We start from the raw sequence: 144,179 nt of genomic DNA, 5'->3' as shown, positions 1-144,179 counted from the left end.
TGTGGTAAAAGAGGATGATAGCAGTGATGATTGTGAGGCGCCAGAGTCACAAGACGGGGTCTTCAAAATGGGCCTGTGGCACGTCAGGGGAACTTAGCCTACTGTTCAGATGGGTTAAATGGAAAGTGAAATCTGGACACTGACTGTAGCCAAAGTTTGACTCGGGAACAAGAGATACGTGATTTATTTCGTTCAGCATCTTGAGAGAATGCAAATGTGCAGTTAGCACCTCTACAGGCGGTATATATATTTATTAGCATAACATAATAATTGTATTGCAACCACATAAAATATGCATCCAAGTCAAACTGAAATCTTATCAGAAACATGAAACATGATGTCATTTGGAAACCGGTTTTTATTTTTTTTTGCATTTTATCCCGGTCCCTAAACGTCTTTGCTCCACGAAAGAATCCGAAAAGACAGAGAAAATGTTACCGATGTCAACTAGATTGAAGCATTCATTCTATCGATCTATGACATTAGCAAGGGTAAATTTAGTCTTCTAGGGCAACGCATACTGAGAGAAGAGTCAACTAACAAATAACCTACCAAATTGTCAGAAATGATAAGCAGAAACATACACAATATTTACAAAACCACACCTGTTGCTGATAGGTGTATAAAATCGAGCACACAGCCATGCAATCTCCATAGACAAACATTGGCAGTAGAATGGCCTTCCTGAAAAGCTCACAGACTTTCAACGTGGCACCATCATAGGAGGCCAACTATCTAACAAGTCAGTCGTCAAATGTTGCCCTGCTAGAGCTGTCCCAGTCAACTGTAACTGCTGTTATTGTGAAGTGGAAATGTCCAGGAGCAACAACGGCTGAGCCGCAAATTGGTAGGCCACACAAGCTCACAGAACGGGACCGACAAGTGCTGAAGCGCGTAAAAATAGTCTGTCCTCGGTTGCAACACTCACTATCGAGTTCCAAACTGCCTCTGGAAGCAACATCAGCACAAGAACTGTTCGTCGGGAGGTTCATGAAATGGTTTCCATGGCCGCACACAAGCCTAAGATCACCATCCGCAATGCCAAGCGTCGGCTGGAGTGGTGTAAAGCTTGCCACCACTGGACTCTGGAGCAGTGGAAACATGATCTCTGGAGTGATGAATCACGCTTTACCATCTGGCAGTCTGACGGATGGATCTGGGTTTGTCAGATGGCAGGAGAACGCTACCTGCCCCAATGCATAGTGCCAACTGTAAAGTTTGGTGGAGGAGGAATAATGGTCTGGGGCTGTTTTTCATGGTTCGGGCTAGGCCCCTTAGTTCCAATGAAGGGAAATCTTAACGCTACAGCATACAATGACATTCTAGACGATTCTGTGCTTCCAACTTTGTGGCAACAGTTTGGGGAAGGCCCTTTCCTCAGCCCCCGTGCATGAAGCGAGGTCCATACAGAAATGGTTTGTCGGTGTGGAAGAACTTGACTGGCCTGCACACAACAACCAATGATAATTTGGAATGCCAACTGCGAGCCAGGCCTAATCGCCTAACATCAGTGCGAGTGGTCGAGTGGTCGCATCGGCGCATCGGCGCTTCGCTCCCGCAGGTAGTATAACTTTTTACATTTCATTATATTTCATTATAGCACAACGGTTTGATTTGTCTAATCTTAGCAATTTCTTCTCAGCTAGCTACATAGCCGTCTTTGTATCAAAGATAATTGCGTAATTATCGTATTTCGCCGTCCTAACGTACTCTTCACTAGCCAGCTAGCTAACGTCCACTGATTAGCTGCACTGGGAAAACTATTACACTCAACTGAACGACTTGATTAGTGTAGTGTTAGCTAGCTACATAGCTGTCTTTGCTGTCTTCGTATCTTCGTTCCAAGATAATTGTGTTGTTTAGGTTTAGAGTGTGTAGTCTTAGAGTGATTATCTTAATTTACCGAGGTTAGCTAGCCAGCTATTTGTCGTCCTTAACGTAGGAGACTCTGCTAGCTAGCCAACAGCTAGCCAACGCTAGCCAACGTCTTCTGAATAGAACTCAACAACCCGGTCGCATTCACAGGTAGTATCACATTTTCATTTCATTTCATTACAGTACAACGGTTTGATTTGTTTGATCGTAGCTAGCTACATAGCTAGCTACATAGCCGTCTTTGTATCAAAGATAATTGTGTAGTCTAGAGCGATTTTCTAGGTTAGCTAGCCAGCTATTGTCGTTCTTTTAACGCAACGTAACGTAAACAACACTACTAGCTAGCCAGCTAGCCCCCGAATAGCAGCACTGTAGAAACTATTACACTCAACGGAACGACTTGATTAGTGTAGTGTCAACAACGCACCCACTGCCAGCTAGCCTACTTCAGCAGTACTGTATCATTTTAAGCATTTTAGTCAATAAGATTCTTGCTACGTAGCTTAACTTTCTGAACATTCGAGACGTGTAGTCCACTTGTCATTCCAATCTCCTTTGCATTAGCGTAGCCTCTTCTATAGCCTGTCAACTATGTGTCTGTTTATCCCTGTTCTCTCCTCTCTGCACAGACCATACAAACGCTCCACACCGCGTGGCCGCGGCCACCTAATCTGGTGGTCCCAGCGCGCACGACCCACGTGGAGTTCCAGGTCTCCGGTAGCCTCTGGAACTGCCGATCTGCGGTCAACAAGGCAGAGTTCATCTCAGCCTATGCCTCCCTCCAGTCCCTCGACTTCTTGGCACTAACGGAAACATGGATCACCACAGACAACACTGCTACTCCTACTGCTCTCTCTTCGTCCGCCCACGTGTTCTCGCACACCCCGAGAGCTTCTGGTCAGCGGGGTGGTGGCACCGGGATTCTCATCTCTCCCAAGTGGTCATTCTCTCTTTCTCCCCTTACCCATCTGTCTATCGCCTCCTTTGAATTCCATGCTGTCACAGTTACCAGCCCTTTTAAGCTTAACATCCTTATCATTTATCGCCCTCCAGGTTCCCTCGGAGAGTTCATCAATGAGCTTGATGCCTTGATAAGCTCCTTTCCTGAGGACGGCTCACCTCTCACAGTTCTGGGCGAATTTAACCTCCCCACGTCTACCTTTGACTCATTCCTCTCTGCCTCCTTCTTTCCACTCCTCTCCTCTTTTGACCTCACCCTCTCACCTTCCCCCCCTACTCACAAGGCAGGCAATACGCTCAACCTCATCTTTACTAGATGCTGTTCTTCCACTAACCTCATTGCAACTCCCCTCCAAGTCTCCGACCACTACCTTGTATCCTTTTCCCTTTCGCTCTCATCCAACACCTCCCACACTGCCCCTACTCGGATGGTATCGCGCCGTCCCAACCTTCGCTCTCTCTCCCCCGCTACTCTCTCCTCTTCCATCCTATCATCTCTTCCCTCCGCTCAAACCTTCTCCAACCTATCTCCTGATTCTGCCTCCTCAACCCTCCTCTCCTCCCTCTCTGCATCCTTTGACTCTCTATGTCCCCTATCCTCCAGGCCGGCTCGGTCCTCCCCTCCCGCTCCGTGGCTCGATGACTCATTGCGAGCTCACAGAACAGGGCTCCGGGCAGCCGAGCGGAAATGGAGGAAAACTCGCCTCCCTGCGGACCTGGCATCCTTTCACTCCCTCCTCTCTACATTTTCCTCCTCTGTCTCTGCTGCTAAAGCCACTTTCTACCACGCTAAATTCCAAGCATCTGCCTCTAACCCTAGGAAGCTCTTTGCCACCTTCTCCTCCCTCCTGAATCCTCCCCCCCCTCCTCCCTCTCTGCAGACGACTTCGTCAACCATTTTGAATAGAAGGTCGACGACATCCGATCCTCGTTTGCTAAGTCAAACGACACCGCTGGTTCTGCTCACACTGCCCTACCCTGTGCTCTGACCTCTTTCTCCCCTCTCTCTCCAGATGAAATCTCGCGTCTTGTGACGGCCGGCCGCCCAACAACCTGCCCGCTTGACCCTATCCCCTCCTCTCTTCTCCAGACCATTTCCGGAGACCTTCTCCCTTACCTCACCTCGCTCATCAACTCATCCCTGACCGCTGGCTACGTCCCTTCCGTCTTCAAGAGAGCGAGAGTTGCACCCCTTCTGAAAAAACCTACACTCGATCCCTCCGATGTCAACAATTACAGACCAGTATCCCTTCTTTCTTTTCTCTCCAAAACTCTTGAACGTGCCGTCCTTGGCCAGCTCTCCCGCTATCTCTCTCTGAATGACCTTCTTGATCCAAATCAGTCAGGTTTCAAGACTAGTCATTCAACTGAGACTGCTCTCCTCTGTATCACGGAGGCGCTCCGCACTACTAAAGCTAACTCTCTCTCCTCTGCTCTCATCCTTCTAGATCTATCGGCTGCCTTCGATACTGTGAACCATCAGATCCTCCTCTCCACCCTCTCCGAGTTGGGCATCTCCGGCGCGGCCCACGCTTGGATTGCGTCCTACCTGACAGGTCGCTCCTACCAGGTGGCGTGGCGAGAATCTGTCTCCTCACCACGCGCTCTCACCACTGGTGTCCCCCAGGGCTCTGTTCTAGGCCCTCTCCTATTCTCGCTATACACCAAGTCACTTGGCTCTGTCATAACCTCACATGGTCTCTCCTATCATTGCTATGCAGACGACACACAACTAATCTTCTCCTTTCCCCCTTCTGATGACCAGGTGGCGAATCGCATCTCTGCATGTCTGGCAGACATATCAGTGTGGATGACGGATCACCACCTCAAGCTGAACCTCGGCAAGACGGAGCTGCTCTTCCTCCCGGGGAAGGACTGCCCGTTCCATGATCTCGCCATCACGGTTGACAACTCCATTGTGTCCTCCTCCCAGAGCGCTAAGAACCTTGGTGTGATCCTGGACAACACCCTGTCGTTCTCAACCAACATCAAGGCGGTGGCCCGTTCCTGTAGGTTCATGCTCTACAACATCCGCAGAGTACGACCCTGCCTCACACAGGAAGCGGCGCAGGTCCTAATCCAGGCACTTGTCATCTCCCGTCTGGATTACTGCAACTCGCTGTTGGCTGGGCTCCCTGCCTGTGCCATTAAACCCCTTCAACTCATCCAGAACGCCGCAGCCCGTCTGGTGTTCAACCTTCCCAAGTTCTCTCACGTCACCCCGCTCCTCCGTTCTCTCCACTGGCTTCCAGTTGAAGCTCGCATCCGCTACAAGACCATGGTGCTTGCCTACGGAGCTGTGAGGGGAACGGCACCTCAGTACCTCCAGGCTCTGATCAGGCCCTACACCCAAATAAGGGCACTGCGTTCATCCACCTCTGGCCTGCTCGCCTCCCTACCACTGAGGAAGTACAGCTCCCGCTCAGCCCAGTCAAAACTGTTCGCTGCTCTGGCCCCCCCAATGGTGGAACAAACTCCCTCACGACGCCAGGACAGCGGAGTCAATCACCACCTTCCGGAGACACCTGAAACCCCACCTCTTTAAGGAATACCTAGGATAGGATAAGTATTCCCTCTCCCCCCCCCCCTTTAAGATTTAGATGCACTATTGTAAAGTGACTGTTCCACTGGATGTCATAAGGTGAATGCACCAATTTGTAAGTCGCTCTGGATAAGAGCGTCTGCTAAATGACTTAAATGTAAATGTAAATGTAAATCAGTGCCCGAACTCAGTAATGCTCTTGTGGCTGAATGGAAGTAAGTTCCAGCAGCAATTTTCCAATATCGAGTGGAAAGCCTTCCAGAAGAGTGGAGGCTGTCATAGCAACAAAGGGGGTCCAACTCCATAAGAATGCCCATGATTCTGGAATGAGATGTTCGACAAGCAGATGTCCACATATTTTTGGTCATGTAGTGTACATACTTGCGAAGGTATTCACCCCCCTTGGCATTTTTCCTAATTTGATGTCTTACAACCTTGAATTAAAATTGATTTTGGGGGGGGGTTTGTATCATTTAATTTACACAACATGCATACTACTTTGAAGATGCAAAATATGTTTTATTGTGAAACAAACAATAACACAAAAAAAAACAGAAAACTTCATCATGCATAACTATTCACACCCCCCCCAAAGGCAATACTTTGTAGAGCCACCTTTTGCAGCAAATACTGCTGTAAGTCTCTTGGGGTATGTCTCTATAAGCTTGGCACATCTAGCTACTGGGATTTTTGCCCAGTCTTCAAGGCAAAACTGCTCCAGCTCCTTCAAGTTGGATGGGTTCCGCTTGTGTACAGCAATCTTTTAAGTCATACCACAGATTCTCAATTGGATTGAAGTCTGGGCTTTGACTAGGCCATTCCAAGACGTTTTAAATGTTTCCCCTTAAACTACTTGAGTGTTGCTTTAGCAGTATGCTTAGGGTCAATGTCCTGCTGGAAGGTGAACCTCTGTCCCAGTCTCACATCTCTGGAAGACTGAAACAGGTTTCCCCCTGGAATTTCCCTGTATTTAGCGCCATCCACCATTCCTTCAATTCTGACCAGTTTCCCAGTCCCTGCCGATGAAAAACATCCCCACAGCATGATGCTGCCACCACCATGCTTCACTGTGGGGATGATGTTCTCAGGTTGATGAGGGGTGTTGAGTTTGCGCTAGACATTGCGTTTTCCTTGATGGTCAAAAAGCTCAATTTTAGTCTCATCTGACCAGAGTACCTTCTTCCATCTTCCGGAAGTCTCCGTCATGCCTTTTGGCAAACACCAAACGTGTTTGCTTATTTTTCCATTTAAGCAATGGCTTTTTTCTGGCCATTGTTCCATAAAGCCCAGCTCTGTGGAGTGTACGGCTTAAAGTGGTCATATGAACAGATACTCCAATCTCCGCTGTGGAGTTTTGCTGCTCCTTCAGGGTTATCTTTTGTCTCTTTGTTGGCTCTCTGATTAATGCTTTCCTTGCCTGGTCCGTGAGTTTTGGTGGGCGGCCCTCTCTTGGTAGGTTTGTTGTGGTGCCATATTATTTCCATTTTTGAATAACGAATTTAATGGTGCTCCGTGGGATGTTCAAAGTTTCCGATTTTTTTTATAACCCAACCCTGATCTGTACTTCTCCACAACTTTGTCCCTGACCTATTTGGAGAGCTCCTTGGTCTTCATGGTGCCACTTGCTTGGTGGTGCCCCTTGCTTAGTGGTGTTGCAGACTCTGGGGCCTTTCAGAACAGGAGTATATATACTGAGATAATGTGACAGATCATATGACACTTAGATTGCACACAGGTGGACTTTATTTAACTAATTATGTGACTTTTGAAGGTAATTGGTTGCACCAGATCTTATTTAGGGGCTCCATAGCAAAGGGGGTGAATACATATGCACGCACCACTTTTCCGGGGGGTGTTTTGTATCATTTTTTCAACAAAATACAAAAAACGCCAAGGGGGATGAATACTTTTGCAAGACACTGTCAATCAGGCGAAAGAAAATCCTTCACCCCATGTCAAAAGATTGTTCCACTGTCTCTGCTGACTGTAGCCTACAGGCATTTTCTATATTAGCGGGTTAGGGTTGGGTGCAGGCATCAGATTTATACTTTATCACATATTCAGTAGTCGGGCGGTTGTGGGTGAGCAAACTGTGACCCTACCTGTGCCTTCTTCTCTCTCAGCTCCTGTTGTTGCAGCCTCCTTCTCTCTCGCTTCTCCTGCAGTTTCTCCACCTCCTTCACACAGTTGGATTTCCGCCGCGCTGAACCCGTACAGAGTAGGAAAACACAATTATCAAAAAAGAATCCAGCATAAATGTATAATAGTGGTCCATTTTCATTTCTACTGTCCCCATTTCAATATACTTCAAAGCTCTTCAGAGGCAAATACACAACAAAAAGATAAAACCATGAGCGCTAAGCTACACATTCAATAAGCTCATAATAAACCCGCCCCGGCCGGCCGGAATAGAGCGCAGCTCAGTGAAAGAGCTATTCTCCGGCTGCCTCTCTGTTCTCTCAGCAGTACAGCTGGGCTAATAGGCCTGTCTGTCTGCCTGGGCGCATTAGATCACTGGTCATGTGTCCCATCATCGTAACCCACCAGACTCAACATCACATCTCATCACGGCAGGAAGCTCCAATCGGAGATTTACAACAACAAACAAACAAAAACGACTAGTTGTTAACATGGCAAATGTATTTCACAATAACCAGGACTATTTTAGCGACACAAAGCTGCAGTGTGTCTGTGTGTATTACCGTTCTGCTGCTGTTGTAGTGTCATTTGCTGTGTCTGTAGGGCTGTGAGTGCTGCAGGTGGGGGTGGTTCTGGTTGGCTCTGCTGGTGCTGTATCTGACTGGGTCTGGCCCGCGTAGTCCCCACCGCTGCAGCTGGAAAGACACAACATACAGGACATTTTAGTCACGCATGTACATTTTGTTTAGTACATTTACATGTAGTACATGACATATTGTCTTTGGGCATCTCATCTTCTTATTGATGGCTTTTTAAATTCAGAACAGGAGTAATGACAGTCCCATATCGGTCGTCCTCAGGTGATTTGTCAGTAAATGATCTTGACATGAATATGCTATCTCTCCCCAGACCCTCTCTCTCTTTTCCACCTGTGTATTTATCTATTTTCGACTGTTGCTACAGATCTCTCTCTCTCTCTCTCTACAGATACCAAGGTCTCGCTCTTCCTCTCTCGTCTCTCTTTATCTCTCTACTGATCTCTCTGTCTCTCTCCCTCCAGATATCACAGTGTCCGAGGGGTATTTTCACCACGTATTCACAGATGGCACACCTGTTGCTTCTATTGAAACAGAAATAGAGATCTATTACTCTCGTGGTACAGTGGGTCAGTAGGATGTTATGTAGCAAGCCTGGTTAAACCAAGTGTCCACCCAACATGGCACCCTATTCCATGCATAGTGCACTGCAGTTGACCAGAGCCCTATGGGCCCTGTTGAAATGCAGTGCGCCATAAAGGGAATAGGGTGCCATTTGGGACACCGACGTAGTCTCGCGTTGACAGACTTCAAAAGTCTCGTCTTTGCTCAGGAACGTGAGGAGACTTGGAGATCAAAGTTCTGTTGAAGCTGCCTTGCCTCTGTTTTCTCTTGCTGGGGTTTCAGTCTTGGGGGGTGCTATTGTTCGTCGGTTCTACAAGAGACAAAAGAATACCATATGAACGTAAAGAAGCAAATGGGACACATGAAAATAGCCAACACTTTCCCATGATTAAAGTATACTGTACAGATGTATGACTTTTGGCCACAGCACAGTACACTATAAGAGAATGACCTTGGGTGGCTTGATTTGTTTGGCAGCAGAGGCGATAGAGGTGGCAGGAGGGGGGGTCTCAGGACTCTGTACTGCCTCCTCTTCAGGGGCCACATCTGGGTTCAGAGCAAATATGCTCTCCAGGTCAATCTGCATGGGAAGAGGGTGCAACATACATTCCAGCCTCTCCAACCTAATGTGTGTATGTATGGGGCGGTAGCGTAGCCTAGTGGTTAGAGCGTTGGACTAGTAACCGGAAGGTTGTGAGTTCAAACCCCTGAGCTGACAAGGTACAAATCTGTCGTTCTGCCCCTGAACAGGCAGTTAACCCACTGTTCCCAGGCCGTCAATGAAAATAAGAATATGTTCTTAACTGACTTGCCTGGTTAAATAAAGGTAAAATTAAAAATATATATATATACACTCAGTGTACAAAACATTAGGAACACCTTCCTAATGTTGAGTTTACATCCCCGTTTACATCCCCGTTTACCCTCAGAACAGACTCAATTCTTCGGGGCAAGGACTCTACAAGGTGTTGAAATTGTTCCACAGGGATGCTGGCCCATGTTGACTCCAATGCTTCCCACATTTGTGTCAAGTTGGCTGGATGTACTTTGAATGGTGGACCATTCTTATTACACACAGGAAACTGTTGAATGTGGAAAAACCCAGCAGCGTTGCAGTTCTTCCCACACTCAAAACAATGTGCCTGACACCTACTACCATAACATGTTCACCCTTTGAATGTACACAATCCATGTCTCAAGGCAAAAATAATACTTCTTTGACCGGTCTCCTCCCCTTCATCTACACCGATTGAAGTGGATTCAAGAAGTGACATCAATAAGGGATCATAGTGTTCTCCTGGATTCACCTGGTCAGTCTATGTCATGGAAAGTGCAGGTGTTCCTAATGTTTTGTCCGCTCAGTGTATATCGGAGGGGTTGGGTGAAGAAAAAAAACAGAAGACAAATGAACATCTCGTATGGAATAATAAAGTAATCTCTTGACTCAGGAAAAGACAAGAATGTCACACATGTGCAGTGAGATTGATTAACAATTTACCAGTGACATTTAAGAAGTGAAATAGGCTACCATGTTAAAACGTGTAATCCGAAAGGAGGGCACGCACGCACAAACAAACACATACACACACACACAAACTACTTAAAGGCATCCGTAGTCAAGCTGATTTGCTTTGTGTCCTAAAACTTTCAACGCTCCATCTGGTACAAGCTGATAGGGGGTCAGACATGACTGATTAACACACATAAATACACACACACACACACACACACAGTACCTCTTTCCCTTTCGTATCTCCATTCTCTATCCATTCCACCGTGACACTCTCGTTGTCTTCATTCAGTGATGTGACCATTGCCTGGTGGATTCGACCTGCAAGAAACATGTTATAAACATATACCAGTTTCAGTGTAGACTCCTGCAGGTTAGAGAACCATGACATGATGGATTTGTGACCACATGACATGATGGATTTGTCCTGGCTGCCATAGATGGGAGAAAACAGTTGTAGACTCATACGGTCATACACTCTGGCTATTGAAATTCAGCCAATGACCACGACACACTAGATCACACTGACCAAAGAGGATGGCGATGAGACCAGCCAAAATTGGCCAGTATGGGCAGAGGCCTCCAGTAGCAGATGTGTCAATAACCCTGGATCTGATTGGTTGACATTTAAAAAAGCTTCACATGCATGTCAACATTTGACTGCTTCAGGGCATTTTGTTATGTTACTGTACATGCAAAATGGTTTGTTTCCATAATGTTTCTAGTGTCATGTCTCATTCTAAATAGCTAAAGCTCTTCTCTTATGGATGAGCCCAAATTACTACAAACATTTAAAAAATACAGTCACACAGTTGGTTGAGCAGATAATTTAATTAAATCAAACAAAACAGGTTCATTGCTGCAGAATCACTAAGTGTGTCGTTTGCTAGTCCTTCCCTGGAGATAGAGCAGATGAGAATTAAATAAATAGCAACTGAACACTACTCACTTTAGACTAGCAAGGACTACTATGTAAAGAAGTAGCTAGTAGGCTATTGTTAGTCAGTGGCTAGCCGACTAAAACTCAACAATTTACGATGGGGTAAAGCGGTGACTAGTGTGGGAACACTGGACTTCCGATGTCACATAAAAATATGTTTCTTATCAAAAACTATGGATTTCAGCACCCAAAGAATAGCCCGCAATTACACATGACAGGAAATGGGGGAAACTGATAACGGATTAACAACATTGTAGTTACTCAACAATACTAACGTAATTGACAGAGTGAAAAGAAGGAACCCTGTACAGAATTAAAATATTCCAAAACATGCATCCTGTTCGCAACAAAACACCTAAGTAATACTGCAGGACATGTGGCAAAGCAATAAACTTTTTGTCCTGAAGACAGTGTTATATTTTGGGCAAATCCAATACAACACATTACTGAGTACCACTCTCCATATTTTCAAGCATAGTGGTGGCTGCATCATGTTATGGGGAACCTTTAAATTGTTAAGGACTGGGGAGTTTTTCAGGATAAAAAAAACAAACAGAATGGAGCTAAACACATGAAAAATTCTAGAGGAAACCCTGGTTCAGTCTGCTTTCCACCAGACACTGGGAGATCTTTCAACAGGACAATAAACTAAAAGTCAAGGCCAAATCTACACTGGAGTTGCTTACCATGAAGACAGTAAATGTTCCTGAGTGGCAGAATCAGCTTAAAAATCTATGGCCTGAAAGTCTAAGTACTGAAAATGGTTGTCTAGCAATGATCAACAACCAATTGTTTTCATATTTGTTCACAAATGTTAGCATTTTTATTCCACTTTGACATTACAGAGTATTCTTTGTAGATTTTTTACAAAAAATCTTAATTAAATCAATTTTAATCCCACTTTGTAATGCTTCAAAATGTGGAAAAATGAAGGAGTATGAATACTTTCAGAAGGCACTGTAGTACGTGTAACATAATGTAACTCAGAGCCATGATCAAGGACTAGGCTTAAAGGAGAATCGCCATATTCAACGTTTCCTGTAAACCCAGATTCTGGTTCAGAGCTGAACGGTCTTCTGTGACTATTCACATTAAGACAGTTCACTAAACGATATATACGGCTGAATCCAGTATCATTACCAGGCAACCAGCACGGCCTATAACCGCACAGGTGGATGCATCCCTGCCAATATAAATCATTAATCCCTGTTAGCCAGCCGGCTAGCTTCACCCAGTAATTGAGTAAAGGCTACAACTAGCTGGCTATAGCTACGCCATTCAAGGTAATAATAACCGATTTGATTGACTGCCGCTGTGTCAGACAGGGAGCATGACAGTAGGATGAGAATGGGTCTTGTACCGGGTACAGATCTCTATGCCATTGCTAGGCTAGGTATCCAACTCAGCACCCTGCCTGACTGGCTAGGCGCTGCCTTGAAGCAACAAAGATGATGTAGCTAACGCGACAGCGCCTCAATGAAAAATGCATCTTTATCTAGCTAGCTAGCGGACGAGCAGGAGAGAGAAATATCTCTCTGTCTTACCATCACTCCGTTTGATTTCCACGTAAATGCCGATGAGGATCTTTCCGAAGACAGCGACAGCCATCCCTCATGTGTGTAGTATGTGTGTGTATGGCTGTAGTATGGGGTGTGTATTTGTTTAATTGGTGGGGGACCAAGTCGCGCCGCAGAAAAGAGAAACCGGGAGGAGGTCAGGAGGATAGAAGGAAGCAGTGCGCATGCGCATTGACTACCTCGCTCCATCAGAGTGGAGACGCATCCAAGAAGCGAGTTGGATTTTATTTTTGCTTAGTCTTCCAGCTAGCTACACTTGCTATATTTATGCGATTTTCTGTTGATGTGCCATTGGGTGAAAAAAAGCACCACGCTTAAATGTGTTCATTGTAAAATAAGAGGCTTATCGGGACTAATTTTATAAATGCGTTTAATTCACGATGTGTAAACCAATGATTGAGTAATAGTCGATAATTATAACATGTTTTATTATAAATGTTTATAATTCGAATAATTATTATATGTATTCGAATTCATACATTTCAAAAAAAAAAATTAACACATGGTTGAATGCTCTGTTTTGATTTAAATGTTAAAGGCCCAATGCAGCCATTAAAAAAAAAATCTATATCAAATAATTTCTAGGTTTTAATTAAGTACCTTACTGTATGTAATAGATTTCCATTAAGCAAGAATTTTGCTAAGACTGTCTGGGAGTAGTCAGAGTTGGGAGGGGAAAACTGAAAACTAGCTGTTATTGGCAGAGAGGTTTAGAACTCTCTTTGTATTGGTCTATTAACCAATTCACCACCTGGTGATGTCACCATAGAAAGCCGAAACTCCCACCCATGCAAGCCTGCTGATTAGAAAATTGTATTTTTAACCATCAAGATTGTAGATTGTATTTTCAAGCAGCAACTATCAGGAAAGGCCATTGATAAACCATGTTCACACGTTTACAGTGTTCGTTTCATCAGCTGTTGTACAATATGATATAAAACACAGGAAACATAATGTTTACTGCACTGGGCCTTTTAATCTCCTCTTGTGTTCACCTGCACTTTATTGTTCTGAAAACCAAACCCAGAACACCTACTAAACACGGACCGACACAACGTCTTTTTTGGTGCAGTCCGGATCGTATAGTATATTCAGTAGAGTATAGTACAGCACAATGCAGTAGAGCACGGTAGAGAAAAGTAAAGTATAGTTCAGTACAGTATAACATACTCTACTGAACTAAACTGTACTGTACTCTACTGAATTAAACTATACTGTACTGTACTGAATTAAACTTTACTGTAATGTACACTACTGTACTCTACTCTAGTTAATAAAACTACTGACCTGTACCGTACTTTACTGTGCCGTACTGTACTGTGCTGCTCAAACTTGTGAAACATTTCTGTAACCGTCACTGAGAACATTATTGTAGTTGAAGTGGTCTGTTGCTTTATTCTGTCGGTTTGATTACTTTGGACATCATCGCTGCCAGTTTTGAAGCTTTTGAAAAAGCTAACATAAGTGTATGTGACAGATAACAGCAATAATACATATTATATTTTGCAATCTTTACTTGGCCCCTCTTTCCTATATTAAATTGATTTAAAAAAATATTAGTGTGACACAATGCTTACTTTACATTACATTACATTTAAGTCATTTAGCAGACGCTCTTATCCAGAGCGACTTACAAATTGGTGCATTCACCAACGTTTGTGCAGTTGAAATTTGGCCATAGAATCAATTACCAAAACAAGACGTATTTTCAACACCTGTAAATTATGTCTTTTCACCTTTCATTCAGAACCTACAATGAATCTAACGTCAATGTCAGGAAAATGTGTATTTTAGATCCATATTGTGTGCCTCGCAATAGCTGCATGGGAGGAACAATGTGTCTGCATCTCAATCAGTGATGCAGTCATCATTACACACATGGTCTCAGAATGCACCATTGTTTCTCCGTATGAGGGGCTACAAAGAATCACATTGTAGCGTAAGCAACACAAAACAATACCACAACTGTCATTATTAAGTAGCCTGGTCAGCCGCTATAGTGGGCGCAATGAATCTCCACTATCATCTGGGCATAATGTGACCAGCTGGTAATATAACTTTACATTCGAGCGGTCTGTACAAACACATCCTCAATTCAGGCTGCAAAGACATCGGTGTCCTCCATAACTAGCTTTAATGGCGTGCCGCCGAAAATAAAACAGGGGAAATATGCGTACTGTTCCGGATGTTGCACACCGCGTCCAGCCAATCAGGTTACAGCAGCCGGTTGTTTTACCCCTGGCTAAACATGGGGCGCAACATCGGGAAGTAGCATTAGGAAAAAGCATTAGCCACCATGCATTTGAAGCCTGAATGGAGGATGTTTTATAACAAACCGGTCATCGGGGGACATGAGTATGTTACCGGCAGGGTCATTTAAGCCCTGACGGTAGTGGAGATCCATAGCGGCCACTAGCGGCTGCGCAGGCTAGTCAACATTTTCGTAAAAACAGCTATTTTTTCTAGATCAAGTTGTTTTCCACAGACAGTTAAACTCTTTTCACATTGACTTTTGGAATTGATAATTACCTCTACTTATTTTCATCAAGTTAAGATCAACAAAAGAGAAAGTTAAATGGGGCTACTTTAAAGTATGTGCAGGGTTTTGTGAGCAGTGCAGTCAGATCATGTCATTCCCACGTTGGACCACACCACAGCAGCAGAGGGCCATCTAGGAACCATCTCTCTCCTGAGTCACGTTTAAATAGTTTACAAATGCATCCTATTCTCACATACACTGTATCTGATTGGGAGATTCCGCCCAGAAAGTGAGAACAGAGGGATGCATTTTTGAAAGTATATAAACAGGTCCATTACTTGTATTTCACATGTTGTATTTCACGTTTCACGTTTTGTTGCTGAAGAAAACTATAGTTTGGTGAGTTGCTGGATAGTTTTGAGCTGTTGTAAATCTAATACCACTCATTAATATAGGTCAAACAGTCACAACCGAACACACTGTTAGTCACTCTGTGGATGATGATGGTGCATTTACAGTGACTCCCAGCCTAGCGGTTAGAGTGTTGACAGTAACTGAATGGGTCTGGTTCAAATACCTGAGCCAACCAGATGAAACATCTGTCTACAGTATGTATGCTTGAGCAAGGCACTTAACCCTAATTTGCTCCTGACCCTGTAAAACAACACATTTATCTGGTGTATGTGACTTTATATATATAAATAAGACATCTGTTAGGGAAGCAAGCAGCAGTAACACAGTCCCTCTTATAACCAGCACTGAGCGGCAGCTGTCACTTCTACACGGACAGAACCACCATCCTTTCCAAAAGATGAATTAAGCTGCCTCCCTCACTCTCTGTCTCTCACTCTTCCTCTCTCTCTCTCTCTCGCTCTCTCTCTCTCTCTATTTCTCTCAAATACACACACACACCCTGCCTCTCTCTCTCCCTCTGCCCGTCAGTCCAGAGGGCACATCCATTCCCCAAGGTGTCGGCCAACGTGGTCTGGGCTATCTGTTTCCCCAGCAACCACGTCCCTTGCTGTCAGCAGTGAGGGACTAATTTCTGTCTGTTTGCTTTGGATCCCATATGACCAATGAGGACACAGTACAGCTTAATGGTGTTTGATGATTGTTCTTTGTGTGTTTATAGGAGGGGTGTGTGTGTGTGTGTGTGTGTGTGTGTGTGTGTGTGTGTGTGTGTGTGTGTGTGTGTGTGTGTGTGTGTGTGTGTGTGTGTGTGTGTGTGTGTGTGTGTGTGTGTGTGTGTGTGTGTGTGTGTGTGTGTACAATATCATAAATGGACATGAATTTCCTTATGATCAAAGGAAGTACTTAACAAATACACCATTGGTACCAAGTCATATTCATGACATTATCATCCCTGTTCCCCAAGCTGATTCGTCAGTCGGGCTGTAAACCCATCTGTAAGCTGTAAGCCCATCAGCTCACAGCATCCTGCCATGCATAGGTAATTTGGAGATCATTCACATTATTGTACATACCAATATTTCATGTACTGCAGGGAGGGATCGCTGGGAGTCTCTATTTTGCAGTCATGGATCATTTGTGATGCAAGCAGACTGTGCATATGGAGATCCCTTGAAGGGGGTCTGAGAAGGATTTGGGGATCGCTCAATTCCTCCTCAACCAGCCTCCTCTCTACTCAGCACAAGCCTCACTCTCAGGCTGTAATAGCCTCGCTCTTTATTTTTTATTTTTTTATTTGACCTTTATTTAACTAGGCAAGTCAGTTAAGAAATTCTTTTTTTTTTTCAATGACGGCCTAGGAACAGTGGGTTAACTGCCTTGCTCTCAGGCTCCATCCAGGGCTGCAGTCATGTCTTAGTCTAAGTCAGGTCCCAAGTGGCTGTGTTGGTAGAGCATGGTGCTTCTAACAGCAAGGTTGTGGGTTTGATTCCATATGCATTCACTACTGTAAATTGCTCTGAATAAGAGCATCTGCTAAATTATGTAAATGTATGGTCAGTAACTCTGGCATGTATATGAAATGTACACAAGTGACAATAGCCATTTCCACTGTGCAGCCAGGACTGAGTGTGTACTCTCTCACACAAGTGTCAGCAATGCTCTCCCAGAATGCCCATCTAAATTAAGGTATATCAGGCCTTTTTCTAGCTAGCTATTTGTGTAGGTAGCTATCAAGTAAACGCAATGAGCGCAATATCACGAAGGATACCTCATTGTTAGTTTCCTTAGAGCCTGCTTTTCAACCTGGTTGCTACTGTAGAGAGGCCTGCCATACGTACCATTCCACTGTCTGGACATGCAGTTAACTGGCACCAAGATGACCCGAGAATGGCTTCCTCAGTGTGTGTGTGCGTGCGTGCGTGTGTGTGTGTGTGTGTTTTTGTGTGTGCTGTGACATGGCAGACATCCCGTGCTAATTACTATTGTATTACTATTGTATTACTGTAGATCTGAGCTGGAAAGAATAGTCAGGAGGGAGGAGCATTCTGACCAGAGTTCCATTTTTTTCTTAGTGGACAGTGGGAGCCATAGAAATATAATAACTAGAATGCATGTACGTACACACCACAGAACCTTGAGTACAATGGGAATGTCCGTTCTGGTAATTGTAGTTCTATGTGGGGAGCAGAGGCAGGGGAACAGATTCGGTGTCTAATGGTTTCTGGCAGAGATGGGCCCTTAGTACTGTTCACTGGAGCTGCAACATCCCCCCTAGGGATACACTGGCTGTTAGTGCTATCTCTCCTCTATTTTATATCACTCTATCCCTCCTCTCCTCCCTTTGTTATACATGTCATTAAAGACATTTTTTTATGCATGTCGTTATCTCATGTACTCTTAAATCTAGGCTACATATCCTCTATATCCCCACATATCCTATAAGCATCCATCTTTTTAAAAGGAAATGTCTTTTCAACCAAACAATTTATACTGTGTAGAGTCAACTTTTCAGGATAGATGGTAGATAATGGTTAGTAATCTGAGGTTCTAAATTGGTATTTATACAGTACCAGTTAAAAGTTTGGACACATTTACTAATTTCAGGGTTTTTCTTTATTTTTACCCTTTTCTACATTTCATATTTGAGATTTGTCAAAGTAGTCACCCTTTGCTTTGATGACAACTTTGCACACTCTTGGCATTCTCTCAACAAGCTTCTTGAGGTAGTCACCTGGAATGCATTTCAATTAACAGGTGTGCCTTGTTAAAAGTTAATTTGCGGAATTTCTTTGCTTAATGGTGTTTGAGCCAATCACTTGTGTTGTGACAAGGTAGCCGTGGTATACAGAAGACAGCCCTATTTGATAAAAGACCAAGTCCATATTATGGCAAGAACAGCTCAAATAAGCAAAGAGAAACGACAGTCCATCATTACTTTAAGACATGTAGGTCAGTCAATCCGGAAAATGTCAACAACTTTGAAAGTTTCTTCAAGTGCAGTCGCAAAAAGCATCAAGCACTATGATGAAACTGACTCTCATGAGGACCGCCACAAGAAAGGAATACTCAGAGTTACCTCTGCTGCAGAGGATAAGTTCATTAGAGTTAACAACACCTCAGAAATTGCAGCCCAAATAAATGTTTCACAGAGTTCAACAGACACATCTCAACATCAACCATTCAGAGGAGACTGTGTGAATCAGGCCTACATGGTCAAATTGCTGCAAAGAAACCACTACTAAAGGATGCCAATAATAAGAAGACAGGTAGACATTAGACAGGTGGAAATCTGCCTTTTAACAGCTGTGTCTTTGTGAGACGCAGAGTAGATGAAAGGATGATCTTTCAACAGGACAATGACCCAAAAACACACCTTCAGGCTGTGTAAGGGATATTTGACGAAGGAGAGTGATTTTTTGTTTGTTTGTTTTTTTGTTTTTGACCTTTATTTAACCAGGCAAGTCAGTTAAGAACACATTCTTATTTTCAATGACAGCCTGGGAACAGTGGGTTAACTGCCTGTTCAGGGGCAGAACGACAGATTTGTACCTTGTCAGCTCGGGGTTTGAACTCGGAACCTTCCAGTTACTAGTCCAACGCTCTAACCATTAGGCTACCCTGCCTCTAAGGAGAGTGATGGAGTGCTGCATCAGATGATGCATCCAAAATCACCTGACCTCAACCCAATTAAAATGGTTTGAGATGAGTTGGACTGCAGAATGAAGGAAAAGCAGCCAACAAATGCTCAGCATATGTGGGAAAAATGTCGAGACTGTTGGTAAAGCATTCCTCATTATGCTGGATGAGCGAAATGCCAAGAGAGAATCTGAAACATAACATATATTTTGATTTATTTAACAATTATTTGGTTACTACATGATTCCATATCTGTTATTTCATAGTTTTGATGACTTCACTCACAAATAAAGACAAACCCTTGAATGAGTAGGTGTGTCTAAACTTTTGACTGGTACTGTATGTTTTCAGTATTCATGTCTTGCCTTGGGCAAAGTTTAGGGTAAGGGTTTTTGATATGAAGCTAAGTTTAGGGTTAGGAGTCTATTAGAACGCTCCCCGAGGCATAAAGAGGATGGGAAAAGGAGGAATAAGAGTGAAACGTGAGAGGGAGGAGGAGGGGAAGAGGAAAGGAGAGACGGGTGAGGAGACCTCTCGGGACAGGGTGCATGACTTTGAAGTGTATTCTAGGAGAGCTTCTCCCACCACTATGATGTTTTCTCATTATGTTTTCATAGGCTGTCCTTCCTGAGGCCTGTGTGAAATCTAAAGGTCCAGGAGAATCCAATCTAAAGGGGAAATTATAGGAGAGTGGCAGAAATAGACTTTTCTTGTCTACAGTTTTTTTTCAGATTGGAGCTACCATTATCAAATCCACTCTTTAATATGGTTTGATATTGTCGTTATACTGATACTCTTGACTAAGTTTATTAGTCATTAAGGACAATAACATATTGCCTATTCAATCCATGAATGACCTTATAGCCTGAGATGTATGCATGCTTCTTCTCCCTGTCCATCCAAACATATGTCTATGAATTGGGTTTGACAGACGACACTTCCCTATTTCTTGAATTATTTTCACGCTCGTCATGATTTCCTCATGTTAATGGCAATAAAGATGTATTTTAAGTCAAACTCTTTATAATGATAATACGCAGATGATCCTTGGCTTCCTAACGACCGTGTGAGGCCTAGTTGTGTCAGTCCCGAGGGTTTGTTTACGGTCGTGAAGATGACGCTTGTTACATTTTCCTCAAATGTACGGCAAATGCAATTCTAACTCTTTATAATGACAATAAGCAGATGCTCCTTTTTCTCGTAATGACTGTATGAGGCCTAGTTGTGTCAGTCAGAGAGGCTGTCTATGGTTATGGTGCTCTCCTTATTTTGAATATAGTCAGTAGAGAAATGAGAATCCTTCAAGTTACCTCGGGATCGGCATGCCTGACGTGAACTACATTTTAGATGATCTCCTTGAGCTCTATAATGATCCAATACATGACCTCAAACAGAAGCTACTGTATCTAAACTAGCTCTCAAGATAGGAGTGGAACAGAAATCCAATACAGCCAGACAGACCCCGGCGCCAGGATAAAGTGACGAAGGGGGCTGTTGAAATCGGCGAGGGGAAACAATTTTGGAGGGTTCTTGCACTGGAGTTGTATTGAATTCTGCTTATATCATGTTATACCACAATAAACATAAAGTTCACATGTTGAGATTCTGAGACCACTGATTGAGTGCTTTTGAAGTGACAGGTTGGCATGAAATCTGTAGCCCGTCTCTGATATGCTTGTATCAGCAGAATGGACAGTGGCCTACACACTAAAAGCAAGGCCGTTTTGGTAATGAATATAGGCTACAAGATAGATAGGGTAATTCACCTATTACAAACAGCCTATGTGAATGTATCTGTACAAACAGCTGTCTTACCAAAATAATGCAAACTAAATGCTGAAGTAGTAGCCTAGTTATTCATGAATGGGGAAAAAAATACTGAATAGCAGAATACTGACACAACTGTGAATGTGAACAAATGAATGTGAACAGAACAAAACAGCGGTACCAGGTAGGCAACGTAAACAAAATATCAGATCGATAAAGGTATGACACAATCTACACGGAACAAAAATATGAACGCAACATGTGACAATTTTGAAGATCTTACTGAGTTACAGTTCATATGAGGAAATCAGTCAATTGAAATAAATTCATTAGGCACTAATCTATGGATTTCACATGACTGGGAATACATATATGCATCTGTTGGTCACAGATACCTTTTAAAAAATGTAGGGGCGTGGGGGATCAGAAAACCAGTCAGTGTCTGGTGTGACCACCATTTGCTTCATGCAGCGCGACACATCTCCTTTGCATAGAGTTGATCAGGCTGTTGAATATGGCCTGTGGAATGTTGTTCCACCCCTCTTAAATGGCTGTGTGAAGTTGCTGGATACTGGCAGGAACTGGAACACACTGTTGTACACATTGATCCAGAGCATCCCAAACATGCTCAATGGGTGACATGTCTGGGGAGTATGCAGGCCATGGAAGGACTAGGACATTTTGATCTTCCAGGAATTGTTTACAGATCCTTGGGAAATTGGGTCATGCATTTAAAAATATATATATTTATTTTACCTTTATTTAACTATGCAAGTCAGTTAAGAACAAATTCTTATTTTTAATTATGGGCTAGGAACAGTAGGTTAACTGAACAGAATGATAGATTTTTACCTTGTCAGCTCGGGGATTTGATCTAGTAACCTTTCAGTTACTAGTGCAATGCTCTAACCACTAAGCTATCTGCCTAGTAGTCAGTAGTAACAGTGGATGATTGGCATGAAAATGAGCATCAGGATCTCTTCACGGTATCTCTGTGCATTCAAATTGCCATTGATAAAATGCAACTGTGTTCGTTGTCCGTAGATTATGCCTGCCCATACCATAACCCCACCGCCACCATATGAGGCACTCTGTTCACAACGTTGACATCAGCAAACTGCATGCCCACACAACGCCATCTGCCCCGGTACAGTTGAAACAGGGATTCATCTGTGAAGAGCACACTTCTCAAGCGTGCCAGTGGCCATTGAAAGTTAACATTTGCCCACTGAAGTCGATTACAATGTCGAACTGCAGTCAGGTCAAGACTCTGGTGAGGATGACGAGTATGCAGATGAGCTTCCCTGAGACGGTTTCTGACAGTTTGGGCAGAAATACTTTGGTTGTGCAAAACCTACAGTTTCATCAGCTGTCCGGGCGGCTGTTCTCAGACGATCCAGCAGGTGAAGAAGCTGGATGTGGGGGTCCTGGCCTGGCGTGGTTACACGTGGTCTGCGGTTGTGAGGCCAGTTGGACATACTGACAAATTCTCTAGAACAACGTTGGAGGCAGCTTTTGGTAGAGAAATGAACATTCAATTCTACGGCAACAGCTCTGATGGACATTCCTGCAGTCAACATGTCAATTGCAAGCTCCCTCAACTTGAGACATCTGTGGGATTGTGTTGTGTGACAAAATTGCACATTTTAGAGTGGCCATTTGTTGTCCCTAGCATAAGGTGCACCTGTGTAATGATCATGCTGTTTAATCAGCTTCTTGATATTCCACCTGTTAGGTGGATGGATTATCTTGGCAAAGGAGAAATGGTCACTAACACGGATGTAAACAAATGTGTGCACAACATTTGAGAGGGATAAGCTGTTTTACACATGGACCATTTCTGGGATATTTCGTCTGTCCTCGGTTGCAACACTCGCTTCCAGAGGCAGTTTGGAACTCAGTAGTAATGTCAGCACAATAATTGTTTTGTCAGGAGCTTCATGAAATGGGTTAACATGGCCTACCAGCCACACACAAGCCTAAGATCACCATGCACAATGCCAAGCTTTGGCTGGAGTGGTGTAAAGCTCGCCGCCATTGGACTCTGGAGCAGTGGAAATGCATTCTCTGGAGTGATGAATCACACTTCGCCATCTGGCAGTCCGACGGACAAATCTGGGTTTAGCGGATGACAGGAAAAAGCTACCTGGCCCAATGCATATTGTCAACTGTAACGTTTGGTGGAGGAGAAATAATGGTCTGGGGATGTTTTTCAAGGTTCGGGCTAGCTCTATTAGTTCTAGTGAAAGGAAATATTAACGCAGCAGCATACAATGACATTCTAGACGATTCTGAGCTTCCAACTTTGTGGCAACAGTTTGGGGATTTAATTTTTTAATTTTTTATTTCACCTTTATTTAACCAGGTAGGCTAGTTGAGAACAAGTTCTCATTTGCAACTGCGACCTGGCCAAGATAAAGCATAGCAGTGTGAACAGACAACACAGAGTTACACATGGAGTAAACAATTAACAATTCAATAACACAGTAGAAAAAAAGAGAGTCTATATACATTGTGTGCAAAAGGCATGAGGAGGTAGGCGGATAATTACAATTTTGCAGATTAACACTGGAGTGATAAATGATCAGATGGTCATGTACAGGTAGAGATATTGGTGTGCAAAAGAGGAGAAAAGTAAATAAATATAAACAGTATGGGGATGAGGTAGGTAAAATTGAGTGGGCTTTTTACCGATAGACTATGTACAGCTGCAGCGATCGGTTAGCTGCTCAGATAGCAGATGTTTGAAGTTAGTGAGGGAGATAAAAGTCTCCAACTTCAGCGATTTTTGCAATTCGTTCCAGTCACAGGCAGCAGAGAACTGGAACGAAATGCGGCCAAATGAGGTGTTGGCTTTAGGGATGATCAGTGAGATACACTTGCTGGAGCGCGTGCTACGGGTGGGTGTTGCCATCATGACCAGTGAACTGAGATAAGGCGGAGCTTTACCTAGCATGGACTTGTAGATGACCTGGAGCCAGTGGGTCTGGCGATGAACATGTAGCGAGGGCCAGCCGACTAGAGCATACAGGTCGCAAACTGCATCCAGTTTGCTGCGTAGAGTATTGGAAGCTATTTTGTAGATGACATCGCCGAAGTCGAGGATCGGTAGGATAGTCAGTTTTACTAGGGTAAGTTTGGCGGCGTGAGTGAAGGAGGCTTTGTTGCGGAATAGAAAGCCGACTCTAGATTTGATTTTAGATTGGAGATGTTTGATATGAGTCTGGAAGGAGAGTTTACAGTCTAGCCAGACACCTAGGTACTTATAGATGTCCACATATTCTAGGTCGGAACCATCCAGGGTGGTGATGCTAGTCGAGCGTGCGGGTGCAGGCAGCGAACGGTTGAAAAGCATGCATTTGGTTTTACTAGCGTTTAAGAGCAGTTGGAGGCCACGGAAGGAGTGTTGTATGGCATTGAAGCTTGTTTGGAGGTTAGATAGCACAGTGTCCAAGGACGGGCCGGAAGTATACAGAATGGTGTCGTCTGCGTAGAGGTGGATCAGGGAATCACCCGCAGAAAGAGCAACATCATTGATATATACAGAGAAAAGAGTCGGCCCGAGAATTGAACCCTGTGGCACCCCCATAGAGACTGCCAGAGGACCGGACAGCATGCCCTCCGATTTGACACACTGAACTCTGTCTGCAAAGTAGTTGGTGAAACAGGCAAGGCAGTCATCAGAAAAACTGAGGCTACTGAGTCTGCCGATAAGAATATGGTGATTGACAGAGTCGAAAGCTTTGGCAAGGTCGATGAAGACGGCTGCACAGTGCTGTCTTTTATCGATGGCGGTTATGATATCGTTTAGTACCTTGAGCGTGGCTGAGGTGCACCCGTGACCTGCTCGGAAACCAGATTGCACAGCGGAGAAGGTACGGTGGGATTCAAGATGGTCAGTGACCTGTTTGTTGACTTGGCTTTCGAAGACCTTAGATAGGCAGGGCAGGATGGATATAGGTCTGTAACAGTTTGGGTCCAGGGTGTCTCCCCCTTTGAAGAGGGTGATGACTGCGGCAGCATTCCAATCCTTGGGGATCTCAGATCTCTTATTATATTATTATTATTATTATATTATTATTATTATTATATTATCTCAGACGATATGAAAGAGAGGTTGAACAGGCTGGTAATAGGGGTTGCGACAATAGCGGCAGATAGTTTCAGAAATAGAGGGTCCAGATTGTCAAGCCCAGCTGATTTGTACGGGTCCAGGTTTTGCAGCTCTTTCAGAACATCTGCTATCTGGATTTGGGTAAAGGAGAACCTGAAGAGGCTTGGGCGAGTAGCTGCAGGAGGTGGCGGAGCTGTTGGACGAGGTTGGAGTAGCCAGGAGGAAGTCATGGCCAGCCGTTGAGAAATGCTTGTTGAAGTTTTCGATAATCATAGATTTATCGGTGGTGACCGTGTTACCTAGCCTCAGTGCAGTGGGCAGCTGGGAGGAGGTGCTCTTGTTCTCCATGGACTTCACAGTGTCCCAGAACTTTTTGGAGTTAGAGCTGCTACAGGATGCACATTTCTGCCTGAAGAAGCTGGCCTTTGCTTTCCTGACTGACTGCGTGTATTGGTTCCTGACTTCCCTGAACAGTTGCATATCGTGGGGACTGTTCGATGCTATTGCAGTCCGCCACAGGATATTTTTGTGCTGTTCGAGGGCAGTTAGGTCTGGAGTGAACCAAGGGCTATATCTGTTCATAGTTCTGCATTTTTTGAACGGAGCATGCTTATCTAAAATGGTGAGGAAGTTACTTTTAAAGAATGACCAGGCATCCTCAACTGACGGGATGAGGTCAATATCCTTCCAGGATACCCGGGCCAGGTTGATTAGAAAGGCCTGCTCACAGAAGTGTTTTAGGGAGCGTTTGACAGTGATGAGGGGTGGTCGTTTGACTGCGGATCCATAGCGGATACAGGCAATGAGGCAGTGATCGCTGAGATCCTGGTTGAAGACAGCAGAGGTGTATTTGGAGGGCCAGTTGGTCAGGATGACGGCTATGAGGGTGCCCTTGTTTACAGATTTAGGGTTGTACCTGGTGGGTTCCTTCGATGCTGACTAGTCTCCCAGTCCCTGCCGCTGAAAAACATCCCCACAGCATTATGCTGCCACCACCATGCTTAACTGTAGGGATGGTGCCAGGTTTTCTCCAGATGTGACGCTTAGCATTCTGGCCAAAGAGTTCAGCAAAGCTGTCATCATGGCAAAGGGTGGCTACTTTGAAGAATCTCAAATATTACATATTTAGATTTGTTTAACACTTTCTTGGTTACCACATGATTCCATATCTGTTCATTCATAGTTGTGATGTCTTCAATATTATTCTACAATGTAGAAAATAGTAAAAATAAGGAAAATCCCTGGAATGAGTTGGCGTGTCCACACTTTTGACTGATACTGTTTGTAAAGAAGGTATTTCTGTTTTTTATATATACCTTTTCTAAAAAATTAAAAAATAACTGTTTTTGCTTCGTCATTATGGGGTAATGTGTGTAGATTGATGAAGAAACACATTTATTTAATCCATTTTAGAAAAAGGCTGTAACGTAACAAAATGTGGAAAAAGTCAAGGGTTCTGAATACTTTCCGAATGCACAGTACATTGAATTCTGCTTATATCAAGCTATACCCTGCTTGGGTGAAAGCCTTGTCTGCGTCAGTATTGGATCCAACACAGAACTTTTGACATGGGAAACAAAATGCTGCATCTACAGTAACCTACTATTCCAGCCACTCTCTTTCTATGAACTAGTTGCTATTAAAATAACGTTTTTGACATGAAACCTGGTAGGATTCTAGGCTAACCTGGGCTGGCTCCTCTGTTCCAAGATCGTCAGGAACAGTAGGAGGTGGAGGGGGCTGTGAAGCCATTATCCTGGTGGAAGTGTGGGTAGGCTCCATACGTGGAAATAGCTGGAACTCGACAGCATCATCGTTGCTGGGCTTGGCGGTGGCCTCTGTGGTTTGATGCTGCTGGTCATCGCTCTCCTTCTCTTTGGCTTTGTTTGGGTACTTTGGCGAAACCAATTCCTGATATCCATCATGGCATGGGCAGATTACCTGCTTCGACCTACCTAAGTAGGCTAAGGCTAATAACGATAACGCTTTTTACAGCTAGGTAAGAAGCTAACGAAACTCTTTAGTGGTGGGGCGTAAGGAAAAGTCTACTACTGATGAGAAGCGTTTTTTCCCACTTTTTATGGGAACCCAAAGGCGTGAGAGAGAGAAAGCCACTGGGGTGATTACCATTACCAATTGGTGAGGTGAAATGAAAAAAATTAGTTGTTTAAAAAAATTCAAAAAAATATAAAACGCTAAACTGGTGTGTGCATATGTATTCACCCCCTTTGCTATGAAGCCCCTAAATAAGATCTGGTGCAATCAATTACCGTCAGAAGCCACATAATTATTTAAATAAAGTTCACCTGTATGCAATCTAAGTGTCACATGATCTCAGTATATATACACCTGTTCTGAAAGGCCACAGAGTCTGCAACACCACCACCAACAAACATGTCAGGGACAAAGTTGTGGAGAAGTACAGATCAGGGTTGGGTTATAAAAAAAATCAGAAGCTTTGAACATCCCACGACGCACCATTAAATCCATTATTAAAAAATTGAAAGAATATGGCACCACAACAAACCTGCCAAGAGAGGGCCGCCCACCAAAACTCACGGACCAGGCAAGGAGGGCATTAATCAGAGAGGAAACAAAGAGACCAAAGATAACCCTGAAGGAGCTGCAAAGCTCCACAGCGAAGATTGGAGTATCTGTCCATAGGACCACTTTAAGCCATACACTCCACAGAGATGGGCTTTATGGAAGAATGGCCAGAAAAAAAAGCCATTGCTTAAAGAAAAAAATTATCAAACACGTTTGGTGTTCGCCAAAAGGCATGAGGGAGACTCCCTAAACATATGGAAGAAGTTACTCTGGTTAGATGAGACTAAAATTGAGCTTTTTGGCCAAAGGTTATGTATGGCGCAAACCAACACCTCACATCACCCTGAGATCACCATCCCCAGTGAAGCATGCTGTTGGTGATGTTTTTCATTGGCAGGGACTGGGAAACTGGTCAGAATTGAAGGCTTGATGGATGGCACTAAATACAGGGAAATTCTTGAGGGAAACCTGTTTCAGTTTTCCAGAGATTTGAGACTGGGATGGAGGTTCACCTTCCAGCAGGACAATGACCCTAAGCATACTGCTAAAGCAACACTCAAGTGGTTTAAGGGGAAACATTTAAATGTCTTGGAATGGCCTAGTCAAATCCCAGACCTCAATCCAATTGAGAATCTGTGGTATGACTTAAAGGTTGCTGTACACAAGCGGAACCCATCCAACTTGAAGGAGCTGGAGCGGTTTTGCCTTGAAGAATGGTCAAAAATCCCAATGGCTAAATGTGCCAAGCTTATAGAGACATACCCCAAGAGACTTGCAGCAGTAATTGCTGCAAAAGGTGGCTCTAAAAAGTATTTGTCACACCCTGACCGTAGATTGCTTTGTATGTTTCTATTTTTGTTTGGTCAGGGTGTGATTTGGGTGGGCATTCTATGTTTTTGTATTTCTATGTTTCGGCCGGGTATGGTTCTCAATCAGGGGCAGCTGTCTATCGTTGTCTCTGATTGGGAATCATACTTAGGTAGCCTGTTCACTTTTAGAGGTGGGTAGTTGTATTTCTGTTTAGTGTTTGTTTCACCTTGCAGGACTGTTTCAGTTTTTCCTTTTGTTATTTTTGAATTCAGTTTTCAGTTCCTTAAAATAAAGATGAACACGTATCCCGCTGCATTTTGGTCTGACAATTCCTCTTCTTCCGATGAAAGCCGTTACAGTATTGAATTTGGGGTGGTGAATAGTTATGCACGCTCAAGTTTTCAGTTTTTTGTTTTGTTATTTCTTGTTTGTTTCACAATGAAAAAATATTTGGCATCTTCAAAGTGGTAGGCATGTTGTGTAACTCAAATGATTCAAACCACCTAAAAATAATTTTAAATTACAGGTTGTAAAGGCAACAAAATAGGAAAAATGCCAAGGGGGGTGAATACTTTCGCAAACATCCTTCATCTTTCATCCAGTGGGCTTCTGTGTTCATCCTGCTCGGTCTGCATAGCTGCTTCTTGTCATTTATTTCAGTATGGCCGCTTCATGGTTTCATGATAATTATCTGAACTCTTCCAGATCTGTCACACACTCTCAACATGAGGGTAGCAATTCATTTTCTCCTCTGACGACGCGTGAGCCATCCCCTGGACCCAGATTACATTTCTTTGTCAATTTTATTTGAAAATGTATATTTCACCAAACGGGGGTGCCTTCAGTTTGTCACGTGGGGCCGCGCTCAGAATCCATCTGATTCTTCCGTCAGTGAAGCACAGAGCGGTCACAATAGAAATCACAATAGAAATCAATGATGTGGTGCGGACAACCTGCTGTGGATGACAGGGAAAAGAGGAGGAGGAATGAAATTATGTCCAGAGTGTGAGTGCTATTATTATTAGATAGGCTTTGTCATTCAGAGATATTGCCACACGAATCAACATTTAATAGATACAGGAACATTTATTAAGGTAATTATAAAACATTCATTCTATACCACCACAAACAGCTTATGAAAGTATAAGTGGGATGAAGAACTGATATTGTGTTCAGTCAGCCTATGAAAGGGTTTCCAACCAGGTTTCAGATTTGACATCGCTGGTCTAGTGGTCTCGGGACTGTTAAACTAAAGGATACTCTTCTCTTGGGAAACACTACTTTCCTGTCTTTTTTTTGCGACGCAGCAGGCCTACATAACAAGTGGGCCAAGGTATACCGTGCTGTAGTAAATGGTCTCCGCAGATGAGCAAGCTCACAGCTTACAGTGGGAGAACATTTCTTGATCTCTCCTGGATCCTCTGAGAACAGACAAAGCTGCTGGGGAGATGATGGCTTTCTTGATGAAATATGCATGGTGTATTAAGCGCAAAAAATGTCACCACCATCTTACTCCAAACAGCATTCACATGATCTGCCGTTATGAAAGATTTATGTTGTTGTTGTGTTCGGAAACTTCAGCACAGCAAACGTCAGACGGATTAAGAAGAAATCAAAGAGCAGATCAGTCACCGAGGAATAATTAATTCTCATTTCAAGTGCGGTTGGTCGCCACAAACCTACACAACACTGAGAGAAGCCTCCCTACTGGAGTGTGGAAGAATCTGTGCTTGCATAAACAACTTCGCACACGTCCCACAGCTCTGTGCGCAGCACAAGAATCAGGACTCAAACAAAGTTACACTCCTAAGACAAGTCATGATTTAAAAAAAACACACTGAACTAAAAAACTATTGCACTGGGTATGAAAATACATGAATAAAATAATGATGTGGGGAGAAGAGAGACAACAGCGTATCCAAAATGAGGTCTATGGGAGGTTAGCAGTTACACAACAGAGTTATAGAGACCGATGTGTTGATGAAAAAAATGATACGCCTGCAACTTCATGTTAAACGATGATCTTCGAAGTATGTCCAGACACAGAGAGCCTTTAACCCCTGTCCTGTCTGTTTCTTTCTTTGAGGTATGTGGATTTATTTATGGCTGATGGGCTTCTCAGGGCCTTGTCCTCGGAGTCAGAAAATATTCACCCATGAATCACCTATACCCAGATTAAAGATGGCTGCCTACTGTAATTAATAACCAACCAGCTCCTCTCCTCTCAGCACGACCAGGAATTGAAGAAGGGCACTCAACCATAGGGTTCCTGCAGTTGCAGTGCATGACCTATAGAGGATGCTCCTAACCACACTGACTGAACAACACTGATGCACTCATTCCCCCCATGCACACACTCACTCACGCACACATACAGACATGCACATAGCTCCTCAAAGGGTTTCTACACTAGAGAGGGGCCTTTATGCCATCTGATAAAGTGCTGACCACAGATGTATACGCATCACCATATGGTGAGAAAACAGTTGAATTTCATTGTGCGCCAAGTGATCAGGGTTTTCAATCTGCTGCCAATGGCTTGTCAGTTGGCACTGAAATGTTCAATTCCAGACAACGCTAGACTAAATATGGTTGCACAACAGAAAACCCTCCTTTCCTCGGGTAGGCTATAGACAAGCTATTTTAACTCAAGTTTATTTTCAATGTCTCTCTGTCTCTCTCCCTCATTCCCTTCCTCCTGCCCTCTCTGCCTACCCCATCTGTCTAACTCTTGCCCAGTCCGCTGTGAATATGCACAGATATTAAATGAGATCCATCTATCTCCTGTCATACAGCCGTCCCCCCATTCATCTCCTCAGCAGAGTAAAGAGAACGGAATACCAATCTACCCTGACCACCCTAATTCTATGAATCCACCCATCTCTTCCCAACTGTGTATAATGCAGAGAAATATCATTCGAATTATGTGCTAGTTTGTATGGAAATTCGGGGAATCTCTCCCATATGTAATACCAGCATGTTTCAAGCAGACCACCATAGTGCCTGTGCCCAAGAACACTAAGGTAACCTGCCCAAATGACTACCAACCAGTAGCACTCACGTCCGCAGCCATGAAGTGTCATGGCTCATATCAACACCATTATCCCAGAAACCCTAGACCCACTCCAATTTGCATACCTCCCCAACAGATCCACAGATAATGCAATCTTTACTGCACTCAACACTGACCTTTCCCACCTGGACAAAATAAACATGTGAGTATACTATTCATTGACTACAGCTCAGTGTTCAACACCATAGTGCCCTCAAAGCTCATCACTAAGCCAAGGACCCTGGGACTAAACACCTCCCTCTGCAACTGGATCCTGGACTTCCTGACGGGCTGACCCCAGGTGGTAAGGATAGGCAACATCACCTCCGCCACGCTGACCCTTAACACAGGGGCCCCAGAGGGGTGTGTGCTTAGTCCCCTCCTGTACTCCCTGTTCACTAATGACTGCATGGCCAGGCACGACTCCAACACCATCATCAAGTTTGCTGATGACACAACAGTGGTTGGCCTGATCACCAACAAGGACAAGATAGCCTATAGGGAGGAGGTCAGAGACCTGGCCGTGTTGTGCCAGGACAACAACCTCTCACTCAATGTAATCAAGACAAAGGAGATGATTGTGGACTACAGGAAAAGGAGGACGCTCCTATTCTCATCGAAGAGGTTGAGAGCTTCAAGTTCCTTGGTGTCCACATCACCAAAAAACTATCATGGCCCAAACACACTAAGACTGTCATGAAGAGGGCACGACAAAGCCTATTCCCCCTCAGGAGACTGAAAAGATTTGGCATGGGTCCTCAGATCCTCAAAAAGGTTCTACAGCTGCACCATCGAGAGCATCCTGACTGGTTGCATCACTGCACGGTATGACAACTGCTCGGCCTCCGACCGCAAGGCACTACAGAGGGTAGTGCGTACGGCTCAGTACATCACTTGGGGTCAAGCTTCCTGCCATTCAAGACCTCTATACCAGGCGGTGTCAGAGGAAGGCCCTGAAAGTTTATTTTTTACTTAACACTTTTTTCTTAAAATGTCTTAATAAAGCATTGTTGGTTAAGGGCTTGTAAGTAAGCATTTCACTGTAGGGTGAATACCTGTTGTATTTGGCGATTTGATTTGACATGTAGGGTAAATTCGGAAAACAGTGGAACATCATATAAACTGTGACAGCTTTAATCCCGAAGTGTTTATTTCTTGTTCTGACAAGACAAAATCAAAAGTATTTTTACGAAGCTCTTGCAGAGAAACCACAAAATCACAACAAGTCAATGGGGTAACATCATAGTGGGGGGCAGAGCAAGCTTCAGACAGGAAGCTCACCTCGCAAAGCTTATAAGGTTATAAAACTGTCAAAAATAATGCACTGTGCCAAATTCTCATGTAAATGTGCATACTATATGCTGGTGCATCAAAATAAAATAAAAAACGTCCCCAATATTATGCAGAAATTTTGAAATTCAGTCATTTTTGGTTGTCTCGCTTTACCAACCATAGCTAGCTAAAGTAGGACGGCATGAAGTAGCTATAGTGGGTCAGTCTTATAGGATTTTTCAATGGAGGAAAGACATCCTGTACTATACAGGTCTCTGGTTCTTATGTTTATTATTTATTGTAGTACTGTTATTAGTACTGTTATTTGAGTGAACTCGGAAAGAGTGGGACACTTTTAGCATCTCCGTCTTCTGAAACCTCTTCAAACATTGTAAAGGGAATTTTTTTTATCTATAATGACTAATTATGTATACATTTCAATCAGGATGTACTAATCAGAATACTATTATGTTACTGTATATGTACTAATCAGAATACTATTATGTTACTGTATATGTACTAATCAGAATACTATGTTACTCTATATGTACTAATCAGAATACTATTATGTTACTGTATATGTACTAATCAGAATACTATTATGTTACTCTATATGTACTAATCAGAATACTATTATGTTACTCTATATGTACTAATCAGAATACTATTATGTTACTGTATATGTACTAATCAGAATACTATTATGTTACTCTATATGTACTAATCAGAATACTATTATGTTACTGTATATGTATGAATTTTCTTTCTTGATCCCAGTACTGTCAGGACCCGGTTCCGAACCCGGGTCTCCGGAGTGAGAAACAGTCACTTAACCAACTGAGCCACGAATAGTCGGCAGAACCCAGAAGATGAGGCAGACACAGCAGTACTTGAGACAGTGTATTTAATGAAGTAAAAAAGTCCTTCAGGAAAACATGTAACTCCACAACCTCAAAAGGAATTCCACAAGAACAAAGGTAATCCTCCAAGACAAAAAGGTAAATTACAAGGTGGTAGGTATAGCATAAAAAGCCTCAAAAATACTCAAAAACAAATAAACAAGAACAAAAAACAGAATTCCACAAGAGAGTCCACCGGGATCAACAAGAGTACACAGAATACTAGGGCTGGGTGCTAACATACAAACACAGAGCAAATAACTGAGGAAAACTAAGGGTTTAAATACAATCAGGGGAAACGAGGCACAGGTGCAAATAATAATGGGGATCAAGGGAAAACAAAAGGTCAAAAAGCACAATGGGGGCATCTAGTGACCAAAAACCGGAACAACCCTGGCCAAATCCTGACAAGTACTGAATATAATGTGTGTGAATGTGGTCAAGAGTTAGAACAATGACTGTCTGTTCCTTGGTACAAATGAATCAGACTGGCTAGAATGCTTATCTACACAAGAAAACCTTGACTCACAAATTCTATTAAATTGGTAGGGAGACGGATGTGGGAAGGCTTGAGATACAGCTTTGTACTGGAACGGAGATGGCACGGGTTGGTGCTGGAACTAATGACGTCCTTTTCAGTTTATAACCTGTGGTAACCTGTATCGTGTTCAGTACTCTCGTGAATAAAGGCTGCTATTTGACTTTAGACCGGGCTCTGTCTATTTCTATAAAATAAGGGTCATACAAATTCTTATGAATTGACAGAGTGTTTAATTTTAATTGGGAATTAAAACAGAGGAATTAAATTCCTTCAATCAACATCTATCCAACATCTTAGCTCGGCAGGTGATCCATTTCTGAAATCCTCAGATGTTTCCTAATCCCACACATTTGAATTGAATTGTCACTGGGTACAATTAGGACTGTAATAATGGGGTCCCTGTTTATCTAACCTGCTGCCCCAGTCTACCAAATTCAAACTGAAAATATGGTTTTGACACAGTGTACAGAAATGGATGTGTCATGCCTCCTTTGAATATGATTCATTTTTCATTATTATTTTGGATTAGGAAACATATTTAAGGTTTTCAGAAATGTATCCTGTGTTGGGCTAATATGTTGGATAGATGTGGAAAGAGGTTACAGAAGACGGAAAGGGACAAAAGTGTCCCACTTATTCTTGAATTCACCACACATGGAGCTCCACGGTTGATAAGATGGCAGAAGACTGACACAGTGAATAGAGCCAAGGGCAGTGTGCTAGTAGGAATTAACATGTGTTTCACCCTCACAGCACCACCCAATATGGATATATACAGATAGGGAGGAGAGATGGATTTTATTCTACTGAGGATCTCGATTGAGAAAATATAAGGAATCTCTGACTGAACAAATGTCTTTGAACCAGATAGACTCCACAGTTGGCATGAAAGTTTCCCCTTCTAAATGATTTATCATTTTAAGTGGAAGGAAGAGACCTGTTCAAGTTAAGTTTACAGGACACAGAGAATGTTCTGGGTTTTATTCTAAATGACAGCCTGGCGTGGGAAGGGTTGTAAGAGGACAGCTTTAAGATATTGCTAACTGCCAGCGTTTTTAAATGATTCAACATTTTTTTTATACAGAAAGGCTACTAGAGGTATCTACCATTTAGAGTTTTCTGGTGATTCACTAGGTAAACAAAAGCAACAGTATGTTACCAGGTATTACATAGGTGTTCATATAAATCCTGTTGGAGAAATTGCCACAATATGCTACTTCATGCAGAAACCGATGATCTTAGAGAAAATCAATGTGCTATTGTCTTCTATATGTACTGTATGTGTTGCCACAGCAGAACCTCCTCTCAGTCTCCAGTCTCCCGGGGGATCCACTCTGTAGGTGAAAAGGTGTCTGACGTGCTGTTCACTCTGTGTTCATCTATTCTGGTCACGTTTGGGCCCAGGCTCAGCTCAGCAAACCCCCCCGAAATGTAATTGCTGGCTGGGGCAAGCAGCGCGGTTGTCATGGAAACCCAGCACCCATCCGCCATCTTTGATTTGGATTGAAGCCAAGGTTGTGATTAGCTTCCTCTCCTCTCTTTTCTCCTTTCTTTCCCCCATATTTTTGGTACTATGGCTGCTCTAAGTGGTGAAGTGGTGTTAAATGAGGACAAAGAGGGGTCCGGTCTTGAAATAGGCTGAGATGCAACAAACCTCAATTACAATAACAGCATCAAGAGTGTACACACACAACATAACAACATACTGGCCATTGCTACAGTATGAACCGTGGTGTGTCTAGATGTCTATTACCAGCCAGGGCCTAAAACACACGATCAATACCATCCCAGGGACTCATCATGACCCAATTACCATCTGGAGGTTTGTCAATGCCACCTCTCTGAGGACGCTGTGTGTGTGTGTGTGTGTGTGTGTGTGTGTGTGTGTGTGTGTGTGTGTGTGTGTGTGTGTGTGTGTGTGTGTGTGTGTGTGTGTGTGTGTGTGTGTGTGTGTGTGTGTGTGTGGTGGTAGGGTGGGGGGGGGGGGTGGGGTGTTTACTGCCGCGTCGCTGAGGGAGGCTGAGAAATGCCACAGACACGTACAGCCAGCACAGGAGTAACCCCATACATTTTTAACACTGAGTGTGTGTGTGCGAGAGTGTGTGTGCATTCACCTTTTCTCATTCCCCACCCACACAATGACATTTGAGAGGAAATGGAGGACTGGCAGGATCGTACGTACACAATCCTGTTCATGTTGTTGTGTCCTTATGGTTCACACTCGATGTTGATGTTGGGAAGTCCTACAGTGATATTTACGTGGGCTTCTCAAGATGCTTCTAAAGGTTAGTGAGCGACGGACGATCTACAGACGACTCTCTGCATATTGTCAAAGGCAACAATAATCAGAGGACTAATCTAAATCCCACACAGACCCAGGTTACAACACCAGTGGTGAACAAGAAACGAACATCCAGTAGGCCTGCAAAGGCAGTGACAGGGCCAAAATGGAGACTTATCATTTAGTCAATACTACATCTGTTCTTCTGGGATTGTTCTATTGTCGTGATGGATTTCATCAATACATTTTGTTCCTCTCGACCGGCGGATATTCATATGAAGAAGAGTCTCAGACCCTCTAGTTCTGCAGTCCTGCTGGTTTCTGTCTCTCCCTGGTACTTACTCCCAAAAGGTTTTGCTTGTCAGCAATCAAGTTTTCAAGATATGTAGCTTTCAAAATACAGAAATCATCCCCCTTTGATGCATTTATATCCCCCTTTGATGCAATATATAAAAACGGGATTGCTGACAAGCAAAACCTTTTGGGACAAATGAAACAATTACCAAAACATGTTTTTTTGGGTGGAGTTTTCCTTTAATTGGCTGGCCCAGCAGGTAGAAGGCAATTATGGCTGTTAAGAAATGGACCCTTACAGAACACATCCATCAACACCCAGAGATTTTGTTCGAGGTACGGAGTGAGTGAGTGGGAGAGAGAACGAGAGAGAGATTTTGAAAAAGCAATCCCATCTCTTTTATTAGTCACAATGCTACAGCGCCTATCTCTGCATCACTCTCTCTCTCTCTCTCCCACCCTCCCTCTCTATGTGGTACAGGGTAAGAGTTGCCTAGGCAGGCAGATTTAATAAGCAGGCAGTAAGAGGGTCGTTTTAGGACCTTTAGCATTTGAACTGAACAAAAATATAAATGCAACATGTAACAATTTCATTGATTTTACTGAGTTACAGTTCATATAAGGAAATCAGTCAATTGAAATAAATTCATTAGGACCTAATCTATGGATTTCACATGACTGGCAGGGGCGCAGCAATGGGTTGGCCTGGAAGGGCATAGGCCCACCCACTTGGGAGCCAGGCCCACACACTGAGAAACCAGGCCCAGCTAAACCTAATTTGTTTTTCCCCAGAAAAGGGTTTTATTACAGACAGAAATACTCCTGTTTCATTCGCTGCCCAGGTGGCTGGTCTCAGACAATCCCGCAGGTGAAGAACCGGATGTGGAGGTCTTGGTCTGGCATGGTTACACGTGGTCTGAGGTGCTGGCAAATTTTCTAAAATGACGTTGGGGGCGACTTATGGTAGAGAAATGAACATTCAATTATCTGGCAACAACTCTGGTGGACATTCCTGCAGTCAGCATGCCATTTTCATGCTCCCTCAAAACGTTTGCATTGTGTTGTGTGCCAAAACTGCACATTTTAGAGGGGCCTTTAATTGTCCCCCAGCACAAGGTGCACCTGTGTAATGACCATGCTGTTTAATCAGCTACTTGATATGCCACAACTGTCTAGGTGGATGGATTATCTTGGCAAAGGAGAAATGCTCACCAACAGGGATGTAAAGAAATTTGTGCACAAAATTTGAAAGAACATTTAGAGGTTATTTTATTTCAGCTCATAACACATGGAGCCAGCACTTTACATGTTGTGTTTATATCTTTGTTCAGTAGAGTATTTTTAAGGATCCCTCTGCTAAGACAGCCGCTACCCTTCCTGGGGTTCAAACAGGAATAAAACTATTACATCACAATAAAACAGCAGCCTACATCATAAATAAAACAATACACCACACAAGGCATTATTACATTATTATTTACATTTACAATATTACAATGTGTGTGTGTGTGTGTGTGTGTGTGTGTGTGTGTGTGTGTGTGTGTGTGTGTGTGTGTGTGTGTGTGTGTGTGTGTGTGTGTGTGTGTGTGTGTGTGTGTGTGTGTGTGAGAGAGAGAGAGAGAGTGAGAGTGTCTCTTCACAGTCCGCGTTGTGCCTTGAGGTGTTGCTTTACCTGTTCTTGAAATCTGATTTTACTGCTCGCTCGAGTTACTTGATGTGGAAGCGAGTTTCATGTAGTCATGGCTCTATGTAGCACTGTGTGTTTCCCCAGAGTATGTTCTGGAAAAACACACAGCGGTGTCATGTCTAGTGGGGTATGTGCGGGCGTTTGACCTGTATATGAGCTGTTTGTACAGTTTGGCGCTTTCAACCCGTTTAATCCCTCTCACAAAGACAAGTAGTGATGCAGTCAATCTCTTCGCTACTTTGAGCCAGGAGAGATGGGACTTAAAGGCCAGCCGCGCTGCTCTGTTCTGGGCCAACTGTAATTTTGCCTTATGTCCTTCTTTATGGCACTTGACCATATAACTGGGCAGTAGTCCAGGTGTAATAAAACCTGGAGGACTTATTCGGTTGATTGTGTGTCAAGAAAGCAGAGCAGCGCTGCATCAATATGTCTTGACCATTTCAGTTTACAATCCAGGGTTCCACCAAGCAGTTCACTCTCCTCAACTTCCTCAATTGCCACAATATTAATTTCAAGCTTTAGATGAGATTCAGGGTTTGGCGAATGATTTGTTCCAAATACAAAGCTTACAGTTTTATATATATATATATATTTAGGACTTGCTTATTTCTAGCCACCCATTCTAAAACTGACTGCAGCTCTTTGTTAAGAGTTGCAGTGATTTCCCTTGCTGTGGTAGCTGACGTGTATAGTGTTGATTCATCAGGGTACCTAGACACTCTGACTTTACTCAAGGTTTTCCGGTGGGTTATTGTGTCAGTCTTGGGAGTTCATTGGAATGCAAAGTGTGTGTGTGTGTGTGTGTGTGTGTGTGTGTGTGTGTGTGTGTGTGTGTGTGTGTGTGTGTGTGTGTGTGTGTGTGTGTGTGTGTGTGTGTGTGTGTGTGTGTGTGACTGGGTCAGATGCAGCCTATAAATGCCTCTGCTAAATGAGTGCAATTATTTCTGGTTGCAGGTGACTCATGCATGTTTTATTCACCATCTGGACATGCACAGTACAAAATGGTCTTAAACGATCACCCTCTCTTTCTTTACACTGTATAACTTCTCACTCTCTCTCTCTATCAGTTCCTCTCTCTCCATCCTTCATCCTTGTGTGTGTGCAGAAAGCACGAGCCAACGTTTGTGTGTACAAGAGGGCGAGAAACAGATATTTGGGTCATTCTTGAATTCTGGTGGCATTTGGGCATGGCCTTTGAAAAAAAAAGAACTTCATTTTTGTAGATAAAAATAATTATACATGTATCTGGGTACATCTTTCCATTCCAAATCAACTAATATGGTAGCTTAATGACTTTAAACATTTTTCTAAAAATGCATGACATACTAAAAAGGGTGGGATTACCTAATAATTTATTTTAATATACACACATCCCACAAGGACAGTTTGTCACTGGAGAGAATGCTCAAGGTCCTTAATTTTTTTTTTTAAGTTGATTTATTTCACCTTTATTTAACCAGGTAGGCAAGTTGAGAACAAGTTCTCATTTACAACTGCGACCTGGCCAAGATAAAGCAAAGCAGTGCGACACAGACAACAACACAGAGTACAGTCAATAACACAAAATAAAATAAAAAAATAGAAAATTCTATGTACAGTGTGTGCAAATTTGATATCTTTGTACTGAAGGATTTAAGGCGGTAACACCAATTCCATAAAACTGAGGGACATACATTATCCTCGCAACAAAACAAAAAAAACATGTCACTACAACTCTACACATTACTACTGGGACAAGCCAATTTGCATACCCTACGTGCTTTAGACCATATGCATAAACATAAAGTGTTGCAGAATAAACTTTTTGCATTATGTTTAATCATTGATAAACAGTTCAATATAAAGAAAAGCATATATTTTGTCATTTGAAAGTGTTTTTCATGGTTGCAAAGACAAGGGACGCACTCAAGAACGACCAATTCATATTCAAGCTGCAAGAACATACATGTACAAGAGATCATTAGCCAGACTGAACTTCACACAGTAGCTACATGCGTGTGTGGTTCATTCCTGTTGTCTGGTATGCAGGAGACATTAACATATGCATGATATGTACATGACGGATGCCTGAACCCTACAGTGCCTTGCCTGGCGCTGAATTAGTATACATTATGTGTCACACCCCTCATTGACTTCACAAATTGGATTCTGTGGGATGGCGTTGTCGAGCTGTGGCCGCTGTACACACACACACACACACACACACACACACACACACACACACACACACACACACACACACACACACACACACACACACACACACACACACACTCCTCTGTCTCGCAGAAGCCATTTTTAGCTGAGATAAAAGCAATCTTTGGTAAATGTTTATATAGTATATTATAATGACTTGGCTGGAGGTGGCTCAGTGACTTTGAATAGCGGAGGAGAGGAAGCGAGGAAAGAAAGGGAGGAGAGGATAAAGGAGAGGAGAGAGGAGAGAGCTTGTTTTGCAGAATGAAAAGTAAAAGCTGAGACATTAAGCCTTAGGTTTGTGTGTGTGTGTGTGTGTGTGTGTGTGTGTGTGTGTGTGTGTGTGTGTGTGTGTGTGTGTGTGTGTGTGTGTGTGTGTGTGTGTGTGTGTGTGTGTGTGTGTGTGTCAGTGAGTCAGTGAGTGAGACAGAGATAAAGAAAGAGAAAGAGAGAGAAAGTGAGAGAGACACCCACAAAGAGAAAGTCCGGGATTGATCTATTCTAAAGGACAAGGTAAAGAGGTCACAAGGATTAGAGTGAATTTACACCAGTCAGTGTGACAGTGGCTCTGTATGCACAGTGTCACTGTGTGTATATCACGGTACTGAATATATCACTGTGTGTGTATATCTCTGTGTGCACAGTGTCACTGTGTGTGTGTATCACGGTACTGAATATAACACTGTGTGTGTATATCACAGTACTGAATATAGCACTGTGTGTGTATATCACGGTACTGAATATTATTATTATTAATTATATCCGCAGTAAAATAACGGACGGACGGACGGACGGACGGGACGGGACGGGACGGACGGACGGACGGACGGACGGACGGACGGACGGACGGGGACGGACGGACGGACGGACGGACGGACGGACGGACGGACGGACGGACGGACGGACGGACGGACGGACGGACGGACGGGACGGACGGACGGACGGACAGACAGACGACAGACAGACAGACAGGACAGACAGACGACAGACAGACAGACAGACAGACAGACAGACGACAGACAGACAGACAGACAGACAGACAGACAGGACAGACAGACAGACAGACAGACAGACAGACAGACAGACAGACAGACAGACAGACAGACAGACAGACAGACAGACAGACAGACAGACAGACAGACAGACAGACAGACAGACAGACAGACAGACAGACAGACAGACAGACAGACAGACAGACAGACAGACAGACAGACAGACAGACAGACAGACAGACAGACAGACAGACAGACAGACAGACAGACCTGCTAAAACAACATTACCCCAGTTCCTTCAGAAAATGCTCCCAAATACTTCAAGTCCCTCACACACGGCTATGTCTTCAATGGTTTAAAGGTAGCCCCATCCAGCTGCTAACACCAATGTAGCAAATTTGGGGGGGGGGTAGCTTGAGTTTTACATGCACAGCCAGCTCAATAGGATTGTACCCCGGGCCCACCAGAGGGCATCGTAGGTCAGTGTGGCTCAGGTAGTGCAGCTCATCCAGGATGGCACATCAATGCGAGATGTGGCAAGAAGGTTTGCTGTGTCTGTCAGCGTAGTGTCCAGAGCATGGAGGCGCTACCAGGAGACAGGCCAGTACATCAGGAGACATGGAGGAGGCCGTAGGAGGGCAACAACCCAGCAGCAGGACCGCTACCTCCGCCTTTGTGCAAGGAGGAGCAGGAGGAGCACTGCCAGAGCCCTGCAAAATGACATCCAGCAGGCCAAAAATGTGCATGTGTCTGCTCAAACGGTCAGAAACAGACTCCATGAGGGTGGTATGAGGGCCCGACGTCCACAGGTGGGGGTTGTGCTTACAGCCCAACACCGTGCAGGATGTTTTTCATGTACCAGAGAACACCAAGATTGGCAAATTCGCCACTGGCGCCCTGTGCTCTTCACAGATGAAAGCAGGTTCACACTGAGCACGTGACAGACGTGACAGAGCCTGGAGAAGCCATGGAGAACGTTCTGCTGCCTGCAACATCCTCCAGCATGACCGGTTTGGCGGTGGGTCAGTCATGGTGTGGGTTGGCATTTCTTTGGGGGGCCGCACAGCCCTCCATGTGCTCGCCAGAGGTAGCCTGACTGCCATTAGGTACCGAGATGAGATCCTCAGACCCCTTGTGAGACCATATGCTGGTGCGGTTGGCCCTGGGTTCCTCCTAATGCAAGACAATGCTAGACCTCATGTGGCTGGAGTGTGTCAGCAGTTCCTGCAAGAGGAAGGCATTGATGCTATGGACTGGCCCGCCCGTTCCCCAGACCTGAATCCAATTGAGCACATCTGGGACATCATATCTCACTCCATCCACCAACACCACGTTGCACCACAGACTGTTCAGGAGTTTGCGGATGCTTAAATCCAGGTTTGAGAGGAGATCCCTCAGGAGACCACCCGCCACCTCATCAGGAGCATGCCCAGGCGTTGTAGGGAGGTCATACACGCATGTGGAGGCCACACACACTACTGAGTCTCATTTTGACTTGTTGGAAGGACATTACATCAAAGTTGGATCAGCCTGTAGTGTGGTTTTCCACTGTAATTTCGAGTGTGACTCCAAATCCAGACCTCCATAGGTTGATAAATTTAATTTCCATTGATAATTTTTGTGTGATTTTGTTGTCAGCACATTCAACTATGTAAAGAAAAAAGTATTTAAGAAGAATATTAAATTAATTAAGATCTAGGATGTGTTATTTTAGTGTTCCCTTAATTTCTTTGAGCAGTGTACCTACATACAACATTTTTCTGAGTTCTTGGCTGATTTCTTTTGATTTCCCATAATGTCAAGCAAAGAGGCACTGAGTTTGAAGGTAGATCTTGAAATACATCCACAGGTACACCTCCAATTTGCTTAGATAATGTAGATAAAGGAGATAAACTAGATTCAGCCGCGGAACAATTTTTGTTGGAGCGGATGGTTGGGGGGGGCATACATAATTTAAATAATTTGTTAACTGCAAATTGACTACAACTAAGCCCAAAAATAGATTATATTTGAAAATAAGTTGTTTCATACCTTGATTACATTGAGACACGATCACATATATTTTGTATTCATGGGAATACTTGGTGAAAAGATTTCCCAAAATAAATTCCTTTTTAGTTGTATTCCTGGTGATTTTAGTATTTTTTTCTGGTGATTTGTATCTTTGATGACCCAAAAACTTTGGGGGGAAATAAATCACTCGAGGGCCTGTTCAGGTTAGGTGGTCAGGTGGGGGCTTGGATACGAACCCTGTTTAGGATTGTACGGACTCCGATTTGAATGAGGGTTAGGTCAGGTGTCCAGTAGGGTCTCTCTTTCTTCTCTTTAATACCCTCACTCTCTCTTGCTCCACCTCTTCTTTTTCACATCCCCTTTCTCTAACACGGAACCCATACCAGCTGCTCGCGTGCGCCATCGTGTATACATTTATTTTGCCCCCCCACACCAAACACGATCACGACACGCAGGTTAAAATATCAAAACAAACTCTGAACCAATTACATTAATTTGGGGACAGGTCGAAAAGTATTAAACCTTTATGGCTAAGAGTGTCTGCTAAATGACTTAAATGTAAATGTATGGCAATTTAGCTAGCTGGACTTGCTAGCTAATTTGTCCTATTTAGCTAGCTTGCTGTTGCTAGCTAATTTGTCCTGGGATATAAACATTGAGTTGATATTTTACCTGAAATGCACAAGGTCCTCTACTCCAACAATTAATCCACACATAAAACGGTCAACCAAATCGTTTCTAGTCATCTCTCCTTCTCGGCTTTTTCTTCTCTTGACTTTATATTGCAATTGGCAACTTCCATAAATTAGGTGCATTACCGCCACCGACCTCATTCGTCTTTCAGTCACCCACGTGTGTATAACCAATGAGGAGATGGCACGTGGGCACCTGCTTCTATAAACCAATGAGGAGATGGGAGATTTCTATTTTAGCCCTTGCCAACGTAGACGCTCGTTGGTGCACGCGAGTAATGTGGGTGCAATAATTGAAATAACATAGATTTCAAAATGTATTTTGTAGTCAGCCTGTAACACTCCTCCCTCTTTCTCCTTCACCTCCCTCTCTCCTCTGTGTGTTTTCCAGTTCTGACATTCAGGTTGCTGGACCCTGGTCGGCCCCTCCCTGCAAGCCCTAACGTGTTTGTATGTGCGTGTGTGTGTCAAATCAAATCTTTTATTAGTCACATGCGCCGAATACAACAGGATTCACCTTACAGTGAAATGCTTACTTACAAGCCCCTAACCTAAAGTGCAGTTTCAAAAAATACAGATAAGAATAAGAGAAAAGTAACAAGTAATTAAAGAGGAGCAGTAAAAAATAACAAAATATACAGGGGGGTGCTGGTACAGAGTAAATGTGCGGGGGCACCGGTTAGTTGAGCTAGTATGTACATGTAGGTACAGTTAATTAAAGTGACTATGCATAGATGACAACAGAGAGTGGCAGTGGTGTGGAGAGGGGAGGGGGGACAATGTGAATAGTCTGGATAGCCATTTGACTAGATGTTCAGGAGTCTCATGGCTTGGGGTAGAAGCTGTTTAGAAGCCTCTTGGACCTAGTCTTGGTGCTCCAGTACCGCTTGCTATGTGGTAGCAGAGAGAACAGTCTATGACTAGGGTGGCTGGAGTCTTTGACAATTTTCGGGCCTTCCTCTGACACCGCCTGTTATAGAGGTCCTGGATGGCAGGAGGCTTGTCCCCAGGGATTTACTGACACCAAGGAACTTGAAGCTCTGAACCTACTTCACTGCAGTCGATGAGAATGGGGGCATGCTCGGTCCTCCTTTTCCTGTAGTCCACAATCACCTCCTTTGTCTTGATCACGTTGAGGGAGAGGTTGTTGTCCTGGCACCACACGGCCAGATCTCTGACCTCCTCCCTATAGGCTGTCTTGCTGTTGTCGTTGACACTGTTGTGTCATCTGCAAATTTAATGGTGATGTTGGAGTTGTGCCTGGCCGTGCAGTCATGAGTGAACAGGGAGTACAGGAGGGGGCTGAGCACGCACCCCTGAGGGGCCCCTGTGTTGAGGATCAGCATGGCAAATGTGTTGTTACCTACCCTTACCACCTGGGGGCGGCCCATCAGGAAGTCCAGGATCCAGTTGCAGAGGTAGGTGTTTAGTCCCAGGGTCCTTAGCTTATTGATGAACTGAGGGCACTATGGTGTTGAATGCTGAGCTGTAATCAATGAACAGCATTCTCACATAGGTGTTCCTTCTATCCATGTGGGAAAGGGCAGTGTTGAGTGCAATAGAGACTGCATCATCTGTGGATCTGTTGGGGAGGTATGCAAATTGGAGTGGGTCTATGGTTTCTGGGATGATGGTGTTGATGTGAGCCATGACCAGCCTTTCAAAGCACTTCATGGCTACATACATGAGTACTACAGGTCAGTAGTCATTTGGGCAGGTTACCTTAGTGTTCTTGGGCACAGGCACTATGGTGGTCTGCTTAAAACGTATTACAGACTCAGACAGGGAGAGGTTGAAAATGTCAGTGAAGATACTTGCTAGTTGGTCAGCGCATGCTTGCAGTACACACCCTTGTAATCCATCTGGCCCTGCGGCCTTGTGAATGTTGACCTGTCTAAAGGTCTTACTCACATTGGCTGCGGAGAGCGTGATCACACAGTCTTCTGGTACAGCTGGTGCTCTCATGCATGTTTTCATATTTGCCTCGAAGCGAGCATAGAAGTACTTTAGCTCATCCGGTAGGCTCGTGTCACTGGGTAGCTCTCGGCTGTGCTTCCCTTTGTAGTCTGTAATGGTTTGCAGGCCCTGCCACATCTGAGAGCGTCATAGCCGGTGTAGTACGACTCGATATCAGTCCTGAATTGACGCTTTGCCTGTTTAATGGATCGTCGGAGGGCAATAGCGGGATTTCTTATAAGTTTCTGGGTTAAGAGTCCCGCTCCTTGAAAGCGGCAGCACTACCCTTTAGCTCAGTGCGGATGCTGCCTGTAATCCATGGTTTCTGGTTGGGGTATGTACGTACGGTCATTGTGGGGACGAAGTCTATGTGTGTGTGTGTGTGTGTGTGTGTGTGTGTGTGTGTGTGTGTGTGTGTGTGTGTGTGTGTGTGTGTGTGTGTGTGTGTGTGTGTGTGTGTGTGTGTGTGTGTATATATTGTTACCAAACCTGCTGGAGATGGAGAGGGGATTAAGGTCTGGAGTCCCAAGTGATTCAAAGTAATAATGTGGAGAAAGTAGATGGCCCATCAGAGAAAGGACAGGCGGGAAGAGAGAGAGAGAATAGTGTGTATTTACTTCTGAAGAACTGTTCCTCCAGGTCTTCCAAACATTTGCTGTTTTAACTAAAGACCAAACCACAATCCATTAGACATTATTATTTCCATGTTTCTAATCAGCTCATTCTGCCAGGATAGTTTAGTGGTGGTCTAATCTGGTCCAGAGACATTCATTATCTCTCCTTAAGATACAATCAAATGTTAATGGCTCCCCTCTGGTGAAACGCCTCTGCTTTAACTAAGGCTTTAAAATGAACTTATCAATGTATTAATGTCTTCCCCTCTATCTGTCATAAATCTTACAGGGGATGTGTTTTACCGAGCGGTCAGGCCGAACGGAGAGGAGGTCTTACGGTGATCTGTTAATCGTGGAGGTGAGGTGCCTATAGGCTCGTTAGGTTACATCATCAATGGGGATCATTAATCATGGGACTGGAGAGACGCGTAAAAGAGCACACTGCAACCCGGCTCTGAAGCTATTAATTAGTAATTCATTATAAACCCTCCACCATAAATAAGAATAAAAGTAGGGGTTTCAGCAGGCTTTCACTATAATACACTGGGGAGGAGAGAGAGATGGAGCAGAAAGGGAGAGAGTGGACGAGGGAGAGAGGGAGAGAGAGGGTGAGAGAGTGGAGGAAAAAGAGGGAGAGAGTGGAAGAGAGAGGGAGAGAGAGAGAGAGAGAGAGAGAGGAAGAGAGTGGAGGGAGAAAGATCAAGAGAGAGGGAGGGAGAGAGAAAGAGGGAGAGAGTGGAAGAGAGAGATAGTGAGAGAAAAGAGCACATTATAGGAAAAATAAATGATAGTTTGTTAAATGGTTTGCAACTTTTGTTTTGTAGTAGTGAAAGGTTTTCTAGTAAAAGCACACTCAGAGTACAGTCAGTTTGAAAATCCTTTGTGTCTTTGAGCTAAACAAATATAGACGAAGGCTGTATCTCACCTAGGCTACTAACCTGGATAGGTCTCCACCATATTGCTTTCACCCATCACGTTCTCTAAAATCAGTGATTATAAAAGAGGAAGACGGTAAGCTGATGATATTTTCTCTCCTAGGGAGGCAGTAGCCAAAGGTAGCCTACACCACAATCACCACCACACCCATCAACAATCTGGGAGGCCCTCTTTGTTGCTAGGTAACAGCAGAGGAGAGTTTCCTGCCTCACCCCCATCGAGGACTCTGATTGGACTGCAATTAGTGTTCCGCTAGGGTGTGCTGATTGGAATCCATTTTGGTTCAAGACACTTTTGTACCATAATCAAAGAAAATTCACATTCAATAAACACCCAAAAATGGTATATTCCATTTAAAAGGAAAATTGAAAACATTTAAAGAAAAAAAGTTGACTGTCGTTACTTTACAGTCCTAGTTAAAGGGAAGAGCATCTTTATTAAGGATTTCGAGCTATGCAATTAAATAAAACATTTCAAAAAACATATTTTGCTTTTGAAGACAAAGCTCTGCAAAAATAAAACAATTGCTATTTTTGTCGTGGTGACATTTCTGAACATTTTATTGACAGCTCTTGTTCCAGATAGTGACATTTTAGATTCCCTTTTATAGCTGTGAAATGTAAGGTTACTGACTTGACAGGCCAAGGACCCCAAAATGAACATGACGGTGGCCCCATCCCTCCGAGCCCTGTTGGTTCAGATCAAAGAAAGTGATGAGTGAAGAAAGACAAGAACAGGAGAGGGTTGTGAATAAAAAAGAAAAGCAAAAAAGAGAGGGATGGGTCTTTCATCTTTAAGAAGAAAGCTGATAGGCTACAGATGGATGTTTAGAATGTGGCAGCTTGTAACACCGGCCGTGTTACAAGCTGATCTGTGGAAAGGTTCGAGACGGAAAGATTGACACGTTTTTTAAATCCTTGGGGGGAAAAAAGGTTTCGCTTGAAGCTTTTTTGCTCGAAACATGTTTTTTCTATTTGAAACCTTTCCCTCCCCCGCTTTCAAGTCATATTCAATCAACCAAACTGATAAAGACATTTCTTCATGTTAGACATCTGTCTTTCTCCATCTTTAGGAAGAGATTTGAGGTCTGATTTTGAAGCCTTTTGAGGAGCTTGGGGAGATGACATTTCAGATTGCAGGTTGATGGGTGAGTTACATGTGTACTTGAGATGCATAACTTGAGCTGCATCCAAAATGGCACCCTATTCCCTTTAAAGGAAACTGTGTGTGTGTGTGTGTGTGTGTGTGTGTGTGTGTGTGTGTGTGTGTGTGTGTGTGTGTGTGTGTGTGTGTGTGTGTGTGTGTGTGTGTGTGTGTGTGTGTGTGTGTGTGTGTGTGTGTGTGTGTGTGTGTGTGTGTGTGTGTTAATTCATTGCTATCCCACCAACCCAGGGGAGCCGCAGGGATTAAGTAGGCCTATCTCCCAAGGACACCCTTTCAGGTGTGTCACTCTCTCTATTCCCCTCTGCCTCCTTTAATCCTGTCTCAACACCCCCTGCAAACCTCTTCAAAACACACAATTCAGCTTCTTCTCTGTACAACCCTTTGAATTTACCATCAGATGTCCTCCATTTCCCCCAGCCCAGTATGTTGTGTCAGCTACCTAAGAGCTACCTAAGCTATGCTGCGTTTTTAAAAACTCTCTCTCTTCTCTATCTGCTGGGGGGAGGTTCTGCCGCAGGATGGATCTATTGTAATATCATATAAGTACCACAGAGGCCATAAAGGACATGGAGGGTCGGTCTGTAAAATGCCACTGAAGCTGGACTCTGTATGTGAAGCTCTCAACCACAACAATGAGCCTTTCTGTCGTGCAGCAACCAAACGCACGGTGGATGAGACGGTTTACTCCAAATACATCAAACAGTGTGTGGTAGTGAGGAAAGATGCCACGTGACTTTGATTCAATGTCATAATCATTATCAATTTTCATCTGTCAAGAGAAGTCTCAGATACTGGGGCATATCCGCACCAACTGGTTGATGGACTGATGAATGTTTTTTTTTCTCTCTTGCTTTGTTTGTTCTTTTTCATGTTATGTCTATCTCTGATAAGCTAAAGCTACTCAGAAAAGGGCTAAAAAATAGCCCATAATACTACACTGAGTGTACAAAACAATAAAAACACTAGCGCTTTCCATGACATAGACTGACGAATCCAGGTAAAAGCTATGATTCCTTATTGATGGCACTTGTTATATCCACTTCAATCAGTGAGGAGGGGAGGAGACAGGTAAAAAAAAATTAAGTATTGAGACAATTGAGACGTGGATAGTGTATGTGTGCCATTCGAAGGTTGAATTGGCAAGTCAAAAGATTTAAGTGCCTTTGAACGCGGTATGGTAGAAGGTGCCAGGTGCACCGGTTTGTGTGAAGAACTGCAACACTGCTGGGTTTTTCCACGCTCAACAGTTTTCCGTGTGTATCAAGGCAACTTGACACAACTGCAGTGGCGTGTATTCATGGATGCCGAGGGAAGCCAGGCTTTCCCAAAATATTTACCAATTTAAAAAAAAATAAAACATATAAAAATAATGTATCTTTTGTTTCTCTGTGTTTCATAATTTCCCTACAATTTGCAAGAGGCCGAACGTATCTCACTGGAGAACGAGCGAGCAAAACAGTACCCCTCTGTCTCTGTATGTGTAAGCCATCTATCTGGTGTTGTCTGCTCAAAAAGAGAATGACACTGTTGCCGCCCGCCCGTAGCATTGAATGCAAGGGAAGCCAGTGAGAATTTGGCTTCCCTTGCAGTTCTCATTTACAATTGCGACCTGTCCAAGAAAAAGCAAAGCAGTTCGACACATACAACAACACAGAGTTACACATGGAGTAAAACAAACATACAGTCAATAATACAGTATAAACAAGTCTATATACGATGTGAGCAAATGTGGTGAGATAAGGGAGGTAAAGGCAAAAAAAGGCCATGCTGGCAAAGTAAATACCATATAGCAAGTAAAACACTGGAATGGTAGATTTGAAAAGAGAGAAGAATGGCATTGGTGTTTCCCAACATGTAGAGTGTTTTTTCTATTTGCACACACATAGAGAAATCCAAATCATGGAAAGCCACATCATATTTAGTTCATGTTGATTGGACTAAATTGTTTTAATTATCTTTTCGTTGTCACTGTATTAAAGTTGATCCAAGATGGCGTAGCAGTCGAACGTCTTGTCGTGTCGTGTCCCTTGTATATATCGTTTTTTATATTTTTTAAACATATTTTTCTTCGCATATCTTTTAAAACATTTTGTTAAACCTCAACTTCTAAATACTCTCCTGCAACCCACCTCAACCAATGTAGCTATTTTCTTCTAAAGTACTTATATCTACTTTGGATCTGAAACCCCTCAACTGAAGCTAGCCAGCTAACTACCAGCTAGCTACCAGCTATCAGTCAGCAAACCATTGTTAGCGGTCATCAGCTAACCTTTAGCTCGGAAAGCTCTCGCCAGTTCGAACAGCGCGACTCTAATCAGAGCATAACAGACCTATTCTTTTTTATCCCCGGATTCCCACCGCAAACGGAACATTTTCAGCTTGATTCTTCACAACTAGCTATCTAGCTAACCGCAACCCCGGATGATTACTCCTGGCTAGCGTTTTCACCCACTTAGCTTGAAGCTAGCCCGGCCAGAGCTCCTGTGCTACCACCGAAGCATACTCCTGGGCTACAATATCCGGACCCTCGACCGGTCTATCGATGTCACCGCATGAAGAGGAATAAACAGACTCACCCCATCGCAATGTCCTTGCTTGCTAATTCGGCCTGCTAGCTGGTTTAGCCCCGGTCCACTAACTGCTACCTTGTTTAGCCCTGGCCTACTAACTGTTAGCTTGTTAGCATAGGCCTGCTAACCGTCTGAATCGCCGCGTCCCAAACACTCACTGGACCCATATTTACTTTCCCTTTTCGATTTTTAATTTGTTTATACCTTCCGGTAACCTGCCTCACCCAATGTGATACGGAATCGCCATTATTTTTAATTTTTAGAACACACTCAAGAACCTAGCTACAAGCTATTTAGTCATTGTTAGCCACTGCTAACTGTTTTTTTAACCTGGATAACACTCACCAGTCCAGCTTCCTGCCCCATCCACCGCTGCCCCCCTGGACACTGATCACTTGGCTACATAGCTGATGCGTGCTAGACTGTCCATTAATCACGGTACTCCATTCTGCTTGTTTATGTTTTATCTGTCGGCCCCAGCTGCACTCAGGCTCTGTGTGTAGTTAATCCGAACCCCCAGCCTAGCATTCGCCATTTTACCTGCTGTTGTTGTGCTAGCTGATTAGCTGTTGTTGTCTCACCTACTGTTTTAGCTACTGTTTTAGCTAGCTCTCCCAATTCAACACCTGTGATAACTGTATTTCTCTCTCAAATGTCAATATGCCTTGTATACTGTTGTTCAGGTTAGTTATCATTGTTTTAGTTTACAATGGAGCCCCTAGATCCACTCTTCATACCCCTGATACCTCCCTTGTCCCACCACACACACATGCGGTGACCTCACCCATTACAACCAGCATGTCCAGAGATACAACCTCTCTCATCATCAACCAGTGCCTGGGCTTACCTCCGCTGTACCCGCACCCCACCATACCCCTGTCTGCGCATTATGCCCTGAATATATTCTACCATGCCCAGAAATCTGCTCCTTTCATTCTCTGTCCCCAACGCTCTAGGCGACCAGTTTTGATAGCCTTTAGCCGCACCCTCATACTACTCCTCCTCTGTTCCGCGGGTGATGTGGAGGTAAACCCAGGCCCTGCATGTCCCCAGGCACCCTCATTTGTTGACTTCTGTGGTCGAAAAAGCCTTGGTTTCATGCATGTCAACATCAGAAGCCTCCTCCCTAAGTTTGTTTTACTCACTGCTTTAGCACACTCTGCTAACCCTGATGTCCTTGCCGTGTCTGAATCCTGGCTCAGGAAGGCCACCAAAAATTCAGAGATTTCCATACCCAACTATAACATCTTCCGTCAAGATAGAACTGCCAAAGGGGGAGGAGTTGCAGTCTACTGCAGAGATAGCCTGCAAAGTAATGTCATACTTTCCAGGTCCATACCCAAACAGTTCGAACTACTAATCTTGAAAATTACTCTCTCCAGAAATAAGTCTCTCACTGTTGCCGCCTGCTACCGACCCCCCTCAGCACCCAGCTGTGCCCTGGACACCATTTGTGAATTGATTGCCCCCCATCTAGCTTCAGAGTTTGTTCTGTTAGGTGACCTAAACTGGGATATGCTTAACACCCCGGCAGTCCTACAATCTAACCTCGATGCCCTCAATCTCACACAAATCATCAAGGAACCCACCGGGTACAACCCTAAATCTGTAAACAGGGGCACCCTCATAGATGTCATCCTGACCAACTGGCCCTCCAAATACACCTCCGCTGTCTTCAACCAGGATCTCAGCGATCACTGCCTCATTGCCTGTATCCGCTACGGAGCCGCAGTCAAACGACCACCCCTCATCACTGTCAAACGCTCCCTAAAACACTTCTGTGAGTAGGCCTTTCTAATCGACCTGGCCCGGGTATCCTGGAAGGACATTGACCTCATCCCGTCAGTTGAGGATGCCTGGTCATTCTTTAAAAGGAACTTCCTCACCATTTTAGATAAGCATGCTCCGTTCAAAAAATGCAGAACTAAGAACAGATATAGCCCTTGGTTCACTCCAGACCTGACTGCCCTCGACCAGCACAAAAACATCCTGTGGTGGACTGCAATAGCATCGAACAGTCCCCGCGATATGCAACTGTTCAGGGAAGTCAGGAACCAATACACGCAGTCAGTCAGGAAAGCTAAGGCCAGCTTCTTCAGGCAGAAGTTTGCAACCTGTAGCTCCAACTCCAAAAAGTTCTGGGACACTGTGAAGTCCATGGAGAACAAGAGCACCACCTCCCAGCTGCCCACTGCACTGAGGCTAGGTAACACGGTCACCACCGATAAATCCATGATTATCGAAAACTTCAACAAGCATTTCTCAACAGCTGTCCATGCCTTCCACCTGGCTACTCCAACCTCGGCCAACAGCCCCCCCCGCAGCTCCTCGCCCAAGGCTCTCCAGGTTCTCCTTTATCCAAATCCAGATAGCAGATGTTCTGAAAGAGCTGCAAACCTGGACCCGTAAAATCAGCTGGGCTTGACAATCTGGACCCTCTCTTTCTGAAACTATCCGCCGCCATTGTCGCAACCCCTATTACCAGCCTATTATCAACCTCTCTTTCATATCGTCTGAGATCCCCAAGGACTGGAAAGCTGCCGCAGTCATCCCCCTCTTCAAAGGGGGAAACACCCTGGACCCAAACTGTTACAGACCTATATCCACCCTGCCCTGCCTACAGTGCCTTGCGAAAGTATTCGGCCCCCTTGAACTTTGCGATCTTTTGCCTCATTTCAGGCTTCAAACATAAAGATATAAAACTGTATTTTTTTGTGAAGAATCAACAACAAGTGGGACACAATCATGAAGTGGAACGACATTTATTGGATATTTCAAACTTTTTTAACAATTCAAAAACTGAAAAATTGGGCGTGCAAAATTATTCAGCCCCTTTACTTTCAGTGCAGCAAACTCTCTCCAGAAGTTCAGTGAGGATCTCTGAATGATCCAATGTTGACCTAAATGACTAATGATGATAAATACAATCCACCTGTGTGTAATCAAGTCTCCGTATAAATGCACCTGCACTGTGATAGTCTCAGAGGTCCGTTAAAAGCGCAGAGAGCATCACGAAGAACAAGGAACACACCAGGCAGGTCTGAGATACTGTTGTGAAGAAGTTTAATGGATACAAAAAGATTTCCCAAGCTTTAAACATCCCAAGGAGCACTGTGCAAGCGATAATATTGAAATGGAAGGAGTATCAGACCACTGAAAATCTACCAAGACCTGGCCGTCCCTCTAAACTTTCAGCTCATACAAGGAGAAGACTGATCAGAGATGCAGCCAAGAGGCCCATGATCACTCTGGATTAACTGCAGAGATCTACAGCTGAGTTGGGAGACTCTGTCCATAGGACAACAATCAGTCGTACATTGCACAAATCTGGCCTTTATGGAAGAGTGGCAAGAAGAAAGCCATTTCTTAAAGATATCCATAAAAAGTGTCGTTTAAAGTTTGCCACAAGCCACCTGGGAGACATACCAAACATGTGGAAGAAGGTACTCTGGTCAGATGAAACCAAAATTGAACTTTTTGGCAACAATGCAAAACGTTATGTTTGGCGTAAAAGCAACACAGCTCATCACCCTGAACAAACAATCCCCACTGTCAAACATGGTGGTGGCATCATCATGTTTTGGGCCTGCTTTTCTTCAGCAGGGACAGGGAAGATGGTTAAAATTGATGGGAAGATGGATGGAGCCAAATACAGGACCATTCTGGAAGAAAACCTGATGGAGTCTGCAAAAGACCTGAGACTGGGACGGTGATTTGTCTTCCAACAAGACAATGATCCAAAGCATAAAGCAAAATCTACAATGGAATGGTTAAAAAATAAACATATCCAGGTGTTAGAATGGCCAAGTCAAAGTCCAGACCTGAATCCAATCGAGAATCTGTGGAAAGAACTGAAAACTGCTGTTCATAAATGCTCTCCATCCAACCTCACTGAGCTCGAGCTGTTTTGCAAGGAGGAATGGGAAAAAATTTCAGTCTCTCGATGTGCAAAACTGATAGAGACATACCCCAAGTGACTTACAGCTGTAATCGCAGCAAAAGGTGGCGCTACAAAGTATTAACTTAAGGGGGCTGAATAATTTTGCACACCCAATTTTTCAGTTTTTGATTTGTTAAAAAAGTTTGAAATATCCAATAAATGTCGTTCCACTTCATGATTGTGTCCCACTTGTTGTTGATTCTTCACAAAAAAATACAGTTTTATATCTTTATGTTTGAAGCCTGAAATGTGGCAAAAGGTCGCAAAGTTCAAGGGGGCCGAATACTTTCGCAAGGCACTGTATCTAAGGTCTTTGAAAGCCAAGTCAACAAACAGGTCACTGACCATCTCGAATCCCACCGTACCTTCTCCGCTGTGCAATCTGGTTTCCGAGCCGGTCACGGGTGCACCTCAGCCACGCTCAAGGTACTAAACGATATCATAACCGCCATCGATAAAAGACAGTACTGTGCAGCCGTCTTCATCGACCTTGCCAAGGCTTTCGACTCGGTCAATCACCATATTCTTATCGGCAGACTCAGTAGCCTCGGTTTTTCAGATGACTGCCTTGCCTGGTTCACCAATTACTTTGCAGACAGAGTTCAGTGTGTTAAATCGGAGGGCATGCTGTCCGGTCCTCTGGAAGTCTCTATGGGGGTGCCATAGGGTTCAATCCTCGGGCCGACTCTTTTTTTCTGTATATATCAATGATGTTGCTCTTGCTGCGGGCGATTCCCTGATCCACCTCTACGCAGACGACACCATTCTATATTACTTCCGGCCCGTCCTTGGACACTGTGCTATCTAACCTCCAAACGAGCTTCAATGCCATACAACACTCCTTCCGTGGCCTCCAACTGCTCTTAAACGCTAGTAAAACCAAATGCATGCTTTTCAACCGTTCGCTGCCTGCATCCGCACGCCTGACTAGCATCACCACCCTGGATGGTTCCAACCTTGAATATGTGGACATCTATAAGTACCTAGGTGTTTGGCTAGACTGTAAACTCTCCTTCCAGACTCCTATCAAACATCTCCAATCGAAAATCAAATCAAGAGTCGGCTTTCTATTCCGCAACAAAGTCTCCTTCACTCACGCCGCCAAACTTACCTTAGTAAAACTGACTATCCTACCAATCCTCGACATCGACGATGTCATCTACAAAATTGCTTCCAACACTCTACTCAGCAAACTGGATGCATTTATCACTCCAGTGTTAATCTGCAAAATTGTAATTATTCGCCTACCTCATGCCTTTTGCACACAATGTATATAGATTCCACTTTTCTTTTTTCTTCCTATTGTGTTATTGACTTGTTAATTGTTTACTCCATGTGTAACTCTGTGTTGTCTGCTCACACTGCTATGCTTTATCTTGGCCAGGTCGCAGTTGCAAATGAGAACTTGTTCTCAACTAGCCTACCTAGTTAAATAAAGGTGAAATAAAAATTAAAAATTAAAAAAATTAAAAAGTAAGCATCGGTGATTTGATGATGTTGAAGTTGAAATGGTGCAGGAATGGTGGAGGCAGCTCCTGCTTTCTTTACGACTCTCTATGGTTCTAAATCAATATTTATTTAGTAGTCCGAAAATGTATGAAACATTAACTTGCTTGACCATGATGTAGGTCATGTAACTGTTTGCTACATGCAATATGTTTTGTGGACTTCACCGGACGGAGGTTGCTCTCAGGGTTATGTGGAATCCACTGGACAGAGGTTGCTCTCAGGGTTATGTGGAATCCACTGGACAGAGGTTGCTCTCAGGGTTATGTGGAATCCACTGGACAGAGGTTGCTCTCAGGGTTATGTGGAATCCACTGGACAGAGGTTGCTCTCAGGGTTATGTGGACTCCACCGGACGGAGGTTGCTCTCAGGGTTATGTGGACTCCACCGGACGGAGGTTGCTCTCAGGGTTATGTGGACTCCACCGGACGGAGGTTGCTCTCAGGGTTATGTGGACTCCACCGGACGGAGGTTGCTCTCAGGGTTATGTGGACTCCACCGGACGGAGGTTGCTCTCAGGGTTTTGTGGACTCCACCGGACGGAGGTTGCTCTCAGGGTTATGTGGACTCCACCGGACGGAGGTTGCTCTCAGGGTTATGTGGACTCCACCGGACGGAGGTTGCTCTCAGGGTTTTGTGGACTCCACCGGACGGAGGTTGCTCTCAGGGTTTTGTGATAAAACCAAGGTGTGGTGGAATGTATTCTGCCACTGTGTCTTCTTATTGTCTCTGCCTCAGGCCTATATATCACGGTCGGTAGGCATATGAAATAACAGGCTATAGAGCAGAGCAAACAATGCAATTATCACAACACATACACGAAAGAATGTGGACACCTGCTCATCGAATATCTCATTCCAGAAATGATGGGCATTAATATGGAGTTGTGTGGCCTACCACTTCACGGCTGAGCCGCTGTTGCTCCTAGATGTTTCCACTTCACAATAATAGCACTTACAGTTGACCGGGGCAGCTCTAGCAGGGCATAAATTTGACAAACAGTTGTTAGCAAGGTGCCATTCTATAACGGTGCCACGTTGAAAGTCACTGAGCTCTTCAGTAAGGCCATTCTACTACCAATGTTTGTCTATGGAGATTGCATGTCAGTGTGCTCAATTTTATACACCTGTCAGCAGCAATATGTGTGGCTGAAATAGACAAATCCACTCATTTGAAGGGGTGTATACAGTGCATTTGAAAAGTATTCAGACCCCTTGACCTTCTCCACATTTTGTTACGTCACAGCCTTATTCTAAAATGGATTACAAAAAAAATCCTCATCAATCTACACACAACACCCCATAATGACAAAGCAAAAACAGGTTTTTAGAGATTTTTGCAAATGTATAGTACCAGTCAAACGTTTGAACACACCTACTCATTCCATGGTTTTTCTTTATTTTTACCATTTTCTACATTGTAGAATAATAGTGAAGACTTCAAAATTATGAAATAACATATGGAATCATGTAGTAACCAAAAAAGTGTTAAAGAAATACAAATATATCTTATATTTGAGATTCTTCAAAGTAGCCACCCTTTGCCTTGATGACAGCTTTGCACACTCAGGAAGGTGACCAAGAACCCGAAGGCCACTCTGACAGAGCTGCAAAGTTCCTCTGTGGAGATGGGAGAACCTTCCAGAAAGACAACCATCTCTGCAGCACTCCACCAATCAGGCCTTTATGGTAGTGGCCAGATGGAAGCTACTCCTCAATAAAAGGCAGCCTGCTTGGAGTTTGCCAAAATGCACCTAAAGGACTCTGACCATGAGAATCAAGATTCTCTGGTCTGATGAAACCAAGATTGAACTATTTGGCATGAATGCCAAGCGTCACGTCTGGAGGAAACCTGGCATCATCCCTACGGTGAAGGATGGTGGTGGCAGCATCATGCTGTAGGGATGTTTTTCAGCAGCAGTGACTGGGAGACTAGTCAGGATCGAGGGAAAGATGAATGGAGCAAAGTACCGAGAGATCCTTTATAAAAACCTGCTCCAGAGCGCTCAGGACCTCAGACTGGGACAAAAGTTCACCTTCCAACAGGACAAAGACCCTAAGCTCACAGCAAAGACAATGCAGGAGTGGTCTCTGAATGTCCTTGAGTTCCCAGCCAGTGCCGCAGCAACGCTCCCCATCCAACCTAACAGAGCTTAAGAGGATCTGCAGAGAATAATAGGAGAAACTCCCTAAATACAGGTGTGCCAAGCTTGTAACGTCGTACAAAAGAAGACTCAAGGCTGTAATCGTTGCCAAAGGTGCTTCAACAAAGTACCGAGTTAAGTGTCTGAATACTTATGTAAATATGATATTTTCGTTTGAAATAATAATGCAAAAAAAATATGCTTTTGCTTTGTCATTATGTGGTAATGTGAGTGTAAAACCGATTTAATCAATTTTAGAATAAGGCTGTAACGTAACAAAATGTGGAAAAAGTCAAGGTATCTAAATACTTTCTGAATGCACTGTATATAGTGTAGGTTGTAATATGGCTTTTTTTCCCAGGCTCAGCTTCTCCAGTGATTTTACCCACACACCGCTACCGCACAACTGTGGGAATCATTGTAGTCAACATGGGCCAGCATCCCTGTGAAACGCTTTTGACACCTGATGAATTGCCTCTTCAGGCTTGACAACAAGTTTTCAATGGGATTAAGGTCTGGGGAGTTTCCTGGCCATGGACCCAAAATATTGATGTTTTGTTGCCCGAGCCACTTAGTTATCACTTTTGCCTCATGGCAAGGTGCTCCATTATGCTGGAAAAGGCATTGTTCGTCACCAAACTTTTCCTGGATGGTTGGGAGAAGTTGCTCTCAGAGGATGTGTTGGCACCATTCTTTATTCATGGCTGTGTTCTTAGACAAAATTGTGAGTGAGCCCACTCCCTTGGCTGAGAAGCAACCCCAGACATTAATTGTCTCAGGATGCTTTACTGTTGGACTGATGGTAGCGCTCACCTTGTCTTCTCCGGACAAGCTTTTTTCCATGCGCCCAAACAATCGGAAAGGAGATTCATCAGAGAAAATGACTTTACCCCAGTCCTCAGCAGTCCAATCCCTGTAACTTTTGCAGGATATCAGTCTGCCCCTGATTTTTTTCCTGGAGAGAAGTGGCTTCTTGCTGCCCTTCTTGACACCAGGCCATCCTCCAAAAGTATTCGCCTCACTGTGCGTGCAGATGCACTCACACTTGCCTGCTGCCATTCCTGAGCAAGCTCTGTACTGTTGGTGCCCCGATCCCGCAGCAGGTCCTGGCGCTTGCTGGACTTTCTTGGGCGCCCTGAAGCCTTCTTCACAACAATTGAACCGCTCTCCTTGAAGTTCTTAATGATCCGATAAATGGTTGATTTAGGTAAAATCATACTGGCAGCAATATCAACCAATCAAAGCCCTTTTTGTGCAAAGCAATGGTGACGGCACGTGTTTCCATGCAGGTAACCATGATTGACAGAGGAACAACAACGATTCCAAGCTCCACCCTCCATTTGAAGCTTCCAGTCTGTTATTCGAACTCAATCAGCATGACAGAGTGATCTCCAGCCTTGTCCTCCTCAACACTCACACCTGTGTTAATGAGGGAATCACTGACATGATGTCAACTGGTCCTTTGGGGCAGGGCTGAAATGTAGTGGAAATGTTTTTTGGGGATTCAGTTAATTTGCATGGCAAAGAGGGACTTTGCAATTAATTGCAATTAATCTGATCACGCTTCATAACATTCTGGAGTATATGCAAATTGCCATCATACAACTGAGGCAGCAGACTTTGTGAAAATTAATATTTGTGTCATTCTCAAAACTTTTGGCCACGACTGTACACCTGCCTCATCTAAGCCTATTATTTTAGGGTGTTGCTATAGGCCAGCAAGTGCTAACAAGTCAGTATCTAGATAATGTGTGTGAAATGCTTAATAGTGTGTGATGTTAAGGCAGAGGTTTCCAAATGTTTTTGTAAAAAAAACAGTCCCGTTCATTAAGTCAAAATTTGATTGGTTGATTCCATTGTGACTCCCAAGATTTTGCCCTAATACAGTTAAATGGCAGATGTCTTTATCTAGCTTCTGATGGCCTAGCCAATGGCTGACTTAGCTAGCTAGATTTATCTTCCCAGAGACCTGTAAAGAAAACTCCTACTGGATTCCCCCCCCCCTTTAGTGTAAATCAGAAAATAATAATCATAAAATAATTATAATGTTATAATAACTTTCAGAAATCCTTAGCCCTCTGAAGGCGTAGTAGGCCCTCATTGTTCCCCACTGTGTTTGGCTTAGTAATCATGAAAGTCTAAAGAATCCATATGTTGTCCTGAAATATGAACACAGAAATACTGGACATTTTGAACTCTTGTTATGGTGGTGATTTGACAAAATTACAATCATGGTCTTGAAATGGACTATGGATAATCCTGAATAAATCGTGAATAATGATGAGTGAGAAAGTTAGACGCACAAATATCACACCCCCAAGACGTGCTGACCTCTCAACATTACAATGGCAGGGGAGGTTAGCGTTTTTGTGGGGGTATGATATTTGTGCATCTATAACTTTCTCACTCATCATTATTCACGATTCATTCAGGATTATCCGTAAGCATGGTAGCGTCCACATTAATTTAGAAGTGTTTCGAAACATATTCTATTCTTATTTACAATAAGTGACCCCAAAATGAACCTAAAAATGTCATTAACTCCCACCAGGTTATATCCCCCCCACTTCCAATGGAAGCTTCTCTAACATCAGATATGTACAGTGTGGTGTCCCTCAGAGCAGTTGCTTTGAAAAGCTCCTCTTCTCTATTTTCACTAATGATTTGCCACTGGTCTGACACAAAGCTCGTCTGACACAAATGACTATACACTGCAGATGATTTCACACTTCATGTCAGCAACCAAAGTCAGTGAGCTCACTGATAAGGAGTTACAGTCAGTATCCGAATGGGTGATTAATAATAAACTGGTCTTAAGTTCATCTAAAATGAAAGCATTGTATTGGGTTGAAAACATTCTCTTGGACCTAAACCTCAGCTGGAGTTGTGCATAAAGGGGGTGACCATTGAGCAGGTTGAGGAAGCTAAACTCCGAGGTAAAACATTGGATGGTCAATTATCACGGTCAAGTCATATTGACAAAGTTGTGTTGTGTTTTTGACACAAGTATCAACCGTACTGGTTGTTCAGGCTCTGGTCTTGTCAATTGCAGACTTAGTCAAACTAACTAACATCAACAAGATGCATGCCAGTCTTTCCTGGTTGAGGGATGACGGGAGATGAACTGCTTCGCCTAACACTATTTTTGTTGTTGTATTGTATGTACTATTTATGTATTTGATTGTTTGTATATAGTTGTATTTGAAATTGACTGTCCTTGTTGTTGAAAAAACATGTGTGTTATGGCTTTTCAACCTCTGGCATATAGTGGTTTCAGAACTATCTATCTAAAAGAACAGAGGGGTTTCTTTAATGGAAGCTTCTCTAATGTCAAACATGTCAAGTGGGGTGTACCAGTAGGCCCTCTACTCTTTTCTATTTTTACCAATGACCTGCCACTGGCATTAAACAAAGCACGTATGTCCATGTAAGCGGATGATTCAACCATCAGCAACCACAGCTAACGAAGTCAACCCTTAACCAAGAGTTGCAGTCTGTTTTGGATTGGGTGGCCAGTAATAAACTGGTCCTAAACATCTCTAAAACTAAGAGCATTGTATTTGATACAAATCATTCCTTAAGTTCTAGACCTCAGCTGAATCTGGTAATGAATGGTGTGGCTGTTGAACAAGTTGAGGAGACTAAACTAACTGTCATGGTCAAAACATAGATTCAATGGTTGTAAAGATGGGGAGAGGGTCTAGCCGTAATAAAGAGATGCTCTGCTTTTTTGACACCACACTCCAAAAAGAAAGTTTTGCAGGCTCTAGTTTTGTCTAATCTTGATTATTGTCCAGTCATGTGGTCCAGTGCTGCAACTAAAGACCTAGTTAAGCTGCAGCTGGCCCAGAACAGAGTGGCACGTTCTGCTCTTCATTGTAATCAGAGGGCTGATATAAATACTATGCTGCCAGTCTCTCTTGTCTAAGAGTTGAGGGGAGACTGACTGCATCACTTATTTTGATAAGAAACATTAATAGTCAACTTACACACACACTTATCCCACCAGACATGCCTCCAGGGGTCATTCCACAGTCCCCAAATCCAGAACAAAATCAAGAAATCTTACAGTATTATATAGAGCCCTTATTACATGGAACTTCCATCTCATATTGCTCAAATAAACAGCAAACCTGTTTGCAAAAAAGCAGATAAAGCAACACCTCGCGGCACAACGCCTCTCCCCGTTGTTCGGTACTATGTCATTCTGGATTATGTTTTGTTTTTGTGGACCTCAGGAAAAGTAGCTGCTGCTTTTGGATCCTGATAAAATACCAAAAATAATAGTATTTTGTTACTTGTCATGTTTTCTGTGGACCCCCGGAAGAATAGCTGCTCCTTCTGCAAACGCGAATGTGGATCCGAATAAACCAATCCTCTCATGTTCTCTCACTGGTTCTTTGTTTACATACTGTGTCTGATGGTGAGGTGTGTGTGTGTGTTTTCTGTGAAGACTTAACACAGCCTAGTACCACCACATCTAATGACATAAATTAGCATGACGGACACGGTGCATTAAGCCAATGGAATTGTGAATAGGATGGCGTCGCTCCCGGCTCTGATGCGGATTATAAGGAAGGCTGCAGAAACATTACGTCTCTCTATTCAACACATACACACTAAACAGCAGTATGTAGACTCTGCCGCTCACCACTGATACAGGGTCAGATGTCCCCCCCCCCCCATCTACCTAATGGTTAGGGTTGTGGGTAAGGGAATCTGATCCTAGATCTGCGGTTAAGGCCAATGTCAATCTTGAGCCACCCTACAAATAATGGGGGTACTAAGGACAGGAGGGGAATTCTGCAGCATCGTTCATTGACATGCACAATCAGATTATCAGGACATAATATATTCCAAGGACCGGCCCGGAGTGTGATGGATGGTTGGTGCAGTCTAATCTCCACCAAGGTGCTTTGTCCAGCGCCATATTTCTTCCCTCCCTTCTGGGAGAGAGGGATGGGAGGAAGGGAAGTACAACTCAACTCATTACTTCAGGGGTTTGTGGGTTTAAGTACTTTTTTCAGGGTTGAATCCTAACCTCAGTTATGTACCAAAACTAAACTACTTACAACTTTTGTGTAACTAAGTGGGAAAATGTGACATCCAGGACACAGGTCTTCCACACCTAACCAGCAATTGATTGACCTTGTGACCATTCTCATGTACCATGACAAGAACACTCTTAGAAATGAATGAATAAAAGAAGCTCAAATCCATCCTTAGAAGGAGCGAGACATTGATTAGAGAGTAAGCCGTGTTGTCGTTGTACCAGGAGAACTACGAAGGTTTAAACTACAGGAGCAGAGAAGGAGCTCTACCCAAGCATTCACGAATGTGAAGAGTTCACAAGATTGATTTGAGTAAACATAGGCCAAACACAATGCAGATCCTTTTAGACACACAGACAGGAATCACAAGCAGTAGCCACGCTCTAAAGCGAGTGCGTCAATCGAACAATACCACTTTAGAATATGGAGGTGAGAATTGTGGGAATAACATAGGTAGAATCAAAGCATTTGGGTCAAGCAAACTAAGCCCATTATAAATAAATCCATATTAAATGACAAAAGATCACACTTTTGAACAATCATCGAATATGCTGCTTTTAATGTTTGTTTTTTTGCTGGCATGTAAAATTGCTCTAAGCTCCTAGTGGTACATGCAAGATTAGAACAGCTTCTCTTTTCTACCTGCAGTATCCCATAAGAACGGTCAAGGTCAGATAATGCCTTTGTTGGGAGGGATTATTGAAAGAAGATAACATACCAACAGCCACGTTGTACAAACAAACAACTGTCTGAACAAGCAGCACAGCTCCACTGACGGAGGTACCAGTCTAGCAGTCGAGGTTCCATTTCACCTTTCAGCTAATATGCTCTTCGACCTCCTCCTAGAATGTTGTGTGTTTAAGGGCCTGCTGCCTGTCTCCCGATAAAGGATCAAAGTCTACCACCCGTGCAACAAATCACAGAGCAAGAGATGTCTATCCACACAGGACTTTTACAAGATAGGAAGTGGAATGCAGACATCCACCAGTGCTGTGGCCGTTGGACTGAAATGGATACCGAGTCTCTTTCCTCTGGCGTCTGGACAGTCTCTGTGGTGTGGTAAAGGTGTAGAATAAAGTTGTCCCTTGACAGACTGATCTCTCTGACCAGCTGTTGCTGGAGCAGGAAGGAGACGCGTCGCTATGAGAGACAGGATGAGGAGTGATTGATGGGTGTGATGGCAAACACAGGATATTAACCAATTGGATGAGATGAGTTAGTGCTGGGCTGGAACAAAAATGTGGGCTCCTTCAGGATCCCCCAGAAATAGATTGTGAAACAGATTAGTTCTCAGTACTGAGGAGGTGGGTGGTGATATTACCTCAGCTGTAAAACACAGACTTCTCTCTGGTCGAGGCTTTAACAGTTTGTTCTTCCAGAGGTAATGGGAGAACAGAAATCTGGAAAGAAAACAAGAAAGAGGAAAAAGAGGAGAGAGGGCGATACGAGAGAGATAAAGAAAGACAGACTGGAGAGGAGAGCGAAGTAGAGAGAACATTCCCGTCCCAGATGGACTGGGAATCTGGGAACGAGAACAGGATAGTGGTCTGGTTCAGCCAGGATGTGTTTGTGTGTGTGTGTCCCAGCTGTGTGATCCAGTTTATATTTGGAGCCAGGTACACCGATGGGGTTACAGAAACTCCCCACTGCCAGGCTATTTATACAGGAGATACTGTACCATTCAAGGTGTGTATGTGTGTACATGAGAGAGGAGAGAGAGAGAGTGTGTGTGAGTGTGTGTGTGCAGGCAATGTTCAGATGTTGGCATGAGAACACCCAGTCTCAGTTTCTCTAACATTCCTCTCGAAGCTGAGTGTTGGGGCGATCATGCAGTGTACAAGTAACAACCCCAAATAGACTTCAGGGAACACTATCTTTTGGAATAAATTATATAATATTGCGAGTTAGGGAGTCTTATCTTCCTTCCCAAATACAAACGAAGGCAGAGATATACAGGCTTAATCTCAACCCCTTAACTCTGACCATTTTACCTGGTTCCTGTTTAGTATGGTTCATTGTTAGCTTGGGGATTTACTGCGGTCTGTTCTGTTAAAAACACTTCACATGTAGTAAATTCAAACAGCGCAGGTTGACTTGTTATGGAACGGCTATCGGGGGGCCAAAACATTGTCAAAAGTAATGTTTGGAATCATCTGGGGCTGTTCCTGTTCCTCCACCCCCCTCCTTCTGTGGTTCCAACTAGAATTTCCTGTCCAGTCTACAGTCACCCTGGTTGCCGTTGACGATAAGAGATAGGAAGAGGAAGGAATACCCCACTTCCTATAGTCATCTAACCAAGGAAACTAAAAGGGGGACTTTGCGTCTGTCTGTAAAAAAAATACTGCTTTTGTAATTTAATGAAACAAGCAGACATCAAGAAAATTGTGTTTGAAAAAGTTAAAGTTGTTGCTGTGAGACAATAAGGTAACCTAGGTAGCCACAGGTTGTTTTCTCCTAAAACCGACCGGGACTGTAGAGGGATGTAAACGTTACAGTCCAGATGATTCTGTGGAATTCAAAAGTACAACATGTTTAAAGATGACTTTTAAACATTGCCTGCTCCCGAGTATTCTTAATAGTTTGAAAAACATAATATTGTGGGGCTTCCCTCATGCCCCTTTTCATAGCAGCGCTAACAGCCACACGAGTACTGTGCTAGCTAGCTAGATACCGACCGGAACATTAAGCTAGCCAAGACCAACGACACAAACAAACGGACTATACAGCTATAAGTAGCGAGTGGAGTTACAAACGGACTATACTCACACAAGTAAAATGCATTACCTGTGAAGAAATGTTTTCCACGCACATAGCTACTTGGACACCGGGTCCCCACGTCCCACACGGAATAGCCTGAAGCCACATGGCTCTTCTCGCAGAATCTATTTCCCTACGTGGAACACTGAACTGTATATTGAACAACACAACAGCTTTTTGGCATATTTTTGTATAACTAAACACTGATGATGAAGTTGGCTCTTTTACAATTGGGGTCAAAGAAAAATTGCTGTTTGTTTTCCAGAATTTGTGGGTTTGGTCGAGGGGAATTCCTTCGTATGGATGGCCTGAATATCGACTCTTGGGTATTTTAAACATCTCGAGAATACCAGGAATGATAAAGAACAGAACACTTGGAATACCGCCCAAATACACCAAACACAACGACTATAAGACTGTTTCTGGGAAACAGACGAGCAGGGGGGGGGGACTTGACTTCCTTTTTACTACTACTCTCAGTGGATTCATTATTTTCCAGACGCGTTCCAGGGTTTACATTCTTGGATAAAAGACAGTAAAACCCAAACATAACGTTTCTCAACTGATGACGCAGCATAAAAATAGCAGAACTAGAGAAAACAAAACACCACACAAGGTCTCCTCTCAAAAAACTAATTTTAATTAAAACAAAAAAAAAGTTGAATCATTAACAAGTTTATAAAACAGTGATTTAGTTACATAAATAAATTGATATCGGTGTATCAAATCTGAATTTCAACTTCATGAGCAATGCTGACACTGTTGAAGAAGTACAATCGTTTACCTATCATAATAAATAAAATGGAATATGAATTATATTTGCGCCTCTGGACAAAGGAACTACGGACAAACCTCTAGGGGAGGAGGGGACATGAGACACTAGACAACGTTTCTGCACCCCAAAAACAAACAGAGGAGAATGGATTTTCAAAGCACTGAACACAAAACCAGTCAGCTAAAAATTAAAGACACTAAAAGTTGTAACCAAAGTTGGTTGGCTTTAAATTTAATGAACGAAGTTTGGTAGTTAGAACTCCCGTTTGGTTGTTTTAAAGCATTAAGACAAGGCAAGAAAGAAGGCTGTTCTCGTTGAGGAATTCTAGAGAGAAATTTTAAAAATTCAAAAAGAGAGAAACATAAATAACAAAAAGCGTTAAAAAACGTTGGAACAGTCAAGACCTACATAGCAACTGTCTGTCCTGCACAAAGTCAGGGAGTCAGCAGAAGAGGCATGTTGTACATGTTGGTTGGTTGTGTGGAGGCATGTAACATGTTGTTGGTTGGTTGTTGTGCATATAATGGAGCTTCTTTTTTTGTAACTTGATCACTGCGGAAGGAGACAGGAGGCGTGGTCAGGCCAAATTTATACGCTGATTATTAGTAAAGAGTCAGGGGTTTTGTCAGATCTACATTTGACGGCTTCATAGGCACTGGGCCCTTGTTCTGCATCTGTAACGCTAAGGCTCACTGATCTGGCTCCTGGGAAGTCTCTCTCTCTCTCTCTTTCCTCTTCTTCTGCGGTGCCCAATGAAACTGTGTCTACAACTGGAGGATATATATATTTTGCTGGTCCATACAAAATACAACATCCATGTCCTGTTTTGCAAACAGCCAGTTCCTGTCAAGCAGTCCAGTGGGTGTCAGTCTGTCTGTCTCGGCGGGGTCACCCAGCTAACAGTCCTACTGAAGTGACCCCTAACCTTTGACCTTTGTCCTGGCCCCTGATGATGCAACGCAAGGCGACACATTTTAATTGTCCTTCTGATATGTTTTTGCTATAAAAACCAAGGTACTGCAGCTTCAAGTATTTTGCATTACATAGAATATTATTTATAAATTAGTTAACGTATACATTTGTTTTTCACTATTCAGACATATACTATTATATATACACAGTACAATAAAATGCTCTCACTCTTTCTTTTTTCACTTTCCTTTTTTTTTTTAGAGAAATCCCTGAGAATGTATGTTGACAGTTGCTAAGTTTCCACAAGCGCAAGCACTATGACAGTATAAGTGTGTGTTTTCTGCAAGGGTGTGTTTACAGTGTTTCTGAGTGTGGGTGTGTTTTTCTGTGTTTATTTGCTTGTTTAGTGTGTGTGTGTGTGTGTGTGTGTGTGTGTGTGTGTGTGTGTGTGTGTGTGTGTGTGTGTGTGTGTGTGTGTGTGTGTGTGTGTGTGTGTGTAGCATCAGGGTGAACAACACTGCAAAGCCATGGCAGACAGTCAGACTGGAGTTGGTGATCACTGTTACTCAAGAAACAAAAAACAGTAAATAAAAAGGAAAAACAAGAAATATGAACTGTTTGTTTGTGTTGTTCTTTTACTTCTACCGTTTGCACACTTTGACTACACTGAGTGGTGAGGACAAGGGGGGAGTAAAGCTGGGTCCGTACGAGGTACTTGTCACGTCTGATGGAGTTGCTCCGTTTGGTTTAAGCCGTGTTTGTCTCTGTGAGCTTTCAACAGAAGGGGAACTGGAGTGCTATGAGGACATCTCGCCACTGGACAACATATACTCAGTGGAAACCAAAAGATTGTATTTCTCTCTCTCTCACACTTCTCCTTCATACATATAAAGACACACACACACACACACACACACACACACACACACACACACACACACACACACACACACACACACACACACACACACACACACACACACACACACACACACACACACACACACACACACACACACACACTTCCTCAACAAATGTTCTTTTTTTGTTTGTTTGTGAACTAAATAGGGTCTATATACACATTAATACCGATGTGGCTTTTTTTATTGTTTGTTTTTAGTCGTTTCGTTTTTCTTGTTTTCTGTTTTTTCTTTCCATTTTCCATTTTTTCCGTCACTTTTTAAGTTACAAAAGGATACAAAGGCGGGATCAAGTAAAAGGGGGCGTGATCGCACTCCATCTCTTCACCTCAATAGATCCGTCGTCGACCAATCACAAAAGTCTTTTTTAAACGTTTATTAGTCTTTCGTCAACCGAACCTCTCCCGTACGAGCATCATGAGTTTCTTCTTGCCCTTGTAGATCTGTTTAAGGTTGTCTATGAACTGGGTAAACTGGATGTGTCCGTCCTGGGCCATGAGGAACGTCTCTCTGGCCTTACTGAGGAACTCGATGAACTCGCTGTAGTGGCGCGGGCTGATGTGCGTGAGGCGAGAGTGCGTGGTGTTGATGTAGGCCCCGATAGTGGCGTCCAGCAGCTGCCTGAGCGGCGCCTTGTCCAGCGACATCAGCTTCCCAGAGTTCCTGCGGCTGTGCAGCGCCACCATGCCCGGCGTGGTCAACGTGCACCGTCTCAAAATGTCTGACAGTACAGTGGCGCACTTCACGCTCTTCACCACCAGGGGGATGACGGCAGTCAGCTCGTTCTTCCCCAGAGAGTGGCTCAGAGCGCAGGCCCACAGCACGTCGTTGATAGCCGGGTGGGTGTCCTGGTTGTAGCTGAGGTTAAGGTGGGCCATGGCTAGCGTGGCCAGCTTGTAAGCCCTCATGGGATATCCTCTGTGCTCCATGTACCTGGCTATTGTAAAGAGCTGTGTGTAGCTCATCCCCGTGACGGCCGCGTCCAGGACGATCTGGTAGGCTGTCTCGAAGGCGATGTGGTCCTTCTCGCAGAGCGTGAGGGCGGAGAGGGCACAGTTCTGGGGGTCCTTCATGGTACACTGCAGGGCCAGGGTCCGGGCGGAGGAGGCCAGGTTCTCCTGCTGGTGACAGTCCAGGTGCAGGCGGACGATGGTGGTGTTGGACATGACGGTGGTGGCAACGATGCTTGTGGCCTCGGTCGGGGTGAACAGGGTGAACCAACTCTGCATGATGCTATCCAACGCATACACACCTACAGCAGGGGAGAGGGTGGTTAGTTTGTGGAAGTATATATTCGACACACATATGCAGTACATCACTCATACACCCCGACACACATCACGCAAAATATCCTTAGAGGAGTAACTCACCAACTTCTGTGGCACAGGTGACAAGCCACCGTACCATCTCTCTCCTCCTCCAGTTCAACGTGGACAGAGTCATTCTCATCACCTTCAGGGGAGAGGGGAGCAGGTTCAGGTTAGGGAGGTGCGTGTGTGAGTGTGTGTGTGTTTACTGTGGACGTGTGTGTTACCTGAAGACCCAGCTCCAGTGAGACCTTGAGCAATGTGATGTCCGGTAGACTGTCCATCAGAGTAGCGATCTTGAAGGCGTCCTGAGCCAGTTTGAAGATGTGAGACGAGGAGTGGATGTTCTTCTGGATGGACTCTAACACCGTTTCTAACTTACGCCCGTCGCCTGAGAAGACAAAAAAACAAACATTTAAAACAACCTATTTGCAAAAAATATCAGAAACATTAATTGTTTGACCATGTGTGTGTATGTGAGTGTGCGTTTGTAGTGTGTGTGTGCTCGTACATACAGTATGTGTGTGTGTGTTTACCTTTGGCTGCGGTGAGCATGGTGGAGGCCAGTTCACATTGTTGTGACTCTATGTGAGACAGAGTGAACCAGCGAGGGTAGCGATTAGGGACCATTGACACTATATGGTGAGGTCTGGACAGATCACCTGATGGGGCCATGGATTCCAGGACCGGTAACCTAAAGACACATATTTAATACACTGATATTGACCCTTTATTTATTGCTTTGATAAGGATGTATGGGCCTTTAAGATGTCTTCTAAAGGCTTATGGAAATATTCTGTGCTTCTGTTAAAGCGGAGATGAGTAAAAACGATTTAGAATAGAACATTGTAATGCCAGTATATGAGGCTGGTTGAAAAAAAAAATGAAAAAAAGATTTCAATATATTAAAAATCTAAGGAGTTTAATTTGGGCAGAATGAAATGAAGTTCCAAAGGTTTCATAAGCCTCTCAGCAGTCAGAAAGATGCTCAACGTCATAAAATATATATTTATATATATTACTGTATATTTATTATTCAAACAATCTCCAAAACTAATTTTCAATGCTGTTGAATTATTTAACAAGGATTCCAGCAAAAGGCAGCGCTGTGATTAAACAGCACCCAGGACAGCTCCACGCCTCACACACACACATACATCACTTGAGCCTCGAAAGGAGGCTGACCTCCCTTTTCATCTGATCTTACCTGATGTTCTTTCTGGGCATAAACTATTTATTGAAGTGCAAAGAAAATAAGTTATGTGAGATATGTTTGTGTGTGTACTTACCTCATGGCTCTCAGTGCAATTTTGTACGCCAGTTCTGTGTCGTGAGGTAGTAGGGATGTGAAGAGATACTTGGCAAAGGTATGCATGGGAACACTCTCTCTGTAGAGCAACTCTCCTAGACCACTGTATGGACCAGCTACGGGAGACAGAGAATACAGGCTTAGATATATTAGATAGATAGATTAGACTAAAGAGAGATTAAAAAGATAGAGATTAGCGAGAGCGACGGATGTTTGTGTAGAAATGTTTAACTATACTTGTGGGGACCAGAATATACTGGCATTAAAACGTTATATTTCTAAATCATTAGTAAATAGTAATTGGACCAACAGCGAAAAAGGCTATTTCTAACGGGTTTAGGGTTAAGGTTAGAATTAGGGTTCAAGGTTAGGTTTAGGAGTTAGGGTTAGGTTTTGGTGTTACGGTTAGGGTTTAGGGAAAATAGGACTTTGAAAGGGAATCAATTGTGTGTCCCCACAAAGTTAGTTAAACAAGACTGTGTGTGTGTGTGTGTGTATCTACCCCTCACCCTCTAGCAGGAAGATTGCTTGCTTGCGGAAGATCTTGACCAGTGCGTCGTCCAGTTCCACTTCCTGGAGCTTGGCCAATAGCTGCTCTTCGTTGCGACACACCTTCTCCTGGGCATATAGGCCGTCGGGCATCACCCTCTGTTGCCCTAAGCCGATCAGAGCAGTCTCTACGGCTAGTGCTACGAACGATTGGCCATCGTCCAGTAAGCGTTGTGCTGGGAAGAGGTGGGGCTCCGACCTTTTGGCTGTACTCACAGAGCCTGGAGAGAGAACGGGGAAACAGAGAGAGAGAGGGAGAGAGAGAGGGAGAGGGAGAGAGAGTGGAAGAAAATAAAAGAGATCACATTAAAAACAGCATGTCTTTGAAATGTTGTCACCAAATCTAATAGCGAGTGAAACAGCAAGGCTGTGGCTCAATCTGTGTCTGAACCAATACGGTCACTCAACCCTCATTATCATGACACTAGCTCTGTGCTGCCCCAGGAAACTACAGCATTCAATTCAGTCATGCAGAGCTACTGTGTGTCCAGGTGTTAGTTCCACACTAGCACTAACCCACCTGACTCAAATAGTCAATGGATTATAGTCCACAGTCCGGACCAAAATTACTGCTATTTCAACCAAGGCCTTTAAAGTAAGCTATTTATACAAAAGTAAGTGGACCCCCCCCTCAAATGAGTGGATTTGGCTATTTCAGCCAAATCAAATCAAATCAAATTTTATTTGTCACAGCCACACCCGTTGCTGACAAGTGTATAAAATCAAGCACACAGCCATACAATCTCCATAGACAAACATTGGCAGTAGAATGGCCCGTACTGAAGAACACAGTGACTTTAAACGTGGCACCGTCATAGGTTGCCATGTTTCTAATTTCTGCCCTGCTAGAGCTGCCCCAGTCAACTGTAAGTGCTGTTATTGTGAAGTGGAAATGTCTAGGAGCAATAACGGCTCAGCCGCGAAGTGGTAGGCCACACAAGCTTACAGAACGGGACCACCGAGTGCTGAACCGCATAAAAACCGTCTGTCCTCGGTTGCAACACTCACTAACAGAGTTCCAAAATGCCTCTGGAAGCAACGTCAGCACAAGAACTGTTTGTCGGGAGCTTCATGAAATGGGTTTCCATGGCAGAGCATCCGCACACAAGCCCACGATAACCATGCGCAATGCCAAGCGTCAGCTGGAGTGGTGTAAAGCTTGGCGCCATTGGACTCTGGAGCAGTGGAAATGCCTTCCCTGGAATGATGAATCACGTTTCACCATCTGGCAGTCCGACAGACGAATCAGGGTTTGGTGGATGCCAGGAGAACGCTACCTTCCCTAATGCACAGTGGAAACTGTAAAGTTTGGTGGACGAGGAATAATTGTCTTGGGCTGTTTTTCATGGTTCGGGCTAGGCCCCTTAGTTCCAATCTTAAAGCTACAGCATACAATGACACAGCATACAAAGCTACAGCATACAATGACATTCCAGACGATTCTGAGCTTCCAACTTTGTGGCAACAGTTTGGGGAAGGCCCTTTCAGCAATACAATGCCTCCGTGCACAAAGCGAGGTCCATACAGAAATGGTTTGTCGAGATCGGTGTGGAAGAACTCGGAGCCCTGACCTCACAGAGCCCTGACCTCAACCCCATCGAACACCTTTGGGATGAATTGGAATGGCGACTGCAGCCAGGCCTAATCGCCCAACATTTGTGCTCAACCTCACTAAATGCTGTTGTGGCCTAGTGGAAGCAAGTCCCCGCAACAATTTCCCAACATCTAGTGGTCCTTCTGTAGCTCAGTTGGTAGAGCATGGCGCTTGTAACGCCAGGGTAGTGGGTTCGATTCCCGGGACCACCCATACGTAGAATGTATGCACACATGACTGTAAGTCGCTTTGGATAAAAGCGTCCGCTAAATGGCATATATTATTATTATTAGTAGAAAGCCTTCCCAGAAGAGTAGAGGCTGTTATAGCAGCAAAGGGGGATGAATTATTTTGGTCATGTAGTGTATCTTAAGGTTTCACAATCAATGTAATCAATGTATAGATGCGCTATTTCCTTTATTGACTTATGTGTTGATCTATTAGCATGTGTTGATCTATTAGCATGTTCCGTCTCTCTGCGGTCTCTCTGGGTGTGTGTTCTCCAGGGAGAGGTCATCATTTATTCTAATAGCTTAATGATGTCTCTATGGGCCCACAGACATAACCCCAGGAGGATTATCACTTCCCCACACACACACACACACACACACACACACACACACACACACACACACACACACACACACACACACACACACACACACACACACACACACACACACACACACACACACACACACAGTTTCCAAGGCCATGGAACGCAAGTATCTATCTGACAGAACCAATCACACCCAATCATCACTGATGACATCACTAATTGTTCCTCAGCCATCCTCCAATCACAGCTCGTGAATAAAAGATGGCGCAGGGGAAAAAACCGATCCAATTAAAATGCAGAAAATATGCAGAAAAGGGAGAGAGAGAGAGAGAGAGAGAGAGAGTGTGCGTGCATTTACCTGAGAAGTCTAGGAAGGCGTTGCGCCCCTCCTCGTCTCCCCGTCCCGTGTCCAGTAAGGTGCTGAACAGAGTGCCTATAGGGTCCAGGGGGTGTCCCACCCAGCCCTCCATGTTGGTGACAGATGTCATGCCTTTATGGAGCAGCTCTGGAGAGGACAAAACCACACGCTGGTATTACTCTGCATTTACACACTTAATACCCAATTAAGACAGATGCAAATTCCAACAGACCTTTTTTGTGGCTGCGGAAGAGCTCAAGATGTTTCTGTTGCTGCCGTATGAGAGTGTTGACGATAGCGATGGCCAACAGCAAGGCCTCCCTGGGATAACCATGTGACCGCAGCGCATCCACCCTCGCACACGCTGTAGGGATGTGCTCTGCGAGAGGGGGGTGGGGCGGGAGGCTGTTATTTCCAATGCTACTCTAAATCTTTTTTTCTTCTTCTAAAAACAGGTCTTAGAAATCTAGCCCTCCTTTGCATTTGCCACTGCCAACACAAACACACACACACACACTCACCATGCCAGAGGGGCCAGCCACGGGCGTCGAACAGTGCCCCTGCACTGCCATGGTTGTCGTGGTGACAGTGTGCGTGTGAGTGCGTGTAGAGGTCGTGTGTGATGATGCGCTGCAGGTGCGTGTCCTGCCAGTGCAGGTCGCAGGCCTCGATGGCCCTCGTAAACACTGTCCTGTGAGGACGAGACGACGAGTCTGGGAGAGAGGGAGAAAGAGGGATTACGGAGGGGAGGTGGTGAGGGAGGGAGGGAAAGAAGAGGACAATGTTCCGTTGAAAACATTTCTCTGATCGGCCACCTAAATCTACCTGGATGAAATACTCATTCACTGCACTGTTCCTATTCAGAAGCCTGATAGACATTTTTTAAGGGCTTATATTTTCTAATTTAGCTCAGGCACAGACAAGGGGAGCAGAGGGCAGCCGTAGCTGGAGGAACCCTCATGGGTTATTGGGCTTATTCCATCAGTCACACAGAAAGTAATAAGAACAGCTCGCAGGGCAGAGACATGGAGCGAGAGAAAGTTGATTAAAAGGCATGTAGACAGATGGAGAAACAGAAAAAGAGATCAACAGAGAGAAAATAGAGAAATAGTTGATAAAAAGAAAGTGGCTTTTCTCGCACAAACTTAGTGTGGTGGTCCCACTTGGGTTGGCCCTGAGGCACTGTGTTGGTCAGGTGTGTGTGTCTCTGTGTCTGTGTTTTCCCACTTGGGTTGGCCCTGAGGCACTGTGTTGGTGAGGTGTGTGTGTCTCTGTGTCTGTGTTTTCCCACTTGGGTTGGCCCTGAGGCACTGTGTTGGTCAGGTGTGTGTGTCTCTGTGTCTGTGTTTTCCCACTTGGGTTGGCCCTGAGGAACTGTGTTGGTCAGGTGTGTGTGTCTGTGTTTTCCCACTTGGGTTGGCCCTGAGGCACTGTGTTGGTGAGGTGTGTGTGTGTCTCTGTGTCTGTGTTTTCCCACTTGGGTTGGCCCTGAGACACTGTGTTGGTCAGGTGTGTGTGTCTCTGTTTTCCCACTTGGGTTGACCCTGAGGCACTGTGTTGGTCAGGTGTGTGTGTCTGTGTTTTCCCACTTGGGTTGGCCCTGAGGAACTGTGTTGGTCAGGTGTGTGTGTCTCTGTGTCTGTGTTTTCCCACTTGGGTTGGCCCTGAGACACTGTGTTGGTCAGGTGTGTGTGTCTCTGTTTTCCCACTTGGGTTGGCCCTGAGACACTGTGTTGGTCAGGTGTGTGTGTCTCTGTTTTCCCACTTGGGTTGGCCCTGAGGCTCTGTGTTGGTCAGGTGTGTGTGTCTGTGTTTTCCACTTGGGTTGGCCCTGAGGCACTGTGTTGGTCAGGTGTGTGTGTCTCTGTGTCTGTGTTTTCCCACTTGGGTTGGCCCTGAGGCTCTGTGTTGGTCAGGTGTGTGTGTCTCTGTGTCTGTGTTTTCCCACTTGGGTTGGCCCTGAGGCACTGTGTTGGTCAGGTGTGTGTGTCTCTGTGTCTGTGTTTTCCCCCTTGGGTTGGCCCTGAGGCTCTGTGTTGGTCAGGTGTGTGTGTCTCTGTGTCTGTGTTTTCCCCCTTGGGTTGGCCCTGAGGAACTGTGTTGGTCAGGTGTGTGTGTCTCTGTGTCTGTGTTTTCCCACTTGGGTTGGCCCTGAGGCACTGTGTTGGTCAGGTGTGTGTGTGTCTCTGTGTCTGTGTTTTTCCACTTGGGTTGGCCCTGAGGCTCTGTGTTGGTCAGGTGTGTGTGTCTGTGTTTTCCCACTTGGGTTGGCCCTGTGGCACTGTGTTGGTCAGGTGTGTGTGTGTCTCTGTGTCTGTGTTTTCCCACTTGGGTTGGCCCTGAGGCTCTGTGTTGGTCAGGTGTGTGTGTCTCTGTTTTCCCACTTGGGTTGACCCTGAGGCACTGTGTTTGTCAGGTGTGTGTGTCTGTGTTTTCCCACTTGGGTTGGCCCTGAGACACTGTGTTGGTCAGGTGTGTGTGTCTCTGTATCTGTGTTTTCCCACTTGGGTTGGCCCTGAGACACTGTGTTGGTCAGGTGTGTGTGTCTCTGTTTTCCCACTTGGGTTGGCCCTGAGGAACTGTGTTGGTCAGGTGTGTGTGTCTCGGTGTCTGTGTTTTCCCGCTTGGGTTGACCCTGAGGCTCTGTGTTGGTCAGGTGTGTGTGTGTCTCTGTGTCTGTGTTTTCCCACTTGGGTTGGCCCTGAGGCTCTGTGTTGGTCAGGTGTGTGTGTCTGTGTTTTCCCACTTGGGTTGGCCCTGAGGCACTGTGTTGGTCAGGTGTGTGTGTGTCTCTGTGTCTGTGTTTTCCCACTTGGGTTGGCCCTGAGGCTCTGTGTTGGTCAGGTGGGTGTGTCTGTGTTTTCCCACTTGGGTTGGCCCTGAGGCACTGTGTTGGTCAGGTGTGTGTGTCTCTGTGTCTGTGTTTTCCCACTTGTTTTGGCCCTGAGGCTCTGTGTTGGTCAGGTGTGTGTGTCTGTGTTTTCCCACTTGGGTTGGCCCTGAGGCACTGTGTTGGTCAGGTGTGTGTGTTTCTGTGTCTGTGTTTTCCCACTTGGGTTGGCCCTGAGGCACTGTGTTGGTCAGGTGTGTGTGTCTCTGTGTTTTCCCGTGTCTCTGTGTTTTCCCACTTGGGTTGGCCCTGAGGCACTGTGTTGGTCAGGTGTGTGTGTGTCTCTGTGTCTGTGTTTTCCCACTTGGGTTGGCCCTGAGGCTCTGTGTTGGTCAGGTGTGTGTGTCTCTGTGTCTGTGTTTTCCCACTTGGGTTGGCCCTGAGGCACTGTGTTGGTGAGGTGTGTGTGTCTCTGTGTCTGTGTTTTCCCACTTGGGTTGGCCCTGAGGCTCTGTGTTGGTCAGGTGTGTGTGTCTCTGTGTCTGTGTTTTCCCACTTGGGTTGGCCCTGAGGCACTGTGTTGGTCAGGTGTGTGTGTCTCTGTGTCTGTGTTTTCCCACTTGGGTTGGCCCTGAGGAACTGTGTTGGTCAGGTGTGTGTGTCTGTGTTTTCCCACTTGGGTTGGCCCTGAGGCACTGTGTTGGTGAGGTGTGTGTGTGTCTCTGTGTCTGTGTTTTCCCACTTGGGTTGGCCCTGAGACACTGTGTTGGTCAGGTGTGTGTGTCTCTGTTTTCCCACTTGGGTTGACCCTGAGGCACTGTGTTGGTCAGGTGTGTGTGTCTGTGTTTTCCCACTTGGGTTGGCCCTGAGGAACTGTGTTGGTCAGGTGTGCGTGTCTCTGTGTCTGTGTTTTCCCACTTGGGTTGGCCCTGAGACACTGTGTTGGTCAGGTGTGTGTGTCTCTGTTTTCCCACTTGGGTTGGCCCTGAGGCTCTGTGTTGGTCAGGTGTGTGTGTCTGTGTTTTCCACTTGGGTTGGCCCTGAGGCACTGTGTTGGTCAGGTGTGTGTGTGTCTCTGTGTCTGTGTTTTCCCACTTGGGTTGGCCCTGAGGCTCTGTGTTGGTCAGGTGTGTGTGTCTCTGTGTCTGTGTTTTCCCACTTGGGTTGGCCCTGAGGCACTGTGTTGGTCAGGTGTGTGTGTCTCTGTGTCTGTGTTTTCCCCCTTGGGTTGGCCCTGAGGCTCTGTGTTGGTCAGGTGTGTGTGTCTCTGTGTCTGTGTATTCCCCCTTGGGTTGGCCCTGAGGCTCTGTGTTGGTCAGGTGTGTGTGTCTCTGTGTCTGTGTATTCCCACTTGGGTTGGCCCTGAGGAACTGTGTTGGTCAGGTGTGTGTGTCTCTGTGTCTGTGTTTTCCCGCTTGGGTTGACCCTGAGGCTCTGTGTTGGTCAGGTGTGTGTGTCTCTGTGTTTGTGTTTTCCCACTTGGGTTGGCCCTGAGGCACTGTGTTGGTCAGGTGTGTGTGTCTCTGTTTTCCCACTTGGGTTGACCCTGAGGCACTGTGTTGGTCAGGTGTGTGTGTCTGTGTTTTCCCACTTGGGTTGGCCCTGAGACACTGTGTTGGTCAGGTGTGTGTGTCTCTGTGTCTGTGTTTTCCCACTTGGGTTGACCCTGAGGCTCTGTGTTGGTCAGGTGTGTGTGTGTCTCTGTGTCTGTGTTTTCCCACTTGGGTTGGCCCTGAGGCTCTGTGTTGGTCAGGTGTGTGTGTCTGTGTTTTCCCACTTGGGTTGGCCCTGAGGCACTGTGTTGGTCAGGTGTGTGTGTGTCTCTGTGTCTGTGTTTTCCCACTTGGGTTGGCCCTGAGGCTCTGTGTTGGTCAGGTGTGTGTGTCTGTGTTTTCCCACTTGGGTTGGCCCTGAGGCACTGTGTTGGTCAGGTGTGTGTGTGTCTCTGTGTCTGTGTTTTCCCACTTGGGTTGGCCCTGAGGCTCTGTGTTGGTCAGGTGTGTGTGTCTGTGTTTTCCCCCTTAGGTTGGCCCTAAGGCTCTGTGTTGGTCAGGTGTGTGTGTCTCTGTGTCTGTGTTTTCCCACTTGGGTTGGCCCTGAGGCACTGTGTTGGTCAGGTGTGTGTGTCTCTGTGTCTGTGATTTCCCACTTGGGTTGGCCCTGAGGAACTGTGTTGGTCAGGTGTGTGTGTCTCTGTGTCTGTGTTTTCCCACTTGGGTTGGCCCTGAGGCTCTGTGTTGGTCAGGTGTGTGTGTCTGTGTTTTCCCACTTGGGTTGGCCCTGAGGCACTGTGTTGGTCAGGTGTGTGTGTCTCTGTGTCTGTGTTTTCCCACTTGGGTTGGCCCTGAGGCACTGTGTTGGTCAGGTGTGTGTGTCTCTGTGTTTTCCCGTGTCTCTGTGTTTTCCCACTTGGGTTGGCCCTGAGGCACTGTGTTGGTCAGGTGTGTGTGTGTCTCTGTGTCTGTGTTTTCCCACTTGGGTTGGCCCTGAGGCTCTGTGTTGGTCAGGTGTGTGTGTCTCTGTGTCTGTGTTTTCCCACTTGGGTTGGCCCTGAGGCACTGTGTTGGTCAGGTGTGTGTGTGTCTCTGTGTCTGTGTTTTCCCACTTGGGTTGGCCCTGAGGCTCTGTGTTGGTCAGGTGTGTGTGTCTCTGTGTCTGTGTTTTCCCACTTGGGTTGGCCCTGAGGCACTGTGTTGGTCAGGTGTGTGTGTCTCTGTGTCTGTGTTTTCCCCCTTGGGTTGGCCCTGAGGCTCTGTGTTGGTCAGGTGTGTGTGTCTCTGTGTCTGTGTATTCCCCCTTGGGTTGGCCCTGAGGCTCTGTGTTGGTCAGGTGTGTGTGTCTCTGTGTCTGTGTATTCCCACTTGGGTTGGCCCTGAGGAACTGTGTTGGTCAGGTGTGTGTGTCTCTGTGTCTGTGTTTTCCCGCTTGGGTTGACCCTGAGGCTCTGTGTTGGTCAGGTGTGTGTGTCTCTGTGTTTGTGTTTTCCCACTTGGGTTGGCCCTGAGGCACTGTGTTGGTCAGGTGTGTGTGTCTCTGTTTTCCCACTTGGGTTGACCCTGAGGCACTGTGTTGGTCAGGTGTGTGTGTCTGTGTTTTCCCACTTGGGTTGGCCCTGAGACACTGTGTTGGTCAGGTGTGTGTGTCTCTGTGTCTGTGTTTTCCCCCTTGGGTTGGCCCTGAGGCTCTGTGTTGGTCAGGTGTGTGTGTCTCTGTGTCTGTGTATTCCCCCTTGGGTTGGCCCTGAGGCTCTGTGTTGGTCAGGTGTGTGTGTCTCTGTGTCTGTGTATTCCCACTTGGGTTGGCCCTGAGGAACTGTGTTGGTCAGGTGTGTGTGTCTCTGTGTCTGTGTTTTCCCGCTTGGGTTGACCCTGAGGCTCTGTGTTGGTCAGGTGTGTGTGTCTCTGTGTTTGTGTTTTCCCACTTGGGTTGGCCCTGAGGCACTGTGTTGGTCAGGTGTGTGTGTCTCTGTTTTCCCACTTGGGTTGACCCTGAGGCACTGTGTTGGTCAGGTGTGTGTGTCTGTGTTTTCCCACTTGGGTTGGCCCTGAGACACTGTGTTGGTCAGGTGTGTGTGTCTCTGTGTCTGTGTTTTCCCACTTGGGTTGGCCCTGAGACACTGTGTTGGTCAGGTGTGTGTGTCTGTTTTCCCACTTGGGTTGGCCCTGAGGAACTGTGTTGGTCAGGTGTGTGTGTCTCTGTGTCTGTGTTTTCCCGCTTGGGTTGACCCTGAGGCTCTGTGTTGGTCAGGTGTGTGTGTGTCTCTGTGTCTGTGTTTTCCCACTTGGGTTGGCCCTGAGGCTCTGTGTTGGTCAGGTGTGTGTGTCTGTGTTTTCCCACTTGGGTTGGCCCTGAGGCACTGTGTTGGTCAGGTGTGTGTGTGTCTCTGTGTCTGTGTTTTCCCACTTGGGTTGGCCCTGAGGCTCTGTGTTGGTCAGGTGTGTGTGTCTGTGTTTTCCCACTTGGGTTGGCCCTGAGGCTCTGTGTTGGTCAGGTGTGTGTGTCTGTGTTTTCCCCCTTAGGTTGGCCCTAAGGCTCTGTGTTGGTCAGGTGTGTGTGTCTCTGTGTCTGTGTTTTCCCACTTGGGTTGGCCCTGAGGCACTGTGTTGGTCAGGTGTGTGTGTCTCTGTGTCTGTGATTTCCCACTTGGGTTGGCCCTGAGGAACTGTGTTGGTCAGGTGTGTGTGTCTCTGTGTCTGTGTTTTCCCACTTGGGTTGGCCCTGAGGCTCTGTGTTGGTCAGGTGTGTGTGTCTGTGTTTTCCCACTTGGGTTGGCCCTGAGGCACTGTGTTGGTCAGGTGTGTGTGTCTCTGTGTCTGTGTTTTCCCACTTGGGTTGGCCCTGAGGCACTGTGTTGGTCAGGTGTGTGTGTCTCTGTGTTTTCCCGTGTTTGTGTTTTCCCACTTGGGTTGGCCCTGAGGCACTGTGTTGGTCAGGTGTGTGTGTGTCTCTGTGTCTGTGTTTTCCCACTTGGGTTGGCCCTGAGGCTCTGTGTTGGTCAGGTGTGTGTGTCTCTGTGTCTGTGTTTTCCCACTTGGGTTGGCCCTGAGGCACTGTGTTGGTCAGGTGTGTGTGTGTCTCTGTGTCTGTGTTTTCCCACTTGGGTTGGCCCTGAGGCTCTGTGTTGGTCAGGTGTGTGTGTCTCTGTGTCTGTGTTTTCCCACTTGGGTTGGCCCTGAGGCACTGTGTTGGTCAGGTGTGTGTGTCTCTGTGTCTGTGTTTTCCCCCTTGGGTTGGCCCTGAGGCTCTGTGTTGGTCAGGTGTGTGTGTCTCTGTGTCTGTGTATTCCCCCTTGGGTTGGCCCTGAGGCTCTGTGTTGGTCAGGTGTGTGTGTCTCTGTGTCTGTGTATTCCCACTTGGGTTGGCCCTGAGGAACTGTGTTGGTCAGGTGTGTGTGTCTCTGTGTCTGTGTTTTCCCGCTTGGGTTGACCCTGAGGCTCTGTGTTGGTCAGGTGTGTGTGTCTCTGTGTTTGTGTTTTCCCACTTGGGTTGGCCCTGAGGCACTGTGTTGGTCAGGTGTGTGTGTCTCTGTTTTCCCACTTGGGTTGACCCTGAGGCACTGTGTTGGTCAGGTGTGTGTGTCTGTGTTTTCCCACTTGGGTTGGCCCTGAGACACTGTGTTGGTCAGGTGTGTGTGTCTCTGTGTCTGTGTTTTCCCACTTGGGTTGGCCCTGAGACACTGTGTTGGTCAGGTGTGTGTGTCTCTGTTTTCCCACTTGGGTTGGCCCTGAGGAACTGTGTTGGTCAGGTGTGTGTGTCTCTGTGTCTGTGTTTTCCCGCTTGGGTTGACCCTGAGGCTCTGTGTTGGTCAGGTGTGTGTGTGTCTCTGTGTCTGTGTTTTCCCACTTGGGTTGGCCCTGAGGCTCTGTGTTGGTCAGGTGTGTGTGTCTGTGTTTTCCCACTTGGGTTGGCCCTGAGGCACTGTGTTGGTCAGGTGTGTGTGTGTCTCTGTGTCTGTGTTTTCCCACTTGGGTTGGCCCTGAGGCTCTGTGTTGGTCAGGTGTGTGTGTCTGTGTTTTCCCACTTGGGTTGGCCCTGAGGCACTGTGTTGGTCAGGTGTGTGTGTGTCTCTGTGTCTGTGTTTTCCCACTTGGGTTGGCCCTGAGGCTCTGTGTTGGTCAGGTGTGTGTGTCTGTGTTTTCCCCCTTAGGTTGGCCCTAAGGCTCTGTGTTGGTCAGGTGTGTGTGTCTCTGTGTCTGTGTTTTCCCACTTGGGTTGGCCCTGAGGCACTGTGTTGGTCAGGTGTGTGTGTCTCTGTGTCTGTGATTTCCCACTTGGGTTGGCCCTGAGGAACTGTGTTGGTCAGGTGTGTGTGTCTCTGTGTCTGTGTTTTCCCACTTGGGTTGGCCCTGAGGCTCTGTGTTGGTCAGGTGTGTGTGTCTGTGTTTTCCCACTTGGGTTGGCCCTGAGGCACTGTGTTGGTCAGGTGTGTGTGTCTCTGTGTCTGTGTTTTCCCACTTGGGTTGGCCCTGAGGCACTGTGTTGGTCAGGTGTGTGTGTCTCTGTGTTTTCCCGTGTCTCTGTGTTTTCCCACTTGGGTTGGCCCTGAGGCACTGTGTTGGTCAGGTGTGTGTGTGTCTCTGTGTCTGTGTTTTCCCACTTGGGTTGGCCCTGAGGCTCTGTGTTGGTCAGGTGTGTGTGTCTCTGTGTCTGTGTTTTCCCACTTGGGTTGGCCCTGAGGCTCTGTGTTGGTCAGGTGTGTGTGTCTCTGTGTCTGTGTTTTCCCACTTGGGTTGGCCCTGAGGCTCTGTGTTGGTCAGGTGTGTGTGTCTGTGTTTTCCCACTTGGGTTGGCCCTGAGGCACTGTGTTGGTCAGGTGTGTGTGTCTCTGTGTCTGTGTTTTCCCACTTGGGTTGACCCTGAGGCTCTGTGTTGGTCAGGTGTGTGTGTGTGTGTGTGTGTGTGTGTGTGTGTGTGTGTGTGTGTGTGTGTGTGTGTGTGTGTGTGTGTGTGTGTGTGTGTGTGTGTGTGTGTGTGTGTGTGTTCCGACAATGCAGTAATAACCAACAAGTAATCTAGCTAACAATTCCAAAACTACTACCTTATAGACACAAGTGTAAGGGGATAAAGAATATGTACATAAAGATACATGAATGAGTGATGGTACAGAGCGGCATAGGCAAGATACAGTAGATGGTATTGAGTGCAGTATATACATATGAGATGAATATGTAAACAAAGTGACATAGTTAGTGGCTAGTGATACATGTATTACATAAGGATGCAGTAGATTATATAGAGTACAGTATATACTTATGCATATGAGATGAATAATGTAGGGTATGTAACATTATATTAGGTAGCATTGTTTAAAGTGGCTAGTGATGTATTTACATAATTTCCCATCAATTCCCATTATTAAAGTGACTGGATTTGAGTCAGTGTGTTGGCAGCAGCCACTCAATGTTAGTGGTGGCTGTTTAACAGTCTGATGGCCTTGAGATAGAAGCTGTTTTTCAGTCTCTCGGTCCCAGCTTTGATGCACCTGTACTGACCTCGCCTTCTGGATGATAGTGGGGTGAACAGGCAGTGGTTCGGGTGGTTGTTGTCCTTGATGATCTTTATGGCCTTCCTGTGACATCGGGTGGTGTAGGTGTCCTGGAGGGCAGATAGTTTGCCCCCGGTGATGCGTTGTGCAGACCTCACTACCCCCTGGAGAGCCTTACGGTTGTGGGTGGAGCATTTGCCGTACCAGGCGGTGATACAGCCCGACAGGATGCTCTCGATTGTGCATCTGCAGAAGTTTGTGAGTGCTTTAGGTGACAAGCCAAATTTCTTCAGCCTCCTGAGGTTGAAGAGGCGCTGCTGCGCCTTCTTCACGACGCTGTCTGTGTGAGTGGACCAATTCAGTTTGTCTGTGATGTGTATGCCGAGGAACTTAAAACTTACTACCCTCTCCACTACTGTTCCATCGATGTGGATAGGGGGGTGTTCCCTCTGCTGTTTCCTAAAGTCCACAATCATCTCCTTAGTTTTGTTGATGTTGAGTGTGAGATTATTTTCCTGACACCACACTCCGAGGGCCCTCACCTCCTCCCTGTAGGCCGTCTCATCGTTGTTGGTAATCAAGCCTACCACCATTGTGTCGTCCGCAAACTTGATGATTGAGTTGGAGGCGTACATGGTCACGCAGTCGTGGGTGAACAGGGAGTACAGGAGAGGGCTCAGAACGCACCCTTATGGGGCCCCAGTGTTGAGGATCAGCGGGGTGGAAATGTTGTTGCCTACCCTCACCACCTGGGGGCGGCCCGTCAGGAAGTCCAGTACCCAGTTGCACAGGGCGGGGTCAAGACCCAGGGTCCTGAGCTTGATGACGAGCTCGGAGAAAACTATGGTGTTAAATGCTGAGCTGTAGTCGATGATCAGCATTCTCACATAGGTATTCCTCTTGTCCAGATGGGTTAGGGCAGTGTGCAGTGTGGTTGAGACTGCATCGTCTGTGGACCTATTTGGGCGGTAAGCACATTGGAGTGGGTCTAGAGTGTCAGGTAGGTTGGAGGTGATATGGTCCTTGACTAGTCTCTCAAAGCACTTCATGATGACGGAAGTGAGTGCTACGGGGCGGTAGTCGTTTAGCTCAGTTACCTTAGCTTTCTTGGGAACAGGAATAATGGTGGCCCTCTTGAAGCATGTGGGAACAACAGACTGGGATAGGGATTGATTTAATATGTCTGTAAACACACCAGCCAGCTGGTCTGCGCATGCTCTGAGGGCGCGGCTGGGGATGCCGCCTGGGCCTGCAGCCTTGCGAGGGTTGACATGTTTAAATGTTTTCCTCACGTCGGCTGCAGTGAAGGAGAGTCCGCATATTTTAGTTGCGGGCCGTGTCAGTGGCACTGTATTGTCCTCAAAGCAGGCAAAAAAGTTATTTAGTCTGTCTGGGAGCAAGACATCCTGGTCCGTGACGGGGCTGGTTTTCTTTTTGTAATCCGTGATTGACTGTAGAACCTGCCACATACCTCTTGTGTCTGAGCCGTTGAATTGAGATTGTGTGTGTGTGTCTCTGTGTTTTCTCACTTGGGTTGGCCCTGAGGCACTGTGTTGGTCAGGTGTGTGTGTGTCTCTGTGTTTTCTCACCTGGGTTGCCGTGCGGCAGTGCGTGTGTGAGGTTTGGCAGTTCGTTGCCGTGGTTTCCGTCCTCCCAGGGACACACGTCAACACCGTTCCACCGTCTCAGCTGTCTCAGCCACACACACTTCTGCTCCGACTTACAGTGGGGGTTGAGCACAATACACATCCACAGGGCACCTACACACACACACACACACACACACACACACAATGCTTCTGTTATTGTTGTTCATTCTTGAATCATATCATTTGATTCTGTAAAAAGGGAAAAATAGATGCCATTAAAATGTTCCGGAGCATCAACAGTCTGACTGTTATCTATTCAATAAACACATGCCTGCCGCACTCACGCTCACAGATACTCTAGTGACACACTGTGATTACCTGAAGCCTGAGCTGAAAGGGAGATGGGTTATGGATGAAGGGAGTGAGGGAAGGAGAGAGAGCTGGAGAGTGGGGGACGGAAGGCACGAAAAGAAATATGCCTAGAAAAACAGGGAGAAAAATGATGGAAAATGAGCACAGAACAGAAAAGGGGGACAGATGACAGAACGAGACAGGAGGAGGCAGAGAGAGGTGAAGCGAGAGAACAGGAGGAGGAGGAGAGGGGGATGAGAACAGGAGGAGGGAAGGAAGACGGGGGTGGGGATAGGAGTCGTTTTATTCCTCCGTCTTTGTTTGGACGGCCTCAAGGACAAAAGAGGGACGAGAGAAGAGAGGGAAGAGAGAGGAGAAGGGAGCAACAGACTGGCGATGAGATGGGAAGGGAACGGTGGGGAGTAAAGGAAAATAAAAGAGAAATAATAAATAAGGGGAGATTTTAGAAAGGAGAGGAGAAGGTGCATCCAGCAAGCAGGGCAAACGCGGAAAACGTGGAAATGCATTCAAATTATACAGAAATAAGAGATGTACTTCCCTTAAAACAGAAAGAGAGAGAAACAAGCAGCAAAACAGACAAAGAGACTGGGGGGGATATATAATACTGTTCCAACAATCAACTACCATGACAACAGGGTTGTGGTTATGGGATTTTGTTGCTAGGGTAGGTTACTATTGAATGTTGTTGCTAGGGTAAGTTACTATTGAATGTTGTTGCTAGGGTAGGTTACTATTGAATGTTGTTGCTAGGGTAGGTTACTATTGAATGTTGTTGCTAGGGTAGGTTACTATTGGATGTCGTTGCTAGGCTAGGGTCTAGAGTCTCCCCCAATTACACAATTACATGGAATAATCCCGAAAGCTGCAGTTTCGCTTTCCTGCTTATCCTGAATATGGACAGTGCACTGTTCAGTGTTCACACACACACACACACACACACACACACACACACACACACACACACACACACACACACACACACACACACACACACACACACACACACACACACACACACACACACACACACACACACACACACACACACACACACACACACACACACACACACACACACACACACACACACACAGTGGTGGTTCAATTATGACAGGATAAAGATAAGCCAAGGAAAGGAGGAGAGGACAGAGATCACAGAACAAACACATTCAACACAAATAAACAACAAGCATGTTCTACTGTTCATCACCTTGCTAGCTGGCTGACGCCATTTGAAGATGGAAGTTTCAAGTTTTAATGCCTTGCCTCAAAACCCAACAATGCAATCATCAATAACAATGTAATACTCAGGGGAAAAACAGACGATAAATAATATTGTATAAACAATAAGTAAGTAAGTAAGCATACAATATACAGGGCCAGTTCCAATACAGTGTTTACAATGTGCAGGGATAACGGAGTTATGGAGGTAGATAAATATAGGGGTAAGGGGACTAGGCAACAGCATATAAGATAAACAGAGTAGCAGCATCTTGTATGTGAGTGGGGGTGTGAAGAGTCAGTATAAATGAATGGGCATGTGTGTGAGTGAGCGAATTATGGCCTTGTGAGCATACACACATGCACACACACCCGTCAGTAGTGAGAAAGCTTGGCCTATATTTCTCCCTCTCCAACCTAAGCCAGATGGGAACCGCTGTCTCAGACTACAAAGGATCAAACACACACATTCATTAAAACAATATTGGGCTCATCAAGATGGATTTAGCTCCTGACACACACACACACACACACACACACACACACACACACACACACACACACACACACACACACACACACACACACACACACACACACACACACACACACACACACACACACACACACACACACACACACACACACACACACACACACACACACACTCTTCACCCGATCCCTCCCTTTATTTCCTTTGATGGGCCTACTCTGATCCTTCAGTCCACATCTAATCTGTTCTGAGAGAGAGAAAGAGAGAGAGAGAGAGAGAGAGAGAGAGAGAGATCTCACAATCTCCAAATCCATTTTAGGCTGTAAAAAGCATATATTTCACAAACCATCCAGCTCACACCCTACAGATAATGCCCAAAACATAACAGACTGACTAGGTCTGTTCAACGCTGGTCCGACCAAGCGGATTCCACGCTTCAAGACTGCTTCGATCACGTGGATTGGGATATGTTCCGCATTGCGTCCGACAACAACATTGACGAATATGCTGATTCGGTGAGCGGGTTCATTAGAAAGTGCATTGACGATGTCGTACCCATAGCAACGAGAAAATAATTCCCAAACCAGAAACCGTGGATTGATGGCAGCATTCGCGTGAAACTGAAAGCCCGAACCACTGCTTTTTAACCAGGGCAAGGTGACCGGAAACATGACCGAATACAAACTGTGTAGCTATTCCCTCCGCAAGGCAATCAAACAAGCTAAGCGTCAGTATAGAGACAAAGTAGAATCTCAATTCAACGGCTCAGACACAAGAGGTATGTGGCAGGGTCTACAGTCAATCACGGATTACAAAAATAAAACCAGCCCCGTCACGGACCAGGATGTCTTGCTCCCAGACAGACTAAATAATTTTTTTGCCTGCTTTGAGGACAATACAGTGCCACTGACACAGCCCGCAACCAAAACCTGCGGACTCTCCTTCACTGCAGCCGATGTGAGTAAAACATTTAAACATGTTAACCCTCGCAAGGCTGCAGGCCCAGACGGCAACCCAGCCGCGCCCTCAGAGCATGCGCAGACCAGCTGGCTGGTGTGTTTACGGACATATTCAATCAATCCCTATCCCAGTCTGTTGTTCCCACATGCTTCAAGAGGGCCACCATTATTCCTGTTCCCAAGAAAGCTAAGGCAACTGAGATAAACGACTACCGCCCCGTAGCACTCACTTCCGTCATCATGAAGTGCTTTGAGAGACTAGTCAAGGACCATATCACCACCACCCTACCTGACACCCTAGACCCACTCCAATGTGCTTACCGCCCAAATAGGTCCACAGACGACGCAATCGCAACCACACTGCACACTGCCCTAACCCATCTGGACAAGAGGAATACCTATGTGAGAATGCTGTTCATCGACTACAGCTCAGCATTTAAACCATAGTACCCTCCAAACTCGTCACCAAGCTTGAGACGCTGGGTCTCAACCCCGCCCTGTGCAACTGGGTCCTGGACTTCCTGACGGGCCGCCCCCAGGTGATGAGGGTAGGTAACAACATCTCCACCCCGCTGATCCTCAACAATGGGGCCCCACAAGGGTGCGTTCTGAGCCCTCTCCTGTACTCCCTGTTCACCCACGACTGCGTGACCATGCACATCTCCAACTCAATCATCAAGTTTGCAGACGACACTACAGTGGTAGGCTTGATTACCAACAATGACGAGACGGCCTACAGGGAGGAGGTGAGGGCCCTCGGAGTGTGGTGTCAGGAAAATAACCTCATACTCAACGTCAACAAAACTAAGGAGATGATTGTGGACTTCAGGAAAGAGCAGAGGGAGCACCCCCCTATCCACACCGACGGGACAATAGTGGAGAGGGTAGTAAAGTTAAGTTTCTCGGCGTACACATCACGGACAAACTGAATTGGTCCACCCTCACAGACAGCTTCGTGAAGAAGGCACAGCAGTGCCTCTTCAACCTCAGGTGGCTGAAGAAATTCGGCTTGTCACCAAAAGCACTCACAAACTTCTACAGATGCACAATCGAGAGCATCCTGTCGGGCTGTATCACTGCCTGGTACGGTAAATGCTCCGCCCACAACCGTAAGGCTCTCCAGAGGGTAGTGAGGTCTGCACAACGCATCACCGGGGGCAATCTACCTGCCCTCCAGGACACCTACACCAACCGATGTCACAGGAAGGCCATAAAGATCATCAAGGACAACAACCACCCGAGCCACTGCCTGTTCACCCCGCTATCATCCAGAAGGTGAGGTCAGTACAGGTGCATTAAAGCAGGGACCGAGAGACTGAAAAACAGCTTCTATCTCAAGGCCATCAGACTGTTAAACAGCCACCACTAACATTGAGTGGCTGCTGCCAACACACTGACTCAACTCCAGCCACTTTAATAATGGAAATTGATGTCTTTATGTACATATTCTTTATCCCTTTACACTTGTGTGTATAAGGTAGTAGTTGTGGAATTTATTAGGTTAGATTACTCGTTGGTTATTACTGCATTGTCGGAACTTGAAGCACAAGCATTTCGCTACACTCGCATTAACATCTGCAAACCATGTGTAAGTGACAAATAAGTTTGATTTGATACAATACACTCCTGATACATACACACATACACACACCGGCATACAAGCAGCCATCATATCAGAAAGCATAGGGAGACACAGGTCTAACACAGCTGACCAACACACAAATCAAACAGTCATCATAGCAGCACTTGAGTGACCATCATATGTGTGCGTGTTTACTCTCTCTTGAACGGCTAGTCCGTCCAAGTGGTGTCTGTCCTTGTGCACAAGCTTGTGTGACTTTGTGTGTGTTGTCTCTTACCTAGCTCATCCCACAGCTGTCTGTATTTGTCAGTCATGGTGGTTCCCTGTTGTCTCCACAGAGCCAGGCGAGGGTCGCCCATAAACTGTTCTGTGATCAGCGTTAACATTCTGGCACCGTTGGAGTCACGCATCTTCAACATCTCTCTCACCTAGAGGAGAAAGAGAGAGGGGGGAGGGAGGGAGAGAGGTCATCAAAGGTGTGTGTGTGTGTGTGTGTGTGTGTGTGTGTGTGTGTGTGTGTGTGTGTGTGTGTGTGTGTGTGTGTGTGTGTGTGTGTGTGTGTGTGTGTGTGTGTGTGTGTGTGTGTGTGTGTGTGTGTGTGTGTGTGTGTGTGTGTGTGTGTGAGAGAGAGTGACAGGGTAGGGGTCAGTTCAAATTGAGGGCAGTCAATTTAGGAAAGGATTTAAATTTAAAATACAAAAAATTAAACACATTTTGAAATACATATATCTTCTACTTTTCAATGTATTAAGAAGTCATTGGGGGAAAAAAATCCCTTTTTTTTCAATTATTGAATTGGAATGTCAGTTTACTCTGCTTCCTGAATTGACTCACTTCAACTAAAATTGACCCCAACCCTGGTGTGCGTATGCGTTACCTTGCTGAAGAGAAGGTTGAGTTGTTTCCCAGAGCCGTGGTAACCTCCCTGTGAGAGGAAGAGTTTCACCTGCTCCTGAACCTGCTCCTCATCCAGGTGCCAACAGTTCTCATCATCTACACTGGCCCCTGCCGTGGGGTCCGGGGCCCCTGCGCACACACACAGGTTAGTTGAGACACACAGTGCTCATCGTTTAGGTTGAGAAATTGAAAATGAGTCAATGAAAACACTGGGCTCTATGTCACAAACAAAAACAGAACAAGATGAGCACAATGATATCGGCTTAAGTAAAGTGGGCCTAAAGTATCATCACACACTCTTCCCCACATCCTACATTACCGTTGATCTGTCACACGGACGTGACTTGATCAAAGTGTTTCCCTCTCCAGTGATCTGCTTTATTGGAGCCAGACAGGGGGAAATCATTTCCAGGCACACACACTCACGCAAAAACACACACACACGCACACACTTTTTCTTCCTCACACAGTCTTTCTCTCGTCTACGCATCATCCACCCCACTCACCATGGACCTGGTTGATCTCAGAGTTGGTCGACAGAATCTCATCAGCTAGTTTCTGAGCAGTGGGCAACACCTCGGTGTGGTGTACTGTTATCAGGTACTGGACAAACTTCTGCAGCTGGTCTCTATTCATCTGGAACAGAGTCTCTGAGATGGGCAGGTGTAGTTTGACCTGCTCGGGCTTCCGTACACGGTACAGGGCCAGCGCTACAACGTGGGCGCAGTAGAAGATGTCCTTGTTGCCGCAGCCGCACGTTACCGCGGTGATCTTGCAGCGGTCGAAGCTGACGCTCACACTGCAGACGAGCTCGGGTTCCGACGCTGTGGCCGGTTCTGTTACTGTTCCACTGAGGTGGAACCCTGCAAGGAGCAAAACCATTAGAACCATTAGGCAATCAATCAAACTGTAACAGTTTTACACAAAAGTGCTTGACAGAAGCTTACCTTCGAAATATTTGAACAGTACAATGGCATTTATGTTCTTGTCATAACAACTCTGTGAGTGTGTGGCTCACTAGCCTATAGCTTACTACAAGCTCTTTGCAGACGCAAGATTCTGTTTTGCAATTTCAATTTCAAAAGGGGCGACTCCCTGTAATTGCAATCGAGCATTTGATGTACTTTTTGACTACTTGAAAATTGAGACGCGGGTATCGTTCTTCCGCAGCCGTGGGGGCAGTGTTGTCGCTATTCATCAAAGTAGCCTATTTTGCATTGATTACCAAATATAATCTCAATGACTGTTCAAACAGTAAACCGAACATCAAGAATCCACTCAGAAATAAAGTTGGTTGATATGTAATAACTAGTGATTACTAGGGCTGTGAATTGCCAGGGACCTCACGATACTATATTATCACGATACTTAGATGCAGATACGAGATTCTTACGATTCGGTCGCACCAACGTCACTCGGTCGCGTCATGAATGTTCTCCAAGCCGCGCTCTACCCGCGACGCAATAGTGGTGCATTAAAGTCTTGATAAACCCAGAAATTCTGGATGGAGGCTAACGACTGTTTCGTCTAAATTATACTATAGTGCCTGAAAATACGATTAAATTGCTAAAATAGTCAAATGTTTAGTAGGAAACAACTTTGCCAAATGTATTTTAGACAGATGGCAATGTTGTCATTAGCTAGCAAAGTTAGTAAAAAAAACGCTAGCAATACTAACTTTAGCTAATTCAAATCCGGTTTTCTCCCCTCAATCTTAACTAACTAGCTAACGATATACCACAGACAGAACAACGAGACAGATATTTCACTGGACATATAAAATGTGAAGCATCCGCTAGGTGTTTCCACTCAATACAAAATATGGTAGTGAGAAGAAGCCCAGTGGCCGGCAGCGGGAGAAGATGGAACGAGATGGATTTTGGCCGACATTCTGCAAATGTTCCCATTAATGAAACATTTGATCTCAATACAGTTCTGTTCACATAAGTAAAATCTGTTTCGAGCAGAGTGAACAAAGTTTTGTAGACTTTACACTTTGTCAAAGTTTTTTTTAAATTGCATTGTTTAGAAGGAGTGCAAAGGCGAATTGAGTCATTGCACGCAGGCACTTCACAGTAGGCGTTGACTAACGGAAATATGCAAATGTATGCTAGAACTCACCAATAGGATCTAGCTAGCTCATGCTTGGCTCTGCCCACCTCCTTGCTTGTTCTGCCCACTAATGACTCGTTTGTTCCCATTGGAAACGACAGGCTGTGGTCTATCTTAGTTATACAAATCTTTGGTTATATACTGCACCTAAAATCAATAAGGCGACATCAAAATGGTGACAAAAGGTTTTCCTTCGAATTACTTGCCTGTTTTTGAATGGCATTGTATTTCCAAGCCACCACGCTCATTGACAATGCATTGTGTAGAATTCTCAGTTGGGCATCAGTCCAAAACGAACGTTCAAAACAATATTGTGACGAAACATGCAATCTATCAATATGTATTACGATTCGTTGTTTTGATCAGTCATCATGGAAATAAAAGTGTTGAAAACAAATGTGCTCCTGATGAAGAAATCTGGAGTTAACTATGATGGAAAAACACTGGGGTTTTGGTGCAGGTGTAACGGATGTGAAACTGCTAGCTATTTAGCGGTGGTGCGAGCTAAATAGCGTTTCAATCGGTGACGTCACTTGCTCTGAGACCTTGAAGTAGTGGTCCCCCTTGCTCTGCAAGGGCAGCGGCTTTTGTGAAGCGATGGGTAACGATGCTTCGTGGGTGACTGTTGTTGATGTGTGCAGAGGGTCCCTGGTTCAGGCTAAGGGATGGTCTAAAGTTATACTGTTACACAGGTACAGCCAACTAGTGCAAAAATGATATTGCGAAATTGTCCCCAAAAAAATACATCAGCAAAAAGAACATCTGGATATGTAACTATCTATTTCCCCCCATCCCTAGTGATTACAGGCTATTCTGAAATGGTAGAACCTGTTGTAGCTAACTAGCTAGCCATGTATTTTTTTCCCCTCCATGACAAAAACATTAAATACACAAGCAGCATATCAAACTGGGATAATGTTTTAGGTTACACCCGCAAGTATAAGAATATTTGTCAGGGCATGTTTTTTAGAATAAATCTGATTATTTCACATGGAGATGTGGGAAGCTAAAAAGGCTAGTTAGCTTGCTATGTTTTTAGCTAGGCTGCCACCAAGGTACTTCAAGCAAGGGAAGGTGACTCTTCCTTACTTTCACAAAACTAAGACCATTTTTTAAAAACTTTGCTATCGCCCCCTAGTGAATGGGAGTGGGACCAGCGAGGATATCATGTCATCAAAAGATGTCTGCTACTCCAACGATCCCACTTCACCCATGTGCACGTAGATCAACAGAGTTATGCTTGTTGTAACCTTAAGTGTGAAGAAGGCCCATGGTACCAGCTAGCTACTAGTCAGACTATAACAGCAAGAGTGAGAGGAAGAGAAGGAGCAGTCCCTGAAGATGTCTCTCCTTTCTCTCTCTGGGGGAAAAGGGCAAACTGCTGATCTCTAGAGGCCATCAGTGTGTCGACCTCCTAATGCAATAGAGCTCAGCCTTCACACACACACACACACACACGGCCCCCACACAGCCCTGCGCGCGCACACACACACACACACACACTTGGCCCCATGCAGTCCTGCGCACACACATACACGGCCCCCCACGCAGCCCTGCACACACACGGCCCCCACACAGCCCTGCACACACACACACTGCACACACACCCTATTCTCCACTAGTTAGCACCAGTCTTCTATTTTCTAAAAACATGAAACATGAAATTCTCTGGTCACTCACTGGTCACACACACGCAGACACTTTCAGTCAGGCAGGAGAGCCAGCGAGATGGAAGAGTGAAACATTCTCATTTCCTTTCCACAACACGTCCCAATGCTTACCTGGTAATGCCTGGGTTATTAAACCTCCTCACAAACACACACATACAGTGGCAAGAAAAAGTGTGTGAACCTTTTGGAATTAACTGGATTTCTGCATAAATTGGTCATCAAATTTGATCTGATCTTCATCTAAGTCACAATAATAGACAAACATAGTGCGCTTAAACTAATAAGACACAAATTATTGTATTTTTCTTGTATATATTGAATACATCATTTAAACATTCACAGTGTAGGTTGGAAAAAATTGTGTTGAACCCCAAGTTAATTGGAGTCAGGAGTCAGCTAACCTGGAGTCCAATCAATGAGAGGAGAATGGAGATGTTGGTTAGAGCTGCCTTGCCCTATAAAAACACTCACAAAATTTTAGTATGCTATTCACAAGAAGCATTGCCTGATGTGAACCGTGCCTCGAACAAAAGAGATCTCAGAAGACCTCAAATTAAGAATTGTTGACTTGCATAAAGCTGGAAAGGGTTACAAAAGTATCTCTAAAAGCCTTGATGTTCATCAGTCCACGATAAAACAAATTGTCTATAAATTGAGAAAGTTCAGCACTGTTGCTACTCTCCCTAGGAGTGGCTGTCCTGTAAAGATGACTGCAAGAGCACCGTGCAGAACGCTCAATGAGGTTAAGAAGAATCCTAGAGTGTCAGCTAAAGACTTACAGAAATCTCTGGAACATGATAACATCTCTGTTGACGAGTCTACCATACGCAAAACACTAAACAAGATTGGTGTTCATGGGAGGATACCACAGAAGAAGCCACTGCTGTCCAAAAGAAACATTGTAGCACGTCTGAAGTTTGCAAAGGTGCACCTGGATGTTCCATAGTGCTACTGGCAAAATATTTTGGGACAGCTGAAACTACAGTTGAGTTGTTTGGAAGGAACGCACAACACTATGTGTGGAGAAAAAAATGGCACAGCACACCAACATCAAAACCTCATACCAACTGTAAAGTATGGTGGAGGGAGCATCATGGTTTGGGGCTGCTTTGCTGCCTCAGGGCCTGGACAGCTTACTATCATCGACGGAATATGAATTCCCAAGTTTATCAAGACATTTTACAGGTGAATGTTAGGCTAATCTGTCCGCCAATTGAAGCTCAACAGAAGTTGGTTGATGCAACAGGACAAAGACCCAAAACACAGAAGTAAATCAACAACAGAATGGCTTCTGGAGTGGCCCAGTCAGAGTCCTGACCTCAACCCTATTGAGATGCTGTGGCATGACCTCAAGAGAGCAGTTCACACCAGACATCTCAAGAATATTGCTGAACTGAAACAGTTTTGTAAAGAGGAACAGTCCAAAATTCCTCCTGACCAGACACACATGGAAAAGGAAGAAAAATGTCAGGGAGGAAGTCTTTTCCTGCTGATAATGCAGCAGGCCTCTGAAAACCACACTGAGAGCCAAAACTTATGGGATATTGACATCACTGAGAAACCCTCAAAATGGCCGCCACAAATCCTGTCTGGTTGGGCCCGGGATCAGATCAGTTAACTCCAGAGAGGACAGTAAACAAACTGGATATAAAATGGCCATGTTAGAGAGAACATGAGACCAATAGGCTCTAGATCAGGGAGGGGCAACTTTGAAGGGGATGGGGGCCAAAAAAAAGAAGGAAATCATGAGGGGCTGCAGGGGCTCCTGGGTCTGCATACCCCCCCACCATTAGCGGTTTTACAGTGGCTAGGCAATCAGGATAGATAATAAACAGAGCGGCAGCAGCGTATGTGTAGTGTGAAAGTGTCAGTGTAGTATTTGTGATTGTTTGGGAATCCAAGTGGTGACCGTGAAGATAAAAAATAATAATAATAATTGTATACAATTCCCATGGCCTGCATACTCATTTCCTGCAATTATACACATTTTGCCATGGGGCAGAGAGAAAAATGTGCAGTTTTACAGCACATTCCCTGTAATGGAGGCAAATGTTTGCAGTTTTTTATATGATAACTGATGATCAATGGGCCCCACCCCGGTTGGTAATTCAACCGTGCTTACTACAGGTTTAGATAGCAAGCCACTAGACTAATTTATCAATCTGAAAAAAAAAATAGCTGACATGGACTAATTAAGTGACTGCTGATGCACAACTGGATTTCGAACTTGCACCTTATGTATTCTAACACTCAACAGTAAGTTAAGACCCTGATTGAAAACTGATATGCAGGCCTACCAAAGTGGCCCCATGGCCGCCAGTTGCCAATCCCTGCTCTAGATAGCCATGCTAACACTCGCACTTGACCCCCCCCCCATACCTCAGACTTTGCTGATAGCTACGGAATTGAGGGAAAATGTACTTTTCTATGCCTGTGATATGTGGTTGTCCTACCTAGCAATCTTAAGATGAATGCACTAACTGTAAGTCGTTCTGGATAAGAGCATCTACTAAATGACAAATGTCAAATGTAGAGAGGACAGGAGACCAATAGGATCTAGATAGTCATAGATATAGAGGATTGAAAAAGATTCTCCGGTACTTTTGTATACCTTGTAGCCAGTAGTTCTGAAAGTAGCACTCAGGAGCCAAAAGTGGTCCCCGAAAATGGCTTACTACGTCACATCTCTCTCTCTCTCTAACACTCTCTCACACACACCGCACACACACTCTCTCACACACACAACAGTAAAACAACCAATCCATATATTGTACCAATCCATGTGTTTTCCCTCCACTGTATTTAGGTTTCAAATACATTTTTATTTGTCACATGCGCCGAATATAACAGGTGTAGACTTTACCGTGAAATGCCTACTTATGAGCCCTTTCCCAGCAATGCAGAGTAAAAAATAAAAAATGTGTTTGTGAGTGTGTTTTGTGTGTGTAAGCGTATGTGGTGTGTGTTTTGGAGTGTCAGTGCAGTATGTGGGTGGAGTCCAGTGAGTGTGCATAGAGTGTGCATAGAGTCAGTGCAAATAATAAGGGGATCAATGATTAACTGTTCAGCAGTCTTACGGCTTGTGGGTAGAAGCCGTTCAGGAGCCTTTTGGTCCCAGACTTGGCGCTCTGGTACCGCTTGCCTCCCACGCAACTACAGCTCCGTCGATGTGAATGGGGGAGTGCTCGGGCCCTCCGTTTTCTATAGTCCACGATGCCGCTACGCAGTGGTGGGTGGCACTCTGGGTGGTCTACAGCTCCGTCAATGTCAATGGGGGAGTGCTCGGCCCTCCGTTTTCTATAGTCCACGATGCCGCTACGCAGTCGTGGGTGGCACTCTGGGTGGTCTACAGCTTATCATGAGGTATTGTAACTCAGGTGGACAGAACCTCGATACTTACTTAATATTAGAGATCGCACACCAGCTGTTGTAACCCCCCCTCCCAGAATTTGCCCAACACTGCCATTCTGTCCTCCCGATGTACAGAAAAAAAATGATAGATTTGTCCTTGTTCAGCCACGACTCGGAGAAACATAGGATATTACAGTTCTTCAGATCAAGTTGATAGGCTGGTCTCCAGTTTATTCTCCAGTGATTGCATGTTCGCCAATAGAAGAGAGGGTAGAGGCGGTTAATGTCGTCTCGTCAGGTATCCTGCCCCGCCGACCTCAATAACGGCGCCTCTTCCTTCTTCGGGTGTCAGGGATTCGGGCCTGGTCCGGGATGAGCAGTATGTCATTCGCCTCTGACTTATTGAAGTAAAAATCCTCATCCAAATCGATGTTAGCTGTTCTGATGTCCAGAAGCTCTTTTCAGTCATAGGAAATGGCGGAAACATTATGCACAAAAAAAGTTCAGATCTGCACCAAAAAAAAAAACACAAAATAGCACAATCAGACAGGCGACTGTAAAACGGTTGCTATTCCTTCCAACACCATTATTCCCTGAGGTGAAGAAGAGAAAGGAGAACACCGAATTAAGTCTTTCGTTGTATTTTGGGCTTTCTCAAAGAACACACACATACTGTACACCAGGAGGAGAGCGGGTCTGCTTCCCAGTACTAGAGGGTCTATCTCAGGTTCTTCTGTGTAGTGGGGCTCCCCTGGCCCCCTATGATATTGTGGCAGTCTATAATGCTACAGTATCACATTGCTACTTTCATGACTCTCTACCGAGAATCCTTGACGAGCCTCATATTGCCGAAATTGTACCTCTATACGACCGACCGTCCATAGCTTAGTGTGAAAAGCCTCAGATGGTCCTACAGCGTGGATCTAAGGTCAACTTTGCCTTAAATCTCTTAAGGGTTCAGGTTAGGCCTTGATATGGCTAAGCTGATCCTAAATCAGTCCTTAAGCAGGGGACTTGAGCCTGGAGCAATGTTAAGATGGTTAGCCAGATACTTCAACTACAGCCCAATGGGAAACAAATAGTCCTAATGGTCTGAGATAGATTGAGCGAGTGAGATTTTACAAGAATTCAGTAATGGTCTCAAGGGAGGTCTGGGAGACAGCACACACACATACACTACATGTGTGTGCAATGAAAATACACACGCAGAAGAAAACAACACACACATAGGTTTCGGTTCTCTCAACAGGCTTTTGCTCAATCAGAATGCTGGAAAGTCACACTGAACTGACAAACTGGAAGAACTGACTAACAAGACGGGGGGGGGAGAAGAGAGATAGAAAATCACGTGATAGTTTCAAAGAGAGCAGAGAGCAAAGAGAGACAGCGGCTGCAGTCCAAACATGTTATTTTTTACCCCCTCGCACTAGCCCCTTTCCCTTGGGGGAATCCCCGTCGAAACCGGATGCAGTTTGATTGCCATCTTAAGTGGAGGTCCATTTCACAAACTTTGGCACCTCGGCCCTCAATTTAGTTTGAGGGAGCGAGTGAAGAACTTTGATCACTTGTGGGGTTGATATGACCTACAATTCAATGCAAGCCTATAAAACGTAGCTAGCTTCGTAAATATATTTTTGGGAATTCTGAAATGTATTGGAATAAATTACCAAAACTATAAAACTAGCTAGCCAGCTATGCATAACTGTAGCTAGCTAGCTACCTGACAGGAGTTCTAGATAGCTACGTTAGCTTGCTAGGTACAATAATAGCTTAATAATAACCAATAATAGTTGGTTGTTTTTAAGTTCAACATCAAGACTTCCACCAAGGATGTTGCCTCTCCGATCATCACTCTCCCTCGCTTGGGCAAGGGACATTTAAGGTACACTCAGATATGACGATGTAAAACGTCATTCGAGGGCTGAGGGCTGTCTACTTTGAGTTTGGACTGCAGCCAGAGAGAGGTTTAGAGCGAAAGAGAACCCGCCTTCTTTAACTCCTCCATTTCCTGCCTAGCAGTCAGCTGACACAACACCACAGGGGATCACATTTCACACACAAACAAATCCACCCGCTCTCTCACACACTACATCTGCTTGTGTAACACACACCCACACAGGCACATACTGTACATCCCCGGTTGGCAGTTGCTCCACAATGTAACTGTTTGCGAGCGAGCGCGCGCGCACACACACACACACACACACACTAGTCCCCTGTATTGTATAGCCCAACCCGAGTCCTACATGGCCCACAGCTGAACTACTGACATCAGAGAGAGAAGAGGGAGAGGAAGGGAAAGAGATGGGGAGGGAGAATGAGAGAAAGAGGAAGGGAAAGACATAGAGAGGGAGAGATGTAAGAGGGAGAAAGAGAAAGAGGGAGAGGCAGAGATAATTCCTAAACACGGGAGGAGACCGCTGGGCTGGTGGGAAGCTTGGAAAGCCCTCAGCTGAGTGTGTGCGTGTGTGTGTGTGTGGAAAGGCCTGGCGGAGTGCCAGAGCCCTGAGCTCAGCATTCTGTAATGCACTTCCACTCTTCCTCTCTCTCTCTGCAGATTGCATAATACTGCTAACCAGACTTAACCCTTAACTACCTACCATGGAAACCAGACTTAACCCCTAACTACCACTACAGACCATAATACTGCCTAACACTGCACGGCAACCAGACTTAACCTTCACCTACTATCTAGCACTGCATTAACCCATAACTGCCTACCACAGATACCTTTTTTTTTTAAAGTAAGGGTGTGGATCAGAAAACCAGTCTGTATTTGGTGTGACAGATCTCCTTTGCATAGAGTTGATCCCCTCCTTTTCAATGGCTGTGTCTGAAGTTGCTGGATATTGGGGGAGAACTGGAACGTTGATACAGAGCATCTGGTGAGTATGCAGGCCATGCGAAATGGGGCTGTGCATTATCATGCTGAAACATGAGGTGATGGCGGTGATGAATGGCACGACAATGGGCCTCAAGATCTTGTCACGGTATCTCTGTGCATTCAAATAGCCATGGATAAAATGCAATTGTGTTCGTTGTCTGTAGCTTATGCCTGCCCATACCATAACCCCACCGACACCATGGGGCACTCTGTTCACAACGTTGACATCAGTAAACACCATACCATAACCCCACTGCCACCATGGGGCACTCTGTTCACAACGTTGACATCAGCAAACACCATACCATAACCCCACTGCCACCATGGGGCACTCTGTTCACAATGTTGACATCAGTAAACACCATACCATAACCCCACCGACACCATGGGGCACTCTGTTCACAACGTTGACATCAGTAAACACCATACCATAACCCCACTGCCACCATGGGGCACTCTGTTCACAACGTTGACATCAGTAAACACCATACCATAACCCCACTGCCACCATGGGGCACTCTGTTCACAATGTTGACATCAGTAAACACCATACCATAACCCCACCGACACCATGGGGCACTCTGTTCACAACGTTGACATCAGTAAACACCATACCATAACCCCACCGACACCATGGGGCACTCTGTTCACAATGTTGACATCAGTAAACACCATACCATAACCCCACCGACACCATGGGGCACTCTGTTCACAACGTTGACATCAGTAAACACCATACCATAACCCCACTGCCACCACGGGGCACTCTGTTCACAACGTTGACATCAGCAAACGCCTCGCCCACACGATGCCATACACGTGGTCTACGGTGAGGCCGATTGGACATCTAAAACAACGTTGGAGACTGCTTATGGGTAGAAATATTTACATTCAATTCTCTGGCAACAGCTCTGGTGGACATTCCTGCAGTCAGCATGCCAATTGTACGCTCCCTCAACTTGAGACATCTGAAGCATTGTGTTGTGTGACAAAACTGCACATTTTAGAGATGGCCTTTTATTGTCCTCTGCACAAGGTGCACCTGTGTAATGATCATACCCTTTAATCAGCTTCTTGATATGCACCTGTCAGCTGGATGGATTATCTTGGCAAAGGAGAAATGCTCACTAACGGGGATATAGACATTTTTTTTATTTCAGCTCATGAAACCAACTCTTTACATGTTGCGTTTAGATTTTTGTTCAGTTTCCGATGTTACATCTGAATCGTTTAGTTATGATTTGAGAATCATCAACATTATAACTCCACATACAATGCAAGTCAACGGATGGTTAACTATAGCTCCAGTAACTGGAAAACTGAGAAGGGTTTTTATTCTGGCATAATAAGGGTCACCCCGTGGCCTGTGAGAAGTCAGTGGCACCCTATGGGGCGGTCTGTAAGGACCATGTCATGCCAGAGGTTGTCCAGTTGGTTGCCCGTCGAGACGGCTGGCTAGAGTCATTCTGGTTCTCACAGCATCGTAACAAAGACCGCCTTTAACTGTGTATTTATTAGACAATGGCCAGCTACCCTTCCATTCCTTACTTCTGCCACACAGCCAATAGGAGTAGAGCATGCTCTGTAGACAGAAACATTGAGAGGTGTGTGGAGGACAGGGGAGGGTGCGTGTGAGAGTGCACTAGCGGGAGACAGTGCGTGTGGGGGGGGGTCAATAAGGGTCAATAAGGATTGGAGTAGAGTAGGCCAATCCGTGTCCCCCTGAAGACATCTCCTGGTGCTCCTCACTGTGCCAACCAATCAACACACACACACCAATTAACATAAAGTAATCTCTGACCGAGCTTCTTGCAGTCGCTAAGTGTGTCATATTCAACCACTCCACAGAGCATTTTCTCTTGAGTCATTTGTTTTCCTTTACACTGCTAGTCACGAGTGGACTAGTCTGCAAACCCCACCGTTTGATAGACCTCAGAGAAGAAGAGATTCTTCACAACCAACCGGACAGAAATCCTGCAGCTCCATCTGAAAACCTCAGAAACAAACAGGAGAAAGTGGAGATAGACACCTGAAAATGACCTCAGGAAAAAGGAGGAGAGACACCCTATTCCAACAAGCTCGACTCAAACCCCACACAGCGCTGGTTTAAAACCACCTCAGAAAAGGAGAGACACTGTGGAGAAAAGAGAGAAATGTCCTCAACAACAGTGGAGGAGGTGTAAAGCGTTTGGCAGCTCAGAATGGACACAAGTGTAGCTGTGTTTTTATGGCGTCCATTTCACTGGCCAGAAAAGGGACCTACGGGTGACATTTTGTGTCTAATTGAGAAAGGCCATTGGGGCTCTAGTGAACCCTGCCAGGTCTCTCACACACACACACACACACACACACACACACACACACACACACACACACACACACACACACACACACACACACACACACACACACACACACACACACACACACACACACACACACACACACACACACACACACACACACACACACACACACTTTGATGAAGGAGCACACACACAGCTCACTTAAACAGTGCTTCCCACGTCCCACTCGGACTGTTGCCCAACCCTGACACACACACACACACAAGTTAACAAACAGTGAGTGCACTTCTCTCTCCAAGTTTCACTAGACAAGGACAATGGTCCTAAAGAGCCGAGGACAACAGACACTCAAGACTGCATCTCAATAGAGCGCTAGCGGGACAGAAAGCAGCCGGGACAGAGAGCAGCCGGGACAGAGAGCAGCCGGGAAAGAGAGCAGCCGGGACAGAGAGCAGCCGGGACAGAGAGCAGCCGGGACAGAGAGCAGCCGGGACAGAGAGCAGCCGGGACAGAGAGCAGCCGGGACAGAGAGCAGCCGGGACAGAGAGCAGCCGGGATAGAGAGCGAGAGAGGAGAAGGAAATCAAGGAAAACAGACAGAAAATGACAGAGGTAAAGGAGGGACAGATGAAGAATTGATGAACGAGCGCTTCAGCTAACCAACGCCCTCCCTCACCTGAGAACAGCACAACGACATGTAAATCAGATCTGTCACACACATACACACGGACTGCACTGATTACCAGTCCAATTCCCGGAAACAACCAACTGCTGAAACATTCAACGTCAGTGGATCAGGTGGAAGAGGGGAACAAAAAAAGGCCGCCATTCATTTTTCCTTCTCTTTTTTTTCAGTACCGCCTCCGTTCCCTGACCTACGCTGTCCAAGTAATTTGTTCAGCCTTCGAGTACCTTCACCAGGCAAGACAACACACACACACACACACACACACACACACACACACACACACACACACACACACACACACACACACACACACACACACACACACACACACACACACACACACACACACACACACACACACACACACACACACACACACTGTGCAGGGAGCACAAATGCAGTCTCTTCCCCCAAATGTCTCATTCCCACCACTCACCTAAAAAAACTGTCAATAGATCCTTTCTGGTGGTGTTGGCAGGGGGAGCATGTTAAAGAATCTAAACTAGCTAAAGCGTTTTGACACAATAACAGATGAATGGCACCACAGACCCACACAGAACCATACAGCGACCAAACAGTAACTACGCAGCCAAGAAGTTTTAATGAGGCTGGGAAACATATTATATTCCGGAATCTGAATTAATTACACGAAGGTGTGACAGAAAGAGCAAGAGAGAGAAGGTAGAGAGAGAGAGAGATAGGATAGGGAGAGAAGAGAGAGGGAATAGGGAGAGATAGAGGGTAGAGAGAGTAGGGAAAAAGAGAGGGGAGGGAGAGAGTAGGGAGAGGGTATGGAGAGAGAGAGAGTAGAGAGGGTAGAGAAAATAGGGAGAGATAGAGGGAGAGAGAGAGGGTAGAGAGAGAGGATGGGTAGAGAGAGAGAGAGTAGGGAGAGGGTGGAGAGAGAGAGGGGGTAGAGAGAGGGTAGAGAGAGAGGATGGGTAGAGAGAGAGAGTAGGGAGAGGGTGGAGAGAGAGAGTTGGTAGAGAGAGAGGGTAGGGAGAGAGAGAGGGTAGGGAGAGGGTGGAGAGAGAGAGTAGGGAGAGAGAATATGGTGAGATAGATGGTAGAGAGGGAGAGAGTAGAGAGGGTAGGGAGAGAGTAGAGAGAGGGTAGAGAGAGTGGGTAGGTAGAGAGAGAGGGTAGGGAGAGAGTAGAGAGAGTGTGTAGGGAGAGAGAGGGTAGAGTGAGTGGGTAGGGAGAGAGAATAGGGAAAGATAGAGGGTATAGAGAGAGAGAGAGTAGAGAGAGGGTAGGGAGAGTGGGTAGGAAGAGAGAGGGCAGGGTAGGGAGAGAGAGAGGGTAGGGAGAGAGAGAGGGTAGGGAGAGAGTAGAGAGAGGATAGAGAGATAGAGAGAGTGGTTAGGGAGAGAGGGTAGGGAGAGAGTAGAGAGAGGGTAGCGAGAGAGTAGAGGGTGGGTAGGGAGAGAGTGGGTAGGGAGAGAGAGGGTAGGTAGAGAGGGAGAGGGTGGAGAGAGAGAGGGTAGGTAGAGAGAGTGGGTAGGGAGAGAGACTATTGGCACACTGTTACAACACTGTACATAGCCATAATATGACATTAGAAATGTCTCTATTCCTTTGAAACTTTTGTGAGTGCAATGTTTACTGTTCATTTTTTAAAATTGTTTATTTCACTTTTGTTCATTATCCATTTCACTTGCTTTGGCAATGTAAACATATGTTTCCCAGGCCAAAACGGCCCTTGAATTGAGAGAGTGAGAGATAAATAGAAAGAGAGAGATGGGGAAAGGCTGCTGGTCTGGGCTCTATAACAGAGATGTGTTTGCTAAACCACTCCAGTGTTGAGCTCTGGGACATGGAGCTCCCACAGCCTCCCAGAGCACAGCAGAGCAGCCTCCCAGGGAGCCGTGTTTGATCAGCTGTTATAATGGCCAACTGCAGAGAGGGGTCAATGTGTGTCTGAGTGTGCATATGTTACTGTCCATAACCTCAGGTGCTGTCCTAAAGTTGAGAAAAGTTAGGAACACACACACACATCTGCTGCACTGCATTTGAGAGGAGGGGTGGGGGTTGGGGGGGTCGCCCACATTAACTTCAACCTTTTCAACTTCAACAGGTGCTCATAAACAGATAATGGCAAATCCATCCCAGTGGAGGGGTGTGTGTGCATGTGTTGGTCTGTGTGTGTGAGACGAGGGTAGCACCTGTGGCCTCTTTCCATGATACCACGATCCCACCAGTCAGTTGATACAGAGCACCGGTGTCACGTCATTCCCCCCCCCCCCGTTTGTTCCTGCCACCATGCAAGCTTCCACATGCATCCTTCAGTGTTAGGGTCTAGCCGTAACAACAGCAAATGTAATAACACTGGCAAGAGTAATAACTTCTAGATGTGTTATGTAATAAACCCAGTAAATGTAATAACACTGGCAAGAGTAATAACTTCTAGATTTGTTATGTAATAAACCCAGTAAATGTAATAACACTGGCAAGAGTAATAACTTCTAGATTTGTTATGTAATAAACCCAGTAAATGTAGTAACACTGGCAAGAGTAATAACTTCTAGATGTGTTATGTAATAAACCCAGTAAATATAGTAACACTGGCAAGAGTAATAACTTCTAGATTTGTTATGTAATAAACCCAGTAAATGTAATAACACTGGCAAGAGTAATAACTTCTAGATTTGTTATGTAATAAACCCAGTAAATGTAATAACACTGGCAAGAGTAATAACTTCTAGATTTGTTATGTAATAAACCCAGTAAATGTAATAACACTGGCAAGAGTAATAACTTCTAGATTTGTTATGTAATAAACCCAGTAAATGTAATAACACTGGCAAGAGTAATAACTTCTAGATTTGTTATGTAATAAACCCAGTAAATGTAATAACACTGGCAAGAGTAATAACTTCTAGATTTGTTATGTAATAAACCCAGTAAATGTAATAACACTGGCAAGAGTAATAACTTCTAGATTTGTTATGTAATAAACCCAGTAAATGTAATAACACTGGCAAGAGTAATAACTTCTAGATTTGTTATGTAATAAACCCAGTAAATGTAATAACACTGGCAAGAGTAATAACTTCTAGATTTGTTATGTAATAAACCCAGTAAATGTAATAACACTGGCAAGAGTAATAACTTCTAGATTTGTTATGTAATAAACCCAGTAAATGTAATAACACTGGCAAGAGTAATAACTTCTAGATTTGTTATGTAATAAACCCAGTAAATGTAATAACACTGGCAAGAGTAATAACTTCTAGATTTGTTATGTAATAAACCCAGTAAATGTAATAACACTGGCAAGAGTAATAACTTCTAGATTTGTTATGTAATAAACCCAGTAAATGTAGTAACTTGACGGTAAAGGTAATATCTTTCTCTGCTAAATGTAACAAGTTGATACATTAACCAGTGGTTATTACATTAACAGGTGAGTAACAACTTTTTTCATGAATAATGTAATAAACGGCAACAAATCATGCAATCCATTTTAATGTACATAATGTAGACAGTCACAAGCACACATTGATATGCAGTCACACACAGGCACACGCACACACAAAAGACCTGAACAATCCCCGAGGAGTGTGCACATTTCAATGTGTGCTTGTGAGTGCCTAAATGAGCATTTCTGTACGATGTGCATGTGTTTGGCTGTGTTGTAACTGGCAGTGGGTGGTGGGTGGTTTTGTGCAGAGAAACATTGATTTTGGTTTGCTACTACATGATTGGTTGAAGTCACTACATTTGGTCAGAAAAACGTATTGCGTTTACCGTTCAACATTAGATTGCGTTTAACCGGCAGACTATTACAGTCAGCGGGTTTATGAGATAAAACGTGAATAATTAGAAAAGCTATGACATTTACCGTTGTTTACAAGCCTCTTCCTCCTACTTGTCTAACGTTACACCAACATCCTGGTACTTACCGCTGGTAGCAGAAACCCCTAACTAAACAGTCTCATGTCTCAACAAGCCGGAAATGAATGAGTAACTTATTTTTATGGCAATGACAAACCCCTACCCACAAGCATATCGGCTTTTGTTGATCTAATGCAAACGCACACAAGGGAGGGCCAGAACTGTACGGTACGCGACAGGGAGAAAACAGAGCGAGGCGATAAGCTACACGTGATGACAACACCCTAACACTTCCTCTGTGTCTCTGTCGTGTCATTCCGTGACTCAGATATGCTGACTGCCGTGTGTGTGCGTGCGTGCCCGCGCGTGTGTATATGTTCTAACAGTGCGAGCGTGGGTGTATTCGTTAGTGATAACTCAGTTTATACAGTAGTGTTCAGTGGAACAATAACTGCCTGTCAGCCAGATGCCATTATAATGTAACAGAAAGCAGGCGTGGAAACACCATGGCTTTTGAGTATGACTAAGAATAACCGGTTCAACTGTGTGTGTGTGTGTGTGTGTGACATCAGAACGTCCAATGACACACCCAAAGATAACGCCTTCCTAAACCATCATCATGCCCACCCCCACAAATACACAGGTGGGAGGGGTACAATCTGTCACCATTAAAGTGGGTCACATGGTTTCTCAATTGTACTAACCCCTAAACCATATCATCAGCTCAGCACTTCCCCTCCTTTCTGCTTTACTCAGTTTCGCTTCGGGCTGCTCTGGTTCTTTGATTCATGCATTCAGTTGACAATATGCATTCAAGCTAAGGGTGTGTGCGTGCGCTCCTAATCTCCAATTTATCCGTCATGAGAGTGAGAGAGAGAGAGAGAGAGCGAGAGAGAGAGAGCGAGAGCGAGAGAGACAGAGACAGAGAGAGCCAGAGAGAGAGAGCCAGAGAGAGAGAGCCAGAGAGAGAGAGAGACAGAGACAGAGCCAGAGAGAGAGAGCCAGAGAGAGAGAGAGACAGAGACAGAGACAGAGACAGAGACAGAGAGAGAGAGAGAGAGAGAGAGAGAGAGAGAGAGAGATCCCAGGCGGAAGCAGGATATGACTGCTAATAGGTAACTGGGGGTTCAGGGGGTCGGTGAGCACACACACACTGGTGTGTTTGACGAGGTAAAGTCGGCCATCAGGTCTCTCCATAGGCTCAGTAGAAGTGTTCTATAAATAAAGAGCAGGAACAGACGGAGTCATACACAGCCAACACCAGGTCCAAACACAGGGTACCACCCGAGGCACCTACCTGGTACCTACCATCCTCTATGGCCATCCCCTGTCCTTCCCCCGGATGCTGGCTAAACACACCGGTCATACGGCTGACATCCTGACGTGTGTGACGCACAAAGTGTCCCACACACACACACAGAGAAGGGACACAGTGGGGTAGAGATCTGGCACCTAAACATGCCAGCACTGTTTCTATTCCGAGAGAGGAGAGGAGAGGAGAGCTAGGGATGTGTGCGAAACGAGAGGATGGAAAACCCAGGGTGACATTCTAAAATAGGTGTTGGGCGGATAGAGGTGAGAGGAGAGGGGGGACGGAAAGAGGGAGTAGTTGTTTGAGGGTGGTATTTACTCATTCCGCTCCCTCCTCGACACACACCCCTCTCTCCCCCTCCCTCCCTGCAATAGTGATAAGGCCATCAGTCTTCATTAGGAAGAGCAGCAGCGGTAACATGCCTGTGATGGATCACTCTGCTAAGCTCCCATTAACAGGTAAGTATTGCTCATAAGCACCTTCTGATTAACAATCAGAGAGAGAGAGAGAGAGAGAGAGAGTGCAACCCATCACATTAAAAAGGTAAGCATTGCTCATAGAAGCTCTCATCTGCATAGGTATAACAGGTATTCTGCATCCCAAACTGTGGGGTAAGGGACTCAGTCCGGCTTTAAATTAACTCCTGAACGTCGTAATAGTAGCATGTACAAGGTGCAATTTGGAAACGAGGTAGTGCATCATCAGTTCCTCTTGTCATGTTAGTCAGTACACACAGTGGCAAGAAAAAGTGAACCCTTTGGAATTACCTGGATTTCTGCATAAATTGGTCATCAAATTTGATCTGATCTTCATCGAAGTCACAACAATAGACAAACACAGTGTGCTTAAACTAATAACACACACATTATTGTATTTTTCTTGTCTATACAGTTCCCGCCCAGCCCAGTCAAAACTGTTCGCTGCTCTGGCCCCCCAATGGTGGAACAAACTCCCTCACGACGCCAGGACAGCGGAGTCAATCACCACCTTCCGGAGACACCTGAAACCCCACCTCTTTAAGGAATACCTAGGATAGGATAAGTAATCCTTCTCCCCCTCCTTTAAGATTTAGATGCACTATTGTAAAGTGACTGTTCCACTGGATGCCATAAGGTGAATGCACCAATTTGTAAGTCGCTCTGGATAAGAGAGTCTGCTAAATGACTTAAATGTAATGTAAATGTAATGTATATTGAATACATCATTTAAATATTGTCAGTCCAAAAGCTAATTGGAGTCAGGAGTCAGCTAACCTGGAGACCAATCAATGAGAGGAGACTGGAGATGTTGGTTAGAGCTGCCTTGCCCTATAAAAACACTCACAAAATTTGAGCTTGCTATTTACAATTATGATGTGAACCGTGCCTCGAACAAAAGAGATCTCAGAAGACCTAAAATGAAGAATTGATGGCTTGCATATAATGCTGGAAAGGGTTACAAAAGTATCTCTAAAACACTTGATGTTCATCAGTCCACGATAAAACAAATTGTCTATAAATTGAGAAAGTTCAGCACTGTTGCTACTCTCCCTAGGAGTGGCTGTCCTGTAAAGATGACTGCAAGAGCACCGTGCAGAACGCTCAATGAGGTTAAGAAGAATCCTAGTGTGTCAGCTAAAGACTTACAGAAATCTCTGGAACATGCTAACATCTCTGTTGACGAGTCTACGATACGTAAAACACTAAACAAGATTGGTGTTCATGGGAGGATACCACAGAAGAAGCCACTGCTGTCCAAAAGAAACATTGTAGCACGTCTGAAGTTTACAAAAGTGTACCTGGATGTTCCACAGCGCTACTGGCAAAATATTCTGGGGACAGCTGAAACTACAGTTGAGTTGTTTGGAAGAAACACACCACACTATGTGTGGAGAAAAAAATGGCACAGCACACCAACATCAAAACCTCATACCAACTGTAAAGTATGGTGGAGGGAGCATCATGGTTTGGGGCTGCTTTGCTGCCTCAGGGCCTGGACAGCTTGCTACCATCGACAGAAAAATGAATTCCTAAGTTTATCAAGACATTTTGTAAGGTTATCGGTCCTCCAATTGAAGCTCAACAGAAGTTGGGTGATGCAACAGGACAACAATCCAAAACAGAGAAGTAAATGAACAACAGAATGGCAACAAAATAGTCCTTCTGGAGTGGCCCAGTCAGAGTCCTGACCTCAACCCGATTGAGGTGCTGTGGGATGACCTCAAGAGAACAGTTCACACCAGACATCCCAAGAATATTGCTGAACTGAAACAGTTTTGTAAAGAGGAATGGTCCAAAATTCCTTATTGTGCAGGTCTGATTCGCAACGTTTGGTTGAGGTTATTGCTTCCAAAAGAGGGTCAACCAGTTATTAAATTCAAGGGTTCACATACTTGTTCCACCCTGCATTGTGAATGTTTACACAGTGTGTTCAATAAAGACATGAAAACAAGAGTTTGTGTCATGAACAGTGCTTGTGCCCATAAAAATACATGTGGGATGTTCCCCAATGCTGGAAGGGAGGACCCTGTTCCGGAATAGTGTCATGCATGATGTGCTTGGAATGTTGCAGGCAGGCAGGTAGTTGTTGGCCCAGATAGGGGTTCTAGTTCCATAGTCCCAGAGTTCCATGCTGCCAGAGTTGGTTGGGTGTTGAGTTTGTTGTTCTTTGGAGACCATTCCATGGGGCCCAGTATTCCCATGACGCTTTAGGAGCGGCAGGCTTTGACTTGCTCAGCGCTCTGTGGGAACAAATAATCCTCTACAGACACACATTCCCTTTAAGGGAGGCCAATGGGTGACAGTGTGTTTACTAGTTGTCAGTAGCAGCACCCGTGTGTGTGTGTGTGTGTGTGTGTGTGTGTGTGTGTGTGTGTGTGTGTGTGTGTGTGTGTGTGTGTGTGTGTGTGTGTGTGTGTGTGTGTGTGTGTGTGTGTGTGTGTGTGTGTGTGTGTGTGTGTGTGTGTGTGTGTGTGTGTGTGTGTGTGTGTGTGTGTGTGTGTGTGTGTGATAATGGGGTAATAGATGGGGTCTGTACATCTGATAAGAAGTGAGAGACAAAATCTAGACTGGGGTACATCTGCTTTCCCCTCTCCCATCCTCCCCTCTGATGAAGGTTAACGATGGACAGAGTTATGGTGGAGGGATACAGGTCAGGATGAGAGAGATGGAGAGATAGAGAGGAAAACAAACCTTCAGGTCTATGAGATTGATCAAACAGTAGCCTAACAAAAGAGAAAAAACCCTACCACACACACACAGCTAAAACACACATACACACACCTGCTGACTGCAGAGACAAACATTCACCTACCATTATGCAGTGTGTGTGTGTGTGTGTGCGTTTGCTTTCGCTCTCATCTGTACTTTTCCTCCTGAATCCAGGACGCAGGGGGTAAATTGTGTTGTTTGGGAATTTCAGCCACATTCCACACAGAGTCTGACACAGAGATGGAAAATACCTAGGCAGAACTCCAAAACTCAGAACGAAACAGGAAAACTAGACAGGATTTACACACGGGACACAATACCAGAGGAAACTTTTCACCTCCACCTCTATTCAACAGAATAAGATGGCGCTGACGGATGGCGCCTCCCCTCCAGCTCCTACAAAACATTGCGGGTTTCTACTTTTTCTAGTGTTGATCTAGATGTTCTTACTCAGTTTGTTTTTGTGCATTACTTCATGCACCCAGGTAGAACTATAGGAATATGCATCAATGGGTGCTACGGTCTACCCGACCTTCCCAGAGACGGTGGAACAATGGTCTAGCTGCTTTGGTGGGGTGCAGGGATGCCTGGTGGTCCTACCGGAGAAGGAAACAAAGACGGCGACGTGGGGGGGGGGTCTTAGTGAGGTTGAAACACCGGGCGACCCGTCCTCCATTACCGAGCAGGCTACTCGCAAATGTTCAATCATCGGCGAATAAACTTAACGTACTTCCAGAGGGACATAGAAATCTGCAACACATTCTGTTTTTCTGAAACGTGGCTTTCCTCCGACATCCAAACGGATTACATACAACCCGCGGGTTTAACCGTTCATCCAGCTGATAGGAAGAGGGTTCTCTCTGGCCAGAATAATGGCGGAGGGCTCTGCTTTATGACCAATAACAAGTGGGGCGACAGTGGAAACGTACAGGCACCTGCAAGATTCTGCTCTCCCGACTTGGAATACTTGGTCATCAAACGTCGCCCTTTTTGCCTTCCGAGAGAGTTCTCAGGGATTATCTCCATGGCTGTGTACATCCCGCCCCAAGATCTTCATTGGACCCTGAACAAACTGTCGCGGGGGAGCTGTTGTGTTTTTGGACATTTTCAATCTCTCTCTGGCTCAGGCCGTTATCCCGACCTGCTTCAAGACGTCCACTATCATCCCAGTGCCCAAGAAAGGGAAAGTAACTGAACTGAATGACTACTGACCCGCAGCACTCACTTCTGTCATCATGAAGTGCTTTGAGAGGCCAGTCTAAGACCACATCACTTCCTCCCTCCCCAACACACTCCACCCTCTCCAATCCGCTCTCCTGTACTTCCTGTATACCCTTGACTGTGTGGTCTCTTCCAACTCCATCATCAAGTTTGCTGACGACACGACAGTAGTAGGCCGGATTACCAACTACGACGAGACGGCTGACAGGGAGGTAGGCACTCTGACGGTGTGGTGCCAGGTAAACAACCTCCCCTTCAACATCAGCAAAACAAAAGGAGCTGATTGTGGAGTTCAGGAGGTACCAGGCTAGTAACCATCCTCCTCAACGGGTCAGCCATGGAGATACGTCTCTGAGGAGCTGAAATGGTCAAACCACATGCCCACACCCCGATGGACATTTACATGTATCATTGTCAGTTGTAAACATGTATATATTATTATTATTATTATTATTTTTTTTTTTTGGTTAATTCACACCTAAACTGTTGGAGCTCAGATTTCACTGTACACTGCAACTACAGCTCTGTGCCTATTACTAAATAAAAATCTATCCTGGCAGCCTCTCTTCCTCCCCCTCTCCTTTCTATACCTCTTTTCCCACTCGCTTTTACTGTAATCCCTCCCTCCCATTGGCCTCTCTCTTTCAGCCTCCCACTTGAACTAGCACTACTGCAGAACCACTACAATACTAGCACATACAGTATTTTCTTTGCCACAATCTTATGAAATATTTACCAATCTAAGAAAAAACTAAATAGGTCCACATCTCCACCTCTGCCTGTTGGTAATGTATTTCAGATTAACTTGGAGGTCTCGAAAATGCTTCATATTTATGTAGGTTGTCCAGATCTATACTTTTCTGTGAGTGATGCCCCTTTCTGTGTGGTGCAGTTATGCCTCGGTTCACTGCCTATTCCTACTGCAGCTTCAATACAAATTGATCATATGAGGCACAAACAAAAGAGTCTCCATTTGCTCTCTGTGTGTGTGTGTGTGTGTGTGTGTGTGTGTGTGTGTGTGTGTGTGTGTGTGTGTGTGTGTGTGTGTGTGTGTGTGTGTGTGTGTGTGTGTGTGTGTGTGTGTGTGTGTGTGTGTGTGTGTGTGTGTGTGTGTGTGTGTGTTCGTTCGGGGGGTGCACTCCAGAACATTGATTGGGCAGATAATTATAGCCAGCATTAAATCGGTGCATATACTGTATCTGGTAGGGCCGCCGGGTTCACGTGCACTGCAGTGTGTGAATGTAGGTGTGTGCGTGAGAGAGAGAGAGAAAATGTGTGTATATCACTACTACCATTCTGGTTTTCTGAAACCCTATCCAAACAATAGCCTCATTAAACAAGTCTGTCTAGACGATCTGCATTATCCTATCTACATTCTATTCAGTGTACACTATTCTCTAGTCTCCATTCTGTTATGTACATTCTATTCAGTGTACACTATTCTCTAGTCTCCATTCTGTTATGTACATTCTATTCAGTGTACACTATTCTCTAGTCTCCATTCTGTTATGTACATTCTATTCAGTGTACACTATTCTCTAGTCTCCATTCTGTTATGTACATTCTATTCAGTGTACACTATTCTCTAGTCTCCATTCTGTTATGTACATTCTATTCAGTGTACACTATTCTCTAGTCTCCATTCTGTTATGTACATTCTATTCAGTGTACACTATTCTCTAGTCTCCATTCTGTTATGTACATTCTATTCAGTGTACACTATTCTCTAGTCTCCATTCTATTATGTACATTCTATTCAGTGTACACTATTCTCTAGTCTCCATTCTGTTATGTACATTCTATTCAGTGTACACTATTCTCTAGTCATTCTGTTATGTACATTCTATTCAGTGTACACTATTCTCTAGTCTCCATTCTGTTATGTACATTCTATTCAGTGTACACTATTCTCTAGTCTCCATTCTGTTATTACATTCTATTCAGTGTACACTTTCTATTCATTCTGTGTACACTATTCAGTGTACACTATTCTCTAGTCTCCATTCTGTTATGTACATTCTATTCAGTGTACTATTCTCTAGTCTCCATTCTGTTATGTACATTCTATTCAGTGTACACTATTCTCTAGTCTCCATTCTGTTATGTACATTCTATTCAGTGTACACTATTCTAGTCTCCATTCTGTTATGTACATTCTATTCAGTGTACACTATTCTCTAGTCTCCATACTGTTATGTACATTCTATTCAGTGTACACTATTCTCTAGTCTCCATTCTGTTATGTACATTCTATTCAGTGTACACTATTCTCTAGTCTCCATTCTGTTATGTACATTCTATTCAGTGTACACTATTCTCTAGTCTCCATTCTGTTATGTACATTCTATTCAGTGTACACTATTCTCTAGTCTCCATTCTGTTATGTACATTCTATTCAGTGTACACTATTCTCTAGTCTCCATTCTGTTATGTACATTCTATTCAGTGTACACTATTCTCTAGTCTCCATTCTGTTATGTACATTCTATTCAGTGTACACTATTCTCTAGTCTCCATTCTGTTATGTACATTCTATTCAGTGTACACTATTCTCTAGTCTCCATTCTGTTATGTACATTCTATTCAGTGTACACTATTCTCTAGTCTCCATTCTGTTATGTACATTCTATTCAGTGTACACTATTCTCTAGTCTCCATTCTGTTATGTACATTCTATTCAGTGTACACTATTCTCTAGTCTCCATTCTGTTATGTACATTCTATTCAGTGTACACTATTCTCTAGTCTCCATTCTGTTATGTACATTCTATTCAGTGTACACTATTCTCTAGTCTCCATTCTGTTATGTACATTCTATTCAGTGTACACTATTCTCTAGTCTCCATTCTGTTATGTACATTCTATTCAGTGTACACTATTCTCTAGTCTCCATTCTGTTATGTACATTCTATTCAGTGTACACTATTCTCTAGTCTCCATTCTGTTATGTACATTCTATTCAGTGTACACTATTCTCTAGTCTCCATTCTGTTATGTACATTCTATTCAGTGTACACTATTCTCTAGTCTCCATTCTGTTATGTACATTCTATTCAGTGTACACTATTCTCTAGTCTCCATTCTGTTATGTACATTCTATTCAGTGTACACTATTCTCTAGTCTCCATTCTGTTATGTACATTCTATTCAGTGTACACTATTCTCTAGTCTCCATTCTGTTATGTACATTCTATTCAGTGTACACTATTCTCTAGTCTCCATTCTGTTATGTACATTCTATTCAGTGTACACTATTCTCTAGTCTCCATTCTGTTATGTACATTCTATTCAGTGTACACTATTCTCTAGTCTCCATTCTGTTATGTACATTCTATTCAGTGTATTCTATTGTGTGTTCAACACCATCATTTCAAAATCAAACTCCCCCTCTACCACAGTGGAATTCACCAACAGGCTGGGCCACATCTCTCACATAACAATCAGACACACACTACTAAAGCCTAGCCAGCCTCCCCCACTCATACCGTACATATCCCCATAAGGCATTGTCTGGTGTGTGAGCCATAACCGGCTGTATAGAACTCTGCCATATGTACAGGTGTGTGTTATATAGATTCCATATGACACTCCACACTTCAAAGCACTTGGGTTGGGGGTCAGGGAGCGTGTGTGTGTGTGTGTGTGTGTGTGTGTGTGTGTGTGTGTGTGTGTGTGTGTGTGTGTGTGTGTGTGTGTGTGTGTGTGTGTGTGTGTGTGTGTGTGTGTGTGTGTGTGTGTGTGTGTGTGTGTGTGTGTGTGTGTGTGTGTGCAGACCTCTTAACTGAGGTACTTAGCTGCTAATGAGTGTGAACAGGAGCAGCCATAATGATAGGAAGGGAAAGGTCAATACTGGTCTGACTGAGACACGATGGAGGATATGAACGTGTCATTATTAAACAATGTGACATTGTTCTACCATTATAGCATTATTACTCTGAACACTGGTCTGGTAGCTGGAGATCATATCAAGCCTGTTCTGCCATCCTGGACTTCCTTTACTACTAAACCTTGTCTGGATCAAAACGTTAGCCTTCTGGCACACTGAACATTGGCCTTCTGGCTAACACTACAATGAACATAGGGTTCTGTGTGTCAGTAGCAAAATGGCATTCTAAATAAACGCATGGGATAAATAAAGGCTGATCTGTGCACAAAAAAAAGGCATCCTTTAGGTCAGGCTACGAGTCTTAGGTCCAGAAGGAGTCGTCAGAGGTCCTTTCAAGAGGAACAAGGAAGGTTGCTGTAGGAGCTCCAATCTAAACGAGTGCGAGTGTACCGCGCTGTAGTCTGGTTTTAGCTAGATGTAGCAGGGGGACATCGATGCCCTGTGTCAGAGTCTGTGGTCTGAAGACGCGAGGTGAGATTTCACTGTGGGGTGACACTCCGCCATCCTCCACGCCAGGACCCGACCACAGCTCCCAGCTCGAACCACTGACCAACAGGATGCACTGAAGCCTCACATGTCAGGATGAAAAGGAACAATGCGGAAGGCTGGGTCTATCTATATCTGCACCAGTGTGCCTTCCTCTTTCCCGTGTCTATGAAACATCAGAGGATCACCAGCTATAACAGCTCCGGCTTTGATATGGAGTTCCCCCTAAGTATGCCCTTCATACCTTGCCTGTCCTCTCCTCCCCTCAACCTCATCAACCCAGTGCCCCTACAGCCTCTACCTCAACAGGCCCATGCCAGATTTAAGTGCCAAGTATTAAATTCTGCACTTCTGTGTACGAAATGTCAGAAATGTCCACGCATGCCTATCCAGGGCCTTCTGGAGGGGTAGCGCACTGGGTTAGTCAGGGTAGAGTCAGGGTAGAGTCAGGGTAGAGCCAGGGTAGAGCCACACACATACACACACACTCCTTTTAAATGAAGCCACGTCTTCCTCACAGTGAAGCGCTGTAATATAATATTGAATGAGTGATGATAACCTCAGTAATCTCAGTGATGTTCTCATGCTGTTAGCCTGGGGTGAACAGAACAGAAAGTAGCTGTAGGCTGAATAAGTGAGATGTACAGAATAGAAGCTCTAAATAAAGAAGTATCTAACAGAAACACACAAGACAGAGTGGTTTTATTATGAGTCGCCAAACGCACTATTCTTAGCTTGGTGAAGCAGGGAGGGACAGTAGGAGCAGCACAGCTGACTCATTTATCTCACACACACACACACACCCTCTGCGTCCTCTCCAACTGTACGGACCTGAAAAGAGTTGCCGGGTCAAAGCGGCACGGCGGAGGCCCATCATGCCTTTCACCGGCTCATCTCTCTCAGATCAGCACAGAAGAAGGGCGGGAGACAGAAATGAAGTCACTTCAGAGGACAGAGAAACCGCCAGGCAGTTAGGTTCAAGCCTGTAGACCTTGGCCCTGATATGTGGATTCTGGCATTTCTGGGCTTAAAATGGCAGTGTGCTATGCTGCCATGCATGACTAGCGGTGCGAAGGGCCTGCATGGTTATAAAGAGCTCAGCCCACTGACAGAGAAAAGTGTAAATGCTGCTGGGGTTTACACAACAACTAAAAAAAACAGGCCCGGCTCCCTGCCTGATGATAGGCTGGGTCTACATCACTCGCATATCTTATGTCGGACAGCCTTAATGCCAATCATTTTTGGATGAAGTTGCAACCCCAACGTTCCCCTTTCTGGCCCTGTGTCATATCGTCAGAGGCAACGTTGCCGCACGCACGTCTTGTATCTTTATGCTTGTATCTTTATCTAGCAACATATTCACCTGTAATGTCAGGTCATGTTAAATCTCCAAACAACACTACTGATACTGAGAGCGAGTCACAGGTACACGTACCTCCCAATTGTCTGCAATCCGTCGACAAAAAATTCAAAACAACTTCACTAAGAGTAAAACTTCCCTATAAAACCTCTCAAGAATGTGATAATCATAACCAGAAGACGACATCACCCCCCCCCAAACGCGCACACCACAACATCTCACTCGAATCCCCCAATGTTCTGACTCAGCAGTAGATGAGTAAGGAGTAGGGGGGAGGAGCTAGAGGCCATATTCCCCATCAATAAGACAAGACACTCGCAGCTAATAGGATCAGTGTTGACAAACCCTGGCCTCCTAGAACAGATGGAAACAGACAGAGAGAGAGTGCGGGAGACAGAGAGCAAGACGAGGTAATGGAGGTAAAGGAGAGGGGGAGGGGTTTAACGCAGCCCTGTGGGGTGTTGTGGGAGGAGCGTAAGAGCTGCTCTACAAGCTGAATAAATGTTGACAAAACATATGCTCAGAGAGGCCAGGATAATGTATTTATAAAAGGGGATAATGAATATCAACTTCTAATAATGAGGTTATAAATGTTTGATCAATGATATACACCACAGACATTAATAATGTATTTGTGAATAGAAAGACAATGGTGTATTACACACTTATAATATTTCTAGCCCCGTTATTGGACGATGACAAGATAATGCATAATAATAATAACCTTGTAGGCCTGTAGGAATTCATTGGTTATCAATAGGCTAATAGTTCTCTCTTCATATTCTTTCTTTTCCGTCCACTTTCCCTTTCTACTCTAGATCCGTCTTATCACTGTACTGTGTGTCACATGCCCATATGGAAAAGGCCTCTGGTTGGCCTGCACGTGCTTGCATAGCGAACACACAGACACACGTGTATTTATTCACACAGACACACACTGCAACGTGTCGGTGTTCATAGACTGCTAACAGCAGTGGATAGATCTCTGAGGAGAGAGAGAGAAGCGCCGGGCAGCCATATCCTGTCGGGTGTGTGTGTGGTGTGTGTGTGGTGTGTGTGTGCGCGCGTGCGTCGAGGCAATCGTGTTCATGACATGTTTACTATGGGTTGGCTATCAGATAAGCAGCTTTCCAATCAGCAGGACCTGAGCAGGCCAGATAGGCCTCTCCTATGGCCTTGGGATGAACCATACTGCTTGGGACACTTGACAGTGACCGTCAGGGTGTTTAGCGGAGTCATATATACCATAGAATGCAGTATGTCCTTTTTTCATCCAAAACCATGTTAAGGAATAATGTAATAATAATAATAATATGGTTGTTACGCAGGCAGTTAACCTACACATGTACTGTGTGTGTGTTTCCTGTGTAGAGAGGTTGTGTACTGTATACTATACTGTACATATGGATGTGTGCCAAACAGATGTGTAACTGATCTTCTCTCCCAGGTCTGATCACAGCGACCCAGTCTTTTCTGCTCTCCTTCGCTCTCTTCTCCCTTCCCTAGCTGCAGCCCGCGAGGGAAGATTGCATCTTTTATTTATCACTTCCTGGCACAATTTCTGCTGTCATTCTCCATTGCTAGCATGCAGATTGAGCACTATGTGCTATCGTGTGCAAGCTCACACACACAGAGAATATGTTTAGGTTAACTGCCTGTTTAACCACCATATTATTAGTACATTATTGGCAGGCAAAATCATATTCCTTAACGTGGTTTTGGGTGAAGAAAAATGACACTGCATTCTAATGTATATATACACCTTATTATTTCTTCCCCAATAAAGAGTAGAGAGACTAGAGTAGATACTGTAGCTGTGCTTTGCCTATTTATTCATTTGTATTTTATTTAGCATATATACTAGACAAAGACACAGGCCTGCCTGGGCCTATAGTATGTGTTATATAGTCAGCAGCCTGGCGCCCTGTTGGCACTGTGGCTAGGGCACAAAGCCCAGCCAAGCCACTGCGACACGTTCAGAGGGAGGAGGGGACAGAGAGGGATGGATGGCCATGCAGAAAATTACGTTTGCAGATTGCATTACAATTCAGATTAACCACATAGAGTAATGGGATTAGAACGCTGAACGCTTTCCCAGGGCGGGGACGGAGAGCCCTAATGAACTAACTAAGGTGGCATATGAGTTGGAATACAGAGGGAACCCAGCAGGTAGCTTACCGTCAGGCAGGGGGTAAAATACATGGCCATGCATTCATTTGATTCACACATATATGCACGTTTTGGTAGGTAGGGCCTGCTGGTGATTATTACAATTATGTGTCAGTGTTTTCCTGGTGTCAGAACATTTAGTAAAACAACAGTGAAAGAAAGAAACACACTTGACCCAATTAGCTGCAAATTGGTGCATATCAATGTCCATTTAAAAATAGTCTATGTGGCTTTAAATCGCCATTTCTCCCACCCTTTTCCCAAATAGCAGTAAAAATAAATTAAAGTCGCGTTTGTTGTTTGCCTTCCCTTTGGAGGATGACAGGAAGCTGAAAAGACACAAATTAACATGAAAATGGGAACAAAGTACCAATACTTTCATTCGGAATGCCTCACGGCTGTTTGATATGCGCACTGGGTAAATACGACACCCAGTCAAGGCTGTGTTACGAAAACAACATGAAATACTGCTATTTCGCAGCTACTCAAATAGAAAATGCTTTGAATGCACGACAGGCTGCTGTGTTATTGTTTCACTAAACATATTTCTAGTTATGAAATAGTTTGGCATATATGTAGAAAGAACTGTCAATTCAGCTGAGAGCTCTATGTTCTAGCCTGGCTTAGCCAGAAAACCTCCCCCATGCCTTTCACTTCGGAAAATAAACACAGTCGACAAGGTTCAGCCCTGAACGTCTTCTCGACACACAGTGCCCAGAAAAGCATCGCCCCTTTCAGTTGAAAGTATATTTTTTTAACTATTTGAGGCTGGCTAAATGCGTATATGAACCAAATGTTCGAATGCGAGCCAAGTATACGGGCACATTTATTAAATCCCACCGTTTACTTCCGTAATGGTTATTTTTCACCCAAGCAACAACAACAAAAAAATCCCGTCATGCATAAGCAAACACATGTATTATGCTACATAGACATTTGGGCTAAATGTATCGGCATAGAGCATAGACAACTGTGCATAGGCTAATAATAGCTATTTCTATTGTTAGAGGAATGCATTTTGGTTTTAGTAAAAAAAAAGGAGCCTCGCCAACGTATCCGCGATGTAAAAGCTCCCTTTGTCGCCTCATTCAATCCTTTGTTGAAACCTAATTCAACACACTTCCTTTTTCATTTCTTGGTGCTTTTGAGAAATATTTCAAACTCTGGTTGTTTGCCATGAAAACTCAATAAATAAAATAACGTTATTTTTCATACGCTTGGGTCCATCCACTCACCGACTTGCAATACGTTGTCCACACAGCCGCTCTCCAACAGAGCGATACCTCGTCTGAAAGGCAGCCGCGTCTCATCACTATTTTCCCCGCTAGTTCCACTGTCCTCTCCCCCCGTATTGAACGAAGAATACATGCAGATCTCCCGTTCACTCCTGGGGAACGACCAGTAAACGATCCTTCTCTGTACAGGCTCCGGGATCCGTTCAAAACGCTCCTCTACCCGTTGAAACGGCCACTTCTCGGCCACTTTCCGGGCCGAGATATCCAACAGAGACTCCGGACTCAGGGTTTTGCTCGACCCACCTTGGGCCGCACCCGAACCGCCACATAACGTACCCCCGGCCCGTTGTCCCTGTCTACAATTCGTATTATAACCCGGTCTACAGCAGAGCCGTTTGGCTGGGGGCTGCTGAACGCGCTCCGCCATGATAGCACTGCTTTAACATCAACGGCGGAAGTGAACCTACCATATAAACGGGATAAGGAAGGGAAAATGTTACACTCAAATCGATTGTTTGCCGTGTATGGGCAAATTAACCTTATTTGGGCATGATGGGCGGTCCTTTCGCAGTGTTGTCAAATCCTCTTTCTGTTGACAAATGAAGAAAGGGGCGGGCCTATCCTGCTCTAAAAAAAGGAATGAAACGCGGAATTCCCGAACGTCTGCAAATCCTTTGTGAGGCGGACGGCTCGGACAGGAGCTGAGAGGGGGCCGGGAAAACGTATCTTTTTCGTTCAGGATTTAAAGGCGGTGTAGTGAAATTGGTTGGCGCCCATGGATATTTCCCTCGTGATTGACGGACGGAGAAGGCATTCGTGGCCGCAAAACACGACAAAACGGAGGTGAAGGGGGGGATTAAAGCGGGTGAAGCCGTTGGGTGAAGACAGTGATTGTAACTGTCAGTTGGCCAGGCCTCGTGGAGAGGGGGCGGGCGTGCTCGGAACACAGAGACGCCCTCTGTGACGTAGGCTACAGTTCCAAAGGAATGTGGTTATCAGGCCTGAAGGCTGGAAGCAGACGTTCCTTGTTGGGAAACAAAAGCTGTGTATTTGGATCACCTCCTTTAACCATAATGCATGTTTCTGGGGGGGGAAAGACTGGAACTTGGCCCGTGACAAGATTTACAACAGCTTAATTAGTAGTGGATACACCTATATAATTAACTTGTGAAGTAGTCCTAGCCATTTGCTTAGTCTGCAATATATCACAAATTGATTCTGGAACATGTTTTTGGCAAGTCTATTTTTCAGGTTTATTTACGGTTATCTGTAGGTTATTTACTGTATGTTTCACAATGAATATTGACCCATCTGCATATCAGGGCAGGATAATTCAGCTCTTTCTCCCTATATCTTAGATCTTATTTTATTTTCTATGGTTTATCTTCAAATGTTTTATTATTTTAATAGTCTTATTCCAATCAACAGCAATGTTACACAAGGACAGATCCCCATGTTACCATTTCTCCCCTTACTGAGATGAGTAATTACACAGGAACAAGACAGACCAAGTCCCCCAGCTGCTGTCACTGGGCCTTAACGGACAGCCCTGCCCTGCCTCTCTACTCCCCTGAAGGCAGGCAGGAATCGACGGTGCAAAAGAGGTCATTTCTCATGGTTAACCTGCAGAAATGCCAAGGCATCTCCCAGTGTGATTCACAGCTCGATAGAGTGTGGAGAGAGCCAGGGGGAACCCAGAAGTGTCCTTCTGTTTTGTCCCCAGGGGAGAAATAAAGTTGTGTTGTACTGAATTGTTTGTGTGTTGGTGACACGGGTCAGCCAAGTGAAAGCCATCCAGAAAAGAAAATACATTTTTAACAAGGGGGACAGCGCGTGCATGTTTGTGTGGTTTTGGATATTTAGAAAAGTGTGTGTGTGCTTGGGTCCAACTCGGGCCTCATAAACACCACCATGTGGGTAACTGCTGCCCTAATCAGGATAATTGATCTGAGTATTTCCAGCCAAAACAAACTCATCTGATCTGACAGGTCCTGAAAGCATTTAAATGAAGCAACAGGGCTGGCCACTGATGTGTTGGCAAATCTCTGATCATAGTCGCGGGAAGTAGTTTGGGGGTGCTGCAAAAAAACTGCAGAAAAATAATGTCCACACTGAAGACGTCTATATTGGTCTTCTAATGCAGGACTAGTAATGGCCCAGTTTTTTTATTTTTGTGAAAAAATGTCAACTAAATATGTTTGGGTGTTTACCAGTATTTGTAACTTGAGTCTGATAATACATAAATACGTGCTTGATATGTTTTCCAGTTTCTTGACATACTTTGCTAGTGCAACGTATTTCTATGTGAAAACTGAAAAGATTATTCTTCTTCCATTTTAGTAGACACTCTTATACAGAGCTACTTCCAGTAGGGAGAGTATACATTTTCATACTGGTACCCTATGGGAATCAAACCCACAACCCTAGCATTGCAAGCACCATGCTCTACCAACTGAGCCACATCGTATCATCACAAACCACTTGATGTCTCAATGTATTCAATGACTTTATTGGTCATTGTTTTTCTTCACGGTGATGGAAAGTCTACAGGTACAACCATAGATGACCAGCCTATGTACAGTGCAGTAATGCACATTTTCATTAAGTGTTGTTTTAAGGATGGTAAATTACTACTGCACAAAAAGTGGTTGTTTTCCATGTTATTTGATCAAGAAAAATATTTAATTTGATGTGGATGTTTTGTGTCTTTGCATCTTTAAATGTTTGAGGACAGGGTTTTGTTCTTTCTGGATTCCATTAGAATGACAATAACAGAGAAATGGACAGGCAGGGCCATCCTTGGCATTTTTCTGCCATAGGCCAGACCAAAAAAAATATGCCCCTGCAAAAATCTTAGAAAGCAAAACGACTTCAGACGTTGAAGTTAGGTTCAATTTAGGTTCTGAATGAAAGGTGCACTACTTTTGTGTTATTTAATACATTTTTTGTTTTTATTCAGATTTTTCAGGGAGGGCTGCAGCACCTCTCAGCACCCCTACTTCCCGTGGCTATGCCTCTGATCAGCTTAGTATTGTTTGATTTCTTCATTGTGAGACAGGCAGCCATTAACTGGACTATGTTTGTTTACAGACCCTACTCTGGCTTTTCTGTGTCATCGGCCATTTTGATTCTCTGTTTTGACTTGACTGTTTTATTTCAGCTCTGCTGCTACTTCCTTCAAATAATTGAGTATACCTGGCACAAAATGGTGCATAGTGATGTTTATACAGTAGTTATTATCATCATCAATGCCCACAGAGCTAGCCTTGTGCTGTGTTGGTGTTGGCATACCTCTGGTATACCTCTGTATGTTTCTTCTCTTAACAGCTTTGTTTTTTTCTCATAAGTCTACCATCAGCTACAATAAAACCCCTTCAAAATTCTTATGTTCCATCTAATGATTTTCCTCTCGTATATGTTAGCATCCACTTACAGTTACATTACCGTCTGCCAATGCTTGCACACGGCAGTTTCTCCACGCTGGGTGAGTGATATGAGCCTGGTGTCTGAATATTTTCCCATTGTCTCATCTCACCCTGCAGTGACAGGCAGACACAGCCAGGCAGGCTCTGGGATGACTGAGCCTATTCTCTCAGCATGGGAGGAGCAGTGGGGTGCTGGGGAGAAATATACAGTGATCCACACATACAGATAAGTGCACGTGCGCGCAGACACATGCAAACACACACACACTTTATAATAAATGCACACATATACATATTACGCATATCTTTTCTCAGAAATACAGCCGTTCATGTTTTAAATATGATTCTGTATATTCGTGTCATTGTACAGTCTCTCAATTTAAATTTTAATAACTAATTATGTTAATATGGTCCTTACAATCTTTTTTCCAGCCTGTATCTTTTCATCAGGCTGAAATTCCATTGAATAAACCATGCCCTGTCCTCTCTTTCTCCCTCCAAGAATCTCACATGCAATGAGAACATGGCTGACATGAATCTGGAAATTCTGCATAAAATATATAGAGATTTTTTTAGTACTATTCTAAAGTTTGGACACACCTACTCATTCAAGGCTTTTTCTTTATTTTTTACTATTTTTTTTCTTTATTTTTTTTTTACTATTTATTTTTCTTTATTTTTTACTATTTTTTTTACTATTTTCTACGTTTGATGACTATTTTCTACTATTTTTAACTACTAGTAACCAAAAACGTGTTAAACAAATCAAAATATATTGTATATTTGAGATTCTTCAAAGTAGCCATCCTTTACCTTAATGACAGCTTTGCATTCTTGGCATTCTCTCAACCAGCTTCATGAGGTAGTCACCTGAAATGCTTTTAAATTAACGGGTATGCCTTGTTAAAAGTTAATTTATGGAATTTCTTTCCTTCTTAATGCGTTTGAGCCAATCAGTTGTGTTGTGACAAGGTAGGGGGGTATACAGAATATAGCTCTATTTGGTAAAATACCAAGTTCATATTATGGCAAGAACAGCTCAAATAAGCAAAGAGAAACAACAGTCCATCATTACTTTAAGACATGATGGTCAGTCAATCCGGAACATTTCAAGAGCTTTGAAAGTTTCTTCAAGTGCAGTCGCAAAAACCATCAAGCGCTATGATGAAACTGGCTTTCATGAGGACCGCCACAGGAAAGGAAGACCCAGGAAGACCCTCTGCTGCAGAGGTAAAGTTCATTAGTTAACTGCACCTCAGATTGTAGCCCAAATAAATGCTTCACTGAGTTCAAGTAACAGACACATCTCCACATCAATTGTTCAGAGGAGACTGAGTGAATCAGGCCTTCATGGTTGAATTGCTGCAAAGAAACCACTACTAAAGGACACCAATAAGAAGAAGATACTTGCTTGGACCAAGAAACATGAGCAATGGACATTAGACCAGGGGAAATCTGTCTTTTGGTCTGATCCGCCGTGTCTTTGTGAGATGCAGAGTAGGTGAACGGATGATCTCTGCATGTGTGGTTCCCACCGTGAAACATGGAGGAGGAGGTGTGAGGGTGTGGGGGTGCTTTGCTGGTGACACTATCTGTGATTTATTTAGAATTCAAGGCACACTTAACCAGCATGGATACCACAACATTCTTCAGCGATACGCCATCCCATCTGGTTTGAGCTTAGTGGGACTATCATGACCCAACACACCTCCAGGCTCTGGAAGGGCTATTTGACCAAGAAGGAGAGTGATGGAGTGCTGCATCAGATGACCTGGCCTCCACAATCACCCGACCTCAATGTCACGACTTCTGCCGAAGTCATTGCCTCTCCTTGTTCGGGCGGTGCTCGGCGTTCGACGTCACCGGTCTTCTAGCCATCATTGATCCTTTTTTCATTTTCCATTGGTTTTGTCTTGTCTTCCCACACACCTTTTTTCTATCCCATTCATTACCTGTTGTGTATTTAACCCTCTGTTTCCCCTCATGTCTTTGTCAGAGATTGATTTATTGTCAGTGTAGTGTTATTGTTTGTATAGGTGCGCGTCGGGTCCTCGTACCCATGTTTTGTTTGCTTGTGCATTTATTGTTATGGAGCATACTCTTGGAACTTTATGAAAAGACTCCATATTTACACTCCATTTGACTCTCCTGCGCCTGACTTCCCTGCCACCTATTAGACCTATGCATGACACTCAACCCAATTGAGATGGTTTGGGATGAGTTGGACCGCAGATTGGAGGAAGAGCAGCCAACAAGTGCTCAGCATTCAAGACTGTTGGAAAAGCATTCTAGGTGAAGCTGTTTGAGAGAATGCTGTCATCAAAGCAAAGGGTGGCTACTTTGAAGAATCTAAAATCTAAAATATATTTTGATTTGTTTCAAACTTTTTTGGTTACTACATGATTCCATTTGTGTTATTTCATAGTTTCGATGTCTTCACTCTTATTCTACAATGTAGAAAATAGTAAAAAATAAAGAAAAAGCCTTGAACGAGAGTAGGTGTGTCCAAATATTTGACTGGTTCTAGTTCTAGTCCTATGACTTTGACTGACTTAATTCATTAAAGGATTTGATTTGATTTGGTAGATTCCTATTCCTTCCCGACACTGTTGTCCCTTATTCAATAAGGACATATACAGTATTTTCCGAAGAGCATATCAGTTTTTAAACTTATTCAGACATCAATGCTCCTCTCAAAGCTACATTAGAGATTTTTTCAATCACTTTGGTGCTATTCTCTCAAGTATGTGGTGAATTTCAAAAACTTCAACCCAGCAAGTCTCATATTCAAAGCGTATTATTGTGCATTTATTTAGTTTGAAGACATCTTTCACCCCACAACCATTGATTAACAATATAAGTTTAGAGTGAAATGTCATGAGTTCATTGATTTAATAAACAAATATTTTCTATTGAGTTATTTTAACAACCAGTTAACCTAATCGCATAAAAATACAAGATACAAGGTTCTACCAGTTTATTTTGTGTTATTGACATAGCCCTGTTCTGTTCAACGTTCTCCACATACATAGTACTCCAAATGATCCAAATTCATGTTAAGTTCAAAAGAAGACAAGGAAAACAATTCTGACACCAAACAAATCAACAAGGGTTTGGAACTTTAAAGCCAATTATTTCAGAATCATCTTTTTTTCAGATAGAACCTTATAGTCCTTATAGAGCGCTCGATGATTGAAAATTGCCCTTTGAATGTAACATGCTACGGTATTGTAAATTACAGTACATTATACTGTTTTGACATTAGGCAATACACTTGCACTAACCATTCAAATTGACTGAACATCAAATGTCCATCATTCTATGGCATTGTGATCAAAGGTTTGATAATTGATGCAAAAAAGAAATGTATTGTTCAGATATAATTACAACATAGGTGCACTGTAATCAAATGAAATGAATGAAAGAAACAACGTTCAGCAGACGGTAGTTTGCATCAAGCCTGTCTTGAGCATTTGGCCATAGGTTCTCATCAACAGCACAGTAAATGTCCTCATCGTTCATGCACCTGGTGAAAAACCTTTGTGCATGACGCATCCAAGCCGGACATACTGCAGGTCTGGACTGATGTCATTGCATGCCTCATCCATGGCCTGAAGGAGGGTGGTATGCTCATGGCAATTGTGAAACTTTCCACCTGTATTGTAATCATCATGTATTGTATTTTACTGTATTGTATTGTACTTACGTATTGTAGTGGTCCTATACGTGACTCAATTCGTATGGCAGTAGCAATGCCAGAGTTGTGAGTTCGATGGCCGCCCGTACAAGGAGAGGAACCGACTTCGGCGGAAGTCGTGACAACTATGGTTTGCAACTGCACATGGGGACAAAGATCGTACTTTTTGGAGAAATGTCCTCTGGTCTGATGAAACAAAAATAGACTGTTTGGCCATAATGACCATCGTTATGTTTGGAGGAAAAAGGCGGAGGCTTGCAAGTCAAAAAACAACATCCCAACTGTGAAGCAAGGGGGTGGCAGCATCATGTTGTGGGGGTGCTTTGCTTCAGGAGGGATTAGTGCACTTCACAAAATAGATGGAATCATGGGAGGAAAATGATGATAAACGTCCGACATCAACTGTATAAACGTTTCAGGTAGCCTTCCACAAGCTTCCCACAATAAGGTGGGTGTATTTTGGCCCATTCCTCCTGACAGAGCTGGTGTAACTGAGTCAGGTTTGTAGGCCTCCTTGCTCGCACACGCTTTTTCAGGTCTGCCCACAAATGTTCTATAGGATTGAGGTCAGGGCTTTGTGATGGGCACTCCAATACCTTGACTTTGTTGTCCTTGAGCCATTTTGCCACAACTTTGGAAGTATGCTTGGGGTCATTGTCCATTTGGAAGACCCATTTGTGACCAAGCTTTAACTTCCTGACTGATATCTTGAGATGTTGCTTCAATATATCCACATCATTTTGATGCCTCATGATGCCATCTATTTTGTGAAGTGCACCAGTCCCTCCTGCGGCAAAGCACCGCCACAACATGATGCTGCCACCCCGGTGCTTCACAGTTGGGAAGGTGTTCTTCGGCTTGCAAGCCTCCCCCTTTTTCCTCCAAACATAACGATGGTCTTTATGGCCAAACAGTTGTATTTTTGTTTCATCAGACCAGAAGACATTTATCCAAGAAGTAACATCTTTGTCCCCATGTGCAGTTGCAAACTGTAGTCTGGCTTTTTTATGGCGGTTTTGGAGCAGTGGCTTCTTCCTTGAAGAACAGCCTTTCAGGTTATGTCAATATTGGATTCGTTTTACTGTGGATATAGATACTTTTGAACCTGTTTCCTCCAGCATCTTCACAAGATCGTTTGCTGTTGTTCTGTGATTGATTTGAACTTTTCGCTACAAAGTACGTTCATCTCTAGGAGACAGAACACATCTTTTTCCTGAGCGGTATGACCGCTGTGTGGTCCCATGGTGTTTATACTTGCGTACTTGTCACGCCTTGGTCTTAGTATTTTGTGTTTTCTTTATTTATTTGGTCAGGCCAGGGTGTGACATGGGTTATTGTGGTGTGTTTTTTGTCTTGGGGTTTTGTGGGGTGTCTAATTAGTCTATGGCTGCCTGAGGCGGTTCTCAATCAGAGTCAGGTGATTATCGTTGTCTCTGATTGGGAGCCATATTTAGGCAGCCATATTCTGTGAGTGTTTTCGTGGGTGATTGTTCCTGTCTTTGTGTTTGCACCAGATGGGGCTGTTTCGGGTTTTCACTTTTCATTATTTTGACGTTTCCGCTTGTATTGTTTTTTCCTTCATTAAAATTATATCATGAATCATCATCACACTGCATTTTGGACCGATCCTTGTTCTATCTCTCATCAGAGGAGGAGATAGAAGAACGCCGTTACAGAATCACCTACCACACCCGGACCGAGTGGCGTGGTAACAGGCAACAGCGACAGCAGAAGCAGCGAAAGGAGGAACGGACATGGGAGGATGAATTGTTCGGAGAAGGACCCTGGGATCAGCCTGGAGAATATCGCCGCCCCAAAGAAGAACTGGAGGCGGAGAGAGATGAGAGGCGCTGGTATGAGGAGAAGCAACAGCGGCAGCAGGAGCTACAATATCGGGACTACACTACTTGGGAGGAAATAGACAGGTGGGCGGTCGACCCAGGGAGAGTACCGGAGCCCGCCTGGGATTCGCTGTAGCAGTGCGAAGAGGGTTATAGGAGAATGGAGTTGGAGAAACAAGCACGACGGCGCAGAAGAAAACCCGAGAGTCAGCCCCAAAAATGTATTGGGGGGAGGCTCAGGGAGAGTGTGGCAGAGTCAGGAGTCAGACCTGAGCCAACTCTCCCTGTTTATCGTGAGGAGCCAAGGAGGAGACCAGAACCAGAGCCGGTGTTAGAGGTGAGCGAAGCAGAGACTGTGAAGGAGTTCATGGGGAAAGTGGAGGAGAGAGTAATGAGGGAGTTGCTAGTTTGGTGCTTTAGATACGATATTCGCCCGACGGAGCGTGTCGGGGATTTAATGGCACCTGGGTCAGCGCACCATACTCGTCCTGAGGTGCGTGTTAGTCGGCTGGTGAAAATTGTGCCAGCCTCACGCACTAGGCCTCCTGTGGACTTACCTAGCCTTGCACATCCTGTGCCAGCCCTGCTCTCAGGCTCTCCAGTACACCTTCACGGTCCGGTCCATCCTGTGCCACCTTTACACACCAGTCCTCCGGTGGCAGCTCCCCGCACCAGGCTTCCTGTGCGTGTCCTCGGTCCAGTACCACCAGTTCCAGCACCACGCACCAGGCCTTCAGTGCGCCTCGCCTGTTCAGCGCAGCCAGAGCCTTTCTCCTCTCCAGTGCTGTCGGGGACTCCCACCTGTTTAGCGCTGCCGGAGCCTCCCGCCTGTTCAGCGCAGCCAGTGCTTTCCTCCTCTCCTGCGCTGCCGGAGTCTCCCGCATGTTCAGCGCTGCCAGAGCCTTCCTCCTCTACAGCGCTGCTGAAGTCTCCTGCCTGTTCAGCGCAGCCAGAGCTGCCAGCCTGCATGGAGCAGCCTGAGCTGCCAGCCTGCATGGAGCAGCCTGAGCTGCCAGCCTGCATGGAGCAGCCAGAGCTGCCAGGTTGCATGGAGCAGCCAGAGCTGCCAGTCTGCATGGAGCTGCCAGTCTGCATAGAGCAGCCAGAGCTGTCAGTCTGCATGGAGCAGCCAGAGCTGCCAGGTTGCATGGAGCAGCCAGAGCTGCCAGTCTGCATAGAGCTGCCAGTCTGCATAGAGCAGCCAGAGCTGTCAGTCTGCATAGAGCAGCCAGAGCTGCCAGTCTGCATGGAGCAGCCAGAGCTGCCAGTCTGCATGGAGCAGCCAGAGCAGCTAGATCCGCCAGTCAGCCAGACTCTTCCAGATCTGCCAGTCAGCCAGACTCATCCAGATCTGCCAGTCAGCCAGGATCTGCAGTCAACCAGACTCTTCCAGATCTACCTGCCTGAGCTTCCAGATCCGCTCCAACCAGTGCTGAGCTTCCCTCTTCCTCAGTGCTGGGCTTTCTGGGCTTTCCCTCAGTGCTGGGCTTTCCCTCAGTGCTGGGCTTTCCCTCAGTGCCGGGCTTTCCCTCAGTCCCGAGCTTCCCCTCAGTCCCGAGCTACCCCTCAGTCCAGAGCTACCCCTCAGTCCCGAGCTGCCTCAGTCCCGAGCTGCCCCTCAGTCCAGTGGGGTTCTGGGTGAGGATTATTAGGCCATGGTCGGCGGCGAGGGTGGATTATCCCAGGAGGCGAGGGGGAGGAACTATGACATTTATGGAGTGGGGTCCACGTCCCGAGCCGGAGCCGCCACCATGGACAGACGCCCACCCAGACCCTCCCTGTGGTTCTGAGGTGCGTCCGGGAGTCCGCACCTTAGGGGGGGGGGGTTCTGTCACGCCTTGGTCTTAGTATTTTGTGTTTTGTTTATTTATTTTGTCAGGCCAGGGTGTGACATGGGTTATTGTGGTGTGTTTTTTGTCTTGGAAATTTGTGGGGTGTCTAATTAGTCTATGGATGGGGCTGTTTCGGTTTTCACTTTTCATTATTTTGACATTTCCGCTTGTATTGTTTTTTCCTTCATTAAAATTATATCATGAATCATCATCACACTGCATTTTGGACCGATCCTTGTTCTACCTCTTCATCAGAGGAGGAGATAGAAGAACGCCGTTACAGTACTATTGTTTGTACAGATGAACGTGGTACCTTCAGGCGTTTGGAAATTGCTCCCAAGGCCGAACCAGACTTGTGGAGGTCTATAATTATTTTTCCTTGTTCTTGGCTGATTTCTCTGGATTTTCCCATGATGTCAAGCATATAGCCACTGAGTTTGAAGGTAGGCCTTGAAATACATCTGCAGGTACACCTCCAATTGACTTAAATTATGTCAATTAGCCTATCTGAAGCTTCTAAGGCCATGAAATCATTTTCTGGAATTTTCCAAGCTGTTTAAAGGCACAGTCAATTTAGTGTATGTAAACTTCTGACCCACTGGAATTGTGATACAGTGAATTATAAGTGAAATAATCTGTCTGTAAACAATTGTTGGAAAAATTACTTGTGTCATGAACAAAGTAGATGTCCTAACCGACTTGACAAAACTATAGTTTGTTAATTAACAAGACATTTGTGGAGTGGTTGAAAAACAAGTTTTAATGACTATGTAAACTTCCGACTTCAACTGTACATTTTCATTATGTAGGTCTCAAAATCTTTATTAGACAAACCAGATTAAAATCTATAGGTTTAATAAATGGTTTAGTGATGATCAATTAAGAGGAGTCAGATGAAGTAATGGTAAAATGTATTCTTAACAAATGGCAAGAAAATCATATACATATCAAAAGTAATGTGAGCATTGCATTGTGAAAGGCAATGACTTCATATGAATATGTACTGCAATGTAAAATATGTATTTCTAGATGAAGAAGTGACTGTATGATGTTGTGTGTTGTTTTGCTGCAACTGCCTAGTTGATGATTGGTTTTGAGTTTTGTACTAAGACTTGTGAAAATGTACCACATACAGTGCTTGTGGAAATTGCACCAAAGCGATTGAAAAAAACTGTTACATGATTTCTATAGCCAGACCCCTCTTACACTGCGGCTGAGACGGCTACTGAGGGAAATAACAGACGACACTGCTGCTGGCTCCAGGGGATCACACACACACACACACACACATCCAGAGATCCTTCCTTTCATGCCGGGCTCATTTGCATCCTCATCAGTATGCATGAAATCTCGGGCTGAACTTTAATACCCTAACTGATGCATAATACACTCTAATGAGCATAAAAGTGAGCATGACAATTAAAACTCACATTAATCACTAAACGCTACTCTCAAGGAAGAAGGGCGAGAGAGGGGGGGGATAGCAGAGGAGCAGTAGAGGGCGGGAGATAGGGAGAGAGGTAGAGAGATAGAAGGATGGAGGCAAGGGAGGATGCTGGGGATAGGGGATAGAACACTCTCTGGAGAGGAAAAGAGATATGGAAAGAAGGGAGGGAAGATGGGAAGAAGGGGGGGAGAGAGAAGAAGTTTGGTAAGAGAGAAGTTTGTAAAGTGCTGCGTGTGTTACAGTTATAAGCAGTGTGTTTAGGGGTGTGTGTGTGTGTGTGTGTGTGTGTGTGTGTGTGTGTGCGTGTGTGTGTGTGTGTGTGTGTGTGTGTGTGTGTGTGTGTGTGTGTGTGTGTGTGTGTGTGTGTGTGTGTGTGTGTGTGTGTGTGTGTGTGTGTGTGTGTTTGTGCCTCCGAAGCAGAGACCAGTCAGCCGAGTTGAGAGAAAGACTCCATTCAAGCATAGCTTATACTCCGCTCTTTTCCTCGATTACTGAACACGGCGTGAATCTCTCAGGATCTCCTTCTCTTTCTCCCTCAAGCTATCTTTCCCCGTCCCGCACGGGTAAAATGGAGACTCGAAAACACCACCATTTCCTAATGAAACCATGAAAAGCTGTGCGTCTAAGCTGAGATCCGGTGTTTGAACGTAAGCCCAATGTTAGGCCTTGATTCAATCAGATCGAGCTTTGATCCAGCGTTGGCAGACATCTGCACAGCAGACGTGTTGGCGTGTTGTAGGTGTAAATGCGCTATAAACTGACATGTCTGTGAGCGGCTGCTCTTGTGCGTGATAAACCACTCCTTTCCTCATCATCCCTACTGTGTCAGAAGTTGGAAAGTGGAGGCTAACGCGTGTCTTCCTGGTCATTTGGACGGTGGGATTTCAAGCCTATATCAGTCTAAGTCAGGTGTAGACAACAGAACATCACACATTTTTTTGAACTTGTGGGCTGCATTGGTTTTGTCAGAGTAGAGTCTGGGGGTTTCGTTGTTTCCAGTGGCAGTGTCCGCAATAAGTTAACGCGGGGAGCGCTTGTGGATCTAACAGCTCTAACACAGTTCCACCCCCGTGTTTATGAAGTACTCTGAAACATCCTAAATGGTTCCTCAATCTGACGTGGTGCTTGAAATCAATCCGAAAAACGATCTGAATATTTGTGTTGGTGGAAAAAAATATTGGCGATAAACAATCTGAATATTGGTGTTTGAGTGTTGTGAAAACACTTCTTCATGAAAGGGCATTCTGTACTTACAGAGGCCAGGGGGTCTTCTTGGCAAAGAGGATTTACTTCAGTTCAGATATGAGCTGTTTCACTGTGACTTCTGAGGAGAATTCGTTTTCCTACCTTGAGGATTTACCATAATATGTAAATATATATTAATGCTGAATACATTTAATCATTCTCACACCTCACACACACTGTTATCTGCGTGGAGGAGCTCACTTGGCTGAATCTTTCATTTCATTTTCCACTCTGCTCTTGTTGGATGCGTTCACACATTTGCATGGTGAGATTCGTGCCAAAATATGCAGTGCAGCCAGCAATGCATAAAAACACACTTACTCATTGTACACACACACACACACACACACACACACACACACACACACACACACACACACACACACACACACACACACACACACACACACACACACACACACACACGCACACACGCACACCCACACACACGCACACACACGCACGCACACACACAAGGAATCCCTTTGTTACCATTGTCTTCATGGTGTGTGTGTTGCTAACGCATTATACAATTCCAGCATGTGTCCGTCAAGACAGAGGCATTACCAACTTTCTTTTTCTTCTCTCCGCAATAGGCCTCGACACCCAGACACACACACAGACACACACACACACACACACTTCATAACTTAATTACCATTTCCCCTGCAGTGTCGACACATTTTATACAGTATTTGACCCTCCTTTGTCCTTCTCTCTCCTCACTGCAGATCTGTCAATGCATCGAAGTGTGTGTGTGTCTGGGTGTGTCTGGGTGTGTCTGGGTGTGTCTGGGTGTGTGTGTGTGTGTGTGTGTGTGTGTGTGTGTGTGTGTGTGTGTGTGTGTGTGTGTGTGTGTGTGTGTGTGTGTGTGTGTGTGTGTGTGTGTGTGTGTGTGTGTGTGTGTGGTGTCTGGGTGTCTGGGTGTGTGTGTGTGTGTGTGTGTGTGTGTGTGTGTGTGTGTGTGTGTGTGTGTGTGTGTGTGTGTGTGTGTGTGTGTGTGTGTGTGTGTGTGTGTGTGTGTGTGTGTGTGTGTGTGAAGGGAGGGGTTGGGGCATAATAAAAGCCACATCTGCATTTCCATAAATCAGAGGGCAGATTTGTCCTTTCCAGCAAAGGGGCCCAAGAGCAAGGCCCCAGGCCTAGTGTGTGTGTGTGTGTGTGTGTGTGTGTGTGTGTGTGTGTGTGTGTGTGTGTGTGTGTGTGTGTGTGTGTGTGTGTGTGTGTGTGTGTGTGTGTGTGTGTGTGTGTGTGTGTGTGTGTGCGCACGTGTGTGTTTGCGTGTGCGTGTGTGTGTGTGCGTGTGTTTGGACCTGTTATGGCCTCATAAGCCATTGTCACAACAGCCACGCGTCATCATCAATTCTGCATGCAGTTTATGTTTTAAACATATTTTCTCTAGCCCCTCTTCCTTCCATCCCTTCACCCCTCCCTGCCTCTGACTCCCCCTCTATCCCTCCCCCTCCCCCTGCCCCGTACCCCCTGCACTCCCACAGACAGAAACATAGACAGCACACACAATATGAACACATGCAGCCATGCCTACACATTCTCTCTCGTCTTTCTCTTAACTTCTCTCATTTCTCTCTTGCTGTCCCCAGCTTTTGCGATCTCTCTTCTTTCACTCTCACCCCACTTTCCCTCTGTGATAAGTGATAGATGAGTTGGTTGCTATGGTGACCTGGCCTGCCTGCTGGCCCCATCTTATGACTGATAACAGGTTGGTGGCAAACCAGTCCCACCACGGACACACACCAAACCAAAAAAAATCACTGGCACACACTGTCCATACAACTTCAGCATGGGGGACAACTGGACACCAAAGATAGTGAAAGAGAAAGAAAGACACATAAAATAGAGTGATAAAGACAGAGAGAGAGGGAGAGAGAGAGAGAAAGAGAAAGGCAGAGAGTGAGAGAGAGAGAGAGAGAGAGAGAGAGAGAGATAAAGACAGAGAGAGAGAGAGATAAAGACAGAGAGAGAGATAAAGGCAGAGAGAGAGAGATAAAGGCAGAGAGAGAGAGATAAAGACAGAGAGGGAGATAAAGACAGAGAGAGAGAGATAAAGGCAGAGAGAGAGAGAGAGAGAGAGAGAGAGAGAGAGAGAGAGATAAAGGCAGAGAGAGAGAGAGAGAGAGAAAGATAAAGACAGAGAGAGAGAGATAAAGGCAGAGAGAGAGAGAGAGAGAGAGAGAGAGAGAGAGAGAGAGAGAGAGAGAGAGAGAGAGAGAGAGAGAGAGAGAGACAACCACCTCACCTGACGTGGTGGATTTACCGGAGTGAAACCGAGCCCTTTTGTTGGTTACACCGACAGACCCAAAGGAGCCGGAGATAAAAGAGAACAAGAAGAACAGAATAAGAGAATAAAGAGAAAGAGAAGAAGAGAGAGAGAGGGCTCTGTTTGTTCTCTCACTAAATAATAGAGCATGACGAAAGGCAGCAACAAAAAGTGATTGTGCTGGTGGCTGATACAGGGATAGGATGCAGCGCTTCAGAAAGCTGCTTAAATTACAGATGAGTAAGGAAACATCTTTTAAGTGTCTGTTAAACATTGATGATAACCAAACTACTGGGGAAGCAGACAATGTGAGGGGGAGCTACAAAGACCTGGCTCACTGTTTCACCACCCAAGAGCCAGCCAGGGTACAGCAACTGGAGGCTTGGTGTGTGTGTGTGTGTGCGTGTGTGGTGTGTTTGTGTGTGTATGTGTGTGTGAAAACTCCTCTCGCACCGGGCAATGCTCCAAAATAGGCAATAACTGATCCGCACAATCCTATTGAACCTTTTTTCCTCCTTTTGAAATGTTTCTGTAAACTTTTTAAAACTCTTTAATTGCAAGGGGAAAACAAATGACACGCAAAAAAAGATTGTATTTAAATTCCCAGAATATATTGAAACATAAATGTATAATGCATCTGACTAGGGGAAACTGGGGTGTAGTGTGAATAATTGACAGCGTTATATTGTATTGCTGTTGGAAACTCCTCAGCTACGCTACTTCAAAATGCTGCTGCTCATTTCATTGTTGTTCTGGGTTTTTTCTTTTCATTAAAGCATCAGGAACATAATTGAAAGGATTGTGCATCTCTAAATATTTCATTTCCTCCCCTTCCTCCTCCTCCTCCTCCTGTTCGTCCCTAAGATTCACGGTGTGAATGTTTGCACCCCCCCCCCCAAAAAAAGGGACGTGATATGAGTTTTTCCGCTGGTTAAATATTTACGTCAGAGTGTTTGAGGCGGCGAGGCGAAGCCCTAGCTGGCAAACTAATATAAGATGCCAGGGCAGGGAGAGAGGCAGGTCTGAGAGGGACATTAGAAATGTATTATATCATATATTATTTACATAGAGAGCACCCATTAGGATTCATAGACAAAGGCTCTCTGGAGCGAGAGGTAGGGACGGAGGTGAGACAGAGAGTAAGGTGGGATGGAAAGAGAGAGGGAGGGAGAGAGAGTCCTGCAGACACACGGGTCAGAAATGACACTTCACTCTGTTTTAAGTCCACACCGGCAGAAAGATCGAAAGCACGACTTGTAGTAGCAGAAGCAGCAGCTCAGTGTCAAGCAAAACAACCTCCAGAGGAATCAGACTCATAGGGGCTGAGAAGTAGAGGAGGGAACAGATTTTGGGAGGGATGGAGGGAAGCGGAGAAAGATGCCCCCTCCCCCCTCCCCCCACCCACCCACCCCTCGCTCGTCTGTCAGCCACTCTAGCCTGGCAGACAGACAGAGTTCATGGTCTCTATGAAAATATGATAAATTCAATCAGGGGCTGCAAATTTCATGAACCAGACGTCTCACTACTGAATTTCTGAACCGGGTGTCAAAACAATCTCTTCTGTGACGTCTGACACACCGTGGCAGGCACTGAATCAGAGGACAACGAGAACCGGCCAAGGCCTGACCTGAAACCCTTTCCACCTCACTCATATGTATTGCACCTCTCTCATGCTTATCGGACACCCCCCTCATCCCCTTCCCCCTCACATCCTCATCCCTACACACCCCTCACCCCTTTATCCCCTTCCCCCTCACATCCTCATCCCTACACACCCTCACCCCCTCATCCCCTTCCCCCTCACATCCTCATCCCTACACACCACTCACCTCTTTATCCCCTTCCCCCTCATCATCCTCATCCCTACACACCCCTCAGCCCTCATCCCCTTCCCCCTTCACATCCCTTCATCCCTACACACCCCCCTCAGCCCCTCATCCCCTTCCCCCTCATCCCTTCATCATCCCTACACACCCCCTCATCCCTTTGTCCCCTTCCCCCTCACATCCTCATCCCTACACACCCCTCATCCCCTTCCCCCCTCACATCCTCATCCCTACACACCCTCAGCCCCTCATCCCCTTCCCCCTCACATCCTCATCCCTACATCACCACCCCTCACCCCTTTATCCCCTTCCCCCTCACATCCTCATCCCTACACACCTCTCATCCCCTTTATCCCCCCTTCCCCCTCACATCCTCATCCATACACAAACCACTCACCCCTTTATCCCCTTCCCCCTCACATCCTCATCCCTACACACCTCTCACCCCTTTATCCCCTTCCCCCTCACATCCTCATCCCTACACACCCCTCACCCCTTTATCCCCTTCCCCCTCACATCCTCATCCCTACACATCCCTCACCCCCATCATCCCCTTCCCCCTCTCACATCCTCATCCCTATATTCAATAGAGAATCCAACAGAGAGAACTCCTTTTTTAAATGTACGCCCTTCCTTCCTTCGCTTGCAGGGCACCCATGGTAATGGGACTGGATATGCCTGGAGGGCAGCAGAGGGTGGCCAAATCCTCATCTCTCCACTCTTCCAAAAGAACCCATTAATATTTCACATTTATGCAAATAGCCTTAAATAGGGATTAATTGCCCTAAATCAAAATGCAATTACCGTTAAAACGCTGATTGAAAATAGGTGAATCATTACATTGACAATGTCTCTGAGAGAAATGAAAACGCAGCTCTTAAGTGGGACTGAGTGGAAGACACAGACAGTTAACAAAAGAAAGGCTTTTCAAACATTTAGATGAAAGTACTAACATTCCCTACTAATAAAGGAACTAACATTCCCTACTAACCTCCCTAATACCCTCCCTACTAATCTCCCTACTACCCTCCCTACTAACCTCCCTACTACCCTCCCTACTAACCTCCCTACTACCTTCCCTACTACTCTCCCTACTACCCTCCCTACTACCCTCCCTACTAACCCCCCTACTACCCTCCCTACTACCCTCCCTACTACTCTCCCTACTACTCTCCCTACTAACCTCCCTACTACTCTCCCTACTACCCTCCCTACTACCCTCCCTACTACCCTCACTACTAACCTCCCTACTACTCTCCCTACTACTCTCCCTACTACCCTCCCTACTAACCTCCCTACTACTCTCCCTACTACCCTCCCTACTACCCTCCCTACTACTCTCCCTACTAACCTCCCTACTACACTCCCTACAAACCTCCATACTACCCTCCCTACTACCCTCCCTACTACACTCCCTACTAACCTCCCTACTAACCTCCCTACTACACTCCCTACTACCCTGCCTATTACCCTCCCCACTAACCTCCCTCCTACCCTCCCTACTACCCTCCCTACTACCCTCCCTACTAACCTCCCTACTACACTCCCTACTACCCTCCCTACTACTCTCCCTACTAACCTCCCTACTACACTCCCTACAAACCTCCCTACTACACTCACTACTACCCTCCCAACTACACTCCCTACTAACTCCCCTACTACCCTCCCTACTACCCTCCCTACTACTCTCCCTACTACTCTCCCTACTAACCTCCCTACTACTCTCCCTACTACCCTCCCTACTACCCTCCCTACTAACCTCCCTACTACTCTCCCTACTACTCTCCCTACTACCCTCCCTACTAACCTCCCTACTACCCTCCCTACTACCCTCCCTACTAACCTCCTTACTACTCTCCCTCCTACCCTCCCTCCTACCCTCCCTACTAACCTCCCTACTACCCTCCCTCCTACCCTCCATACTACCCTCCCTCCTACCCTCCCTACTACCCTCTCTACTACCCAGTGTACTACCCTCCCTCCTACCCTTCATACTACCCTCCCTACTACCCTCCCTACTACCCTCCCTCCTACCCTCCCTACTACCCAGTGTACTACCCTCCCTACTACTCTCCATACTACCCTCCCTACTACCCTCCCTACTACCCAGTGTACAACCCTCCCTACTACCCTCCCTACTACTCTCCCTACTACTCTTCTCCTACTACCCTCCCTACTAACCTCCCTACTACCCTCCCTACTACCCTCCCTACTACTCTCCCTACTACTCTCCCTACTACCCTCCCTACTAACCTCCCTACTACCCTCCCTACTACTCTCCCTACTACCCTCCCTACTAACCTCCCTACTACCCTCCCTACTACCCTCCCTACTACTCTCCCTACTACCCTCCCTACTAACCTCCCTACTACCCTCCCTACTACTCTCCCTACTACCCTCTCTACTACCCTCCCTACTACCATCCCCACTACTCTCCCTACTACCCTCCCTACTACCCTCCCTACTACCCTCCCTACTACTCTCCCTACTACTCTCCCTACTACTCTCCCTACTACCCTCCCTACTAACCTCCCTACTACCCTCCCTACTACTCTCCCTACTACCCTCTCTACTACCCTCCCTACTACCATCCCTACTACTCTCCCTACTACCCTCCCTACTACCCTCCCTACTAACCTCCCTACTACA

At 45.1% G+C, this 144,179-nt stretch overlaps 2 protein-coding genes across 3 annotated transcripts in view; both read right to left on the bottom strand.

The window, feature by feature from the left end:
- The window catches only part of LOC124048651 (kinesin-like protein KIF2A), a 23,867-nt gene extending 11,027 nt beyond the window's left edge, over positions 1–12,840 (bottom strand). For both annotated transcript variants that reach the window (XM_046369638.1, XM_046369639.1), the window contains exons 1-6: positions 12,671–12,840; positions 10,413–10,507; positions 9,128–9,256; positions 8,932–8,986; positions 8,080–8,211; positions 7,480–7,580 (exon numbers count right to left, since the gene is read on the bottom strand). In XM_046369638.1, coding sequence (XP_046225594.1) covers positions 7,480–7,580; positions 8,080–8,211; positions 8,932–8,986; positions 9,128–9,256; positions 10,413–10,507; positions 12,671–12,734 — 576 coding nt within the window. In that variant the 5' untranslated portion in view covers positions 12,735–12,840. The remainder of the gene's footprint in view (positions 1–7,479; positions 7,581–8,079; positions 8,212–8,931; positions 8,987–9,127; positions 9,257–10,412; positions 10,508–12,670) is intronic.
- Positions 12,841–67,643: 54,803 nt separating this feature from the next.
- LOC124048650 (zinc finger SWIM domain-containing protein 6-like) lies at positions 67,644–124,695 on the bottom strand. The gene is made up of 14 exons (XM_046369637.1): positions 123,940–124,695; positions 92,742–93,098; positions 92,216–92,364; positions 91,616–91,766; positions 86,712–86,882; positions 75,829–76,020; positions 75,540–75,686; positions 75,308–75,454; positions 72,757–73,017; positions 72,228–72,363; positions 71,475–71,632; positions 71,166–71,329; positions 71,002–71,083; positions 67,644–70,883 (listed from the first exon to the last, which is right to left on the bottom strand). The coding sequence occupies exons 1-14, from the start codon at positions 124,364–124,366 to the stop codon at positions 70,021–70,023; spliced, it is 3,405 nt and encodes a 1,134-aa protein (XP_046225593.1). The 5' UTR covers positions 124,367–124,695; the 3' UTR covers positions 67,644–70,020.
- Between the last annotated feature and the right edge of the window lie 19,484 nt (positions 124,696–144,179).

This window comes from Oncorhynchus gorbuscha, linkage group LG11 (genome assembly GCF_021184085.1).
Source record: "Oncorhynchus gorbuscha isolate QuinsamMale2020 ecotype Even-year linkage group LG11, OgorEven_v1.0, whole genome shotgun sequence".
NCBI lineage: Eukaryota > Metazoa > Chordata > Actinopteri > Salmoniformes > Salmonidae > Oncorhynchus > Oncorhynchus gorbuscha.
This window is presented reverse-complemented; position numbering and strand designations above follow the sequence as displayed.

Excerpts from the sequence above, each read along its gene's own strand:
- LOC124048650 (XM_046369637.1), bottom strand. The coding sequence starts at position 124,366 with ATGGCGGAGCGCGTTCAGCAGCCCCCAGCCAAACGGCTCTGCTGTAGA. Across the intron at positions 93,099-123,939 it reads GGACAACGTATTGCAAGTCG|GGTTCCACCTCAGTGGAACA; the intron begins GTGAGTGGATGG and ends TGCTCCTTGCAG. Across the intron at positions 75,687-75,828 it reads TGGCTGGCCCCTCTGGCATG|AGCACATCCCTACAGCGTGT; the intron begins GTGAGTGTGTGT and ends CCCCTCTCGCAG.